Source organism: Solanum stenotomum, chromosome 3 (assembly GCF_019186545.1).
Source record: "Solanum stenotomum isolate F172 chromosome 3, ASM1918654v1, whole genome shotgun sequence".
In the NCBI taxonomy this organism is placed as follows: domain Eukaryota; kingdom Viridiplantae; phylum Streptophyta; class Magnoliopsida; order Solanales; family Solanaceae; genus Solanum; species Solanum stenotomum.
The window spans coordinates 6,991,913-7,134,908 of NC_064284.1; the positions used below are offsets into that span (position 1 = coordinate 6,991,913).

At 32.6% G+C, this 142,996-nt stretch overlaps 14 protein-coding genes and 1 pseudogene across 23 annotated transcripts in view; 8 read left to right on the top strand and 7 right to left on the bottom strand.

The window, feature by feature from the left end:
* The window catches only part of LOC125859343 (SNF1-related protein kinase catalytic subunit alpha KIN10-like), a 4,607-nt gene extending 1,664 nt beyond the window's left edge, over positions 1 to 2,943 (bottom strand). Inside the window, exons 1-8 of one of the 2 annotated variants that reach the window (XM_049539070.1) lie at positions 2,800 to 2,943; positions 2,189 to 2,387; positions 1,821 to 2,005; positions 1,502 to 1,684; positions 1,279 to 1,410; positions 993 to 1,178; positions 435 to 524; positions 15 to 98 (exon numbers count right to left, since the gene is read on the bottom strand). In XM_049539070.1, the coding sequence (XP_049395027.1) occupies positions 15 to 98; positions 435 to 524; positions 993 to 1,178; positions 1,279 to 1,410; positions 1,502 to 1,684; positions 1,821 to 2,005; positions 2,189 to 2,372 (1,044 nt within the window). In that variant the 5' untranslated portion in view covers positions 2,373 to 2,387; positions 2,800 to 2,943. The remainder of the gene's footprint in view (positions 1 to 14; positions 99 to 434; positions 525 to 992; positions 1,179 to 1,278; positions 1,411 to 1,501; positions 1,685 to 1,820; positions 2,006 to 2,188; positions 2,388 to 2,799) is intronic. The other variant, XM_049539071.1, reaches the window with a different exon arrangement.
* Positions 2,944 to 12,087: 9,144 nt separating this feature from the next.
* LOC125859539 (uncharacterized) lies at positions 12,088 to 13,444 on the top strand. Its single transcript, XM_049539307.1, has one exon. It carries the CDS (start codon positions 12,194 to 12,196, stop codon positions 13,199 to 13,201), a length of 1,008 nt encoding a protein of 335 aa, XP_049395264.1. The 5' UTR covers positions 12,088 to 12,193; the 3' UTR covers positions 13,202 to 13,444.
* Positions 13,445 to 21,715: 8,271 nt separating this feature from the next.
* LOC125857426 (formin-like protein 20) lies at positions 21,716 to 35,671 on the bottom strand. 5 transcript variants are annotated; one of them, XR_007445664.1, is made up of 18 exons: positions 35,203 to 35,665; positions 34,049 to 34,755; positions 33,744 to 33,965; positions 31,190 to 33,651; positions 30,984 to 31,110; positions 30,669 to 30,740; positions 29,472 to 29,570; positions 29,299 to 29,340; positions 27,245 to 27,325; positions 27,127 to 27,177; positions 26,970 to 27,054; positions 25,695 to 25,789; positions 24,361 to 24,432; positions 24,167 to 24,283; positions 23,438 to 23,506; positions 23,273 to 23,339; positions 22,325 to 22,577; positions 21,716 to 22,247 (listed from the first exon to the last, which is right to left on the bottom strand). XR_007445664.1 is itself a non-coding variant. In XM_049537009.1 (17 exons), exons 1-17 carry the CDS (start codon positions 35,273 to 35,275, stop codon positions 22,429 to 22,431), a joined length of 4,590 nt encoding a protein of 1,529 aa, XP_049392966.1. In that variant the 5' UTR covers positions 35,276 to 35,665; the 3' UTR covers positions 21,716 to 22,428. The 5 variants fall into 5 exon arrangements, 4 of the variants coding, with proteins under 4 accessions (XP_049392966.1, XP_049392967.1, XP_049392968.1 ...); XM_049537009.1 differs by having other exon boundaries at positions 21,716 to 22,577; XM_049537010.1 differs by having other exon boundaries at positions 21,716 to 22,577; positions 26,970 to 27,051; positions 35,203 to 35,663.
* Positions 35,672 to 42,960: 7,289 nt separating this feature from the next.
* LOC125859541 (protein IMPAIRED IN BABA-INDUCED STERILITY 1-like) lies at positions 42,961 to 49,684 on the bottom strand. 2 transcript variants are annotated; one of them, XM_049539309.1, is made up of 9 exons: positions 48,883 to 49,684; positions 47,191 to 47,475; positions 46,558 to 46,875; positions 45,967 to 46,194; positions 45,418 to 45,515; positions 44,879 to 44,969; positions 44,249 to 44,773; positions 43,762 to 43,891; positions 42,961 to 43,431 (listed from the first exon to the last, which is right to left on the bottom strand). In XM_049539309.1, the coding sequence occupies exons 1-9, from the start codon at positions 49,267 to 49,269 to the stop codon at positions 43,412 to 43,414; spliced, it is 2,082 nt and encodes a 693-aa protein (XP_049395266.1). In that variant the 5' UTR covers positions 49,270 to 49,684; the 3' UTR covers positions 42,961 to 43,411. The 2 variants fall into 2 exon arrangements, with proteins under 2 accessions (XP_049395266.1, XP_049395265.1); XM_049539308.1 differs by having other exon boundaries at positions 44,249 to 44,776; positions 48,883 to 49,683.
* Positions 49,685 to 66,932: 17,248 nt separating this feature from the next.
* On the bottom strand, positions 66,933 to 69,259 carry LOC125859609 (eukaryotic translation initiation factor 5A-5). The gene is made up of 5 exons (XM_049539392.1): positions 69,011 to 69,259; positions 67,858 to 67,980; positions 67,701 to 67,757; positions 67,531 to 67,605; positions 66,933 to 67,226 (listed from the first exon to the last, which is right to left on the bottom strand). The coding sequence occupies exons 1-5, from the start codon at positions 69,131 to 69,133 to the stop codon at positions 67,125 to 67,127; spliced, it is 480 nt and encodes a 159-aa protein (XP_049395349.1). The 5' UTR covers positions 69,134 to 69,259; the 3' UTR covers positions 66,933 to 67,124.
* A 1,141-nt stretch (positions 69,260 to 70,400) lies between these two features.
* On the bottom strand, positions 70,401 to 72,642 carry LOC125860803 (uncharacterized protein At5g01610-like). The gene is made up of 3 exons (XM_049540825.1): positions 72,488 to 72,642; positions 71,867 to 71,921; positions 70,401 to 71,062 (listed from the first exon to the last, which is right to left on the bottom strand). Exons 1-3 carry the CDS (start codon positions 72,587 to 72,589, stop codon positions 70,683 to 70,685), a joined length of 537 nt encoding a protein of 178 aa, XP_049396782.1. The 5' UTR covers positions 72,590 to 72,642; the 3' UTR covers positions 70,401 to 70,682.
* Positions 72,643 to 73,585: 943 nt separating this feature from the next.
* Positions 73,586 to 79,111, bottom strand: LOC125859395 (carbamoyl-phosphate synthase small chain, chloroplastic-like). The gene is made up of 11 exons (XM_049539138.1): positions 78,953 to 79,111; positions 78,375 to 78,609; positions 77,644 to 77,776; positions 76,721 to 76,809; positions 76,577 to 76,637; positions 76,153 to 76,220; positions 75,924 to 76,052; positions 75,503 to 75,612; positions 75,067 to 75,414; positions 74,213 to 74,378; positions 73,586 to 73,933 (listed from the first exon to the last, which is right to left on the bottom strand). Exons 2-11 carry the CDS (start codon positions 78,514 to 78,516, stop codon positions 73,884 to 73,886), a joined length of 1,296 nt encoding a protein of 431 aa, XP_049395095.1. The 5' UTR covers positions 78,517 to 78,609; positions 78,953 to 79,111; the 3' UTR covers positions 73,586 to 73,883.
* Positions 79,112 to 82,995: 3,884 nt separating this feature from the next.
* On the top strand, positions 82,996 to 85,167 carry LOC125860369 (putative WEB family protein At4g17210). Its single transcript, XM_049540309.1, has 2 exons — positions 82,996 to 83,106; positions 83,694 to 85,167. The coding sequence occupies exons 1-2, from the start codon at positions 82,996 to 82,998 to the stop codon at positions 85,146 to 85,148; spliced, it is 1,566 nt and encodes a 521-aa protein (XP_049396266.1). The 3' UTR covers positions 85,149 to 85,167.
* An 11,075-nt stretch (positions 85,168 to 96,242) lies between these two features.
* LOC125859955 (probable LRR receptor-like serine/threonine-protein kinase At1g74360) lies at positions 96,243 to 100,159 on the top strand. The gene is made up of 2 exons (XM_049539810.1): positions 96,243 to 96,653; positions 96,757 to 100,159. The coding sequence occupies exons 1-2, from the start codon at positions 96,584 to 96,586 to the stop codon at positions 99,966 to 99,968; spliced, it is 3,282 nt and encodes a 1,093-aa protein (XP_049395767.1). The 5' UTR covers positions 96,243 to 96,583; the 3' UTR covers positions 99,969 to 100,159.
* Positions 100,160 to 102,142: 1,983 nt separating this feature from the next.
* LOC125857848 (uncharacterized) lies at positions 102,143 to 104,839 on the top strand (annotated as a pseudogene).
* Positions 104,840 to 116,347: 11,508 nt separating this feature from the next.
* LOC125858308 (uncharacterized) lies at positions 116,348 to 120,935 on the top strand. Of its 4 annotated transcripts, XM_049538060.1 has the most exons (5): positions 116,421 to 116,449; positions 116,694 to 116,784; positions 117,751 to 117,991; positions 118,397 to 119,075; positions 119,281 to 120,935. In XM_049538060.1, the coding sequence occupies exons 3-5, from the start codon at positions 117,764 to 117,766 to the stop codon at positions 120,774 to 120,776; spliced, it is 2,403 nt and encodes an 800-aa protein (XP_049394017.1). In that variant the 5' UTR covers positions 116,421 to 116,449; positions 116,694 to 116,784; positions 117,751 to 117,763; the 3' UTR covers positions 120,777 to 120,935. The 4 variants fall into 4 exon arrangements, with proteins under 4 accessions (XP_049394015.1, XP_049394017.1, XP_049394016.1 ...); XM_049538058.1 differs by lacking the exon at positions 116,694 to 116,784 and having other exon boundaries at positions 116,348 to 116,449; XM_049538059.1 differs by lacking the exon at positions 116,421 to 116,449 and having other exon boundaries at positions 116,464 to 116,784.
* A 616-nt stretch (positions 120,936 to 121,551) lies between these two features.
* LOC125860694 (DNA excision repair protein ERCC-1) lies at positions 121,552 to 125,635 on the top strand. Its single transcript, XM_049540702.1, has 9 exons — positions 121,552 to 121,864; positions 121,954 to 122,047; positions 123,097 to 123,200; positions 123,452 to 123,551; positions 123,644 to 123,720; positions 123,971 to 124,070; positions 124,242 to 124,313; positions 124,395 to 124,463; positions 125,080 to 125,635. Exons 1-9 carry the CDS (start codon positions 121,626 to 121,628, stop codon positions 125,401 to 125,403), a joined length of 1,179 nt encoding a protein of 392 aa, XP_049396659.1. The 5' UTR covers positions 121,552 to 121,625; the 3' UTR covers positions 125,404 to 125,635.
* A 150-nt stretch (positions 125,636 to 125,785) lies between these two features.
* Positions 125,786 to 128,921, top strand: LOC125858064 (pentatricopeptide repeat-containing protein At1g08070, chloroplastic-like). The gene is made up of 2 exons (XM_049537742.1): positions 125,786 to 128,229; positions 128,312 to 128,921. The coding sequence occupies exon 1, from the start codon at positions 125,826 to 125,828 to the stop codon at positions 127,596 to 127,598; it is 1,773 nt and encodes a 590-aa protein (XP_049393699.1). The 5' UTR covers positions 125,786 to 125,825; the 3' UTR covers positions 127,599 to 128,229; positions 128,312 to 128,921.
* Positions 128,922 to 129,118: 197 nt separating this feature from the next.
* Positions 129,119 to 132,540, bottom strand: LOC125858065 (flavin-containing monooxygenase FMO GS-OX-like 9). Its single transcript, XM_049537743.1, has 7 exons — positions 131,764 to 132,540; positions 131,269 to 131,339; positions 130,570 to 130,728; positions 130,382 to 130,464; positions 130,130 to 130,265; positions 129,538 to 129,711; positions 129,119 to 129,424 (listed from the first exon to the last, which is right to left on the bottom strand). The coding sequence occupies exons 1-7, from the start codon at positions 132,314 to 132,316 to the stop codon at positions 129,233 to 129,235; spliced, it is 1,368 nt and encodes a 455-aa protein (XP_049393700.1). The 5' UTR covers positions 132,317 to 132,540; the 3' UTR covers positions 129,119 to 129,232.
* A 4,048-nt stretch (positions 132,541 to 136,588) lies between these two features.
* Positions 136,589 to 140,107, top strand: LOC125858063 (uncharacterized). The gene has a single exon (XM_049537741.1). The coding sequence runs from the start codon at positions 137,245 to 137,247 to the stop codon at positions 139,852 to 139,854; it is 2,610 nt and encodes an 869-aa protein (XP_049393698.1). The 5' UTR covers positions 136,589 to 137,244; the 3' UTR covers positions 139,855 to 140,107.
* The last annotated feature ends 2,889 nt before the right edge of the window (positions 140,108 to 142,996 follow it).

Sequence of the window (142,996 nt, forward strand, 5' to 3'; positions counted from 1 at the left end):
TAAGAGAGGCATACCACAGATTCCTGAAACTCAGCTCCTAGATACCCACTGGAAGCCATGGAACGGTTGTCGTACAGCAGATAATATGCAACAGTAGCCTGAAACAGATACATAAAGGTATAAGGCAAACTGAAGTAATGAAAAGGTATACCAATTACAACACCTCATCCCTTTGCAATCAATTTGATTTAATGTGACCCCAAACTTAGTTGACTCACAAAGTATATAACTCCCCTCAAGGATCAGCAAATCCACTGAAAAGCCTCAATTTCTAGTGTAGATATGTAAAACACAAGTATATCTACAATTGCTAGATTCTTTTCCTTTTTCAGTACCATATTATTAGGCAGATGCAATTGAGAAAACCCAAAAGAATAGAAAAGTAGCTACAACAAGAGACAGAGTCGCCGGTAGTGATGTAAGAAGCAACGTACATCATCCTGTATTCTCTTTTGCAAAGAATCAAGCAATTGGTCTCTATCAAGCCCCATCCTACTTACTTGCTGGAGAATTTCCTCATCAAGCTGCAGCAGGACAGCTTATAGTTACAGCAAGAATGAGTAAATAGAAAGAATTGCATACCACATTATTTAACTAACAGATAGTCATATACATGAGGAACGAGATATATATGGGATACATATGACAACTTTTTGACATCTCCAGACAAATGAGATCCTCCGCAATGGCAGCAAGAAACATAAGTGTTCCCTGATCTTGTAAGAGGAAGTGACGATTGATAACAGTATTTTGATTTTCTTTGGAAGCACACTTCATGATTCTTTTATGTCACAACATGAATTAACACAAGACTATCAAATGGAGAAACCACAAGAGCCAGTGCCCAGTTTAGGTTTCCAGATATACAGCAACATATCTTGTTGGATTTAAAGGTAGCAGTGGACAAAAAGGGGTCAAACCAATAGGAATTAGGAACACTTTCAGCATCATACAAGATACCTTTGTTATTAGCATAATAATGTTATAGTTACCTTTTTAAGATGTTGCCTAGCATCAGGTGGAGGAACCGCCAAATACCGAGGAAGATGAATTTTGAACCACTGGTGCTGTCGAATATCAGGTACCGATATGCGCTTCATAGGGTCAACAATTAGCATCCTTGGTATCAAATCCCTAGCTAAAGGTGACAGATGACTTGGAAGGGTGTAGACTCCACTCTGAATGACACATGGTCAACCATGTAAGCACCACTACATCAAACTATAAAAACTTGGAAAATCCAGGAAACCAGACAGAAAAGTAGATCAATGGATGTACCTTTATTTTCTTGAAAAGGTTGGGGATATTTTCGTCATCGAAAGGAAGTGTACCACAAAGAAGAGCATATAAGATAACGCCACAACTCCAAACATCTACCTCAGGACCAGCATATAGTTTACCAGAGACAACCTGCAAATAAATGTTGTCTATTGAACTTCAGCAATCCAGCTCAAAAAGAGATATGGTCATCTTAAAGATTACAAGCTGTACAGGTTTCCACCTCAGGAGCTGCATAATTTGGACTTCCACAACTAGTCTTCAGAAAATGGCCATCTCGCATAATGTTTCCCAAGCCAAAATCTGCTATCTTTACATTGCGTCTTGCATCCAAAAGCAGATTCTCAGGCTTAAGGTCCCGATGAACCACCATATTCCTATGGCAGTACTCCACACCAGCAATAATCTGTCCCCAGTGAAACAACCAAGCAATAATGATTTGAGCGACAAAAAAGAAACTACATTAATCTTGTCAGACCTAAAATCACAGTTAAAACTGCCATTTGCACTATCAAAAGACCAAGAAAATAAATTAACTCTACCTGCTGAAAAAATTTCCGAGCTTCATCTTCCTGTAACCTGCCTTTTTCTACAATATAATCAAAGAGCTCCCCAGACTTGACATACTCCATCACAACATATATATCTGTTGGTGTCTCTATCACTTCATAGAGTCGTATGACATGTGGATGCACAAATAATCTGCATATTTTTATTTCTCTCCTCACTGCGCAAAGATAAAGTAAATTTAGCTGTTCGATGGATAACCATCTAAATTCTCAAAGGAACTAACCAAGATGTGCTTCAAATGAACTTGTTTTAAACTTCACAAAAATATATCAAGGTGGAAAGAGAGAAAAAAACCGAATTTTGTTGGTAACTTAATGATACCCAGGTATGAGATTCATACGTTTTTCTTCCATGTCTGGAGTCTTCATTTTCCGACGGTTAAGGATTTTGATCGCCACTTTATGCCCAGTGAGCAAATGTTCAGCAATTTTAACTTTACCAAAGGATCCATGTCCAAGAGTTTTTCCAACCCTGTAGTTCCTTAAATAAGGAGATTCTGCAATTCCACCACCTCTGGAACTCATTTGCTAATAGAACACCTGATTCACACCTCTAGCAATTCAGTCAAAACAGTTGAATATCTAGCTAATTCATCTAAAATCACACATCAAATCCCTTCTCTAGGCATACAGATGATTAACTAAAGTTAACAACTTCAATTCTCACATTACAAAATTAGGTCAATTGAGCATCAAATGAAAGCAGAATCTTAATCCGATCCTAAAAACTTCGAGAGTTCCGCCCTGCTATACAAGTTAAAAAGTTGAAGATTCCGCAATCAATGATCAAACAAAACTCTTAACAACCAGATCAAAGCTCAACTCAAAAACTGTAATTGCTAATTCAAAACACGATTTTGCTCAACTATTGACAAAAAAATAATCACAAAAAACAGGAATTTTGCAAGTTTTTACACAGAAGAAGTAGCAGAAAATGAAGTTAAAAAAATACCTGGAGAAAGTTATGAATTGAATTTGTGAGAGTGCATGAGCGGATTTTTCTCAGGAAAGAGAAGGAGAGAAAGAGGGCGGAGAATTTTATAGAAAGTGATTGGGAGCTCTGTAGTTCTCCGGCATAGAATCTGACTCGGCAATACGTATCGGGATATGGACAAATTGGTTACTTGTACATTACATCTCTTCCACTATTTATCGATAACGACAAAAATTAGCCCAATTTCATTGGTCAGGCCAAGGTTGTTCGGTCCATCTCATTCTTTTGGGCCTAATTCATCTAAACAAAACAATATTATTATTTTGGAATGGTCTTTAATTTTTGTCTTTCAAACACTTAAAATATTTTAATCAAAAATGCAAAAATTATAGAAATCTCACCTTTTAGTTTACTTATTACCATTATCCCCTATAAATTTTACAAATCTCCAAAATCCCTCATTTTCGCGCATCAGATTAGTGTATCATGTCTAAAATGTACCTCGCGTATCAGATTAGTGTATCTCGCGCATCAGATTGGTGTATCATGTATAAAATGTAATGTATCTTACTTAACGATTAATGTATCTCGCGCATCAGATTAATGTATCAGCGCTTATACTATTGTATCCGGTTGAGAGATTTTTGTAATTATAAACTTATAAGGGACAAATGGTAATTTTACCTTAAAAGTATGTGATTTCTGTCATTTGCCCATAAAAAATTGATCAAAAATACTTGAGAATGAAAAAAATATAAACCGCAAGGCACATATTATGTCTTACCACTACAAGGCAACAAAAATTCGCAAGGTATAAGTTCAGTCTCAGAACATTATATCTTAAGAAGTTCATAATTCACAAGTTATGCCTTATAAGGCAAAAAAAGAAAAAATGCAAGACACACAAGTTTTGTCTTACAAGTTGTAAGTTCAGTTTCTAAACCCATAAAGTTGTGCCTCTTAGTTCTCTAAACTTTTGCCATATAAGACATAAGTTCTTTTAACTTATGTTCTAGAGAATTAGATACCACACAACTTATATCAGACAAAACAAAACTTAGAAATTAGGACATAACTAAAGATAGTTTAGCTGACAATTTTTTTATTAAATTCGAATCAAGAGCAAAAATTAAAGATTATCTCAAAATAGGGACAGTCCGTGCAAAAACTTGATATTACGAAGATTAGTGTGTCATGTAATTCATAGCAGGCTTGAAAGAATAGATGACAAAGGCTTTCTAGTTCTAAAAGGTGTACGGTTACTAAACTCAGAGCGACCCATATAACTACTGAAGTATATACGGCCCAGTTTCCATACAGATCCAGAGCTCTTTGGATGACTGGGAAGGTTTACGCAAATAGACACTTTAATGCCACAATTTAAGTTTTGATCTCATTAACAAAAGCTTTGCAAAAAGAGACACAAATGCCAAAATTAGGTAGAGAAATCTTGACAATCATTAGGATTGCATGCCTTGTCATAAAATTGTCATGATTTCTATATAAATAGTAAAGGATCATAAGTTTTGACGTTTTTTAAATTGGTGGGTAGGGGTGTCAAATGGGCGGGTTGGGTTAAAATAGAAATCGGATTGGGTCTTGACCCGCTCAAGTTTACTTTGGGCTCAAGTGGGATAAAAAATGGGTTGGGTCTTGACCCGCCCAATTTGACCTGATGAATCTCAATAATTTTAACATAGTGATATTTAACTTTTATAATCACAATTCGAATTCTAGCTCAAGATTTTTTTTAAAAAAAAGTAACAAATGGATAGATAAATCTTAAAAGATGTTAAATAGATAATAATTCATACCTTTAATATAGGAACATATCTTAGTAAAAAGTTTTAAAACAAGTTAAAATTGGAGATTGAATTGGGCTCAATTGAGAATTATCTTAAAATGGGTTAGGCTAGAATGGATTAAGATTGAATCCAATTCAAATTATCTTAAGCCCAACCCTTAAAATTCTGAGCGGATTACCTATGTTTGGGTTCATTTTTGACACCCTATTGGTGGGTGATGTGTCTTATTATAAATTCTAACAGATGATTAGAATTGCTAAATTTTTTACCACAATCCTCATAAATTGGCAGAACAATCCCCAAAATCGTAATCATCATAACTTGCTTGATAGAAATTTCACCAACACGTACGTTTCGCTTCAAAATTAATATAAATCAACTCCCATGAGTCAATAATTTTCAATAGTTAAATTCAACCTAAACCTTTAAAAATTAATAGATCAACTTGTCATTTTTAACAAGTTTTTCAAGTTCAACAAATAAAGTTCAACAATAATATTCTTCAACGTAACTTTCTCCGGTCAAACTATCCAAATCATTAAGAATTGTGAAGAATAATAGAGAAGGGAGAAGAAGGAAAAGAAATTCTGGTTGAGTATCTATTCAAGTTGATTTTTCTCATAATCATTCAATTAATAATTATTATATTAAAAAATTAGTTTTTTTACAAAATATAACTTTCTAAGATAATAATATTTAGTCTAGTAGGCTTGCAAGGGCATGGTTGTGGTTGGGAAGTAGTGGATTTTCGATGCGGAAGACCTGAAATCAAATTTAGCCTTAGTTTGCAATTCAGTCATGAGCTCGTCGCATGAAATTTGTTTCGTGCAGTTTACGAACTATATATAGTGAATAAATTACCATAAAGTGTTCACCATCACCCGAAGGGTAGAGATTACGATATGTCCGCTTCAACTAATTTCAAGCCATCATAGAGGATGCGACGTCCTTATTGAAGTTGCTGTTTGGATATCACAACCAAGATTTGTTCATTCATATTAAAATGCACACAGTTTTCACAATCCAAATTATGTGGCATAAACTTTATTGAAAAGACAAAAGGGACGATGCTAACCTGTCTTATTCTCTTAATACAGACAATATAAGTTTCTATTAATGCCCATCTAAAAGTAATTTATGTGCTCATAATCCAAATCCTAAATTTTTTATTTGATCAATCAAAATAATTGGTGGCCTACATATTTTTTTTTATTTTTATTAGATAAAATAAGGTGGAATACTTAATTACATCTACACAGTCTACCTTGTTATTAATAGTCATAAGTTACTGTATATCTTTGTAGTTTGTTCCTTTTACATGTCAAATATATTAAATATAATTTATTTATTTTACTTGTCAATTTTAATAAATCAAAAGAGGATTAATTTTTCTTTCGATTTTATATTTTTTATTATGTAATGATTTTTCAAACTAATTATAATACTAGTAGTAAAACTTAGATTTTCTGGGTATTATCAATTTTAATAAAATAAATGCTTAACCAATAATTTCTTTAAGGGGAGTGTAAATTGCAAAATGGACCATGAACATATAATAATTGAATTTCTTAAATATAATCTTATCTTAAACATACAATGATCATATTAATTACACTAATAAGATGCTTTCGAATTGTGAAATCATTAAGGGCCTGTTTGGAAGGACACCCTGGTAATTGAATTTGGTATAATTGGTGTAATTACACTGTCTTGTCCTGTTTGGAAGGACAAGTAATTACTTGGTCAGCAGGTAATTGGTGTAATTGGCAGGGAGTAATTACACTCTACAATTCACAAGCAGAGGCTGTGAATTGCTAGTAATTACATGGTGTAATTACCACCTGATTACTTTTTAATTTCTTTTTTTTTTCTACTTTTATTTTTTTGTTTTAATTTTTTTTACTTCTATTATGTTAAGTTTTTTTTTTTTATATTTTTATTATTCTAAAAAATTGTAAAAGTTTATTTTTTATTTTATATTATTATATTTCATTTTCTTCTTGTTTCTCTACCTTACTCTACGTGATTCTATGTAATTTTCTCATATTATGTATTTTTTTATGCCATGCTTATTTTCTCATTAGCATAATTTTATTAGTATTCTAATTTTTAAATTAAAATAGAATTTATTGTTAAGTAAGGTTATAGACTTACGTTTTCTTTATTAAGAAAAAATAAAAATAAATCATAGTTATTGCTGTGTTGAAATTTGTTATAAGAGTATTATGTTAAATTTTTTGTTTTGAATTTATAACTTATGTTATATTTTCAGTTTCATTTGTTTTAGTAATATTGAATTTACATTGCATGTCATTTTTTAAATTAGACTTGATAGATTATATTTTTGTCAAACATTTAATAATTTATGACATTTTATTTATATATATATTTTTTATCAAACATGCATTTCACGATATTCGTAGAAACTTCATACTTTTAGTTGTTACGATCAATTCAATTGAAATATATTAATTTGAAAAAATATAAATCAATTATTTTTTCATAATATTAGTTACAGAAAATATGTTTATTAACTAATATATTTTCAAAAAAGAATATATATCTTAAATATTTAATTTAATATCATTTATAAAGTTTCTTATTTGTCTAGTATAAATTTTAAATAATTAATTTTTATTTTTAAAATTTATTATAATTTTATAATTGCAATTGTGCATCCAAACAGAACATGTGTAATTACATTGTGGTATCCAAACATGACATGTGTAATTACATCGTAATTACACTATGACAATCAAACAGGTCAGTGTAATTACTAGACAGTGTAATTACTAGACTAGTAATTACTACCCTAGTAATTACATCAATTTCAATTATCAAGTGACTTTTCAAACGGGCCCTAAATGTATAACCCCCGACAATGCACCCAACTTATTTTTTTAATTAAATTAAAGAAGCAAAGAGTATAGTATTATGTACTATCATTGGGATATTTTGACACTTTGCTCAGTTGCTGCTTTTTGTCATATACACAAATATCGATCGAGTAAACTTCAAATTCAAATAGGAAAATGACCAAAAATATCTTTAATGTATAAAAATGACTCATAAATATCTTATATTTATTTATTTGTCTAAAAATATTTTTAACGTATTTTTTGGGGTTATGAATATCCCAAACTAACACCCCCTTTAAAATCCAAATCCGCTTAAATTAAATAATATATGTGGTCAACCATAATAACTTAATAAGCCATATGACTTTTTTAAATTGAAAAAACTCATCAGATTTAGAGTGTTCTTTGAGGGATATTCTTGAGCCAAAACAATATGCTTAAGTATTTTTAGATCAATAGATAGATGGATGCTAAAGTAAATATTTCTTTTTGTTTTTTAAGTATCTAAATATCAATTCTGAAATATTGTGTTGATCTGATTTAATTTAGCTTTTAAAATAATTAAATTAACTCTCTAAAAACAAAAAAAAATATATCACATAAATTGAAATAGAAAAAATATAATTATCGATTTAGATTTTTTTTTTCTTCATTTGGAGATTTGAATAGCCAAGTATTTTCTGGCTAACCTTTTCGTATAAACACAAATTTGATCATTGCTTCCATCGCCTCCATGTGTCTCCCATCAGTTCTAATTAACCTCCATTAATTAGTCTAATCCAGTACTTACTCAAAAAATAACCACTTTAGATTAATTTGTTTGTTAGAAATTAGAACAATAAATAAATAAAGAGTCACGTGGAAAAAGAAAAAATAGAAGTCTTATATATTCAATATACTTTGATCGATTTTACTTTTATTTAAACAATGCAGAATGTATTACACAAAAATAAAATGTATCTCGATTGTCAGACTCCACTTAAAAAATTAAGATAGATAGATAAAATGCAATGCATGCAGAAGACAAGAAATAAATATGTTGGTCTATAAGGTAGAATATCACCATCCTGAATATAATTTAAAGGTTAAATTAGCTTTGCTTATTTTCTAAAAGAATCAATTAATTGAGTTGACTACACACCATTAAGAGTACAACATGTACTAGTGCTACCAAATCTAAACCTCTCAAAGCTTATAAGTGGATTAAGAACCACTAATTATGTTAGTTAGCACTTACTAGTGTCACTTTTTAATTTTTGTAAATACACGGATTAGTTAACATGCAATATAAATCGATTAAAATATGAACTAATAATATAGGAGTGAGTAAGACTAATTATTATAATTATTGTAAGTTAGGAGAAAAATCATAAGTATAGTGACTGAATACTTATATATATTCCTTACAACCTAAACAACAAGGATGGGATATGGATTATGGACCCTCAACTAATTAATCAATCTTATAATTAATCAACCTACCTTTCAAGTGTTTTAATTAGTTTAGATGACTTTGCACCAACTTTATAATGATGACACCTTATGTTAAATCATCATTTTAATTCAATATCTTGTCTTTCCTTCGCTTCAGCCCCAATCAACTTCTCTATATACATATATATTCAATACCAACATGATAATAGATTTATAATTTCAGTATTGAAGTTAGAAATTTAAATAAACAAATTTAAAAATTTACTAAAATATCACATTTCGTAGAATAATATGCATGCACGTGGTGAATTTACTCCTTTCTTACAGTACTTGCTAGGTAAAAGATTCCATAAACTTATTATTGAAAATTTTGGGCAAATCAAGTATGATGAAATGATTAATCGTAGGATTAGGACAATAGATTTGAGGGTTACGGTGTTAATTAAGAATCTCTCAAAGAATAAGTGGAATTATTGATGAGGTGGTTAGAACTTAGCCATACATACATAAATATATATATTGGAGGTCACAAGCCTTACTTTTAGGTAATTATTGGTTCTATATATTGTATCGAGAATTTTGGTGGAATAGATAAGATCTGATCTCATTCTTAGTTAGAAGTCTCGGATACACCTGAGTGTGGGGAAAATCTTATTAGGTAGAGCTTCCCCTTAAATGACTCCAATATGGGTATTGGATACGAGATAAAAAAATTGAAATGAAGTTTTTTTATATTTATGAACAATTACTTGTAATTATCTTCTGGCAATATAAAAAAAGCCGAAAGCAAACAATTATGGAGCCTTGTAGTTGAGGAAAATGCCAAGAAGCCATGGTCAGCAAAAACATCATAAGAAGATGAACATTGAGTCTATGTTTGACAAAGAAAAGCACACATAATACATTTGTCTATTTTGACAAAGCTAATTGTGTACACCGCTTGGTTTGGAACTTCTTGTCATTTCCTCTATGTTCGTTCACTCCAAGAAATAAACACAAGTTTCACCTCCAGCTAAGTACTAGTGACTACGGAGAAATTTTGTTGGGAGCGCTATCTTCGAATGAATTTTACAGTGTATAATTCAGATTTAATCGGGGCTTCAATATGGACTCCAGATATCAGGTAGGAAAAAAAAAAGGACTATGTAAAGGGTGATTAGCAAGTGATGACAACCAAAAGCTACCAGACAAATTGCTAATTTGCCCTTTTTGGCAAATCCAAAATGAGATTAGTGACTTTGCCGGGCTACCCTGCTTATGTCACCACTCATCTAGTATCAGTATTTTACTAGTCCACTTTAAACTTTACACGTCTCTTTAGAAATAATGATTAATATAAGTATATATGGCTTTACGTCTTAGAAAATGATTCAAGGAATACATAATATAATTATGTCTTTTCATAAAAAGTGTGCAAATTTTTTATTTTAATATATATATAGTGTGAAATGGAGATAATATTGACAAAAACTAGTTCTACTTTTCTTATTTCTCCCATTTTGATTAGCATTTGTAAATCAAATCAGTATCAATAATCATAATTTGTCGTTGTTTATGATACGAAAGTTTAACCAATTTTAAATACATGACTACATATTACTCTATAGACAGTGACTAAAATAAATTTGAATAAAGTATGCTATTAATAACCTTTCTCACTAATCAAACCAGTTTATATGAACAAAAGGAAAAAGTTTTAAATTGAAGTTACTTAGTTTAACCAATGATATTTGTTTCAATTTTTAAGGGATCCAACTCAATTTTTTCCTCTTTGGCACAATCCCACTTTTATGATATTGTTTTCCAAAATAGAATAAAAGAGAACGCGAATATTAACTAAACATTAAGAAGGAAGAAAATATTAAATGTTCCACTTTACTTATTTCCTATGCTAGAATATGGATATGTGACCACAAGTGTTGTGTAAGATAAAATAATTCCAAATTAAACAATTGATATTCCAACACATTGAAGTAAATTCCAAGAAAACCAAAAAGAAGTTTTCTCTTTTCCATCACCAAGCAAGACATGAAAAAAGCCTAGTTATAGCAAAGGTTCTCAATTGTTAATTATTTAAATGCTTTCACATTATTAAAAAAAAGGTGCAACCCTTTTAACCACCAGGAAAAAAATGTAACCCCCTCCAAAAGTGCAATTTCTTTTCCTAAATTTCTGTAAAATCTAATAGGTTTAAATATTGATGAAAATCAAAATTGCTAAAAATATATTTAAAGACTTATTTTGAGTCTATCCACAAACATAAGGGACTATTTTTGTCATTTTCTATCATATTGAGTGGAATTTTTACAAGATCCAACTAGAGTTACACTTATTGTGATAATCGGAGCAAAATACGATGATTTTTATGCAATCAAAGAAAAAACATCGTAATAAGCAAATATAAATCTAAAGATTTAAAGGTTTCATTTCTGCCACTGGACCAAAAGTCTACTTCATTATTGAATTCCAACAAATATTTCTTATATATTTAAATTATATCTCTCAATATAAACACAAAAAGTTACTAGACTCCCGAAAATCCAAACCCAATTACCTAAATCTGCTCTTGATACTTTTTTCGTCCACTTTTAATTGTCATGTTGCGATTTTTAAAAATCAATTTGACTAATTTTCAAAGTTAAATTCGATTACATTGAATCAATATTTTAAACAAAAAAGAATTATATATTCAAAAACTATATAAAAAGTACTATAAATTGCAATTTTTTGCATATAAATATAATGAAAAAATACGTCATAAAATATTAGTAAAAGTTTTTTTAGTTTGACTCTAAGAATGAAAGTCATGATAATTAAAAGTGAATGGAGGGAGTAATAATCTCAAACATGAATCATCACCCATAAAAAAATTGTCTCCAAAAAAGGAAAGAAAAAAAAAATCTTTCTAAATTTATTTTGGTTTCCTACTCACATTGAAGGTTGATTAAATCTAAATTTGCATAAAAAATTTCCACATTATAAATAAAACACTTCCTAATAAAGATAATTTATACCCAAAAAAGACTGAAACTCAAGACCTCTAGTTAAAGAGCCCAATTGGTTTCTAAAACCCAAGTTAAGATAGAGAACCAAACTCCAACAAACTCACTCTTAAAAAAACAAAGTCAAAACAACTCCCACTGCAAACTCCTCTATTGTTTTTGTTAATATTTTTTTAGTTGTTGGCCTATCCATTCCTTCCTAAAAACCAAACCTCCAAACTACTATTGAAGATTTAGATTCCTCCATTAGAATAGAAGAGCTAAACATCAATATATATCTTCAATTTCTCAAACCATCTTCACATCCCAAAAAATGGAAACTTACTCCTCTGTTCCAATGGAGAAAACAACCAAAATCATCAGAAAATCAATCTTTATTTTTCTTCAGAACTATCAATTCTTCACTACAACAACAGCTTTTTTCGCCTTTCCTTTCGCTGCTTCTCTTCTTTTACTACAATCATTCATCTACTCATCGTCGCTTTATCCAGTAATTTATGAGCGTTTGCATTTACTTTTCGATGCAGCAGGGTTCCCTTCTTCATCAGTGTTCTTCACTCTTCTCAATTCCAAGATTTCTCAGACAATTTCGATATCTTTTCTTGCATTCCCTTTTACCATTTCCTTTTTTCTCTTCGCCAAATCTTTAGTAATCGAATCTCTTAACTACTCAAAACCATCTCAAAAAACTACATTTCCTTCGTATTTCAACCTTCTTGTGACCCAATTCTGTAACTCATTACTCATCATTTCCGCAAACGCCACCTGTTTCACTCTCCTGTTTTTCGGGTTCAATCTTTTTGATTATGGATTCGGGCTTTCGAATCCAAGATCAATTCTTTTGTTATCAGCAACAGGGGCTGTACTCTGTTCTATTATACTCGCAAACACTTTAATTATTTGTAATTTGGCATTGGTAATATCAGGAAATGAGAAAATTGGAGGATACATGGCGATTCTCAAATCTTGTGTTTTGATCAGAGGAAGAACAGCAACAGCATTATCACTAGCCGTGCCTGTAAATTTAGCTCTGGCTGCAGTTGAAGCTCTGTTTCAATACAGAATCGTAAAGGCGTACTATCAAGAAAAAACAGAGCTTTTTACTCTAGCTTTAGAAGGAATGTTCATCGCCTATATTTATTCAGTTCTTCTGGTTCTTGATACAATAGCAAGCTGTGTTTTCTACAAAAGCTGTAAAACAGAGGAAGAGGGAATTTTTCCCATTTTGCCATTTTCGTCTATTTCAACATATCAAGATGAAATTCAAGACAGAGATCAATGTATAGTTGTGAAGATAAAGACATTAGAGGAGTTTTGTTAAGTTTTTTTTTTTCTTATATGTTTTCTTGATTTATTTTTCAATTGGATAATAAAAAAAAAAGGTCTGGTCTCCAAATACCAAGGAATTTCTTGGGGCCATAATTGTACTTTTTTTTTTGTTTGTAATCTCCAAATATCCATTGATGTAATCTTTAGAACCTGAAAGCCGCAGCTTTTCTGTATACAGTATAGATGAAATTCTTGTAAACTGTTTATATTTCAATTTGCAATGCAAAGAGAAAAAAAAACATGAATTTCTGAAATCAAGTTTACAGAGCAGTGACATTGTCATGTGATCAGGAGGTCATGGGTTCGAGTTGTAGAAATGGCCTCGCGCAGAAATGATGGGTAATGTCTAGTTATATGTCATTGGAAGTATTTCACACAATAGGTGTGAGTTCGATTTTCTTACTGTCCCCTTCCCGTTCCTTTAATACATATTCTATGGTTAATAGTATACATTCCAATAGTATTTTCAATCGTTCATCAAAGATTGTAGTGGGATAAATAGTAACTCTATATCCATAACCAGAAGTAGTAGTTTTTGGGTCCGAGGACTCATAATGAAAAAAACTTGAACTTCAAAACAGATATCAGACATCAAACGAGAAATCAAAAAGGTTTAGGATTGAGGCACGTTGAAGATGATTGCTTGTCATGTACATAAAGTTAGACGAGGTTTCACTTTGCACAACGTAGCAGTCAAGCTATATTTGTGGTCATATATGCAAAATGTAACGTCTATACTGTTTATAATTATACATTTGCACTTATTAATTTTAGCCGTGCAAGTTAGTCAAGTTTTTTAATTATTTTTGGTTGGGTGGGGGGGAGGTGGTTAAGGTAGGACAACGTTGTCATAACTTTTAAGAGAATAGTATTTAGCAAATTTGATCACGGAAAATAATTATGAACTAATGCCCAAAAAAAAGCAAAATAAAAGACCAAATGTGAAGGGTTGAGAGTTAATAATCCTTGGACTTGTTTGTTTATTTCATTTTGGGAGTATTAACAATATTTTTATTTATTTTTTCAAATTGGGAGTTGGGGAGTTTGAAAATTCATACAGGTCTTTGGTAAGCCAGACTCATTTATTTATGTAGTTAAAGTAATTTTTTTTGTTTTACTAGAAGGCCAAGGTTATCACTGGGAATGGGTGACCAATAACATGCAAGTGTTATAATCAATTGTTCAAAAGTTTGAGCCTTGACAATGAAAAATATTTGTAGGAAGCGTTTTATCTGATCCTAAACTGATGGATATAAATTTGAATTATTTGGACTAGTATACTTCAAAAAACACTAGATGATCAAATAAAAAAAAGGTTCTATAACATATGACCTACGTTGTTATTTGTTAATCTTGAGTTGAGTAAGCCAGAGCCCATCATTACGTTTTAAGTTGGTACTTTTAAGTTAAACTACCTAAAGAAGAAAAGAGGCTATGGTTTGGTTAGTAATTTGTGGGTAAACAAATTACTACCTCTTGAGATGACTAGGTTTTAGTAATATATATATAGAGAGAGGGGCTAGGTCATGTGTGACACCTTAGCTTACGATACAAGTCTCACACCTGTAAAAAAACATGAGATCATGAGATTGGGTATATCAGTAAGCAAGCCTTATGTAATTGCACTCTGATACTACCACATTTTAAAGTCGTAAGTTTAATTGGATATAAACTTTCATTCTTTTTGTTTATGATGGCACTACCTCAAAAATGATCTTTAGCAGTAATTAATTCACGGCAATAGCTTAATTGCGACTAAATATGTACTTTTAACGATAATTGGCACTCTTTGTATATGTATCTAAAGACACATTGGATCTAATCACAATTAACTAATACCGATAAAGACTTTAATATACTTTGTTAATGTGTGTATTTATTGCCACTAAAAGGTATTTTTGTTATAGCGTGGGTTGCTTGCAATAGGTTAATTGATGGTTGGAATGGTTCTCCTATTGGAGAATTAGTGTAAGTGTCACTCACAATCATTTGAATCGTGACACATGGTCTAATGGTTGTTTCTATGATGTGATATAAATTTCAAGCTAAAAACACAAGATAGAGAGAAAGAAAGAATTTTCACAAGGTCAAAAATGACAACTCAATTAATATTTGATGCAATTAAAGTTTTTTTTATTGAAAAGAAATTACTTCTCATAAACAATAATTTGGTCGAGAAAATAATCTAAGAGAAAAAGTATCACAGTAATTGTAGTTTATTAATTTCAATTAATGAGTGTTACAATCCTTACAAATTCTATAATTCTTCTTTTCTAATTACAAATTTATGGAGACTTGATCTTTATGTTAAACTAGTGAATTTGATCGCGCTTTGCGCGATTTATAAGAAAATCAATAAATTAAAATAATATTTTTATAACTTTATTTAGCGAAAATAAATTTTAATTTTGTTATATTGATTAAAACATAAAAATAATATTTTTATTGCTGTTAGGTGAACCGCATTTAAAAATAAGTAAATTTGCATTTCAAATAAAAGAAAAATGAAATAAAACTAAAATCATAAAAACACAAACACACAACATATTTTTTTAACAAAGTGAAGTACATGTGACATTATTATGCATATTTGAATATAGGCTTTGAGACAATACATTCATTGAGACAATATATTCAAAAGAGCACAAATTTTTTTCTTCAAAAAATTGATGAATGTACAATAATGTAGTTGTCTAAACAATGAAACTTACTCATGGCATCTCTATGAAAAAATTGCATAATTATGCTTTCTAAACTCATTTAGCACACTTCTATGGTGACAATAGAGAGTATGATTGATCTTCTAATTTAGGAATGACTTCATCAAGTAAGAGGAGTCCTGTAATTACCATACAAACATCTAATGTAACAAAATATTGTGAAAATTTATGATTACTATCGAGATAAATTCTCAACTCCTACTTGTACGTGAATCCCTAGTTTTTCCCCACAAATTTTCTCATCAAGCATCTCAATTTGTTCTTTGTCTCATGGATAACTTTGTATTCCACATTAGTTAGTCCACTTGGCAAACACATTCTATAAAAAAAAAAAAAAAACTTCAACATACATAATTTCACAATACATTATGAGAATTAAGGTGATCAAGAAGTCAATTAAGAGATTGAACATACCAAAAGAGAATTTAATTAGTATCATCTGAGTTTCATATGTGAAAAGTGAAAAATTATAAATCAATTCACCTTTTGTCTTGAAATAAATCGTATTCCACATTCTTCAAATCTTATTCCTTATCATCAAATCATGTCTATTATAATGACCAACTCTGAAAAGGAGAAAGAAAAATATGTTAGACTAACAATATAGTTAAAAACAAATATAGTAAGCAAGCTACTACATGAAGAAAAAAAATACACTTCCAATCTTTATATAGTACAAAAATATAGAAAATGAAAAGACACAAAATTAATTAAAATATAATTACTCAAAGATTAATACATACTAATTAATATAATTGAAAATAAAGAAACTGTTGATGAAAAAACGGAAAGGAAGAAAACTTGCAACTAATCATTAGTTTCACAATTAAGAAAATTAAAATCTCTTAATTAGTGCTAATTTTTAGTCATTAGTAATTTTGGTATAAGAAAACTTACGCTAGTCAAATTAATGTTCCTTTTTGGTTAGTTTTAGTTACCTCCAATTTTAACAGTAATTTAATTTAATTAAATTAAGCAAAATTCACGTTCATTTTTAAGTTAATGCTATACTCAAATTAACATTATATTTTTGGTTAATTTTAGTTACTATCGTTTAATTAAATTAAGCAAAACTCACGTTCCTTTTTAAGTTAATGCTATACTCAAATAAACATTATTCTTTTTGGTTAATTTTAGTTACTGTCGATTTAGCAGTAACTTAATCAAATTAAACTAAGCAAAATTAATGTTTCCTTTTTAGTTATTGTACATTTATATATATATAATTTTTTAAACATATTTTTGAACAGAAAATGAAGGTAAAAATTGAAAATTCTGAAAATATAGAAAAATAGTGATGCTGACCATTGAAGCATGCCACATCAGCGAGCTGATATTCAGCTTTATATATATATATATATATAGATTCAGTGGACTTGATCTAGTCTTGTGCTTGAATGAAGGGTCGGCAATTTAATTTTTATTATATTTGTTGTATAAGAATTTCTCTATTTTTTTCCACTTCAAAATTATCTTGAGAGTGCATTAATTTTTTTATTTACAACTCTAATTTATCTTTAAATAATTCTATTTTAATATACTTAATTTCAAATATACCTCATACAGAATATAAGCGCGAAATATACATATAAAGAATAGGAGGTGCAAATGTTTGATTTTAAATATATATAGGAGATGCATTAGAATTAATTGAGCCATATTATGAGGGTGATTAGTGTAATTAATCCTAATCAAAAACTACTTTGAAGCATTCAAGTCATGCTTTTTGAGAAGCAGAAAATTAGGAGGTAAAGTAATAAGAATAGTATTAAAAGAAAATAATAAATTTCTCTTGATTTTTTAAAAATTAACAAGTAAAGAAAAAACTATTTTACATGGAGAAAGTAAATATACTATATTATTCATTCATGGTGAAGCTTTGATCTAATAATTAATAAGATATGATCTTCTTGCTATAAATTTAAGACACATTTGACTAAAGTTGGATTAATAACTTCAAATCAAATTACATGATCAATCTAATAATAATGTTTGGTCAATTTTTAAAAATCTATTTATATCAAAAAATATTTTTTGTTACAAGTACTTTTAAAAAAACAATGACTCGTAATACCAACTCTCCCTTGATTCTCATTCTTGTTATGTCTTTACCTTTGTCTCAATTTTCATTTTATTCCATTGCTGATTTACCTACACCAAAGGTTCATTTTATTGATGATTTGCCTAATCTTGATCCAGTTGTGAAAATTAATTGTGTTGTTGGAGGTGGTACAACTATGGTACATAAATATGAAGAATATTCATTTGATGCTGGTATTACTACTAGATTATATGCTTGTTATGCTATATGGAATGATTCAACAACTAGAATCACTGCATATGATCCATTTAAGGTAGACAAAGGTCAACCCATTGTCCATTGGTCTATTCGAGATACTGGATTCTGGAAGAGTTTTGACAATCGTAATTGGAACTTTTATGAAAAATGGTTCCCCAACTAGTGAAACGAGTTTTAATTATATATATTGAGATGAAATTTTGATTTTTTTTTAAAATGAAAAATTAGTTTGTGTTTGAATCAAGGGGACGAGTGGTTTCTTTCTCGAAGAATTCTATGTTGTTACTTGTACTCTCTCTATTAATTGTTTAAATTTTTATTTACTTTTTGTTATTATCCTAAATTATTGTTACAATTACTCATTTTAAAGTAGTAAGATCTAGACTCGGAGCAAATAATATCATTAGTGACTAAGGAATGCATTTCTAATTATTTAGTTAAAGATCAAATTAGTCAAAGAATAAAGGGAATTTTTTTCCTTTGATAAGAGAGTTGGAAGTAAAATGAAATGGAGAAAGCAAATACTATATTATTCATTCATGGTGAAGCTTTGATCTCAGTAATTATAATAATTAATAAGATATGATCATCTTGTTATAAATTTAATACATATTTGACTAAAGTTTGATTAATTCTTTCAAATAAATTTACATGAATATAATTATAATGTTTGGTCAACTTTTCAAAATAATATTTTAGTATTTTGAAAAAAAACAAACAATGACTTGTTTAATTATATATGTCAAGACGAAATTTTAATATATATTTTTAATGAAAAATAAGCTCATGTTTGGAACCATACATGATACATGAGAAAGTGGCTTTCTCCCAAACTTTTAGAATGACAATTTAAGAATTATTTCTTCCTACAATCAAAAGTCAGTTATAACTGAAACCCTTCTTGCAGTTTGCAGGTGTAGGTGTGGTTAACTTTCTATATAATTTACTCCCTCCCTCCGTTTCATATTAATTGATATAAAAAGTATTAATCGTTATCATATTAAATAGACAATAATTGGTTAAGTGATGATTGGAATGGTTTTCCTATTAGAGAGTCATGTGAATATCACTCACACTCATTTGGATTGTGACAAATGATCTAATGATCGTATGATGTACTTTTCAAACTAAGAGAGATGGAGAGAGAAGATTTTAGCAAGGTCAAAAACAACAATTCAATTAACATTTGATTCTATTAAAAAAAAAATTACTTTACTGTATAGAAGTTGTTTCTCATAAACATTAAATTTGCATCGAGAAAATAATTGAGAGAAAAAAAATATAACAAAAATCGTGATATTTTTTTTCAACTTTATGAGTGTTATAATCTTTACAAATTCCATGATTCTTCTTTTCTAATACAAATTTAAGAATATTTGATTTTGACCTTAAATTCTGTGGACTTGATCTAATCTTGTACTTGAATGCAGGGGTTTACAATTTGATTTTTTTTATATTTATTGTATATGAATTTCTTATTTTTATTTATTTATTCTTCCACTTCAAAATTCTCTTGAAATTACACCAAAAACTTTTTATTTACAACTCTAATTTGTCTTTGAATAATTATATTCAATATATAAGACTTCATTTTAGATATACCTCATACAGAGTGTAAGCTAAAAATGTACATACAAAGAATAAGAGGGCAAAGTGTTTGATTTTAAAATATAGGGGATGTATTTGAAATTAAGTCATATATTAGAGTATTTAGTGCAATTAACCCTAATCAAAATATAGTATTATAACATAGTCTCATAAAAGAACGGCATCTCAAAACATTTATATATTCTAAAAAAAGAAGTATATCATAAAGTTTGAAACTATTTTAAAGCATTAAAATAAAGTATTCAAGTCATGCTTTTAAAGAAGCAGAAAATTAAGAGGTAAAAGTTATAAATGATAAGTATAGTTTGAAATAAAATTCTAAAATTTTCTTGATTTGCTAAAATAAACAAATATAACAGAAAAAATTTATATCAAATGTTAAAGCCAGTATAGGTTAAAATAAACAAGTGAAGAATTTTTATTTTTTTTTAATATAAGAGCCAATAAAAAATAATGAAGAAAGTAAATACTATATTATTCATTTATGGTGAAGTTTTGATCTAGTAATTAATAAGATATGATCTTCTTGCTATAAATTTAAGACATATTTGACTAAAGTTGGATTAATTCTTTCAAAACAAATTACATGAATCTATTTATAATGTTTGATCAATTTTTCAAAATCTATTTATATCAAAAAATATTTTTTGTCAGAAGTACCTTAAAAAAACAATGACTCGTAATACCAACTCTCCCTTGTTTCTCATTCTTGTTATGTCTTTAACTTTGTCTCAATTCTCATTTTATTCTGTCGCTGATTCACCTAGAAAAAGCATTCATCTTATTGATGATTTGCCTAATCTTAATCCAGTTGTGTCATTTAGATGTGAATTAGGTAAACTCCCTGGAGTTGATGCAACTTTGGTACGTAAATATGAAGAATATACATTTGATTATGGTACAACTAATGAATATTATAAATGTTTTACTTTATGGTATAATTCAACAGCCAATTTCACTGCATATGATCCAAATGAAGACAAAGGTCGTCTCATTGTCCATTGGTCCATTCGAGATACCGGATTTTGGAAGAGTTGGGACAATCGTAATTGGAATTTCGTTACAAAATGGATCCCTAGCTAGTAAAATGAGTTTTAGTTATATATGTCGAGATAAAATTTCAAATTATTTTCTTAATGAGAAATTAGTTCGAGTTTGAATTAAGGGTATGAGTCATGAGTGGTCTCTTTTACGAAGAATTCTTTGTTTTTTTTTGGGCTATGTTTGTTATGTTGTTACTTTTATTTATGTTTTTATTCATTTGAATTTTTATTTACTTTTTGTTATTGTCCTAAATTATTGTTCGCAAGACATAAAATAAATTATCGTTTTTAAAGTTATAAGGATCTAAATTCGGAACAAACAATATCACTAGTGGCTAAGCATACGTTTCTTATTTAGTTAAATATCAAATTAGTTAAAAGAACATTAAAGGATTTTTTTCCTTTGATAAGAGAGTTATTAATCATTCCTTGCTTTGTTTGGAACCATATATGATACATGGGAAAGTGACTTTCTCCCAAACTTTTAAAGTGGCAAATTAACTGAAATCCTTTTTGCACGTGTGGTCAACTTTCTACGTAATAATTTTGTCTGTTTCATATTAGTTGATTGTTTTTCTTTTCATACGTATATTAAAAAATCATAAATAAAAAAATAATTCTACTTATTCATCCCTTAAAAAACTTCTGGTTCTGATTTTTGTTGCTCATGACCATTTTTAAGAAAGCAGCACCAACATTTTGTATTTCTTGAAAATGTTATAATAACTTGAGTAATTTTAGTGATACGAAAAAACAAATTTGTGATTTTAATCATACATTTGACAAATTCAATGACCACAAATTTATGAGTAATTGTCAAGAAGGCTTGTGTTACTAAAAAAAATGAAGATATCAGAATATTTTCCAAAATTTGTATTTAGGAAAGGGGAACTAATCCTAAAGCCTACATATTGATACAATACTATTTGTTAATAGAATCTATCTCTATCCTCTCCTATGCTGCTTTCTGTACAATCAATATCGTGGCAGGTTCCCATCAAAACTGACACAATAGGAAACCCTTTTTTTCTATGTTACAATGAAAAGAATAACTTTGAATCTAAGATATACTGGTTAGGCTTTATACAAACTGATGTTACACTTCTAATTTACAGTTGGCATGGCGTAAGGGCGATCATTGGTAAACACTGGACATTGTGGCAACACCGAGTCCAGCATGTTGGCTCTATCCAAATTCGCGCTCTTGATTGCAGCATCTGTGTAATCATGTAGCAAATTTCTCCAGGTTGGATAGCATTCATGATCACCTACCAATAACAAAAATTCAAGGCGATCAATTTATGGAGCGACAGGTTGCTTGCATCATCCAAGAGCCCCAACAATGATGTGTCCGGTTCAGCTTCCTATCTGCAAAGCATTCACTGCATTCTGGTTTACAAGCCTCAACATTCTTTCTTGAATCCAAAGAATGCCAAAGCACTTACATTAAGAGCCTTCTGGTCTGTCTTCGGTAGATATCTTCAGTTAACATAACCAACAGACGGATCGTTTGACACCTATTCCCTGAAACAATGAAATCATTCCCAATTCACTTGAAACCCTTCTTATTGAGATTAACTCCTTTGGCGTTCTCCATTTCCTCCTTCTGAACTTTCTTCCTTTCTAATTCAGCCTGCTTCAAGTTCTCTTCGTGGGCTTTGCGGAACAGCCTCACAAAATTTAAGAGGGTTGCTGTGACTGTACAGTGTCAAACAGATGCACAAAAAACAAACAGATCCATCAGATGCAACTCCAATTGAAGTAAAATGCAGTAATATGTACACGTACTTAAGTAATCATTCACACGTAGCAAAAATAAAAAGGTGATTCATGCTTCATTCATGTACAGAGAACAATTCTTCTTAAGAGACTTGTTTATCTCTGGACGGTAAGCTCGCAGTGGTTTCAAGGAGACATGCGTTTGAAAGTGGTACCTTGTTGGAAAGTACTAGATGGCAAAGACACAAGGAAAATATAGAATGATCATAAAGGACAAAATAAACACTTCACACAAAACGACAGCTTAAGCTCTATCTCATATTACTATACCCTCAAGACACTGGAAACCTTGATGAGGAAGACTCTCAGATGTATCCCAGATCAATCAAATCTCGTAAAATTAGCATACTGATTATCAATTCCAGCTCTAACAAAGAGCTAAAAAAAATGCAGTCATATCTTTCCATAAAATTGTGGAGCAGTTACTATGTCTAAGAAGATTAACACTAGGCTAACTTTAACACACCTATTCACATCTTGTAGTTAGAATTGAAAATGACTAGGTCATTGAAGGCAACAAAGCATAGTTCAAAACTCTTGAAGGAGACAACTTTCATCCACTCAATTTTGCTAGCAGTGTGGAGGGGATTAAAAGTATATTGTACATATGCTACCTTGCTCAAATGGACAACGGGCAGGATCCTCACCGAAATATAGTGCAAGTGCATCTGCATTTCTGCCCTGTGCAAGTTATGACAATTAAACATTATATTGGCACATAGGAAGATGACTTTGCAACATAATATAACAAAGATATAATAAAACACGAAGGAAATTACCGCAACAGAATATAAATCCTTGACAGAGTCAACCTGTGCTTCAGCCACGCCAACGAATTCCTTTAAGGTCTGATTTGTAAGACAAAAGAACAAACCTATAAGGGGCAAAAAATTTGTTCTTTTTCCCCCTTTTCATTGAGGGAGGGGGTACACTTATGTCTTTTAGAGAATGATAATGATAATAATGTGCACAGAAACTTAGTACACTTTAAGAAACAATAGAAATAGAGCCTTGATGTGCTTATTGAATGATTCCATCACCTTTTTGTTAAATGAATAAAGAAAAAAGAGGAGACAAAAGGTAAATAAAGTCATCCAATTTCCAGAGATAGAAGAGGTGGCACAGGAGTTCAGACTCTTTTCATCAAAAGATACATGGAATTTTACTGCAGCAGCTTTATGCCATAGTGAAGTAAAAATATATCTTGATTCACAATCTATCCATCAGATCAAGAAATAATCAAATAGAGATATTAAAAATCGGAGGAAAATATAAGATACAAAACTGAGACAATTGCTTCAGAAGCAGATCTTTTCATTAATTTTTTTAATCTCACAAGACATTAGGAGGATATTTGTAGTCCTAAAAATTATGTCCGAGCAAGAAGTGACGTCTTAACCTGATGATCAAAGGAGTGCTCTCAGACATCCTAACACCCATGTAGGATAGTTGCACATATAAACACATAAAACTTAGACAGTTGAAAAGAAATACAACCACCACAATACCTTGCGAAAAATTTCAGACACAGGGCCATCAGTCTCCGAAGCCTCCAGTTCTTTTTTAACTTTTTCCAAACCCTTGATGATTGCTTGCATTTCTTCAGCCAAAGACTTCAATTGTATCTGCAAGAAGAAACGAATTTCTCACCAATCCTGATAAATTCAAAGATATATAATCATATAGAGATAAGACAAGTAACCTTTGACGCAGCTTCCAGGCTTACAAGATCTACGTGAAAGTCTAAAAGTGATGGTGACTTGGAAGCAAGAACCTAAGAAAAGAAAAGCAATTAGATATTAAGAGGCCTTTTACATTTATCAATTAGATAACACATTCAGGTAGATAAACAAATAAGTAAAATTAAAGAAAATACTTCTCAGCTACAGAAATGTTCAGACAACTGAGAAAAGAGGCATCTTATGCCAGGAGAATAAAACTACGAATAGAAGGAACGGCTACCTCAAAATCCTTTACAAACAAAAGAGTGTCTCACCGATGTGTAAGGAGAAGTAACCTTTTAAAAATGTGCCTTAGTTTAAGAACTTTTCCAATAGTGTTACACATAATCAATCTTGCACCAAATAATGCCTAAAACTGTAGCACTTTGGCAAGATGCAGCGAACTATCAGAAGCCAAGGTCAAGGTCCTTGAAGGAATAATTTGTGTTTCATATTTCCAAAATATACTTCCCAAGCGGACCATCTATAGAAAGTAAGATCACATTTGAGCACTTATTTACTGGAATAGAGAGATCAAATATTTATTTACTTAATTACATAATATCTCAACAAAGGGAAGTTCAAAGTTAAATTGTTTGTAAATATAGAAAGATATCATTCTTTTGGGACAGACTATAAATAAAGAAGTACCACATAAATGGGACGAGCCCATACTAACTATGAATAGGTATATAGCTAGATATATCATTTATCCTTTTTGGTCTTTAATGTGGTACAAAGTAAAACTGAATACTATCCACATTATTGGGACTAGGCTGTACTTCAATTTTCTTTCAGTGCCACGTCTAACATGTAAAATGCTTGTAACTTAAAATGAAGTATGCATGATGTCATTTTCAACCTCTATAGCAATCCCAATGAAATGTACACACTTGCATATATAATTAACAAAATAGAAAAACCGCACATGCATCAAATTGATCAATCTTCTTGCCCTGGACTTTCCTCACAGCATTTCTAACAAAGCACTAATGTTAAAATGATGAAACATTTTCATTTCATAGTCCATAGTAGGAGCTGCTTGCAAATCAACACGTCTTTCCAGAATCTCATCTTTTTAATCCTCTGAAGATGGTCTTTTCACATTGCTTTTCAGACAGTCAACCGGTGAAAAGGAAAATTAAAGGAAGCATTAAAGAAATTCAACATCACCACTGTTTTCATGAGGTGACATTGCTGAAAAGCATAATATAAGGGTACCATTTCTCTAAGTATAGAAATTGGAAAGAAGGCTGAAATAGTAAACATAATCACTTCGAAACAGAAAAAGTGAAACTGAAAGACTCATCCACACCTTACAAAGATAATGCATGAGTGTCATCTTGTTGTTAGTAGCACGAGTATCAGTGAGCTTCAAAAGACTGTCCAACTTAAATCCAATGGCAGAACCTGAATAAAAGAAAATTCCCGAACTTAGCGCTGGAATTCTAAATCAAAATTTTGAACTGCTTGAGCACATACATTACAGAATCCATAGTATGAGATAAGGTCCTTAAGAACTATTTAGAACTATTTTATATGAAAAAGAACAAGCTCCATTGAAATAAACATAATATATCGAGCAAGGTGTTATATACAAACAAATACCAAGAAACTGAATTATCCATGTCAAGACACACAACCTTACTATCACTTATATGTAAGAACATATGCTTTAGTTTTCCAGATTTTCAAAATGCGAAAATCATCTAGCTCAGGACCAAAACTATTGAGCAAAATTTGTTAACCCTCTAGTTCCATCAGATAAAACAATGTGTTGGTCCTCTAATTGATTTGGAACAGCTAAAAAGTGAGGTAACATAGTTCATTTATGAATCAACAGAAAAGTATTATTTTATCTGACGATTAAGAGCCTGTTCGGATGGGCTTATAGCTTATAGCTTATAGCTTATAAGCAAAAAGCCATAAGTTAAATTTCTAACTTATGGCCTTTGGCTTATATTTGTTACTTTGGCTTTAAAACAAGTGCTTAAAAGCACTTTTAAATTGTATCTGAACACTACAAAAGATGCTTAAAAGTGATTTTGATTTAAAAGCACCTAAAATAAGCCAATCCAAACAGCATCCAAGTCCATGAAGGAATAACGTAAGCCAGGCACAACTTGTAACTGATAGCAATGGTCCATTTGGTACCCATTTTAGCAATTTTACTCGTCATCTAAATAAATAGTCTAAGCAGCATATATTCTGTATTAGTAGTCCGCACATTGATGAATCTCTCAATTTATCTGAACTTCTCGTATGCAAAATTAACAAACTTAAACAAAAAAGAATCAATTTTGTGACTTTATTAACTTACCTAAGCAATCCACCACTTTCAGGGTAAAAGATTGTGTCCCACTCACTTCAATAGTAAACTTACAATAGACAATTGAAACCTCTAGTTGTGGTATTTCTCCTAGTTTATCTTGTCGGGCAATCATTGTATTTAATTTATAAATTTGAAAAGCCACAAGTTCCACATGGAGGCAATAGAATTTGTCATACATATTTATCAAACTTTCCCGGATTAGTCTGTAATCAGAAAGCTGAGCATTTGAAGAATTATACGAGGGATGGAGATTCTTACCTCTGGCAGTTCCCTGGTTCAATGCATTCCCTAGATACAATATTTTCTTCAATATTTCCTTCAATTTAAGAGAATGTCGGACCTGCTACAAGCAAAGTGAGTTATGCTAAGAAAACAGGGAAAATAAAGAAATTAAATATAGAACCTAGAGAAGTACCTCTTCACAAGCAGAGTTCACTGTGTTCAAGCTTTTTTTGAAGTCCGTGACCTGAGATAAAGCTAATTTCAGATGATAGAAGATACTTATTTCAGAAGATTACTAGATGCAAACAAACCTGAGAGTTGAACTGGATCTTGAAGAGAAAAACTCTTAGTTTTGACTCTACTCGGGGCACCTTCATGAGCTCCAGAAAAAACTGGAAGACACACAATATCAGAAATACCACCAATGCATTAAGATTGAGCAATAAGGTAGTATCATATCACCCTGAGAAACAGTTATTATTCAAATCATTAAAACATAAAAGAGCCATCAAGGCAGGGTAAAGATCCCATGGTTACAAGTATTTTCTGAACAAGGGTAATGGAACAAGCAAATCTAACATCAACCAAACCAAAAGCATTCAAAATATTCTACAGAAAGACAACAATACAACAGGGTACAATTCATTATCATGAATATCTGATGTGTGCCGGCCTCTCAAATTAGTTTTCTCTGAGACTGAATATTTTTTTGAAACTGAAAAAAAAATGGCAAAAATATTCAGGTGTCTCGGAGAAATTAATTTGAGACGCTGAATATAAAAATGCCATAATTTCTCATCTGGAATAGCACAGGATATCGTGATGGATAGAAGCCAAATTTAGTTTGCTTCTCATTTTGTGTGGTATCACAATTTTTGGTTCTTGTGGTGGTGGTTTGATAGATCAGACACAAAACACCTACTTGTAATTAAGTAAACAGGTGATACACAGAGTGATACAAGGTTGAAACTAAGTAGGCATTGGCCATATATTCCAAGTATTTTTCGTTTTTTCTTTTTTTTGGAATTGTAGTTGAAGATGGATGCACACCTGCAGCTTAGCGCGGACAAAACCTTAGACAGGAGGGCATAGGGGTCGAGGATTAGGGTAGAGGTTCGTAGCTAGTCGAGTGTTGTCTAGTTTCCCTTATCAGTATTGTTACTATTATTACTCTCCTACTATCTTATTCTTCTTAGTTCTTACCTGTGGGATTATAACTGGACTGCAGTTGACAAACTATATGGGTGTGAAGTAACCATGCAATTATTTTAATTTTTGGGTTTCAACACCCTCAATGTACACAATATATTCAACCTTGCACCCTGATTCACCTAACTTTCTCTTAAAATCTGGAATGGCCAAACCTTTCCTCACTTGAGCACTAATCCATTCCTCATCTTGAACATTGTGCCATTAAAGATACAAACAAGTATCAAATTTCCATGCTTTCTCAATCAAATAGCAGAAGAGGCTGAACCTCAACGTTGTCACTTGACAGACCTTTGCTAAGCTTGAACATTTGCCATTAAAGACAGTCTTACAAGCAAGCAACAGTGTCTACTTCCATGCTTTCTCTATGAATACCAGAAGATGTGAACCTCCTCCTCAGTAATTTTTTTTTTATGACAAGGGAAACCCGCAGCCGCTACCCTTTGGGTGAGCACAGGGTAAAACCCCCGCTCCTATGCAATAGCTCGCAAACCACATAGGAGAGGTAACCCGCACTACGCAAGCCCGGTGCGACGAGCTCGACCTAGAAGACAAACCCTTTGCTTTCGCTGACAAGGGGTTTCGAACTTGAGACCTCCAACATGGAAGTCCCAAGCCCGAACCACTGGGCCACCCCGAAGGTTCTCCATCTCAGTAATTATTATTAGAGGAGTAAGAAGAATTACCAAAGAACTACCCCTAATTAGTAATTACCAAATCATATATCAATGTCAATTTGCACATACCTACCATTGAGAAGGAAAGTCCTCTTAAAAATATTTATCATCCAAAAGAGAAGCAAAAGGGAAATTTGAATTTATTGATGCTGGCTAATGGTAAAACAAGCCTTTTGTTAGTGAGATTGCACTACTTTTAAATTGTAACTCAACGGCACCTACCAAGGCTAAACCTAAAATAAGACCAAGGTCCATGCATCAGATAAAAACTCACAAGCACTATTGGGCATCAATTTTAATTGCCAAATGTAGCTGCTGCAAAATATTCAGATGTTCTCCCTGTTTTTTACTATACAAAAGTACATATGACAACATATCACAGTAAAGAATGGAACTTGCAAATGAAGAATATCAATCAAAGAATAAAACTGAAACATTCAGGGACTCAGGAGACAACTATAAGAACGCGATTGACTAACCTGTTCACACTTCCCCAGAAGATCCTTGTCGCCAGTGTAATTCTGAGCAGTTGTAATAGCAAACATTTAGCAGAAATAAAAGTGAAAAAGTCAATTGGTAGAGGAGCCAGAGGAAAAGGAGCAAGAAAACAAAGTTACAGCCAATAGAAAAGCAGCAGAGTACGTAAGTTCACCTTGAGAAGTTCCATCTCATCTTTGGTAGGACAAAACTTGATAAGATTCTCCACCTGATCAGCATCTAAAATTGACTCATCCATTGCAAGGGCAGCGGCCTACAGACAAAACCAACAACCATACTGAAGTTTTTTGATAATGTCAGGTAAACCAACCACCATACTTTATTAGGTGAGCGATAGAAAGCAAGCAAGCATGTTGAGAACATCAAACAAACTAGAAAGAATATTCAAGAATAAAGATATCACCTAGGTCTACCAAATACATCACAGTAAAAACTAGCGGCTAGATCCACTAAATATGACCCTGTAACTATCTACAAGGAACACCACATGGTGAATAATTCATTACTAATACTTCTGCTATCCTTTTTCACCCAAATTTGAGGTTCTACAAACCTTTGTCTTACAAAGGGCAGGCTCTAACAGTCTAACCTGAATCTTTCCACATTGTTTATGCTAAAATAGAGCGAAAAGAAATAGCAGAAAAATGCAGGTCCTCTAACAGCAAGGGGAGTATTACAAGGACTAAGCATCTTTCCTTTGTCCTGGACCATTAGAACCACAATAAAGCATCTCAGTTAACAATGGACAGCTACAGCCACATACCACATTTTTCAAGCGGAGATTCCAACAGAATGAGAAATTCTACTACTCTTACTTCATGTGTATTGTTAATATTATCCAAAAAATAAGTCAATTTCTTTTTTAAAAAAAATTATCCAGAGAAAAAGTATACTGTCATATGTTTTCAGTCTTAACATCCTTTGCGACATAACTTGACATAGAATGGTGGTTCGAGTGGGCCCTTGACATATTATAAAACATTACACAATTTAGGTGTAAGGCTGCGTACTCACCACCCTCGCCATACCCCACTTGTCGAATTTCACTGTTGTTGACTTCTTGTTGTTGTTTCCACAATTTTAAATTTAACAAGAACTAAGGGCTTTCTCATGTGTATTCCAAGCTAACATGGAAGCGGATTTTACAACTTTTAGGATTCAAGCTCCTCCTATCTCAGAACACAGTATATAATTCTTGGCTGTAGTCTGAACAAGCTAACAATCAGGATCTTATCATTCTGCAGCGATCAGGAGAGGATGTTTCTATTTGGAAAAAAGAACCAAAAAAAGGCCTATTTGAAAAGGAAAACAAAGAAGAAAGAAATATTGGAGAGAATAACATCAAACTTACCATCATGTCAGGCAGTGGCATTTTCACCTTTGTGAGCATAATTTCAGTATTATTTGCCCTCCTCAAGTCAACCTATCAAAAAAAATTACTTAAAGAAGACACGTTGAACTTACAGAAAACAAGAAAATGGAATTCCTTCAACCACCAAAATTAAACACGCATGTAAAGCCACTACAAGCATTCATCTAGCAGGTACCAAGCAAAGGTAAAAAGAAACATGAAATGAATGTAACAAGTAGAAGCAGGAAAGATTACAAGAACAAAGAATTGGGTCAGTAACACTCAGCACTCATATTGTTATATCATATTGATTACCAGGTGAACCCTGTCAGGTTTAGACCCAACAGACTTCCTTCTCCCTCCAGATTTACCCGCATTATCTGACTTGGGGACTGTAGCAGAGAAAAGAGTCTCAAGTTCTGAAAAATCAAATTCTGGTGACCTAGATTTGAAGCAAAAATATTAGTAATTTGATTGAGTAGAGTATAAGCAATGTCAAACTTCAAAAGCATGAAACATACAATTGATTCTCTCCATTTCTTTGTAGTTCATCCCATAAGCTTCCTTGAAGTGCCCTAGTTACCTTGCTCCAATGCAACGGCTTTAAGTTAGATCTTCGTGGGGCTACACCACCAGCTGCGCGGGAAAATCCCTGCCCTCTCCCAGCAGGAAGGCCTCTGCCAACTGCAGGTCCTTTAGAACCAAACGGTGGTGGAGGGGGAGGTCCACCACCTGGAGGTCTTGGAGCTCCCGGTGGAGGAGGTGGACCAGGTGCGCGTCCTCCCGGAGGGGGTGGGGGAGGTGGACCAGGTGCACGCCCTCCAGGAGGGGGTGGGGGAGGTGGACCAGGTGCGCGTCCTCCCGGAGGAGGTGGGGGAGGTGGACCAGGTGCACGACCTCCAGGAGGAGGAGGAGGCGGTGGAGCTCCACGTATTGGTGGAGGTGGTGGAGGAGGGCCACCTCCAGGAGGAAGTGGAGGAGGTGGAGGGCCCCGCATTGGAGGAGGTGCTCCAGGTGGTGGAGGTGGAGGTGGAGGCCCCCGCATAGGAGGAGGTGGAGCTCCAGGCAATGGAGGTGGTGGTGGTGGTATAGAACCACGTAAAGGAGGCAGTGGTGGTGGTGGTGGAGTTGGCGCTCTAGAAAAAGGAGGGGGAGGGGGAGGTGGCGGAGTTGGCGCTCTAGAAAAAGGAGGGGGAGGGGGAGGTGGTGGAGTTGGCGCTCTAGAAAAAGGAGGGGGAGGTGGTGGAGGTGGTGGAGATGGTGCAGATCGAGGGTTGTATAAAGGAGGGGGAGCGAATGTTGAAGGAGGTGGTGGTGGTGGTGGGGGCGGTGGAGGTGGAGCAACTTGCGAGGTATGTAGGATTCGTGGGGCAAGAGTAGGAGGTGTAGGAGGAGGAGGTGGTGGAGGAGGCGGGGGAGGAAGAGCATAGCCAATACGCATAGGAGGAGGAGGGGGAGGAGGTGGCGGAGATGTGGAACCCCCAAAGCTAGCCAATCTTGGTAAATTGGATGTATATATAGGAGGAGGTGGAGGAGGTGGAGGTGGAGGTGGAGGTGGAGGTGGTGATGAACTAGATACTACTTCTGAGGTAGTCCCATACCCCATCCAAAGGGGTGGTGGAGGGACCCTACCAACATTTATTACACTGGATGATGAGGGCAGAGGTGGAGGAGGTGGTGGTGGTGGGGGAGGAGAAAAGGCACCCAGTGAAGTCATCCTCGAGCTAGTTAATGGTGGAGGCGGAGGGGGTGGGGGAGGTGGAGGAGGTGAAAATGACTGGATGTTACTTGAAAGTGACAGGGATGGCCTGCACAAAGGTGGCTGGGGAGGTGCGGCCAGAGCAGGTGAAGAATAAGGGTCCGTCTGAGTCAAAGAAGATGTCCTAATATTGCTCCCCTGTGAAGACAAAGCTGAAGTCGCTGATGGTGAATTAGTTCCTGCTACCTCAGTATCAGAAGTTTCATGAGATGAAGTGATTGGAGATGGCGAAAGAAGCGGACTCGGAGGAGATGGATGAAGCTGAAGGGCGTGGCTTTCAACTGATTCTGGGGCAGACATTGTAGCAACAGATCCCTCAACCATTGATATACCCGATGCAGAACATGAAGAGTCTTTCCCTGAAACACGACCTGCTTCAGCAGAAGCTATAGCTTCTGAAGAAGCTTGAGGAGATGGTGACTTTGATTTAACCCCAGATTGAAAATCCTTGGTGAGAGCAAGCACAGGAGGAGCACTGTTATACCTTGATGGTGGATACGATACATGCATTGAACTAGTGTAAGAACCTTTGTTGGGAGGGATCCACCGGGACACTGCATTAGGCTTTGCCGGTCGTAAAACAGTGCCTTGGATTTCCTGCTGTTTAGATTTATTTTTCAGACCTACGCCATCAGTGGCAGGTTTAGCATTGGAGAACAATTGTTTCTTTAGAGATGAGGCTGTCTTGTCACTTTTTTGTTTATTAGTATCAGCACTCACCTTCTGTTGCGAACCTTCCCTCTCTAACTTCTTCTGTCTCAGAGTGTCTTCTTTATCTTGCTTTAGCTCCCCATTTTCTGATGCAACACAATCCCCAGATATTACCTGTTCTGATTCCATGTTGCTAGTACCATTGGAAACTACAACCTTGGAGGGTATAGAGTTGTCTCTATCTCCTAAAATATTTTTTTCTGATGCAGAGCGATTAGAATCAATCTTTCCTTCTTGCTTGTGATTTACTTCGTCTGATGCACAATCTTGAAATGCATGATGTTCCACCTCCTCTTTCCAGATCATTTCAATACTATCATCATCCAGCAAATTTTCCTTGACAATGTGGGCTCCAGATTCCCCCCTTCCATCCTGCCCATCAGCGGCATTGCTGAATATCTCTTCAACTTCAAAAAACTCCTCAGGTGAAGCCCCTTCAGTCCCAGTCTCATCCTCACTTGGCACTTCTTCAGTGACAACAGATGGAACAGCATCAGGATCCGAAAAGTGTACCTGGTACAGATATGAGTATTCTTCAACTTCACAATTTCATAGTAGATATTTAAGGGGGAACTAAGATCTAAAGTGAGAAATAAATACCAGACCTCTGCCTTGAACCCTCTAGGAAATTGGTCTTTTGCATCCCATAGGACATCAACATCATCACGCATTAACATCAAAACATTTGAGCGAATAAATGTGGTGTGGAACATGACCCTGAACATCATTTCTTCCCTTACTAGGTCATCTTCCAAATGGACACACTCGAGAACAACATCTCCTTGGACACGACAATGGATGTCAATTTTCACCATTGAACACTCTTCCTGCAGTGAGGAATTAGCAGACTACTTGAGATTTCAGCTAACTTATCTTCATAAAAAGTCTCAACTTTAAAGCTGGGAATTACCTGTTGGTAGAAGCGAGCATGTTTTTTTGTCTTTAGAGTTGAAAAGAGGAGCTTAGAGCTCCTATTCGAAGTTGTTGAAGCAGGGTCCTGTCCATAGACGCGAAGTACAGGTCGACAGCCTCTCCCTCTATCAAATAGAGGAGGAAAACTAAGTATGATGCAATCTAAGGCAAAAGGTGTATCTGATGGCAGCCATTCTGAACCAAAATTTTTTCTGGAGATGTACTGGAGATATCTAAGCTGAGATGGCTGTGGATTCAGAGGTGACAAAAGATGGAGCAGCTCCCTAGGGGCCTGCTTGTATACCATTTCAAGAGTTTTAAGCTCACCAGTGTACTGTTTTCGGTACAAAAGAAGGCCAGCAAGCATAAAAGCAAGTACAGGCCAGCCTCCCCTCTCACAGTGCATTAACAGGACGTTTTGCTGACCCTCAAGTGAAAGCCAACTCTCACTCGAGCGTAAGAAGTGGTGGATCATCTCCAGAGGCAGAAGTGGACACCCTTCATATTGCCGAGGATAATCCATCACAGTCATATCATACTGAGACAATATGTCAGATATTTGGCTCCTCCTATCACCTTCCCTAAAGTTAAAAACCATGAAAGAAGCATCTGCATAGTGGTCCTGCAGCTGAGCTACAATCCCTCCCATATATGTCTTGTACTCATCTTCATCCAACACGTCAGTGGAGAAGCAGCAATCAAACACTGCAAGTATGACGTACAAAGGAAAAGAAGAGAAAATGTCAGTTAGTTACACTCTCAACCCAAAGAAGCTATAGCTCTAAAGAACTGCCTACTTTGAGATAATGAAGACAGTAATATAGTTCTTCAAGAAGAATAACCGCAGAAAAACATCTAAGCTTCAACTTCTAATCTAAAAGAAGCTGCAACACTAAAATGTAGGGTACTAGCACATTTTATCGCAAGGAGTTGCATTTCCTCTAGTCTAGGACTTCACTTACATCGAAAAGCAACGGCTGATATTCCAAATGTAGCTAATAGGGATATTGATCAATAAGGAAACATGATAAAAGTAAAGTAAAATGCAGAAACAAGAAGCTACTGGAAACTATTCTTAACACAGTTCATAAGCTCAACAACAGAATAAAACACAAAATTACAAACTTCCAGGCTAGAAAAACAGCAGTTTACCATAAACCCGCTCAGAGATCTCTAAAAGCCGATCCGGCGGCTTCCTATAGAAGAACCGTCTGAACAGCGCCATCTAATGGCGCTGTTTCTCCCCTGATCGGATCCAAAACCCCTCCAATTCCACCCTTCACTTCAAAGTACCCCAAATTCACCCGTAAAACAGATCTCTCTACAAAATTCCCAATTCAACAGTTCAATTGATCTCAAATTAACTCTCTTCTACAAATACATCAATAATTCACTTAATGTAGTAGAATAATCACCACCAGAATGCAAAATACAGCTGGATTTCTTCAAACTACAATAGCTCAACCAATAAAACAGTCTAGAAAACAGCAGAAGAAGTGAGATCGAGGTGAAAATGAGTTTAGGGTTTGTAAGTTGAAGAAAAAAAAGGAAAAAATTCAAAATTCAAAAGAGAGTTGAAGAATGGATTAGATGAGAATGGAAGGAAGATATGATCGTTGCCATTGTTTTTAGGAAAGTCAGATAGATAGATGGAGAGAGAGAGAGAGAGAGAGAGAGAGGCAAATTAGGCAAAAGCGAGAAGAAGAAACGTAGTGGACTGAAAAGTTTTGAGAATAGTCGTAAACTTACAGGAAACTACTGTGTACATACTTGGATCCGGAAAAAGTAAATACACCCGAACCGAACCCGTGTTGGTTCGTTGTCTGATGCGGAGTGGTGAGGGGCTAAATGGACCATGTGGCGTATATGGACAGAGAAAAGGCTGACACAGAAAAAGAGAGATGAGGAATTGGGGTATAGGGGTTCCGACAAAAAAAGCCAATTTTAATCACATGCGTCACCCAAAGTCCAAACTACCCGACCCGACTGAATCTGGTTCCACTCCTCTCTTTTTTCAAGTTTGGGTTTTTTTTAGATGAGATATAATATGTGTGATAATTTACGTGTAATATGTCAAGTAAGATATATATGTCTATTTATTTAATTTAAGTGAGTATAAAGCTCTGTTAGTTGAAGTGAAATTAAAAAGAACATTTATTTATTACTATGTTTTTTTTTTCTTTTCAAAAAAACTATTTGCCTCCTAAAGCCTTTTTAGCACACTTCTTTTGCTACAAATGGGTTGATTGGAACTTTTACTATATTATCAATATATTTTGTTAAAGAATGACAAAAGTCTCACATCGATGGTTAATGAGATGGATGGACTCTTTATAAGGCTTGGACAATCTTCTTCCCTTTGAGCTAGCTTTTGGGGTGTGAGTTAAGTCTAAGACCTAGTTTAACATGGTATCAGAGCAGGGCCCGTATCACCCGATGTTGGGACCCCGAAAATCAAATTGTCCACGCACCAAATGCTAAGCATTGGGCGTGAGGTGATTGTTTAAGAATGACAAAAGTCTCACATCGGTGGTTAATGAGATTGGTGGACTCCTTGTAAGGCTTGAACAATCCTCCCCCCTTTGAGCTAGCTTTTGGGGTGTGAGTAGGCTTAAGACCTAATTTAACAATTTTACTTAATTAGTTTTAATGTATGTATCTGTTTTATTTTTATTTTCATTTTTAGTTTAGTTAATTCTAATAATAATGTTTTTTTTTATAATTTTTAATTTTAATTTTTTCACCTAGCATTTTAAATTAAAAAAAAAAAACTAAAAGTATTTTAGTATATTCTACTTATTTTAGTTTAAGGCCATAAAATTTAAAAGCCTTTTTTTAAAAAAAAATTGTGTCAAGTCAAAATCAAATAAATAAATTAAAATTAAAAAATATAAAGTAATATTAAAAAAATTATAATTAACTACAAACTCAATTGACTCCCCATTTTATTACTAAAATACAATAACTATTTTATACTATAGGATAATGATAATATATTATTGGAGATTTCTCATCAAATAATTTTTCGATAATGATCAACTTCCTTATGATCTTTGTTGGTAATGCAAAAGACAAAATATAACCCTGTGGGAAGTAGCATGATTAGGAGGGAATATTTAGTTGGTTTGATTTAATTCTTAAATTCTTGATTTGATAAAAGTGAAAATAGAAATCAAATTAATTTAGTTTTGATTCTTTTTAAGTTTTTTGAATTTAGATTCACATTATATCAATTTGTTTTTTGGATGTATGATAATTGAATCTGTATAGTTCAGGAAAAAACTCCTCATTGATTTCCACAATTGTAAATAATCTGATCCATCAACAATAAATATATTTAATATCACAGACAAAATAAAATTCTCTTATTACTCATCTTTCATATAATCAACAAATCAAGTAGCTCCTGCAGAATTTCCACGTTAAAGGTTTAAAAAAAAACAAACTATGCTCTAATTTATTTTTTTGTCACGTGGTAGCTCTTTTTTCTTCTTCTTCTTTTATTGGGGTGTCAGTGAGAAAGCATGTTTGTTAATGCTTAGCGGTACCTTAAGGTTTATATTTATTTATTATATAAAATAATAATAATAAAAAAATATTAAAAAGAAATAGTTCAGAAGATAAAATATAAAAACTGAACAATAAAGGAAGTGTCGAGCAAAAATCTGGATCACAATATACAATTGTTCCTTGGTTTCAATTTATTACTAACAAATTTTGAATCAATCAACAAAGTCGACATCTATAAAAAAAATCGGAGCGTTTCTCCTCAAATAGAATTTTAAATAGAAAAAATTTGAAATAATTAAATTCCGATATAATATCGCACCTCGAACGAAAACTAAAAAAACAACAAGATTGACATCCAAATATTCTTTTGTCTTTGTGCTTTTTTGTCTTGTAAACTCTATTTGATGCTATGTATTTTTATTTTTATTTTTATTTTTGAGCTAGCTAGAAAGTTTCACTTTAAAATAAAGTTATTGGTAAAGATAGATTGTACATATTTCCAAGATTTGAATTTACAATCTTGAATTAGTTACTCTTATAAGTTATAACCTTGGGTGATATTTACGCTATCTAACTTTAAAGTCTAAGTTGTACTTATAACCTTTAGTGATATTTATGCTATCTAACTTTAAAGTCTAAGTTGTGTTAGTAGAGAGGATATATTATTTTTATTTGAAGAAAGTTTATGCATTGATGAATTTACATAATTTCTAAAGTATTACCTTTTATGTACATCTTTTTTTGTCTATATATATTAAAAATAGATGTTAATTTTTATTTGTACAGTTTTAAAAAATATAAGAAATAATTTATCACACTCTTAATTTACCTTTATTATCAAGTAAAGTTATTTCCCCAATGCATTATTTAAAATATTAAATTTATTATATTCAAAGAGTGATATAATAATTATCATTTTATGTATTGCTTCTTAAAGATCAGATATGTCAAGTCAATAGTGAACAAGTAAAGATGGACAAAGGAAGTATTTAATATCGTCTCCAACTTTCAAAAATCAATTCATCATAATTAAAGTATATGAAGGTTAAACGGTTAAAATATTTAAATTTAAAATTAGGTTCGGACATTTGATTACCTAATTTATTATGAATACAGTTTTTCCTAATTAAATTATTTACTGAAATTTTTAATGTTAGTAAAAAAATAATTAAATTCTTTAATGATTTAAACACCCAACTAGGGGAAGGATGGAGACCACGTTAGTCATAGGGCTGGGCATAAAAATAAAATGTTTCATATTTACTCTTCTATGTCCCAATGTCAAAACTTAAATTTATTTTTATATATTATGAATTTATGCCCAAAAAAAAAAGTAGTTTAGCAAATAGAAAATCTTGGTAAATAGTATATTTTATTTACTTCGTAGTGTTGTGGTAGGTGACCAAAGTGGTTAATAGGTTGGTTTTAACAACTAATGGGGGTGAAGAATAAAAACTAGGTAGATGTTTGATCATAAAAGCTATAATGTAAAATTTCAAAATGGTAATAGTAATAGTTGGTAGATGATATAAAATATGGAACTATTGTTATAAAAATTAAATCAGAAATTTAGGATAAATATTGAAATTAAAAGTAACTCCAACTGTTAAAGAGAATTAAAAAACAAGTTATAAGCTATTTTTTTAAATTTGAAATACAACTTCAAGTAAAATTTAAAATTTTCCTAATCAAATACTTATTTTCAAATAAAGTAAAAAATTATTCTAAGAAAATCATTTATAATTTTTATGGCCAAACGAAAATATCTGAAGAAGGAATCCATCACATGAAAGTATAAATTGAATACTCAAATGTATAAACAAATAAAATTAAAAATAGCAAAAAAAATTAAAAATTATACCTCATAATAGTGAAATAATATCAAAGGTTAAGACAAGAGAGTAACACAAAGTCAACAAGTTTGCATTACATTTTTTATGATTATATTATTATTTTTTTCCAGGAAGAAAACATTATTGTACTTTGATATATCTCAAAAATGGAGGATGAGAAAAGACAGGAAGATATGATGATGGATCAAACAAAATATATGTAGTAAGAATTAAACAAAGTCATGTGACCATAATTTCTTGTCATGTTCATGAAAAAGACATTAATGCCAATCATCACTTTATCTCAATAAATCTATATATAATAAGCCACAATGCAACTATCATTGTAACTATCTTGTTAAGCTTTCAACCAAAAGCTAACAAGATTTTCAGTTACATATTTATTATTTAATTAAATGGAGTAATAAATATGTCATTGTATGAGCTATTTATTACTCATTCCTTTTGAATTTGTTAATCTGATTTTGATCTGACACATAGTTTACGAAAGTACTTAGATTTTAAGAAAAAACATTAAGTGATACTTGAAGTTGTCCCTGATTTTCAAAAAGACACCTTAACTTTGCGTGCGTCCTATTACCCCACAAAACATTCAAAATCACAATAAATACACATTTTTACACAATATTTCCACTTTGGACAAAAATTTCCTTCGAATGTGCAATTTCTTAAAAACAAAAAGTCGGACCCATTATTGATGTATAAGGATGCTTTGGTAATTTCCTATGATGAATTCGTTTTGTTTGTTTCTTTTAAATTTATTTTACTATACTAAATAATTTTATAAAATATTATGAATCACGATAATTAATTACTTAAATATTTAAAAGATATAAAAATATATAAAAGATCTAATTGACTCTTCAAATTTTACCAGTGACACATAAATTGGGACAAATGAAATAATATATATTATTTGAAAATTTCTTAAAAAGTACTATAAACTACAGTGATTAACAACTAGAAATATTTCAAAGACAAAAAAAATTGATTGAATCTCAAATTTTTTTTTAGTACTACATAAATTGAGAAAGAAGAAATGACCTCTATTATTTGAAAATGGCGTAAAAGTATTACAAATCATACAATAAGAATTAACAATTTTAAATTTTGAAAGACTTTAATGCTTTATACTTATTCTATTTCCACTTTGGACAAAAATATCCTCCCAATATGCATATTTTTTTAAACAAAAAATGAGACCCATTATTGATGTATTCAAGGATGCTTTGGTAATTTTCCTATGATGAATTCGTTTTGTTTGTTGTTTAATTTTTTTTAAATAATTGTATAAAATATTATAAATCACAATAATTATTTACTTAAATATTCAAAAGATATAAAAATATGTAAAAGATTTGATTAACTCTTCAAATTTTATCGGTGACACATAAATTGGACAAATGAAATAATATATATTATTTGAAAATTACTTAGAAAGTACAATTATTTACAGTAATTAACAATAGAATATTAAAGACAAAAAAAAATTGATTGAATCTCGAAATTTTATTAGTACCACATAAATTGAGAAAGAAGAAATAACCTTTATTATTTCAAAATTGCGTAAAAGATATTACAAATCATACAACAATAATTAGCAATTTAGAATGTTAAAAGACATAATTTTTTTTACCATAGTTAACAATAATTAAAAGTTTAAACTATTATAAATTAATATTAAAGTTTAATTAACTCTTTAATTTTGTCTTTATCACATAAATTGAAACAAAAAATGATACATATTGGTCCCATGCTAGCACGAGCTCGGATGCCTAGTATATATATATACTCCAAATATGCATGTAACATAACATGGCTCTGATGAAAGTGATCCTTTCGAATTCATATCGATGTTTATGTCAAATTATATTAATTTATGAGGATTAAATGAATTAATAAGATACAATATATATTAATAGTAGAATTTAGTGAGAATAATATATGTATATATTCAAATTCATTTAATTTTTCATGTGTTTTACTTCTTTATATTCAGATCGAGTAACATAATTTATCTTTGCGTTCGGTTAGAAAGTAGAAGGAGGGGGGAACCCACCACGTGTTTGTCATATGCTAATAAGTATTTAAGGAACATGATGATGATGATGCCAAAAATTAATTATCAATTAGAGAAAAGTAGGAATGTGATATATTATAAATTAAAGTTTTGATAAAAGGTGATAAGCTTTTTATTTTAAAGAGAAAAGAAAAAAACATTAGAGAAGTACTGTATGATGCTGGGCATCATGTATGTTTTCCAATTACCAATTTTGCCTCATGAATTACTTTTTTTCAAAATACACTTTATCCTCTTCATATTTTACTTCGTGGATTTCACTTGATATATTTTTATAGATGAATTTCTGAAAAAAAAGTTCCTATTTTTTGGATTTATATTTCTACTACACTTGGAACAGTCTATTTTGGAAAAAGAAAAGGAAAAAAGTACAAACATGTTTGATCTTTTTAATTCACTTCACTTTAATTTTTCATTTTCTCCAACGGTTGGAAATGTGAGAGAAGATTGAAGCAGTAAAAATTATTGCATAACCAATAAATATAAAGTGATTGTCTTGAATGCATGACATGTAACAAAATATTCATATAGTTATTATTTATTGATGATATTTAGTAGTAGTATATATCCTCACTTCATTAAATACTTAAATAGTCCATACAAATAAATATTCACAATGAAACTAGAGTCTAAATTTATTAAATCAAATCCCGTGAATTGCTATATACAAAGTCAATATTAATTTTTCTATGGAAGATAAGTATGTCAAAAATGTTTTTACTTATAATTTTATTTTCCTTTTGTATTCACCATTTTTTTTTTTAACTCCGAAATATTTCGATTATTACCTCTAAAGCTGGAATCGCACCAAAATTTGGTATCCGCGCGTGAGGTCTGGACCATAATTTTACAGAGTGCATAATTAGATGTCACCCAAAGTGAAAACCAAGCAATTGTTGCAAAGGCCTTTTAAATAATAGCCTATTGGTGGAGCCCAATTATATTAACTCAACATAGCAAAACTCCCATCTTCATGATTTGACATCATATCATATCATATCATTATTCAACCAATGCTCACGTGGAACTAATAATATTACCACCTCTCATTTAATCACATTCTACATATCTCATATAAACTTGTGATGGTTCATGACAGAGGGCAGGCTGATGAATATGGATCAAAGATAAGCTTATGATAGAGGGGTATATATGTCATCTTTAAGCGAATTCATAAGAAAGTGAAAAGTTCTACAAGACATAACACAAATTCATATGACACCCTTTTGAACTCTATGAATGTTGTAGCACACGGGACAAATCTGTGAGGCTTGTTGGGGGCAAAGTGGATAATACACACCATGAGTTTGGGTCGTGACAAAATTACTCATTAATTGGTGATTGACCTTCTGGGATTCATATCTTCTCAATATCTACTGTAAGAAATGCTACATGTTTCTTCCCTATATATATATATTTGGATTTTCTTGGGCAATGACAATGGAGTTTAACACGCAATAAGGCAGCTTGGAAAATGCATCACCTTCTTTACTGAGTTCCCTTGGAACTAACTATATGTATCTATCAGCAAGGTATAGAATACACTCACTACTCTATGATGAAAGGGCAAAAATGAATGAGTTTTGATAGCTAAGAACTATATACATTGACGCCGAGGATGAGAGTGGAGAGACAATACTCAGAGAATTTATTTTCAGGGCCTCCAGAAATTGAACGAATGAAGGATGTTTAGCCATTGCTTATTTTCTTGAAGAACTTGCTGCAGCCCTTGAATAGAGTCGATTCTTAACTTTGTGAGTCTTCTGCACACTGCTATGGATCGAGATCAACAGCTCATCGCATTCAGCTACTTTAGAGTATATGAGATTTTCTTGTTTGTTGTGAATCCACTGTCAAAATTCTTGTACCTCATTTCTTTTCTGTATAGTATACCGTGTGAAATGGGAGCACCATACAATCAGTTTCCATTTTTCCTCACTGAAAAAGGAAAAAAAAGGAAAGCTCAGTCGGGTGGTTGGTGACTACAATTGTATGGAGTAGCAACCCACAGAATACGTAAATGAACTAGACGAGAAGACCAGCAACGATATATTAACAACTGATTAGCAATTGTTTAAATGCATGTCTGGGAGGAGTCAATTTGTTATCTTCTCTTGTCAACTTCCAAACAATTGCTAAAACATATAACGACTGTAGCAAAAAAGTTAATGACAGGTCACTTACCTAAATTTATAAATTCAGAGGCCTAATGTATTGTACACATTGGTGTGATTAAAAAGGGCCTTTCAAAGTAGTGAAACATTTTACCTCTTTGGAACCATGATCGTCGAACAGCTTGGCGGATCTGGCGCTCATGTTTCTCCAGGAGTTCTTCAACTCTATGTGATTGAGATAGCAAAGGTCCTGAGAATTCAACTTTGTCCATTTGATCCTGAACCTGTTAAAGGTACGATTCTAAAAGATCAATTTAAGTTCAATGATTAAATATGCAACTCCATTTTATGAGTTTGCAATTGGCTATACGCTTCTCTGAATGTTTCAGTAACAAGCATGGAGGCTTAATTATTCTAAAGCATAGTCACCAATTTCATCATTTGAAAAAATAACAGGAGGACAGAAAATGAATCAAACACAGAAGTTGTAAGCCGAAAATCCCTAAATTCATCAACTATCATGTTTTTAGTGACTGCTCCATTTAGAATAATCTCATACCTTCATTTTAAGCAGGTTTTAACAATGTGAACAGAAAATGTGTAATTATTATATTTGAATCCTGAGAAAGTGTTTGACTAACCACGTTGATCCTCTTGAAAGCTGTCTCCTCTTTCAGATAGAGAGCCAGTGACAGTTCTTGAGAGTGATAGCCATCAGAAGCATCAAATGAATCTGTCTGCTCTAATTGGCTCCAATGTCGTTGCATTGCATGTTTGGTGGATTCATAGGTGTCACGGCCCTTAGAATTGGTGCGACTTCCATTTGTAGCTTCATAGTTCTCTTGTTTTTTTAGCTCCATGTTATTTTTAGTATGAAGTGCACCTGAAGGTTCAAACTTTAGGCTTCTTGAACTTGATTTACTCCTTGATCTCATTGACGAATCATCAACCCGTCTTTTCGCCCATGCAAAACCACTTGATCCTGAAACTTGAAGAGGGCCTGAAAAGGGGACATCACCTTGAGATGCATTCTTAATGTGGGAAGCCTCTCCCCTCAAATCAACGGATGGCTTAGGTCGCTCAAGACCTATAATAATGTCTCCTTCTTTTAGAGTACCCAGACTACTACCATTACTTTTAGGAACACCTTGATTTTGGACGGGTAACTTCTGCAGAAGAAAAAAATCATTTAGCTTTCTCTGTCTATAATATGCAAAATGAAGAAAAAATGCATCTAAACTTTTTATAGGAAATAAGGAAAAAAAGAATACCTCTTCAGGTGCCAGTTTATTTGTCGCATTCTGTTTTCTGATTGACTTTCTGGTTGTCTCAGGTCCACGGGCTCTTCCACTAGGCTTCTTCCTGAAGATTCTCATACAATTAAATCAAAACTTAGCAAGATCTATGCAAAAGCTAGAAAATGTAGCAAATGCAAGAGCTAGTGTCAACACTTAAGAGCAAGATAGGGAGCTTAAATATTACTATCATTTTGTGAAAGTAATCATTCTATCAAAACCAGTTTCGCCATTTTAGTCAAACAAGTTTATACTCTGTTTCAAGTTATCATGGTTTTAAGAGCATTATTGACTTGATTTTAGCATAATCATACCCTTACAGCAAAATAACGGATGGAAAGCACGCTTCATCCTTGTCCTTTTGTGTAGGGTTGGTTTTGGGGGAGAGGGTGCAGAGGGGCATTGGGCAGGGTATTTCCCTTTTGTCAACCATTGTGATTTTCCCTTAAAAGTAAAATTATAACCAGAAAAATATTACAAAAAATTCTCCTGGCAGAATATTATCAAGTTCTCACCTTTTTGCTTCTTCACAGTGTTTGGCATCAATCTCTTTGCTTGGTGGATACTTTGGCAGGCTTAAAGGATCACAGGCGTGAGGCTTTGTCTTGAAGTACTAAAGATAGAATCCGAAAGTTGGGAATTAGAGATTTTGAAATTTATATACTTGTAAGATAAAGAAAAAGAATTAGTTTTACATGAGAGGGAGGATACATGCATTTACTATTAGCAAAAACTAATGCACATAAATAACTTATCAGGAAAAAACAAAATAAGGCACATAAATAGTAAGATAACAAAAGAAATAAAGTATAAACTAACAATTTTAAGTTTTAGAGAAGAGAACATGAGAAACATGTAAAAAAAAAAAAGAGTTGGATGAAGAGAACATGAGAAAGATTTCAAAATGCACTTGAACAACTTGAACAGTGAAAAAGCGAAGAACAAACAATAAAACAACATTTCCAGGTTTTAAAAAAATGAAAATCAAGACACATTGATAAGAAAGGGAAATTGTCATTACCATATCAAAAAAGGAAAAAAAAGAGAAGAAATTAAAATAATACCTCAGATGCAAGGGCAGAAGAAGCAGTTCCACGTTTCGGTGGCTCCACTGAAAGAAGAGTCTCTATGAGTGAGACTGAACTTTTGGTTAGATCTTTAAATGTGTCCCACAGACAGCTCTCATAAGGATGTTGCGGTTTAAATAGTGTTGCATGAGGAAGTTTAGATTTCTTCCAGTAATCATCTGGAGGGGATCCACAGAGCTTAAAAATTTTATGCAGCTGTTCAACCTGTAGCACAAAAGAGCGATTGTTCAGCTATTAATCATGCAGCAAAAAACTAAGAAGTATTCAGGTTAATTGGCAAGCAATAAATCAGTTCACCAAGAAAGACTAAACGTGAAAAGTTTGAGCTAGATAGGCACATTGCATTACTAAGGAAAGAGGAGGATGGAACAGTATGAGCAATAAAGTTTTTATGGGGTACAGTTTCTGCAGAAGTATGTTAGTGGTCTTCTATTCAATAAAAGTAGCTACGAGAAAAGGTAATTTGAGCAAACAATTATTCTAATAACAATTGCAAGCTTGTTTAACAAGATTTGATGATTTTGACCACTTAAGTGTGCTAAGAGATCTAAACATTGAAGGAGGTACCTCAGTTCTCCCCTGAAGAATAGGTTTACCAGTAAGAAGTTCACCAAACACGCATCCGACACTCCAAAGATCCACAGAGGCTCCATACTCTGTGGAGCCCAACAGAAGCTCTGGAGGACGATACCATAAAGTGACAACTCGGCTGGTTAGTGGTTGCTTCCTTCCAAGGCTACAGAAGTTCGCCAATCCAAAATCTGCCACCTTTAAAATTCCGTCATTATTTACCAGAAGATTTGCACCTTTGATGTCCCGATGCATTACGCCTCGAGAATGACAATGCTCGATTCCAGACAACAACTGCTTCATGTAGCATTTAATCTGTAAAATGAGCCAGCTCATCTTTAGCCCAACAATAATAGTAAGAGCTCACTGGGTTCCCCTCAATGATCATGTACAAAGTTTGGTATGCCAAACTCAAATTGTAAGTTTTTGCACATCAATGATCAATGGAGTTATTTAAAAAAAAAGAAAAAAAAAAGAGCTCACTGGGTGGAAGAGAAGGTAAAGTTTACTAATAACATTTCCAAAACAAAACGAATGGAATTTTTTTGTCATTTTTTTTTTTCGTGAACCATTCGTTGAAAAGATTCAGTTGATAAAGCTGTAAGGTAATGTTATGAAAAGTTGGCAAACCTGTGATTCGCTGAACTCAACTTCTGGACAAGACAGGAGTCCTGAAATATCATGTTCCATATACTCGAACACAAGATACATGCTACAAGACAATCTGGAGGTAATTAGACCCTCTAATTTGATGATATTGGGGTGATCAAGCCTGCGGAGGATCATAATTTCTCGTGCCATAAATCTAACACTTTCTGGCTCAAAGTTATCAAACCGCACCTTCTTCAGGGCAACTGTCCTTCCACTTTCTAAATCACGTGCTCTGAATACACTGCTGTATGTACCCTGACCTATCTGTTAGAGCAGTGAAATGGTATAAGAAAAACATTCCTCAGTTAGAAAACCTAAAGTCACAGAATGATAATAAAAATTGTTAGTAAGTCTGCCAAGTAAGAAGAAGAAGCATATTGACCTTAGTCAACTGATGAGCAGCAAACTTGAATTGGTGCATAGCAAATAAAAGTGCAGTTCTATTTTTCTCCATGAGTTTTAAGGTGTTTCCATCATTTAAATATTTCTTTATGTTAATAAAACAGTTGTAAGAAGTTTCATATTTCAGTACAGCAACATTCTTCTCTTGATACCAAAACTTCACCAAATAGGTACTAGTAAAGAAAGTCACAATTTTTTAGAACTGGTAAAATTCACCTCTCAGCTGCTATGGAACAGTGATCCAAGTTAAATATATTACTTTCAACAGCTGAAATATCAATGCAACAGTGCTTATGATTTTTTTAAGAGAACTAATGACTTAGAGACCTAGATGTCTGTTGCGGAAGCATGTATTTTGGAATCTGGATGAGTATACGAAACGAGCCAACCAAACTGACTCACTATAATCCCAACATTAGTCCGTGAAAGGGGAGGAAAAAAGCAAGTTAGCAACTCAACCTTTATTAATTCACCGGCTTTAAGTTGAATTGAAAGAACTATATGAAAAGGATAGACTTTTCTCATTAAGCTAGCAGCAAACACTACTACCACCCGATTCCTTTTCCATTTTGGTACAATGCTTTCAACTAACAAGCAAAAGAACCCCAAGAAAGAACAAATCTTTCAACTTATCTTATTAATTCTAGAATAAGAGAATTAAGCCAGAGAAACAGACTTCACATTAATTTATTTTGCTTTACATACTTAATTTTTGTTATGCTTTACTTGAGGGATATCGAAAACAATCTTTTTACCTTCATAAGATTTATGAAGGAGTAAGACTACACGTACACACAAAGAGAACATTTGGGTATGTTGTTATTGTAAATTTCTTATGACAAAGAGGACAAACACTAGTCTGGTCTTGAATTTCACATTGCTAAGAAAAGTACCCTGCCATATGAGACGTTAACCTGATATATCACAATCAAATGAGTAAGTACTTTTGAGACATCCCTAAGCTACAGCTGTATCACAGGACAAAATTAAGAAAAAGACAACTACTAGTAAGGACACAACTTCTGCACTAACAGAGATTTATACACATAGCTAGCCCTTGAGTTTTGACCATAGATTTTGAAAATTTATCAAAAAATATCTGTTTGACAAGTTCCCAAAAAAAATGGTCTGTTCCCCACACAAAACTTCAATTTTTTAAAAAAGTAAAATGCTATACACAACTTCAAATTTCAAAAACTCGAATTTTCAAGTTTCAACTTCAAAATCTATGGCAAAACGGAGCATCAAATTATGATTTTGGCAACAAACCTTTTCCAATTTCTCGAAAGACTCAGCTCTGAGAGGCACCCATCCTTGAATGGCTTCCCCTGCAACAGCACTAAGCCAAGCAGGCCAACCAGCAGCCACTTGTTCTCCTTCCACATATTTCTGCAAATTCCCCAACCTAAAACTCACTGACTCACTACCACACCCATTCGAACTCGCCCTACCTGACTCATCCAACTCGCTCTCCGCACCACTCAGACCCGAATCCCCCCTCTTCTTCACCTTCTTCAAATCAAAATCCAACCCAAACCCACCACTCCCAACCCGACCCCTACCCGATCCGACATCTTCCCCATCTCTAACGAGAATCCCCGAATGATCAAATGCAGGAGTAACCGACACAGTCTGCTTGGAAGCCACACAACCCATGGTGGACAAAAATGTCAGCAACGGCGACCCAGAACCACCATTAGAGACACTTTCACAGGCAACAAAGACTAACCCAGATGAAATTCGACTAAATCTTGACGTGGGTCAAGTTCAATTCTCAAGCAACCAATGCCAATCCCAAATATATTTATACGATCAAGAAAACTCTGTTTAAAGTCACTTCCTTTTCTCTCTCAAAACTTTTAGTTGCGGCAATTGCGGAAGGTGGTCAAGAAGGAAAACTACAAGGTTTATTAATGGGGTTAGCACTTAGCAATAGCAGCAATGGAATGAAGCGCAATCAACGGAGAGAAAAGGAAGTTGCTGCACTTTTTACACTGACGTTCTGCTGCCTTTGTTTATAGGCTGTGTTGTGTGTTTCTTCTCATTTGCCATTTTTTTTTGTGGGAATTTTTATTTATTTATGAGAGTAATAAAAAATGGGCAGTCTTTGAGAGCAACAAGTCTTTATTGACTTTTATGAGCACAAATTTAAAATTTTCTATTCTTGTTTGTTCTAGTAGGTTTTTTTATTTAGTAAAAAACAACATTCGAGTATTTAGACAAAATCAATACAATTCGACTAAATCAGAAAAAAAAAGAAGAGAAGTATTCAAAATATTTCTGAATTTGATATGAATTATTAGTTTCATCTTTGAACTATTGAAAGCCTAAAAAATATCCTTCTATTTGATTAATTGAACTCAAATACACATCTGATCTGCCACATGATATAGCAAGTGGTCTCAAACACTAATAAAAGTGTAGAACTGTTAATAAAAAATCGAGAAAAGTAATGAATAATTAGGGGTGTATTTCCCCATGCGGTAAGATCAGATGCGTATTTAAGTTCAACAAGTTAAATAAATAAGTGTTTTTAAGGTTATTAATAATTTAAAAATAAAATTACTACTTCACATCAAATTTAGAGGTATTTTCAATAATTAGTCCTAAAAAAAACTCTATATGACATATATATGTATTGAGTTTGGTGTGTATATAAAACTATGAAGTGGTTATTTTTGGATAGTACTATATGGTATGGGCAAGTGTAGAGAGTGACAAAAAAAAACAAGTCCTAAAAAGAGAGTGAATTTGCCAATAATGTAACGCGTGGAATATACTGTGTGGGTAGGAAACATGTTGGTTGAGTTGGTGTTGACTAAATACCACCGTGTTTATTATTAATTAAATTTGATTATAAATGTATAGGTTTGGTTCAATTTTTATGTAACAGTTGTGGTCTTAATGGGGAGGGCCGTCTTCTAATTAATTATATTTAGAGCAATAATAATAATATATATAGTTAAATTTTACATCCTCCATCTATTTTTTATTGTTATATTACATTTTTCGAAAGTTAATTTGATTAATTTTTAAAGTGAAATTAGATTACATTAATTTGATATTTTAAACAAAAAATTTAAATATTCAAACATTATACGAAAAGTATTATAAATTGCAATTTTTTGCATATCAATATGATGAAAAAATACATCATAAAATGTTATTCAAAGTTCTTATCATTTGATTCTAAAAAAAGAAAATCATAACAATTAAAAATGGACGGCCATAGTACAAGTGAAGTCTGAAAAGAATAATGCATGTAGACTTTATTTCTGTCTAATACAAATAGAGAAGTTGTTTTTGATACTTCCTTCCGCAAATAGTAATTGATCATCTTACTAAAAATAGTTGTCTATCTTACTAGATCAAAAAAACATTAACTAAATTTTCCTATATTACCTTGTAATTAGTTTTTCTTTAAAGTGTTCATGTTTATTTGTAAAAAATTCAAAAAGCTTTGTAAGGAGTGAATTAGTAAAATTATTATTTTTATTTATAATTTCTTAATATACGTGTAAAAAGAAAAGCGATCAATTACTATGGATTAAAAGGAGTAAATTATATGGATTTATATTATACTTACAATAATTTAAAAAATTAGAAATTAGAAAGATGAAGTGGGAGAAGGAAGAGGACAATTGTGTGAATAAAGAAAGAAAAAGAAAAAGGGAAAGTGAATTGAATGATGTAAAGAGGGGGAACAATGAGAGATGCTTTTTTCTATTAATGCCTATTAGCTGTTTCACTGTTTTCTTTCTTTACTTTTTCCACTTAAATTTTATTAAGGCTAATTACTCCTTTTAGGGTATATAGGATACCAATAAAAAATGAAAAATATACTCAATACTATAAATAAATAAAAAAGTACTAACTTTTTCAGATAAGATCTATACCACTTTTCTGTAAATTTTTGATTTATTAAACAGTCTTAAAAATAGCTAGTATTTACTTAATTATGTGAACTTAAATACACTATCAACCTTGCGATATGAGTGAAATACACACCTGAATTATTACTAAGTTTAAGAGTGTTTTTAACACTTCTTTCAGTATTCTATTAAGAGTATCATTCTCTTATAAGAGTTTGAGACCACTTGTTATGTCATGTGACAGATCGAAAATGTATTTAAGTTTAGTTAATCAAATAGAAAAATATTTTTTAGACGATTAATAGTTCAAGAACGGAATTAATAATCTAAATCATAATAAGGAGTTTAGAACTTGACCGACATTTTTGAGCATGCTTGAGCCCAATTTCCTAGCTGGATTATGATGTCAAATCATTTTCAGTTACCTTTTTAATTATAATGATTACCATGATACTATCCATGTGAAAAAATATATATATACAGTGGAGTGCCACAAGCTTTTTTTTATTTTTAATTTAATTATTTTTGGCAAGTGTTTACCCCTTTCTCAATTTCCATTTGTCTTATAGTAACCACACTTGTTTTATTAATGTGAACTTTAATTATATGTGATGACTAAAATCCTAAAGTAGTGAGCATTGACTTCCAAATTCTCATGCTGCTCTGTCACATGCAGAAACTTTTCCCATTAGAAAAGTATTTATTGTCTAATTTATTTATTAATCACATAAAACTGCTTAACTTTCCACATGTCCTTGCACATCATTAGGGAAAATAAGTAATAACCCAAATAAATTTATTTAAATTCTGATAAATAGGTCGTCTCAATAAAATTAGGAGTCTAAAGTCAAAGTTTATATAAAAGAAATAATTCTCAATTGATATATATATAAATTGAATAACAACAATACAGTTAATGTAATTATATCGGAGAAATCTGAAAAAAAATTAGAATATACGCCGACTTCAAAATCTAAATCTCTATAATCTCTATGGAGTAGTATATATAGTAAATATTGGGGAGGGTGGTTGGTTGAGAAAAGAAGATTATATAAGATTATGAAAAGATTAATGAGTAGTAGTGTTCAAAGGTTGGGACCATTTTTTCATGTTGGACAAGTGATTAACCACCAACTTTCATAAAAAATGAAGAAGCAATTGCAATTGGATATGTTATAACAAATCCATTCATTCAAAATTGTAGGGATAAAAACATTTCTCCTTCCTATTCATAATATAAAATATAAATTATAAATGTCCATTTAGCCTTTTCACACTTCTTTTAAAAATAAAGAAATTTTGATTATAGTATCTGTTAAAGATTAATGATATTGTCATGATAAATGTTAGAAATCGCTAGTGTATTTGATAATTGAAGGGCATATCGATTTACATTAACTTTTCATAGCTAGTAGAAGGAACTGTAATGCAATTGCGAATCTATTAGAAGAAAACTTAAAAATTAACTTCGTAACTCTTAGTTAATTGATATTATCATAACTTTTTTTTGAGTAATTCAAAAGACTTCTTAGAGATATGTGAATAAAACATATCTCGAAAAAGTTTATTTATTTATCGTATTAGCACAAGTATAAATTTTTGAATAAAGGAATTTATTTTACCCTTTACTTGCGTTTAGCTCCACCATGCCTCCACTTTACTTATTCATTAAGAAAATCTACTATCTTTTCACTTTTACTTTTTCTTTCACCCCAACTAAACACACGACTCAACATTTTCAAGTAGCCTAGGCTGAGCGAGGGCAATCAACCAAACCACATAGTATTATATTATAAGCTAAATGGATAGTCCGATGCATGAATTATTTTGTATTTACACATGATTTGAGGAAGATCGCATTCATTTAAGGGTGTGTGATATATACAACCTGCTCTACGAATATCAATAATTGATTTTACTATATGCAGGGGCGTATTTAGAGGGGGTGTCGTGGGTTCATGTGAACCCATGCTTCCCTCTCTAGATCATATATAATAGTGTTATATTTTTAAAAAATATTTAAATACAAGTGTGTGAACCTACATTCAAGTATCATATAATAATACGATGATGATTGAGTGCACCTCTCTAAGTAAGGATAAAAATTTAAGTCTTGTCCTTTTGAGTAACACCTCCCCAAGTGGTTATCGGTTACACTTTTGACGTTTCAACTATTTTTTCTTTTGTTTTTTTCCTTAAATTTTCAAGTGTCTTACATTGAAAGTTCCTAAAAATTTTATATAATTAAATCAAATATGTATATTAAAATTTAAAACTAGTAATATTATATATTTTGGACCTATAATTTTTAAAATTTAATGGTTCATATTAAAAACCTAAAAGTCAAACTGATCAAATTTATATTTAAAATGCATTTTTTCGTAATCGTGCACCCATCTTTCCGAAATCCTGAATACACCTCTAACTTTCTATATGAACTTTTAAAGACAACTCGTGTTACATAAAAGTTTTTAAAAGAATATAATTTAAACAGGAATACACTAACAACCATATTATGAATCAATATTAAAGAAACCAATGACCAAGTCTTCAACAATTGATAAAGCTAATAATATTCATGTTTTCACATCTAAGAAGTAAGTAAGAACATGTGTATTTGAAGGCCTATACAAGTAACGTGTATGTGCTACTTGCACCCTTTTAATTTATTCGAAAAAAGAAAAGACTTTTATTTTTTTCATCCTTTCTACGATCATATTCTTCATCATATTCAAAAAGCAGGAAGAATCTAATGGAGTATTATATTTATGATTGTACTGCATGTCTGCATCCATCTAAATATTCACATTTCTGCGATACTCATCTTGTAACGATATTGTTAGGGTTTTGCCCTGATTTTCTTATTAAAAGTCAAAGTATTATCATAAATGTTTGAACTTTTTCTAAAAAGAAAATATATTTCTCTTCCATATTTGGTTTATTTCATTAGAGGAAAAGTTTGGAGATCTATAAATTGAAGATCCCTATTCTCATAGCATAACACAATAGAATTCGCAATGTAGTCGTTTAGAAACTTTTGTTTATGGAGAGATTTTCTCTCTACAATTTTAATATTTTTAATATGTAGGTCAATTGACCAAATTCCATATACTAATATTTTGATTTTTTAGTATAAGGTTTTGTCATCTGATTTATCAACCATATTATTTGCAATTGTAAGCTTTCGCATGACTCCCTAATCACCTTCGTAACCCAACAGATATTGATGTCTTACCTTATTTTTGTAGAGCTTGCTTTTCACTTTGATCAACCTCAATTCTATCCTATCCAAGTACCCTAGGCTGAGGGCAATCAACCAAAACATATACTCTCTCTATCCCTAATTACTTGTCCATTTTTAAATTAACACACATATTAAGAAAACAATAATTGATATAGTGAGTTTACCATTTTACCCTTATTAATTATGAAGTGGATGAATTAAAAACTTAAAGATTTTCAAAAAAGTCTTACATTTTTCAAAGTAATAAATTGAGGGTATAATAGAGAAAAAGAATTTGTCCTTTCTTGATTTGTCAAAATTGACAAGTAATTAGGGACAACTAAAAAAGGAAAAATGGACAAGTAATTAGCGACAGAGGAAGTACTATTATAAGAGAAAAAGAGTAATTTGATGCACGAATTATGAGAAAATAATCAAAATGGTCCTTAATGTACGTGTGTTGCTTTATTTTGGTTCTTAATATATCACACATGATTGAAATGGTCCTTAATGTATTACAAAAAATGTTCATTTTAGTCTTTCACCCTAAATCTAACAAAGATGTCAAAAGAAGGTGTTATTTTTAATGGTGGGTTCCACATGCAGCTAACAAACTATATCATTGTTATCTTCTTTGTTAGCTCTAAAGAAATAGCTCCATAGACACCACCATTTTCTCTACTTTCTCTAACAAAATTCATTATTTCCTCTTTTCATAAATATTATTTTTGACTTCTAAGCAATTTTTAGCTGTTAAATTATACACCTATCGGTGTTATTGTCGATAGTTTATTCAAGCTTAAATTAAGATCTAAATGAGCCCAAAACAACAACTTGACGGAATCTAATGCGAAAGCTTCCTTAATTGTTAATGATAATGTGAAAATTGCTTACTTCAGTGAATCAAAATGACAGAACAATTTTTTATCACAAAAAAACATATAAAAAAATCAAAATTTTACGATCGAATCAGTAAACAGAAAATACCATAAAATCTCCAATAAGATAAGACACCCAAAGCTTAGCTAGTGATTTTCCACAAAGCTACATCATATATAAACATGAATTTTAATATGCATAAATGAGAATAGAGAACAATATTTAGAATTCGAGAGATAAAATAATATTTTAAGAGAGAAAATAATATTTTTTTTGTTAGAAAAAATGATGATAATCATGGAGCTCTTTTTTGGAGCTTGCAAAGAAAATAACATTATTATATTTTGTTAACATGTGGGATCCACCGTTAAATATAACACCTTCTTTTGTAATTTTGGTTAGATTTAGGGTAAAAGATTAAAGTGAACATTTTTTGTAATACATTAAGGACCATTTCAATCATGTGTGATACATTAAGGACCAAAATAAAGCAACACATATACATTAAGGACCATTTTGATCATTTTCTCCACGAATTATCCCCATTTGCGCGTGATTTGAGAAAAGGTCATCGCATTTAAGAGCGTGTGTGATGTTGGCAACTTACTCTAACAGGAATATCATAACTGATTTCATGATACGAACCAATAACCTATATACTCCCTATGTCCCTAATTACTTGTCCACTTTTGAATTGGCACACCTATTAAGAAAATAATTAATGACATAGTGAGTTTACCATTTTACCCCTATTACTTATGAAGTGGATGAAAAGTTCTACATTTTAAAAATTAATTAGTCATTTAATTGAGGGTATAATAGGTAAAAAAAATTGTCCTTTCTTGATTTGTCAAAATAGACAAATAATTAGGGACAACTATAAAAGAAAAAGTGGACAAATAATTAGGGACAAAGGAAATATCAAATAAAAATAACTTTATTAATGATTCAGTGCTTCAAAATTTATTTCAATAGTACAACAAGCTAAGTGTCCATAATTAAAATTTCAAGTGTCATATTAAAACAATTGAATATAATATAATGAGTAGGTGTATAAACCATAAGTCCATAAATCCTTAATAATTTTATGTGGCGGGAATTGCTGGTAATTAATTAATTAATCATGTAGCACGAAATCGTGCTGTTTGATTTTTAATGGGGGGAAAAGAAATTAAAACTGGCCAGTCCCCTATATATTATAGGAGTTGGTTGAAATTGTACACTATGATATATATATATATATTTATACATACTTATTAAATGCAAATGGCCTATTGAACTTCAAGTTAAGTGGACTAAGTTAATAATTATGCCAAATGCACTGAAGTTACCACTACAACAATAACAAAAATGTTGTAAAACTAAAGCAAAACAAGACAAGAAATATAAAAAATGATAGCAATAGAAATAGTAAAACAAGAGATGAGAGCTTTTCTTATTATTCCAAGTCTTCAAGTGTATACAATATGAACCCTTGCCTCTATTTATAGTGTAACATAGAGGCATACAAAAGGTTAGTCATAAACATGACATTAACATGAATATAATGGAGGAGGTTATGAAAGTGAAAGGTTACAAGAATAATGGTGTTATAAAGTTGGAGGTTATGGAGGTTATGGTTATCTTCATAATGGAGGAAAGTAATGGAGATAATGGGTGAGAGTAACTTCTTGGTGTAGTGGACATCCACACTATAATATTTTATAACACNTTACCCTTATTAATTATGAAGTGGATGAATTAAAAATTTAAGATTTTCAAAAAAGTCTTACATTTTTCAAAGTAATAAATTGAGGGTACAATAGAGAAAAAGAATTTGTCCTTTCTTGATTTGTCAAAATGGACAAGTAATTAGGGACAACTAAAAAAGGAAAAATGGACAAGTAATTAGCGACAGAAGAAGTACTATTACAAGAGAAAAAGAGTAATTTGATGCACGAATTATGAGAAAATGATCCTTAATGTACATGTGTTGCTTTATTTTGGTCCTTAATATATCACACATGATTGAAATGGTCCTTAATGTATTACAAAAAATGTTCATTTTAGTCTTTCACCCTAAATCTAACAAAGATGTCAAAAGAAGGTGTTATTTTTAACGGTGGGTTCCACATGCAGCTAACAAACTATACCATTGTTATCTTCTTTGTTAGCTCTAAAGAAATAGCTCCATAGACACCACCATTTTCTCTACTTTCTCTAACAAATTTCATTATTTTCTCTTTTCATAAATATTATTTTTGACTCCAAAGCAATTTTTAGCTGTTAAATTATACACCTTCTGGTGTTATTGTCGATAGTTTATTCAAGCTTAAATTAAGATTTAAATGAGCCCAAAACAACAACTTGACGGAATCTAATGTGAAAGCTTCCTTAATTGTTAATGATAATGTGAAAATTGCTTACTTCAGTGAATCAAAATGACGGAACAATTTTTTATCACAAAAAACATATAGAAAAAATACAAACTTTACGATCGAATTAGTAAACAGAAAATACCATAAAATCTCCAATAAGATAAGACACCCAAAGCTTAGCTAGTGATTTTCCACAAAGCTACATCATATATAAACATAGAATTTTAATATGCATAAATGAGAATAAAGAACAATATTTAGAATTCGAGAGATAAAATAATATTTTTTTTGTTAGAAAAAATGATGATAATCATGGAGCTCTTTTTTGGAGCTTGCAAAGAAAATAACATTATTATATTTTGTTAACATGTGGGATCCACCGATAAATATAACACCTTTTTTTGTAATTTTGGTTAGATTTAGGGTAAAAGACTAAAGTGAACATTTTTTGTAATACATTAAGGACCATTTCAATCATGTGTGATACATTAAGGACCAAAATAAAGTAACGCATATACATTAAGGACCATTTTGATCATTTTCTCCACAAATTATCCCCATTTGCGTGTGATTTGAGAAAGGGTCATCGCATTTAAGAGCGTGTGTGATGTTGGCAACTTACTCTAACAGGATTATCATAACTGATTTCATGATACGAACCAATAACCTATATACTCCCTATGTCCCTAATTACTTGTCCACTTTTGAATTGACACACCTATTAAGAAAATAATTATTGACATAGTGAGTTTACCATTTTACCCCTATTACTTATGAAGTGGATGAAAAGTTCTACATTTTAAAAAATAATTAGTCATTTAATTGAGGGTATAATAGGTAAAAAAAAAATTTGTCCTTTCTTGATTTGTTAAAATAGATAAATAATTAGGGACAACTATAAAAGAAAAAATGGAAAAGTAATTAGGGACAGAGGGAATATCAAATAAAAATAACTTTATTAATGATTCAGTGCTTCAAAATTTATTTCAATAGTACAACAAGCTAAGTGTCCATAATTAAAATTTCAAGTGTCATATTAAAACAATTGAATATAATATAATGAGTAGGTGTATAAACCATAAGTCCATAAATCCTTAATAATTTTATGTGGCGGGAATTGCTGGTAATTAATTAATTAATCATGTAGCACGAAATCGTGCTGTTTGATTTTTAATGGGGGGAAAAGAAATTAAAACTGGCCAGTCCCCTATATATTATAGGAGTTGGTTGAAATTGTACACTATGATATATATATTTATACATACTTATTAAATGCAAATGGCCTATTGAACTTCAAGTAATGTGGACTAAGTTAATAATTATGCCAAATGCACTGAAGTTACCACTACAACAATAACAAAAAATTAATTTAGCTTAATTTCTTAAGTTAGATTTGAAAAGAATAATGCTCTCTCCGTCTAACAATAGTTGTCCATTATATTAAAAATAGATGTTCAACAATACTTGTTCAGTTTAGAAAATTAAGAGATAATTTATCTTTTGTGTCAATTTTACCCTTGCTATTAAATACTATTTATTATCTAACACATTTCTCAAAACATTACATTTAATAAAGCCTAAGGATAAAATAGTAATATTATCCTTATTATTTTTTAAGTGGTATGCCAAGTCAATAGTGAACAACTATTATTGAACAGAAGAANTCTTATTATTCCAAGTCTTCAAGTGTATACAATATGAACCCTTGCCTCTATTTATAGTGTAACATAGAGGCATACAAAAGGTTAGTCATAAACATGACATTAACATGAATATAATGGAGGAGGTTATGAAAGTGAAAGGTTACAAGAATAATGGTGTTATAAAGTTGGAGGTTATGGTTATCTTCATAATGGAGGAAAGTAATGGAGATAATGGGTGAGAGTAACTTCTTGGTGTAGTGGACATCCACACTATAATATTTTATAACAAAAAAATTAATTTAGCCTAATTTCTTAAGTTAGATCTGAAAAGAATAATGCTCTCTCCGTCTAACAATAGTTATCCATTATACTAAAAATAGATGTTCAACAATACTTGTTCAGTTTAGAAAATTAAGAGATAATTTATCTTTTGTGTCAATTTTACCCTTGCTATTAAATACTATTTATTATCTAACACATTTCTCAAAACATTACATTTAATAAAGCCTAAGGATAAAATAGTAATATTATCCTTATTATTTTTTAAGTGGTATGCCAAGTCAATAGTGAACAACTATTATTGAACAGAAGAAGTATACGCAAGTTTCACAGTCTTAGGCCTCATTTGTTTGCACTTGATGGAGGTCTAAATCTTAATCATTCAGATTCACTCCATTAAGTGTGTTTGGTTTTTAGGTTTGAATCTGAATGATTTAGATTCAGCCCATTAAGTCCATTTGTTTCTTTTATCAAAAAACCTCTTAATGGACCTGAAAAGGTCTGAACGGATCAGATCTACAGGAGAGTCTTAACACCATTCAGACTTATTTAATAAGTTATATAGTAATACTGTATCACCTCTCTCGGTCTTTGCGTGACTTTTGCTCTCACAATTACAAACTTTCTTCCTCTCTTTTCTTAATCAAACACCAATTTTTTCCTCTTGAACTAGTAAGTTTTCATAATCTTTACAAATTTTTTTTATATTAATAATTTTCTTAGGGTGAATTGATGTTTGTCAAGAACACTAGTTGCAATAATTTTTCAGTATATTAATGTTCATCAAGTTTTTGAGTGAAAAAAATACTATTCATAATTAAAAATAATAACTATGTATACATATTTGAGGTCTCTTACTAGAATTTTGTCTAAGGCCAATATTTTTATTGAGATTCTTTGATCATCAAATTCGTTTCTGAGATAACACTAATATATAATTGTTGTTGAACTAGTTGGTGACAAAAATAATGGAGCTCTTAATATTTCTCCATCCCAATCTTTAGTTTCAGCTGGAAAACAAAAGTTTTAGGGAAGAAAAAAAATGTATTCGTTTGAATTGAAAATTGATGATGATTACTGCTCCGGAGTTATTGATTATAAAAATAGTTCACCTACATTTTATAGGCACAATATATATAATATCAAAAGTTCAACAAGTATGACCTTGAAAGTCAAATTTGATAAGTCTTACTGTTCCCAGATGTTTTGATGATCTCATCACAAATACAGGGACTCGATCCTCTGCAGAGTATGCTCGTCCAGGTCTATGTGCTATACAGCTGGAAAGCTGTTGCGTCAGAGGTTGGTGAGGTCGTCAGTGTACCACACCTATCAGAATGGACGAGGTTGTTTTTTCCAACGGTCAATAACTCTTTATGGTTGATATAGTCAACATGACAAACAACACTCATTCATTCAAAGAGAGAATATTCAACCTTCAACAAAAACAACAAGGGACCTCATAGACTGACGAACTTCCTGAACCAGCTGTTATTTTGATTGTTTGTATTTGTGCTTACATTGTAGGATTCGTTTCACATGTGTTAGAAACGTTTCAAACCTTGGGTGAATCACTGTAAGAACTTAGCTGAGAGCAATTTTGTTTCTTACATTAAAAGTCTATATTAATCAGTTCGATTAGTAAAGTAGGCAATGCAGGCATTGTTTTGGCTCATTGAGTGATAGTTGTATTACTCAGAAGAGAGATTAGGAAGTTAATCTCGTGTGTGTTGTAAACTGTGTTTTACTTTTGCTTGAGAAGATTAGTAAAAACAGTTTGAAAATCCTGTGAGACAGGTCGTGGTTTTACTCCCTTGAACAAGGAGGTTTCCACGTAAAGTTGTGTGCTATCTTTACTTTCGGTATTTTCTTTTGTTTATCTTAACTGTGTTAAGGACCTGGTCCTATCGTAACTAGTGGACTCATATATTCCAATAAAATTCTTAAAGGGAATATGTCTGTTAGTTTTATTGAGGTTAATTAGGACAAAAGTTAAGTACTATCACGATTAATTACATTCTCATTTGACAACTATTTAAATTTACTTGAGTTTAACTTTTGTGGACTAATAGTATACAATTTTTTTACTCCCTTAAGTTAAGATGACCTACACAATATATAACTATTTAATTATCGTACTTTGATTGCTAAAATTGCAGAAAATAACTTGCTACGTATTACTAAANATTAGGAGGTTAATCTCGTGTGTGTTGTAAATTGTGTTTTACTTTTTCTTGAGAAGATTAGTAAAAACAGTTTGAAAATCCTGTGAGACAGGTCGTGGTTTTACTCCCTTGAGCAAGGAGGCTTCCACGTAAAGTTGTGTGCTATCTTTACTTTCAGTATTTTCTTTTGTTTATCTTAACTGTGTTAAGGACCCGGTCCTAATCATAACTAATGGACGCATATATTCCAATAAAATTCTTAAGGGGAATAGGTCTGTTAGTTTTATTGAGGTTAATTAGGACAAAAGTTAAGTACTATCACGATTAATTACATTCTCATTTGACAATTATTTAAATTTACTTGAGTTTAACTTTTGTGGACTAATAGTATACAATTTTTTTACTCCCTTAAGTTTTGATGACCTACACAATATATAACTATTTAATTATCGTACTTTGATTGCTAAAATTGCAGAAAATAACTTGCTACGTATTACTAAAAGTACCAAAAATCTTTATATTATAAGTGCGTAGAAGTTAAATTTTGAAATTCTATCTCAAGTATATTATAGAGAGGGCCTCTTGTTAAAAATGGAATGTCAAAGATTGAGATTAAATAAGACTAGAGATTGAATAAAGTGGAAAACATATCACATAAAATTTGGGAGTAATTTGACAATTTACTCGATTGGAACAAGTGCTATTTGACTTGATACCTAATTAGGAATATAGTGTGATTAAAATAACTTTAAACATACTTATGAATCATTGCATCACTTTGTAGTCTTGTGAACAATCATTATCAATCAATTATACTCTGAAAGCTTTTCCTCTTTGGATTTTCTTTTGGCACATTATGCTGAAACTTATTTTTTTCGTTTTAAAATACGTGTCATTTTAACAAAAAATATATTTATAAAAAAATAACAAATATAACATGTAGTACTTCCTCCGTCCATCATTAATAATACTTGTTCAATTTGAAAAGTAAAAAATAATTACCCTTTTATGTCTATTTTACCCTTGTTGTTAAATACTACTCCATTCAAGTATCTAATACATTTTTTAAAACATTAAATTTCGTACATTCAAAAGGTACTATAATAATATTATTTTATTATTTATTATTTCTTAAGGTGTGTGTCAAATTAATAGTAGACAACTATTGTTGGATATAGAACATATTAAATTACCCATATTTTGGTTAATATCTCTTGGAATTGAACGTCAAGTATAAGGGTATGGTTAAAATAATAATATTTGGTTTGAATTTTTAAGGATATACTTATTTCAATTTTTCTTTTTTTTTAGTTAAAATAACACTTATTTTAAGACGGAGAAAATATTACTTTCTTAATTTGTCTTTTTTCTATTTTGCCTTCCAATTATGTATACATATTTTCAGATAAAATAATGTCACGTAACACCTGATAAATCTGCCCCAACAAACACATATAATTTTTTTTATCGACTTGGATAAACATTTGGGAGAATAATTTCTCTTGGGAGATCATATCATGAATTACTGGGATCATAATGTCAGAAATGGACCATTTTTATTCTTAGAAAAGCATCTAATTATTTCAACAAAAAAAAAATAATGTTAGAATATTTTGGACAATATATACCATAAATTTCCCTCCAAAATAAATTTCTAAATTAATAGAAAAACCTAACTTCCCATAAATGAACATGACCAAAATTAATTGGCACATAAGTTGTACGTGTCGTCGTATTTCAGGAACAACAAGGTCTGCAAGTTGCTCTTACAAAACTCCATTAAATTATACTCTATATGTCTATTTATACAATAATATTCACAACTACTCATACAAATACAAATCATTTTCTCGAGTCCGGAGTCAAAAGGACAAAAAAATGGTCAAAAATTCCAAAAAAGCACATCAATTTTATTTTTAACCAAAAGGGTAAAATCGCTCCTGACAGAGCGATTTCCTTTTGACAAAATTGATGTCGTACTCCGTTAATTTATTTTCTTTAACATCGCTGCAAGGGCAGCATTTTTCTAAAAAAAAAAATTTTTAAAATTGAAATTCCTTAAAAAAGTTAATTTTTTTTTAAAAAAAAAAAAAATCGCTTGCAATGCATAATAAATGGGGTTTCTCAGAAACCAAATAAGCCAACAAATAAATGGGGTTTCTCAAAAACCAAGTAATCACCATATTGTTTAGTGTACCAGCTCTTTAGGTTAACCAAAACAGGAGGAAATATGTGTTTAGGAAGGGCAACTTGGCCATCAAAGAGTGGTAGAACAATGGCGATTAACAAGAAGTACACGAAAAGAAGCAAGTTCAATAGCTTAACAAAAGCATCCATTTTGGTCTTCGTTCCTTTGCACTTTGCAGCAATAAAGGCAGGCACCTAACAGTTCAACTAATTTTTTGAGAAAATCGTTGCAGGGGCAGCGTTAAAAAAAAATTCAACAAAATCGCTGCGATTTTAAAGAAAAAAGAATTATTTTTTTGGATGAAATTGCTGCCCCCGACAGCGATTTTTGTGTTTTTTAATGGAGTAACGGCGTCAATTTTGTCAGAAGGAAATCGCTCCGTCAGGAGCGATTTTGCCCTTTTAGTTAAAAAAAAATTGATGTGTCCTTTTAAAATTTTTGACAATTTTTTTTGCTCTTTTGGATCCGAACTCTCATTTTCTCTACCAAAATAATAAATGGCCTTGTAGTTCTATTATATATATATCCTCAATATAATAAACCACCCAAAAAAAAAAGAAAAATATATTTTGAATTTTTTTCCAAGGGAGAAATAAAACATACAAAAAAAGGCTATATTAGCCAATAAAACTAATGTAGAATAAGACTAAAAAATGGATAATAAGATTGAACAAAGTTAAATATGTGCTTTTTTGTTATAAATTCAAGTCTTGAAAATGAAAAATATCGTGAATGAAAATGCTTCTCGATCTTTACGTGGGCCAATGTAAATGCAAAACGAAAAAAAGAAAAAGTGAGGGTGGTTTTATCATCAAATCAACCAAAAATTGTGTGCAATTATTTCTGAATGTTAATCATTCTACTTTTTGTTTCAAGTTAGCATAATGTTAATCATTCTGCTTCCCCATCACAAATTCTAATCACTGTGTCTTTTCTCCTTTTGCAAATTTTCGGTGCAAAGCTAGAAATAATATTTACAAAAAAAAGTGTATATATATATAAAATAGTTTCTTATTTTTATAAGACATCAAATTATTTTGAAATAAATTGAACTTACCAAAACACTAATGCTTGGGACCAGAAGGAGTAGTTATTGTGGAAAGTTATATTTTCTAATGAAGTAGGCAACCAACTCACTGTTTGTATTTATACAATACAAGAATTTCATTCATCTACAACCGTAACAATATTTGAACAAGTGTTTAATCACATAGAAAATAGTTACGAAATTTATCGGAAATCCCTCAGCTAATTTATCGCTAGAATATCCTAGCTAAATGAATTTTCTTATAATCCGTTGTTACTTCGTAGCTAAATGAGGTTAGTATGAATATTTTGTTGTTTAGCTAAGAAATTTTACATCCATTCTTAAGCCAGCTAGACATAGACATATACATATAACAATGTGGCCAAGTTTGCACCTATTTTTCTTATGAACATTCATTGCTCTTGCTTCACATACAATTTTTGAAGCAAATACTTCATTTCTTTTTATATGATTCTGAACCCCACCTCCAGTTTTTGTTAATGCATAATGCTTAACAGCAATTAAATGTTCTTGCGTTACATTGTTGAAGTCAACTAAACTCACTTATAATTTTGATACACTATCTCTTATGGTAAGTGGGTTTAGGTTTAGTGGAGTGATGTGTAAAGAAATGGAGGTTGAACCTAATCTTCATCTCATTAACCACAACGTGGGCAATTTAATTTGAAATTTGGGGTCAACATCATGTAAGATGAGTTCTGCCTGCTCTGATACCATGTTAAGAAATGAATCTTGAACCTAACTCATGAGCGCAAGACTATATCATCCGTCTCATTACATGATATAATGTATTCTAGCAAAGAAAAAAATACTCAAAAATAACGCCATATTGAAATTAAAAAATTGAGTTAGGAAAATGTTTAATGTACTCCAATATATCAGCCCAAATATTGTCTTCACTTTTCTGGTACAAGGAAATCTTCAGCATATGGGAACATGCGCTGTGCAGCCGAGTCTTTTAACTTGTTTTTTTGTCCAATATTTCAACAACAGTGCTACAACGGCATTGGACCCCAATACGGTGATACTTCATATTCCTTGTCGTTTTCCTAGTCACTAATTGAAAGTTTTAACTTCATATTCCTTATTTCAACTAACAATTAAACATCAATTCTGATCTAGTAGCTAGTACTCAATAATTTAATCAAAACACCATCCGATTTGTTAATATTTATATCTTCTTTCTTTTTTTGGTTTGCTAATGTTATTAACCTTGAAAATAAGTGGTGTTAAAGCTTTTGACCTGCTTGCTCCATGGGCAAACCTTCAAGCTCAAAATCGACTTAAAAACATGAAACTTTGCCCATGAGCAAACAGGTTCTAAACTTCAAACTCACCGATCTCTAATGCATTCTTGTAAATCACCCATATAAATCAAGCACTTTTTCTGCTTTCACTGTTCACACACTCTTCATCAAGCACTTTTTCTACCTGGCCCAATACTTCAACCGTTCAAACAAACAGTTCTACATGTTTTATGGCCCAAATCGTACTCAGCCTCGGCCCATTGCTCAGACTAGAGTACAATACTGTCCACCAAATGTAAGGAATATTTCAAGTCTTAACTCTGCAACGGCAAATTTGAACTCTCAATGATGAAGCACTTCAAACAATTTATGACGAAATAGCTTGAAGATACAGAAGCAAGCTTTTATGTCCAGACGATACTAGAAAGGTAGCAATATCAGAATAAAGGAAATACCGTAGTGAGTACAAGAATCCAATCACAACACATATAGTTGAATAGCAGTTATCTAGAACAACTGCAACTGCAAGAGAAAGTAAAGAAGTTTTGATTCTTCTACATAATACATCTTTTTTAGAAACTCTGTAAACATACACCAATACCATCTGCAGCTACTTAGGGCCAATATCCTTGATACCACAAATCTGCTCCTCTCCCATGGCAGACATCACTGACAGAACCAGGTCCTTCCCCTCGGCAAAACCATCTTTGACCTGTGCTCATCATTTAGAAAAACAGTGTTAAGAGTATCCGAGAAATACACAAATTTATGGTACAAATGTTAATCTTGCATTGAAGGGATTCAATGCTTTCTGATCGTGCAATAAAAAACTAATGCCTTGTGGAATCTAAATCTAGAGTTAAGTTGAAATGGCTCTAATCAGTAAATGTTACTCCTTTCATTAATATGATGCCTTGTGTTCAAGTATTACTCACTTCAAAAATTTTGTATTCCCGAACAAAAATAGGTAGCAAAGTAACATTGATGTCCAAAACAGATACTGTACTGATGCTTACCTGCGCCAGAAGAGTATCATCAGTTGGGAGCCTCAAGTCATCCTTGGTGTTACCATTTTCAGTCAACAGACTCACCTGAAACAATATTACAAGTGAGATAGGATAGCCAACAACAAGGAGATTCAAAATCCAAATGACAAATGGAGAAAAAGTGATAGCAAAATACATACAAAGCCATCCTCAGAGATATCAATAAGCTGATAATCAGTCCTATTCACATGAGGAACCTGTAAAGAAAACAAAAACATATTATTTAGCAATAATTTAGTACTAAATGAGTATAGCAAAGCAGCAAGGGAAATGATATATCCAGTGCCAGTTACTTACATCACAATTGTGAGAAGAGGGAACAATATCCTCAAGCTTCTTTCCAGTGAAAATGTCAATTGCCACAAAGTGACATTTAGCATGACCGTGCTTGCCTGTCTTGGAAGTTGAAACTTCAACCACCTTCAACAACAAACCAGACCTATCAGTACTTGTAACTATAAATCAATCAGGGAACATACAACATAACTAACAATGGGAAAAAGAAAAAAAAAGGAGGCCTATCAAACCTTGACCCCAAAGTTCAACACTAGATTGGATCTCCAAAACTTACATTACTGGAACTTTTGCTGTCATAGGGAACTATTTATTTTCACAATGGAGAATCCCCAGGACTAATGGTGCACAGTTTGAAACATTTCAAACTCAGGGATAATAGCACATATATTAGAGTCAAATATATACATCTTTTTTTCATTCTTCTTCCATGTGTGTATAGGGATGACACTAGAATCTAGACTCAGCAAGTTCAGACTGAGTGCTATGTTATTATATATACAACTTCTATAGTAATTAGTTTGTATCAAAATCAACGAGTTCCGTTGAAACCACAGACCCTTCCCAGACCAGCTTTTGTTAATACATATTGCACTCAGTGTCGTAGCTACATGGATTCAAGGGTGAATCCTATCGAAAAATTATATTGTGTACAATGGCGGAGCCAGAACTTCGACGAAGGGGTGTCAAAATATAAAGAAGTAAAATCGTGTAGAAGTTAAGGAGTGCCAATATGTAATATATATACATAAAAAAAAATATTTTTACTCTAGCTACACAGTGTAATTTTCCAACGAGGGGACACCCCTGTGGCTCCGCCACTGATTGTGTATATAGGTCAAAAATGACTTTGCAGAGACATATACTAAAGTTTAAAACACTGTTAACAAAATTTTTAGCTTCGCCACTGAAATTTGCACTATATCAACTTGTCTTTACCACATGGATGAATTCTCCGGGAGTACATGTGTCTGGTAGGTGTTGTTTCAATCAATAAAAGGAAAACCAAAAAAAATCATGGCGATCAAATATTCATCCACAAAGAAACCCTAAATACTGAGCATGTCAACAAATTCTCAGTATAACAAAATCTAAGATAACAAATATCAATAATCAAACAACTGAACAGCGATTGAAACATGGAGAAGAGATTGACCTTGCAAGGACGATTTTTGATGACGATGTGACCACTCTTACGAATAGTACCAGCTTGTTGAGGGTACGTCTTTGAAGCTCCGGCATCGGCCTTGGATTCGAAGTGGTGCTCTTCGTCCGACATCGTTTTGATCTTTGACGGTTCCCCGGTGGAGAGGAATAAGGAGAAGGAGAAATTTGGGACTACTGGGACTAAGGGACTTTGCCTATTTCTTTTGGTGTATATATGATATAAAATGATGCGTTCAAATGACGCTGCCGTATTAACGCTCAAATTTTGAAATTTTAATTTTCATCCTTATCCACTTTTTCACCGTCCCACGCGTGCTCACCCCAAGTCCATTAATTTTTTTCTAATAAAATAATATTGTACATATAATAAAATCTATCTAAATTAATATTATTGAAGTTATTACTGTATTATTTTTCGATAGATTAATAGTATCTATTAATTTCAAGAGTGTTTTCAAGATTCAATGAAGATTAATTTTGATTACATCGTTAGGGAGATGAAGTCTCAAGGAATTTGAATGAACCTTTTGTGAAAAATCATATTCGTGAATTTGAGATCATAATTAATAATCTCGGTTATCACAACAAAATGGATGTTAATAGCATGTTAGATTACTTAGGTAAAAGTGATACATGTTCAGAGGTTCAAAATTTAGAAGAAATTGTGGATATCATCAAGAAAACAATGTTGGTGATGAAGTTGAAGTTGATACAATACCTTTAAAACAAGTTTCACATAAGGAAGTGATTATCACATCTAGAACTCTTCATAATTTTTTGATACAGGTCAAGAAGACAATACTAGAACTTTTGGATGAAATAAGAAAAATTAGATATGAGCTTTAAATATATTTAAATTTTAACAAAAAACACTAGAATCATATTTCACTAAATTGTCAGAGATATTTTTGTATTTTTTAGAGAATCATTAATTTATACATTAATAGAGCCATATATTTATATAGAGATCTTCCGAAAATATATTATCTTATTGTTTTATTGAAATTTGTTATTCTTCCAACACAGATGACCAAAAACCGATCCCCCTTCAATGCCACATGTTTGTAGGCTATTATACAATACTCACCACAAACTGCTCACACAAAGAACAGAGGTTGTGGCTGAGATTATAGCGGTTGCGAGTTATGTTGGAGTTTCAAAAAACAAACAATGGATATATGACAAAGATATTTTGATCATGAGTAACTTTCTGGTCCTACTTTTTTTTAAGAAAGAAAATTTTACCTTCTTTCCAACTATCCCAAATATGATTTCCGTTGAATCATTTCAACCATGAACTCCTCTTCTATCTGGTGCTTTGATCAAGAATGCTAGATGATAACATCAATGAGCAATAATTCTCCTTTCTCTATTACGAAAACCAAAATTTAAATTTTCATTTTCACTTTTGGGCAAGATGAAATTATGCCAATGGCAAAACAATTGTGTCCAATAATACCCATCGACTAATGATCTAATAAGTTGGATGTAAACAAAGAATCACAATGCACAAGCAATTAACGAGAGGGCTAAAATCTCTAGTAGATAGATATATATATATGAACATGCACATTGTTTTCTCTATAAAATGAATATACCAGTGCATTAAGGACCATTATTCTCTTTTGAAATTTTTACTTTTTTTGCTCTTTGTGGAAGCCTCAAAACTCTTCAACTTTAACAGCATCAAGAGGCATTTCATATGCAACTTTTGACCTTGATTTCTTCACTCCAGCATTGAACCACACCTTATCAGACTTGTAGCTCTCAACGTTGATACTCGTGACTTTGACCCATACCAACACCTTGGTCTTCATTCCATCTACTCCAGTGAGCTTTCCCCTTGACAGAGTTCCCTTAACGCGAGTAGCATATCTCATAACAGATGAATCCTTGAAGCAGACCTCACAGGCTGATGGTAGGTAGACAATGAGCTTTGCATTTGACTCATCGAATTCATAGCATGTTATGTTTTGGGGAAAAAGACCAGAAGGCAGGTTGTATTCTCGTAGGAGATCCGGCAAAGATTTTGTAGGTTTGCCTAGCACATCACAGAATTATTTGCATCAGATTAGGGAGCTATAGGTAGCGGAGAAATTGAACAAAAAATGTGTATGAACTAACATTGCATCCTTTAGATACAATCATAAGTTCCAAGGGACAATTGTTGGGAGCGCCTAGTACCCATATTCCACTTCCTTTAATGACAATGCAATCATTAGGGATGTGCATTATACAAAAACAACATGTCCAGTGTAATCCCATTAGTGTGGTCTGGGGAGGGTCGGATGTATGCAAACCTTACCCCATTTTTATGGAGTAGAGAGGCTGTTTCAAGTAGATCGTATGTGAATTATGTAACCCAAAACCTGTACAGGTCTCAGACCCCTTTAGGATTCAGCTAGAAGTTATAATGTGGCACAGATGTTAGCTGGAGTAAGCTTTCTAGAAAACAGCAATATGCTGCAACAATTTCATGACGGCTATTTCCATTGTATGAATCAACATGTTGACACTACATCCACGCTAGAAAACAGCAATATGCTGCAACAATCTCAGACCAGATTGTTCTATGAATTGATGACTTGACATGACATTGTTTATTTTTGTTGAGGAATGGAGCGAAAAGAGTAACAGTAGTGACTATTTATTTCTAAATATGCAGAGGCAAATAGAAGTGGTCACTAGACTTTCCTGCTTACTCCGAAGTTGTTTTCTTTCAGATTCAATCATTCTCATGATAGCCGAAGACTTGAATGTGATACTTAGAGTTGAGAAAAACTATATGAACGCATTAAATTATAGGCAGACAGTAAATGCAAAGTTGATTGAAGTAAATGCATACCTTTTAACTTGTTGAAAATCCATTTTGCCTTTTCTTCAACAGTGTTCGACAGATTCTGAAACATGTGAAATCAAGCAGAGTGATGAAGTGGAAACTTACAAGTTTATATACATATATGTAATTAGAACAAACTGAATTGTTAAAAACTCTCAATTAACAGATCAAGGTTTTCTATATTTGAACCGACTTAGACTTTTATGTGATCAAACAAACACCAATAGTATCAAATCTTAAAAGGGAGGAGGCTATTATTCTCGCAGATTTACCCCAAAAATTAAAACAAATCAGTAAATCAGAAGTAAGTTCACGCACAATACTTAGCACCAATTACTGGTACCACCAATCTTCCTTTTAAATCTGATTTGATATGTGTTACGTGAGTGTAGTTGTTTCGAAAACAACCTCTCTATCTCCACGAGGTAGGGATAAGGTCTGAGCGAACCAGATTTTACATATGCAATAATACAAATCAGAAATGTGCATTAACCACAATTTCTTAATTCCAAATTTCAAATCAAAAGAAATTGCAAATCGGTTGTGTCATTGCAGAATTGACAGAACCATAAATGCAAAGAAGAAGAAAACAAAAATAGTTGAGAAAAGAAAGAGGAAGAAGCATACGGATAGGTCATTAGAGATATTAGAGATCTCTTGTTTGGCTTTCTTCGAAACCCAGAATGTACTTGATTTCAAGCTCACTACTGTTGTCAGTGCTTTCTCCATTCCAATTCTGTAACAACACTCAGAGCTGACAAGGAAGAAGAAAATGCTCTATATATATCAGAAGAAAATGCTCTATATATATCTGTTTCTGTGGATGTTAATTTGGGTTGCTTGTTTATGCATCATTGCTGTCATGTTCACACAACTCATCTTTTATCACCACTTATCACTCACTACTACCAAAAATAACGGCGCTACAATCAGAAAAAAGAACGATTCTAATGTGAGGCTACATTTAAAAAAAAATATTTGAAATTTGAAATTTAAAAGTTTGAAAAAAAAAGTTGAAAAATAATTTTTGAAAATTAGGCTTGTGTTTAGATGTCAATATATTTGTAAAATTGGATTCTCAATTATTGTCAAGTGTTATCAACAACTAAACGAGTTGAGTTAAATGTAAAAGTACGTTAATGCAACTTTCCTTCCTAGTTAATTTACCGTGTTATTGTGTGACCAACTTTGAAAGACTGGTTTTACCGGATGAAAAATGAACAATTAAAACAAGATGGTGTTGTAATTTGGAAGGAAAATTTTGTGTATTGAAGAAATTAGAAGTCTCGCAAAAAGTGATAAATTCGTTAATTAAAAAATATAAAATTCAAGTTGAAAAATTCAGCATTGTTTCTATTTATTTTGGGGTGGGGTAGGTACATGAATTGTGTTCTTATCTTTATTTAGGTGGCAAATAGCAATCATGTGATTTTGCCTTAAATCTAATTAGGCAATCATGTGGAGTGTTTAGCATCTATTTGAAAAGTCATGTGATGGTGGATGCCCACTCAAATAATTTAAAATCATCTCTGTTTCTTTGCTTCCAAGGCCATGTTAGTAGTTAACCCATCATTATGCTTGGATTTTTAAAGAAAATAAAATGATTGATTTTGGAAAAAACATTTTCATTGTACATTATCAAAGTTTCTGTATTGAAAAGTTAGAAGAGTTAAATAGGGAAAAATGAGAGATCATAGTAGTTGCTCAAAACACAGGAGTAAAACCTTAAGCAGAAAGCAACATGATATTTGCTTAAGACAGAAACAAAGTGTATTATTACAAGTACTAGACCACAGATAGACATAGAGTACCATTACACAAACCAAGTATGTCTTTAGACTAGAAAATATATATATCCATCACTGTAATTGCAAAGAAGATGTGCAGCATGACAGAAAGCTCTGACTTGATTTAAGGCAAGAAGAGGTGAAACACAACAGATGTAGCAAATCTCATCGACATTCTCCTTTTCGGAATGTGGTTCCTTCAAACATATTTCATCTTCAGCCTCTGGGAAATGGACTTATGCCTTCACTTTTTCTTGCTTCATAAGTTGTATGAATTCTCCAAATACTGCCCACATAAACGAAAGGATACAATGAGATTTTTTGCATAATTATGGCTTTATTCAGGCAGCTGCTCTCAGATACAAGCAAATTAATCAAAATATAGTTGTTCTTCAGAAATTTTCTTTTGTAGAATTGATTGGCCATGTGACATCATTATTCTCAAGATTGTACTTATCGTTTACACAAATAGTAGACAGCAATGGTAGAAATATACAGCTAAAGACAAATTGGCCGAGGTTTGTTGTATACAAGGACAAGGAGGATCGAGTTAGGATAAGTTTACCAGGATCTGAATCATGAGGCCCTGGAGATGCTTCGGGGTGGTATTGAAGTGACATCAGCTTCATTTTAGAGGAGGCAAGACCAGCACAACTTCCATCATTCAAATTTACATGAGTCACCTCTACACCATCTGGGAGAGACTCAGGGTCAACAGCGTAGTTGTGATTCTGCATATGGAAGATTATAAAATGTTCAAAAATATCATTTATAAGTGAACACACAAGCTACTCATTTGAAGTAAAAACAGCTCTATTTAGTAGGCGCTTGGACATGCAATTTGGAGTTTTCACTTGAAATCAGTGTTTGTACAAACTTTGATTTGGGGTCTGGGGAGGAGGTGTGTACGCAAACCTTAACCCCACCTACCTTGTGGAGGCAGAGAGAGGTTGTTTCAGAGAGAGACTCAGGCTCAAGTAAAACAACTCAAAACAGGTTTGTAAAGGAAATACAGTAATGCATATAATCACAAGCATTTATCCATAATAGGAGCATGAAAATATGTGATTTGCTAATGCGGTTTCTTAGGATATTCTGATACTTGTTTCTGAAATATGGTTTGCTGCTTATTTGGTAAGATTGTAAGAATTGGGGAAGTTTTGATAGTCTTCACAAATTGTGGATTTTCATGTTTATGAGAAAAAGTAAAACTTTTGAGATCCAAATTGTCTGTCCAAAAACAAAATTTCAACTTGAAATCATCTTGAGTTCAAATCATGGACAAACAGGCCCTTAAACTAAGAAAGGAGACTCAGTATTATGCACCGACCGTAATACTTAAAGGGAAGTAAACATTGATGAACTGAATTTGGAAATCAACATGATAACAATCAAGCAAAAGTTCTCTATTGCACATACCTGTGCACTGATCTCAACACATCCATTTCGAAGGTTTCGAACTGGATGGTTTCCTCCGTGGTGACCGAATTTCATTTTGAATGTCTTACCCCCCAATGCTTGACCAAGCAACTGGTGACCCATACATATACCAAAAACAGGAACTTTTCCAACAAGTTCTTTTACCGCTTCAACTGCATAAGGAACTGCAGAGGGATCTCCTGGCCCATTGCTGAAAAGAACCCCATCAGGTTTCATCTTTAGGGTTTCAGATGCTGGCCATGTTGAAGGAACAACAGTGATTTTACAGCCATAGGATGCTAAGCGCCGAAGTATATTATGCTTGATTCCAAAATCATATGCAACAACCTTCATCCAACGGAAAGGGCAAAAAGTAATTAGTTTTCTAACTGAAACAATGTTCTTTGCGGAATCTAAAAACTCTAACAATACTGACATTGAAAGTTTCATTATTTCTTCCATTATCATTGAACTCCCAATCTGAGCCTGTTCTATCAATCCATTGGTAAGGAGATTTGCATGAAACGCCACTGATTAGATCCACACCTACACAACGTAATACATTAATAATAGAACTCTTAAATTTTCCCAGAAATTCCAAATATTTCACTTCATTAGGAATATATGAAGATGGAGTTTTGTTTGATTATTCTTTTTGCAAAGGAGAGAAGATAGCACATTATTTGGAATTTATGAAGATGGAGTTGAAAAACAGGTTTGGAATACTTCTCAAAATTTGGAATCCAACTCCAACTTGGATTTGAAAATTTTATAAATGAGCACTGAGTTTGAAATAGAGCAAAAAATTATTCCGAAAAAAGTAAATAATTCTCATGGACAAACGGCCAGTAACTTACCCACAATGTCCCATGTACGGGACATTTCAAGAAGTTCTTCGTCACTTTTTGAATTTTCTGTGCTCAAGACTCCTATGAGGCTTCCGTCTTCTCTTAATCTTCGTGTAATTGCTCGTGTGTCAACATCATCTGTTGCATGGTAAAGTGGTTAATATATCAGAGAATTTGAATTCCCCAGTTTGAAATGGAAATGACAAGTGGCATTGTTTAGGACACACATAGGACTTACATATACCCATGATGTTCCTTTCAGCCAAATAGTCACCAAGTGTCTCTGTGCATCTCCAATTTGAGGTGCTGAGAAAAATATACAACAGGTTAATCCAGGGGTGTAAATGAGCAGGTTAGGCTGAATTTGGGCGGATCAAAATGGTTGAGTTACTAAATGGGTGGGTTGTTGACTTGCCCAAAAGAAAGAAGGTCAAGACCCAACTCGCCCAATTCTTACTAAGTTTTAATTTCTTTTGTTTTCTCTTCTGTAAGCTTTTAGTACCTAATAAAACTATATTTCTTCTTTATCAGCCAAGTCTTTTGATGGGCTGAAAAGCTAAGCTAATAAATGGGGTCATGGTTAATTTTCCCACCCCTAGGTTAAACTATAAACACCATACTGTTTGAAGACTGATCTGAAAAGCAGGGCACAGCGACCAAACCTGATACTTAAACTTCTAATGACTAATCCTGCAAGAAAGCACTGCATCGATTCTTCATCGTCTGCCCAGATAAATTTTCAAAACAGTCAAAGATTATTCAAACAAAAATAACAATTAGTCATGAAACAAAATTACTAAACGCACCAAAATTGATCCCAGTATTCCCGATGTGAGGGTTAGTCATTAAGACAAACTGGCCCGCATAACTAGGATCTGTAATTATCTCCTGGTACCTGTAATATCAGGAAATAGAAATATCTCATAAAAAAGACACTCAAGAGAATCTGAAAAGGTAAAAAAAACAGTGGCAAGTAGAAAGAGATGAAAGCAGAGAGGAAATAAATTCACTTTTTCCTGCATTCTCTGAATAACTCTATGAGATATATCAAGCATCCAAATTATAGGTAGCGGAGATAATATATGGTTGGGATTTACAATGTCAACTTTCCGTCCTTTCTACATTATTTCCCTTTTCACAGGCATTTAGAGATTTCTTTCATTTTCCAAAACGACTCAACTTTGTGGTGTTAGATTCAAAATTTATATTCCTCTAAATTTAGCAAATATATCCTTAAAAAGAATTTCTCCAAAGAGACAGGAGGTAGATCAGATATTCGATACAAGGTTGGAGTGGCCTCCATGGTGGTCAAGATGAGGGAGGTGAGGTTGAGACAGTTCGAGCATGAGAAGTGGAGGAGCGCAGATGTCCCAGCTCAAAGCTCCACTAGAATTTGGTCTGTACGGAGGCTACACAGATCGAAGGGAAAGAAATGATCTTCAACAGCAAGCAAGAAATACAGTTACAGAATAATTTATTTATTGAGCTGAAGTGATTGTCAATAACCTTATAAAAATAGATTTCATGGAATCACAGCTTAAGAAAATTTCAAAATGTGTGCAGAATGATTCTTCACAAGCCTATAGTAGTTCTATACTAGTTCATTATGAATACTCTGACAGCCACCTAAATTGGACAAGACCGAAAGCTAAGATAATTTAGTACTTAACTTGTCCTTTAAGAAGATATATAGTCATAAAATTAGCAAGGAAAAATAATTGTGTTATACCCAGTTAAAGAGGTATTAAAAACCACTTCTCCAACTTGGGTTCCACGAGCACCAAATGATTTTGCCTTCCAAATTGAACCATCCTCAAGAACAAGTCTAGCATCTGCTACCTTCCAAGGTCTTTCAACCAGACCTGTAGCTCATCCAGGAAAATATATAATCATTTAGAGTTCTAATAGACGCTATTAATTTCAAATAAATCTAAAATAAGGAGAATAAAAGGTCCTTGAGCTCATATTATTTGTGTATGACCTGAAAACTACCGGTATCTATAAGCAAAAGAAGTCAAAAAGGAAAAGAAAGTCATTTTTTCCAGTCAACCTCCTTGGATTTATTTTTATACTGATTGAACTGCACCATCTTCTATTATATATATTTCAGCAAAGTTTCGTCACTTTGGTAGCAGGAAGCCATATGGATGAAGAATCTAATAAAAAAAATCTAATTGGGGGTGATTTTGGACCAATGATGCTGACTTTTCAAAAACATTGAGTTTTTTTTATGTTAACTACTAGGAGTATTATATTATAGGAGATGAACTGGTGCAACCAAACGCTACACTTACAGAGTTGAGATATCACCAGAAATAACAAATAATGGACAATAATCCAACAACCTAAAGAGAAAGGGTGAAAAACGCTGAACAAAGCATAGCACTTTTTAATAGCTGAGAAAACAACAAGAAAATGCAAATGAATTCAGGGACACAAAGATGGAAAAGAAAGACCAACCAGAAGATGCACCATCCAACGAGAGGTTCTTCGAAGAGCATTTAACAGTGAAAACTCTGGAATGTACAGAGTTTTTCGAAAAAAGGGCACTGGTCATTGTGGCAGTGGACACAACACTGTGAGTCCTCGCAGCACAATCCATAACTTAGCTTCTGTAACTAAACAATTCTTCTTTCTCCCTCAATTATGATGAAACTCAGCCCTAGTGATAATTTGGGCTTTATTCGGGTTGGACCTATTCATCAAACAATACATACATTATGTATACACATAAACATAGATGGAACCAGAATTTTTAGTTTATGAATTCTGAATCGCAATTTACTTCATTACTACGTACTCAATAGATTATTATTAACTGAAATTTTTAAAACAAATATATATAATCATTCATAGCTTACTAAACTTACTTCAAAAAAAATTCTTCAAAAGACAAAAAAAAAATGGATTTACTACAAATCGTTTTCAGATTATTATTACAAATTAGTACAACTTAACAATTTCAAGCAAATCAACAGGAACATTACTATCAGATAATTAAAAAACCATTGATTAACATAAAGGAAAGTATAACTTACAATTCCGCCCAGAAAATCCGGCAAATGGAACTTTTTCGGCGACAGGTGAAGGTTTGGGGAAGAAAACTTTTGAAGGACAGAAAGGGCTCAATTTCGGCCCATTACATAAAAATTGGGTTGGGCCGAGGTCCTATTCTCAACTGGGTTTTCAAAATATTTCCTTTTTTTATTATTAGTAATAACATATACTAGCACATTATATTTATAAAATAATTACACCTTTTGTAAAAAAACTAATCTAACGTGATAAATAACTATATATATTATAACTAGTAGAAAATTTCTCTGATCGACCTGGCATTATTTTCCATTATATATATTTTCTATTGAACTTCTTCCCTTCTAAGCTCGATCCTCCCTCTGTCCTCCGCCATGTCCTGTCCGTATGGTATTGTAAATGAGGACTTTCGGTTTGATGAAGAAACTTTATGATGAAAAGGAAATAAAAAAAATAATATAAAAATAATTTTCAAAAACTTTCGCCACTAAATATCAAAATAATTTTGTTCCAAATAGATTCATTAAGTCTAGATTTTTGAGATTCATTTTGTATCATACGAAAATAATAAAGGTAAGTCATATAACTTTGTTCTAAATACAATTTCTGAAATTTATTTCGTACCATACGAAAACAATAAAGATAATTCATATAGATAATGAGTTTTAAAGCTACAAAATTCTATAATCTGAATTTTAATTTATAAATGACGACAATGTTATAAATAATTCTACTATATTAAGTCGTCTTTTAATTAGTATACCAAATAATTTTATTTATTTTCAAAAATACATATCCAAGTGTTACATATTAATTTCTACATATAAGTTAAGAACTGTTATAGAAGGACTTGCATTAGGCCCGTTTGGATATAAATTCAAATTCAGTGATTTGAAGTTGAATTTTTATTTGAATATGTAATTTTACTTTTAATTTTATAAGTTTTTTTCTCATAAAACATAACAATTTGTGAAAAATATTAATTCAAACTCTATACCATTTTACTAATAAATCAAATTTCTCCATATTTCATTAATTTATAAATAAATATTTGTGATTACATGTTATTACAAAGATTAAAATATTCATAATTTTACAAAGATCAACAAGTAAACAATAGTAGTAATTATTTATTCTTTAATAAAATCCTTAATACACACAATCACTTCACGTTGAGTATACGTTATTTTTTTTTGCAAAATATAAAGTTATGAGTCAATTTTTACATTTTAAAAAAATTATAATAACAATTGGGAATTCGAAATTCTACTTTATGAAGAATTTGAAATTTAAACTCATGATTTGAAATTGAAATTTTGTGCATATTTCATAAACAAACGCAAATTTGAAAATCAAGACTTGAAATTGGAGTCCTAAATCATATGGTGTCTCCTAATACTTTCCGTGTCTTTCCGGGAGCCGGCTCCTCTCTAATGAATTCATAGAGATAAGAGAAAAGTGTAAGAAAATTTGTGAAAGATTAATTAATAAAAATATGTTTGACCATCCGATAAAGTTAAGGCCACGTGTCAGTAATCAAGAGGCAAACTGGAGAAACTGGAGGAGGGTTCTGGTTCTGTTTTTTTCATGTCTCAATTTATGAGGCACATTTTCTTTTTTAGTATGTTTATTAAAGAATGTTTAGTATTTTTATTATTAGAACAATTAAACTAATGAGACATTCCTAAAAAAATAATAAGACATTCCTCCGCTTTCAGGCAAAAATGAAGATTAAAAATAACAAGATAGTTCAAGTTCAAGTATTTTCAAATTAAATGGCAAAATAACCTTAAACGAGACATATAAAGCGAGTATATATCCATCTATATTAAATTGCGGGACAAAAAAAAGTTTCCTATAGAAAATAGATAAGAAAATCGAAGAGAGGCAAACATGTTTTCGAATTAGAAAACAAAATCTAGGACATATGAACAAATTGGTAGACGCTACAAACTTAATTGAATTGAACCTGGTATGAAAATTTACCAAATGATCACTTTCAAATTTGAAATTAACTGATAATTTCGAGTCAAACCATCTTTCCTTAAATTTGTTTTGGAGCATAAGTCTCAAAAATATTTCCCTTTTTCTCATTAAATTTTGTCTCAAGTCAAACAATATCAACTATCAAGTAAAATGTCATGGATAGGTAGACTACCACTTATTATGAATATAGTTGTAATTACTTTTTTAAGTAATCTAATAATATTAGAAATTAGTTTGACGTTTCATATTTCTTACTCAACAACACTGAATTGGGTAAATAAGGCAAAATGGTCTGGTAGACTCCTGTACTTGTATCAGTTTGTATTATGGACCCTTTTACTTAACACTTTACCAACTGAACCCTTACACTAAATAAAATACAATATATCAAACCCCTCTGACCATTGACTATGCTTATGTGGCATTAATATGGTTGAGTTGGCAAGAGAGTGAGATCACACGCCTATTAAGACAAGTGAACATCATATTTAAATTTTAAAAATATTTAAATTAAAAGAGTAAAATAATAAACTTAAAAAAGAAAAAAGAAACCCTTCTTCTTCACCCATTGACCTAATTTTTTCATCCATCTCCATTTTTGTCCAAGCATATGCATCGACTTGGTACCTTACTTATATGTTGCTAAGGTACANGACTGACCAAAAAGGAAATGTTGCCACATAAAATGGGACGGAGGGAGTATATAAATATTGTAAATTGCCACAAATTATTCGATCAAAACAAAAATAAAAAATCATATAGCTAACTATAGAGAATTAAGAAGTAAAAATAGTTTAAAAAACAAACACCAAACAAAGCACAACAATGATATTGTTGGAGTCCTAATCTCAAAAAATCAGTGTAAAATGGTAAATTAATGCCCAAAAATGAAATAAATTGTTCAAAAGCTCAACAAATAAGCCAGAGGATGTGAATTTTATCGAAAAAATAAAGCCTAATGCAGGAAAAATTACGAATCTGATCCGATCCGAAGTTAAATGGTGACCGGGGATTTCCCGCTTCACCAGAGTTGACATCTAGCAGAAGCAATGTCTGAGAGCTTGAAGCTCCTTGTTGGAGATAACAGGGAAAGGAGAAGAGAAGCAGCAATGTTGGTTTAGAACGAAACTCCGATTCATCGGATCTTGAAGCTCACAGTTTTGCCGGAGATAGGAATGAGATGGGGGTTGTTAAGTCTGATTGTTGGTTGTTGTTTTCCGGTGATGAAGGTGTTGGAGGTCATCAATGCTGACTGGAACGACTAACAAACAATATAAAGAAAACCCATAAAAAGGGAAGATGGGAAGGGGGTTGGCGGCGTGCTCTGATAGTCGGAGTTGTGGCTCCTAATCGCCATTAATGACTTTGTTGTGCGAGCTCAAAGCTGACACAACTATTTTGTGACATTTTCTAAGAAGAAAAATCAGAGGTGAACGAAAGAGAGATTCAGGAAGTACAATGGAAAATTTGGGAGAAAAAGAGATTATCTATTCAAAGAGAAAATGGGTAAAGGAAATTTGGGAGAATGGGTAAAATAGGGTTAACCGGGTTATTCTAAATGGGGTCGGGTCATTGGGTTAAAATAGGGAATAGGTTTTTTTTTTAAATTCGGGTCAATTTGAGTCAATTTTGGAAATTCCGTCTAATGAGGGATAAAATTTGGTGAAATTAACTTCATTTTAACGGCAAGGGTAAAGTCAAACAATAAACCAAAGTTAATGGGCATTTTTTACCCTTTGCCCTAAAATAAAAGGGTAAACAAACAAGGTGCGCGCGCAAACAAAAGTTCAAAACGGCCGAATAACAATTTATAGCTAAACATAGAACAAAGTTGTTCTGTTTTTGTTTTTTCTCTATCAACAATGCTCCTCTGTTGTATTCTTCCTTCTGCAGCGACAGATATTATCGGATTTTCCGATTCTTTAATTCTTCCATGTTTATAAATCAAATCAAATTCTCAATCTTATTGCTTCGATCTCACCAGGTAATTTCTTCTTCATCTTTCTCAATTTTTAATCAAGTTCATTTTCTTAGTGGAGATCCAGAAAAAAAGGTTGTAATGGGAGAGATCGATACGAAATCAATTGAATCAGTCCACGCTGCACTTTCATTGTTCGGAGAGAAATCATGTGATCACAAGAAGAAATATAGATCCACTTCATGTATCAATGTAAGCCAATTGGCCAAACTTGCTTCACGAAATTTACTAACTTTTGTGCTTACTATAACGATGTTGATGAAATATCATAGTAAAATATAGATTGGCTTGAGTTGATTAGTTTTTCGATCAAGTTTATTTGTTGTTCCCTCAAGATATGTTTGAGACAGAAGCGTAGCTTTTGTTGTTGTAAGACTAGAATTAAAGTATATAAAGTGCTACTCTCTTCGCTCTAATTTATGTAATATAGCTTGAATTGATATGGCGTATAAGAACAAAATGAAGATTTTTGGAACTTATATATTAAACATGTCATAACATTTGCGTGTGGTTATATAACTTTTGAAACTTCTGCATTTAAGCATGTCTCTTTTTTTTTTTCTTATAACCATGTTTCCAGGCCAGCTTGCGCGTGGTTATAAAAATTTCTCAAAATGAGAAGTTTTGAGTTAATTTTTCCAAATCTAGATGTGTTTAACTGATATATGTGAGATACTATGTTCTTTTAACAAATTGATAATCTTAATAGCCAATTTACAATGCCTGATTGGATGTACTTGAAGCTAATTATTCGTTCTTGTTTTTCTTTGAATTAACAGGAGGTGGAGAAAGAAAATGATACAGAAAGTGCGTTGAAATACTTGGCAAACCTCAAAGTTCAACTTGAGGCGAAGGATTCTGCACACAAGCAAGCACTTCTTAAGCTAGACCATCACGAAAATACAGTTGATGAGCTATGCACTTTGCTAATGAGCTCTGAACTAGAGAAGGAGATTTACATGATCGAATGTAGAGGATTAAGGGTTCATGTCCATGAGCTTGAGTTGAGAATTCAGGAGATGGATGACCGATTTTTGGAGTCTGTAATGATACGAGAACAACTCTCACATGCCACTGATGAGTTGAGGGACACACAAAGAGAACTAGAGGCAGCAAGAGATGCTAAGCTTGAAGCCTTGTCACAAGTAGAAGTGATGGAAAATTCTTTGAGCACCGAAAAGTTAAAGACTGATGAGCTATCGCGGGATGTGTCAAAGCTGAATGAGACTGTTGCACACTTGAGAATGACTGCTACTAAGGTAGAAGAAAGCGCTGCGCTTTTGGAATTAGAAGCAGCAAATGCTAAAGAAGAAGTTGTGTTTATGAGACATCAATTGGAAATGATGCAGGATTTAGAGAATGAGCTATTGGACAAATTTGCACTTATTGATTCAATGAAAGCAGAACTTCAAGAATTGAATGAGCTTCGCGCTTCTTCTGAGAAAGTACCTTCAGATGCCGGTGCTAGTGAGATGAAAAAGTTAAATGAAGCTCTCGAATTGCAAGAGAGAAAAAATTGGGATCAGTCCGGTTATATCAGTCTATTGGAATCAGAACTCAGGCAATTAAAAGGGGAACTGAACAAAGCCAACGAAGAGTCTACTCGTGCCAATGCAGACTTCGGAACAATTAACATTGAGCTGGATCAGATTAAAAAGGAAATGATTGAGACTAGAGAAAAGGAATCAGAAGCACAAGTTGAGATCGCATTCCTAAAATCCGAACTTCACAAAGGGAAGTCGAAAATTTCAGCATCAGAGGTTACTGATTCAGTAGCCAAGAGTGAGAAATCAGCTTTACATCTCGCGTTACAGCAGCTGGCCTTAGAGGCTAAAAATGAAAACAGGAGATTGAAAGAAACCGGTAAGGCATCAGAAGAGGGAAAAGTAGAGGCTAAGGCATATATGACAATACCAAAGGAGGAGTATGATCAGTTACATGATGAACCAAATGAAATTCAAGTACTGAAGAAAGAACTAAAAACATCAACTGTGAAAATTAACGAGTTGAGGACGAGAGCTGAACAGGCGATAAGCAGAGCTGAGGCAGCTGAAAAGGGTAAATCAGCACTTGAAAATCAGATAAAGAGGTGGAAGGAACATAAAGAGAGAAAAAAGGCTGCATTAGCAGCACTTAGAGAGGAGTCCATTTCCAGAGAAATCACTGAATACAAATCTGATACTTCTCCGAAAACACTACAACCTCTTGGTAAGGTTCTCAAGATGAAGTTCTAGTTTCACCAAATCTATTGCATAACTTTCCTTTTATAGGAATATCAATGATATCCACAATCATCGTATGGACGATAGTAGTACATAAGTGACGCCTTCCTCTTCAGTACCAATCATAATTGCCTCGCGTAAAGACAGAAGAAAGAAAACTGACATCGGTATATCTTTGAAAGCTCAAACGGAGGGAATAAACGGACTCCTCTAAGGCTACTGAAGCCACTTTAGTGCAAAAAAAAAGGTTTTATGTAATGTATAATTTTGCTAGTATGAAAAATGGTAGTACAATGTGATTTTATTGATCTTGTTACTTCTATATCCCATTCTCTTGTTACTTGTTTTTGGTTTAAAATAGATATAAGTATTTAAACATGCTATGTATATTGGGAATGTTATATTAATTGTATGGAGAAAAAGTTATATAACTGGGAAGAATTATATGAGGGATTGAGGGGAAAAACAATCCTTGAACAAATTATTTTAAGAAGGACCATAATTTTAAATTTTACAAAAGGAGGAGTTATGCTCTGTGTCAAGAGATTGTTTGTACCATATGAAAATATATAAAAGAACAATTAGTTACTACTATTGTTGACATGTGAATTTTTATAAAATTTTGTATATTTGAAAGTTTAAAATCATAAATATTTATTTATAAAAGAAACATGGAGATATGTGATGTCTGAGGATATACCGATATCTTATTTATAAACTATAATTTGTTCATTGAACTGATTTGCTCATTGGTAAGATTGTGTAAGAATTGAGGATATTTTAATAGTTTTCAAATTCTGTATGGTTTTCATGTCTATGAGGAAAAATACAATTTAAGAAATCAAATTTGCATGTCCAAATAAAATGGGAAACTTACATAAATATACTATAATAAAAAAATATTTACCATTTATAGCAATAACATTTCTTTTTCACTTGATCACTTTTAATACATTTATAATACAAATTACTAAGAACAATTTATTATTCACATATAATACAAGTTTTATTGATGGATAATACATTTATCACGGATTTTAATACACTTATAATACAATGTGTCAACCTCTTACCAAAAAAAGCATAATATATTTAAAAAAATAATTATAATACATATATATCATACATAATTCACTTTTAATACATATTGCATATTTAACATAGTATTGTTATGTATTGCTAAAAATGGTAATAAATAAAAAATATCGCTAATATTCGTAATTATTTTTTAAAAGACATCCATCTAATTTTTTCTTCCAACTTCAAATCAATCTGGTTTCAATTCACNTCAAGAGATTATTTGTACCATATGAAAGAATTATATAAAAGAACAATTAGTTACTACTATTGTTGACACATGATTTTTTATAAATTTTTGTATATTTGAAAGTTTATCATTATAAATATTTATTTATAAAAGGAACATGGAGATATGTGGTGTTTGAGGATATTCCGGTATATTATTTATAAACTATAATTTGTTCATTGAATTGATTTGCTCATTGGTAAGATTGTGTAAGAATTGAGGAAATTTTAATAATTTTTAAAATCTGTGTGGTTTTCATGTCTATGAGGAAAAATACAATTTAAGAAATCAAATTTGCATGTCTAAATAAAATTCCAACTTCAAATCAATTTGTCAATTCACTTATTTTAAATTACGATTTCAAATGATGTCCAAACGAGGCCTAAGATTAGGACGTTAGATGCGATATAGACGAGTATGCAATAGATCTTATTGGGCCAACAACTTGGGCTGAGCCCAAAAGGTTGGCCTGAGGGATCGCAGCCCAAAAGGCTACGTCCTTCGCATATGCATTTGCAAATTTTCGGATCTCTCTAAATTTCTGCAATTATTAAAAAAATGGAAAAATTGCTTAAAAGAATCTTGCGACCCTTTCGCTATTAGAAATAAAGATTTTCTCCATAGTAAATCATTAAAATTTTGTGATATATAATATGGTTTTACCCTCACCTAATGAGCTCAGTAGGAACATGTACAGTGGGAAACAAATTCGCACGGAAATAGTGAAAAATCCTAATTTTTTATATGAAAATATTAGTATTTTTCTTTTCTTTTCTCACCAATTAAATCAAATTATCTGTGTATATAACCCTAATAGTATGTTTCATCGAACCTCAAATCAATCATCAATTTCCTTTTTATTTTGCCATACATAGCCTCAAAAATGGAAAGTCGTACAGAATATAGACTCGCCAATCAAGTGGAATGGAATGAGATAAGAATCTTTGGAGATCTTTCCTATCCACTTACTCGTGGAGTAGTTGCTCTAGAGTAGGTTCTTCGATAGGATCAATGTACATATGAACCCAAATATGAGGTTTGTCTACAAACAAAATTTCATCCACATTTTCAACGATATTGTTTTTAGTATATGTTTAATGAATTACCCAGAAATCGAGATAACTACTTATGATTCTTTATCCCACCAATCAAAGATCTCGAAGAGTCTTGGGGGGCAAGCACTGGTTTAAAAGTAGAAATGGTCAAAGGTCAATGTGAAAATGGTAGATGTAATCTTGTTGAACACAAGCACTCTTTTAGTTCTTTGAACAATTTTTCTCCATTATACACTCTGTGTGTTTTTTGACCTTAGGACATCTTTTTTTGACAAATATAACCCTTATATGATTTTACTTTATAAGTCATGGATCACTACCATTTTTGTTTACCGGATTTTAAATATATTTTATATAAGGTTTGAGTTAAAACTATAAAGATTACTTCTCATTTCTTAAGATAATAAATTAATGTTAGTACATAGAATAACTTACAATTAAGGGTGGATCCAGTGTACGATATGTGGATTTATGAGAAGTCGAAATGAATAACTTTTGTTTATATCACATATTGTATATGTATTAATTTTATTATTGAATATTTATAATAAATATTTAATTATGAACTCAATTATTATGATGGTATACTAATTCGAGATTGTTATAGAAAATTATAAATTTCAATTAAAAAATTCACCTTTACCTACAATAGTCTTTTAAATGTATGATGCTGTAAAAGAAATCATGCTATAGTTATATTTCCTAGGGGTTGTATGGTTTGAGGATTAGTTGTACTATTAGAATTAGTTATTCTGATGTTATTTCTTATTGACGATTTGATTTGTTGTATTAAAATAACATGCCTAGTGTGATTTTAATTTTAAAAAAGATGTTACATTGCAAATTGAAATATCTTCCACTTTATTTTAATAAAGAAAATAATTTGAGGACCTTAAGGATATTTTTATTATTTTCATTGCCTTAATTATTCCAAAATAATTAATCTTAGTACTAATAATCCATACTCTAATATAGGGGTGTTCACAGTTTGGATAAAAACCGATCCAAATTGAAAAATCGAACCAAACCGATAAAATAAAACCGATTTTATTTGGGTTTGGTTTGGTTTGGTTTTAGATTTTTGAAAACCGATAGTATTTGGTTTGGTTATGATTTTATTCAAAAATAACCGAAGAAATAACCGAACCAAACCGATGAATTATATACATACTTAATAAATTGTTTTTATAAACAATTTTAAAGATCTTATACATATTTTCATTAAAATTTCTTTATAATTTACTTATTGAAAACAAAAATGCCTAAGATGAAGCATTTATCTTATTGATTTCATGTATATGAGTGTCTATGACAATTCTACTGAAAATGTTATTGTCTCTTCCTTCTAGGCTAATGTAGTGAATTTTAAAGCTTAATTGATAGTAAATTTAGTGATCGAAAGTTCAATAATAATTTAAGTCATTCTAACTATTTTTCGTTTTGAATGGATTGTTGTCACTTTTTTCACATTTTGAATGAATTGTTTCTTTTATTTTTGTGTATGGTTAATAACCGAATAACCGAACCAAACCAAGCCGAAACCGATAACCACCAAACCGATAAATGTATATTATATTTGGTTTGGTTTGGTTTTGATAATTTAAAAACTGATTAAGTTTGGTTTGGTTTTGGTTTTAACCAATAACCGATCCAAACCAACCCGTGAACGCCCCTACTCTAATAAGAATGACTTATCTCGATACAAATTAATTTCAAAGAAGGAATAAAATAGTAGAGTAGTAACTAAATTTTTTATTTCAAAACTATCTTTATTTATCACCAAATTAGCCGTGTATATTTTTCCTTTTGCCTAGAGTGGGAAAGGCATATATATAAATATATAATTGTCCCCACAAGCCAAAATGGGAATACCTTTTCCCCCTTAAGATAGGCTATTTACGTCAAATTCAACCCCACCATTCCAAAAATTTCACTCATTCGAATTTCGACTATGAGTTCAGTTGAATTTAATAATTTTAACTAAGACGGTATATTAAAATTGACAAATTCATTAAATATATATTATCTCCATCTCATATTAGTTATCTACTTTTTCTTTACATGCTTCAAAAGAATTCATAAATAAGAAATGTAGTAATTTGGAGTAACTATTTTTAATAATGTAAAAAACTAATATGAAATCGATAGAATATTAAATTTAGAATCCAATTATTAGGACTCAAAATCATTGTTCTAAATCCAAAATCCATAATATTTTACCTTTACGTAGATTCACTTGATATAGTTTTTCTCTTGATTCCAACTTATTTTATACGAGCACAACTCCAAGTCTCCAATAATAAAAAGCTTTAAAAAGGAGGGAAAAAAACAACAAATTCTAAATTCAGCGGTTCTAATGAACTCATTATAAACTAATCCAATTAACAACATGCTTTGATAGTCTAAAAATAATATTTTCAAGTAATGGCCCATAATATAACCTAGAAGTAATTAATTAATAAAGTCTTTATTTTTATTTATTTATTGGTAATGGAGCATCAAAAAGAAGAAGAACAAGGCAAACAATATGCTTCTCCTTTTCACTTTTTTTTTCTTTTTATTTTATTATTTTATTAAATCAGCTTTTGGATTGTTCCTTGATGTCCACTCAAGACTTTTGGATTTTTTTGAGCATCATGAAATTGGAAGTTGGAACTTTGACATCATGAATTACATTTTAGGAAAAAGAATAAAAGGAAATCCAACTTCCAATTTCATATTATATGTATATATTCCATGCACCTTCTCTCTTTAATTTCCCTTTTTTTTGGTTTTCTTTTACATATTTGATACTCACTTTGAGGTTCAATTAATCCAAATTCACATAAAAAAAACCTCACTTTAAAAGTACAATAATCTCTACACAAGCGCGACTTCATATTCAAACAAAAAAATAAAATCTCTAATTAAAAATAAAAGAGTATTCATCAGTCGACTATATCTACAACATTACAAAGTACATATTTTCTTATATATATGGACCAATAGTTCATGTGAAAAGGAGATATTATAAAAGGTCAGATATTGTATGAAATTATTCTAATAAAATTTATTCATAATTTATTTTCGTTTACTACACCCACCTATCTTAAAATCTCTAACATATTAAATGAATACCAACCTTTAAATTTTTTTTTTTTAAATCTCAAACTTCTTCCATCCACAAAAGAAATCTATATGTCTTTAATTTTTAAATTTAAACGTGAAATAAAGGCAATCCAACTACTGGAGAGTGGATTTTGAAGAACAGAATTCAATTTTTATTTTGCTAAAAATTATTATTCTCTCCGATCTCCATTTCAATTTATCTAAATTTGATTCAGAGTATAAGGCCAAACTAACTTATTTTTATATGAATTTGAATATATAATCTTTAAACTTTTTTAAATAAAATTTTTATATTTGAAATCTACATGATTAATAATTCAAAAATATTTTCAAAAAATAATCATGATCAAAGAAAGCATCTTTTGATTTCTAAAAACTAATAATAACTAGGACTAGGACACACAAAATAAAACAAAGGGAATTCTAGAACATTCAAAATATTCAAAGAACGTATTTGAATGAATTTTATTTTTGGTACAACACACGTATATCTTGTGTTATTCACTATACATGTTTTTCTTAATCGGATCAATATGCGTGACAAAATTTTCACCAAGAAAGTTCAACATCGATTTTCAAAAGAGAGAGAAACTAAGACATTTTTGTTCCCCCCACCCCACCCCTCATAATTTTCTATGTTTTAAATGCATTATAATGATGGATGGATATTCTATTCGTTCACACGTGATTTTGAATATATCTTTTGTGTGTAACAAGTTGTACACATTGATAAAGTCTGGATTTCCAACAAATTAATTAACAAAAAAAAAAACTTGATTAAGGTCTTAATTAAGGAAAAATCCTTTTGGCCATAAAATTTGGTCAGAATGGTATTTTACCTATGTTATTTTACTTTTTTTGAACATTTTTACCTTTTTAACTTTAATACCTTTTAATTAAAAAATGGAAAAAAGATTAGTTTATTTTAAAATAAAAAAAATATTATACACTTTTTAAATTTTTGACCAAATTTTCTGGCCATTTAGCATTACCCATTAATTAATTATGGTCCGTCCTTGTGATTTTGTCATTAACTCATTTGGAATTAGGTGAAAATTGTGGAGATTTAACTAACGTTTGACCTCAAGTTCTCAAATATTCTTGGCAAATCATATTTGAGTGAAGTTTCACCATGTGTTTGGCCCCAAATATTTCTCAATTTTTTTTTACTATTTTAAAAAATATGATTTTATACCCATAAGTTCTAAAAATTATTAAAAATACCCATAAATTTATATTAGTATCATTTTATAATGAATATGTGGGAGATTTAACTAACGTTTGACCTCAAGTTCTCAAATATTCTTGGCAAATCATATTTGAGTGAAGTTTCACCATGTGTTTGGCCCCAAATATTTCTCAATTTTTTTGACTATTTTAAAAAATATGATTTATACCCATAAGTTCTAAAAATTATTTAAAATACTCATAAATTTATATTAGTATCATTTTATAATGAATATGTTCTGTTAAAAAATAACCTTATAGTATAATTGATGACAATCAACAGTAACAATATAGACAATACAATACATTAATTATATTGCATACTCAAACTTGTCAGTGATTCAGTTATATTTATAACTCATTAAACACAAATTGTTTCTTTTTCTCAATCTTTTCTATCAAATTATAACTCAAACTTTTCTGGAGGAGATAGTAATAAATATTAGTTGGAATTAATAAATAATGGATATTTTTTATAAAATATAAGGTTTGGGGTAATTTTTTTGAATTTTTTAAAATTCTCAAATATTTGAACTTGGCCCAAATACTAGTTTTTCTAGTATTCGGGAACCTAGGATACTTGATAAATATATTTACCAAGTTATACCATCAAACATCACTTTCCAAGTTTTTTCCAAATTTTCCCCTAGTATTCTTAGGGTCAAACGGGACCTTAGTTTACATAATCGTTTAATTAGAACAAAATCATGGAAAAAGTACAAGTCAGCAGAACGGCAAGCCAATCATAATTAGTTAATTACTATACGATTTTGTAGGTTTAATTATTTAATAACTAATTAAGTTGCGTTTCATGCTATTGTTTTAATGACAAGATCTTCAAAATCTAACGTAATTTCAGATCTAACCAGTAATTGTGATAGATTTGTTGCAAAATTATCTTATAAGACCTAAACATGCAACATATCTTAAATAATTAAACATAATTAATTTATTGAAGCATGCCAAGAGGATAACATAGTATAAGATGGAAATAAAGAGAAAAAAAATGCATGTCTTTATTTGTTTGTTTGTATTTTCTATCCGGTATTCAATATCTATATTGAGGTTTGATTAAATTTAAATTCGTACATTGTAGGTCTTATTTATGGGGTAACACTCCAAACAATTTTCTTTTCCTATGCCAAAGGACTCAAGCCCCGAAACTTATGACCGTTAAAAGTGAAGGGGACACGACCATCCCACAATAAACCCCACTTAGATGAGTACATTTTAGTATTAATACTTAATTACAAGTGAAAAAGAACAAAGATAACCACTTAAATATACTTAGGGCCGGTATGCTTTGAAAATCTTTACATTATCATTTGATTAGTTTTTTTTTTGTTTTTTTATATTAATTAAGTCAAGCTCATTCATCACAATCAATGTAAGTTCATAATTAACTGTGGAAATTATTTTATATCAATTCACGCATGGATTTTTCTATTAATTAACTAAAATAATTTATAGTATATATTATTTGGTTTAACAGTCATACTTTGAAACTTAATTTGGAGGATAATATGGTTAAGACAATACGGATAAACTTGAAGCTAGATCCACTAGTGACATGTCTTTGTCTACTAATTTTGTCTCTAATTTCCAAAATTAAGTTAGCTTAGTGAAAATGATGTAGATCCATCTTAAACTAATCTTTTATTTACTTAAACAAATATTTTTGTGAAGAAATTTTTTTAACAACCCTAACTACTATTCAAAGAAACATATCTTTCCTTTGACCAATTTTCATTTGTCCATGTGTATCCATCAAGGAAAAAACAACTAATTGTTTAAATACATTTAAATTTTTAAAAAGATTAAGTCAGCTCATACATATGCATGCTGAGTTTAATAATTATCAATTATTTATAACGTTTTGTTGAACCATTTTATTCTTGTTTCTCACTATAAAAATAAAAAATAATTGAACATTGTAACTCTTGAGTCTTGAGTTAACTTCCTTCCTTTTATTTTTTTTAGTTTAATGTATCTTGGGAAAGCTGGTGGCTAATTAATCTAATTATTTAAATGAGATCTATGTTGCACATAATCAACTAAGGAGAAAATAAAGTGGGTATTTGATCATATTCATAGTAAAATTTGAAGAAAATAAAAGTTTTTGTTATGTGAAAAATACTTTTTGTTGTTTTTCACAAATTCTTGAAAATTTTAGAATTTTTCAAATTTTTATGACCAAACGTGAGCAAAAAAAATTTCTTAATTAAACGCTTCTCTACTAAAAGTTTTTTTATTTCTAAAACTTAAAATGGAGACCTTAATTTAATTTAAGAATGAAAACTTTACTAGACGTAGAGATTATCATGCGAAAACCCATATGTGACTTTTAAATATTTAACGCAATAACCATTGATATCATTAATCATAACTTTGTCAATGTAGAGGAGACAGTCAAACATTTGCTTTGTATGAGTTCTATAAATTTTGTCTTTTCTTTTTTCTCTCAATGTTTTTGTTTGAAAATTACACCAACAAACAAATGGCTTTCTTATCAAACATATATATACTCTCTTCTCTCGCCTTTATGGCAATTCACTCTGATAAAAATAATTTTTAATAACAATAAGTATGTATATTAATAAAAAGTGTTAAAGGATATATACAGTTAATGGTAATATTAAAGTTATTGTCATTAATTAATTTCCTTTAAAGATTATTTTTGGATAGGGAATGCTTCATATACTTGTGAGTGTTACTAATATATATTATTCCATGTGTTTTAATTCATGTGATATTATTTAATCTGACACGAAATTAATAAAAAGCTTTGAAACTTATGGTCTAAAATTGGTCATTGGTTTTTATATAACTATAATTCATCTCATTAAGAGTGAAATGAACATTTCAAAATTAAATTATTACCAAAATATATAAATTTGTTATTCTTTTTAGAACGACTAAAAAAAAAGTGTCACATAAATTAATACCAGATAAGTAGTGTTTTTTCCCAATTTCAAAATGGTAGGGTCCTCCCTCCCCCCAAAAAAATAATGGCAAGTATATGGTTTTTCAAAATTACCAGTGCAAAATTTAGTTTTTTTTTTAATTTTTAAATGTGAAATTTAAAGATGTGAAACACATTAAAAAGTGACAGCTCACTTGTAAATATTTCAAGCAGAAAAATCAATATTACTATAACTCCACATGCACACTTTACATTGTTCAAAAAGATCGGCTTAACTTGTTTTAGTACGATCTGATTAGATGTGAACCTTGACAATTTAATGTTAGATACCATTTAATACAATGTGGATCACAAATTTCCTTTTTTTTCCTCATTCAATATTCGTATTAAAGTTCAATTAATTTAAATTTATCCTTTACACGAACCATTTCTAAGATTAAAATAGAGGAATTTCAAAAATCCACCAAAACTCATATGGGTGATCACGAATTTCTTCGCGTATCACAAAATTATAGCCTCATAGTTTTTTCTCCTTTTAAATATTGTTCACACAAGGAAAGACTTACGTTTAACCCCTTTTTTTGGCAATACTAAAAACGAAGAACTAAGAAGGTAACAAATACAATGAAATGCACACGATTCCTCCACCATATCGACATAAATTTAAATTAATCAAAACCAATGAAATTTATATACTCAGAGTATTACAAAAATAATGAGGAAAAAAAAGAGATGATACAACTTACAAATATTGAAAATACACTATTTTTAGCAAATTCGATACACTACTTATAGCAATAAAATTGTAGCAGAGAATGTCAGGAACACACGATTAAGATTTAAGACCACGCGCCGTACACAAAACAATTATTTCTTCATACGGAAGGTCAACGCGCCAGCCGCCTCTTGCGGAAGTTTGACTCAACTGAAATTGTGAAGAAATAGTGTTTGGGTTGGGGTGGGGGTCATTTAAGTTCTAGAAAATATAATTAAGTTTTAGAAAAAAAAATTGATACTGCATAAAAATTAAAATTGGAAAACAAATAATCGTAAATATTATATTGCAACAAGTCACTGTATTGAAAGTGATTCCGATCTGACATAAATACAAATCATTGTAGTTCATTGCATCCTAAGGTTAAGCACAATCACTTCTAAACACATGTTGCACTAATTACCTATAAGAGAAATTTCAACACAAAGTATCTTTTAATTCGAAAGGAGTTTTTGACTTACTTTTATTTCAGAAAATAAATATATTAATTCGAGGGAATGAACCTGATTAATTTGGAGAATGAATCTTTAACTTGACATTAATTTAATAAATCTTTCATTAACAAAAATACCATTCCAAGTTACCACAAAAAATATGAACTCTATCACCCCTTTTTTTCTCTCTTCAAATGGTCAATTTGGGCGGCTTTTTATTTCCAAAAAAGCTCTGGTACTTTAACTACAAAACACACACAACAAAACAAACCCTTTTTCAAAATTTTAATAAACAAAAACAAAAACTAGTACTACTACATATAACCTATAGTATTAAATTATTCTTGCGTACGTGCATTTTTGTATTAAAAAGTTTGGTTTGGTCCATTTTGCAGGCCCTCCCTTTCTGAAATTCAACTCCATTTTCCCATGTTTATTCCTTGCACAGAGATATTGTTTCTGAACTACCAAAACCCCTTTTCTTAAACATAGTAAAATACCATTTCTTTCTTGTTTTGCACAAATTTCTATAACAACAACAACTCATCTGTCACACAACAGAAAAAAATAAAAAATAGAACAAATAGTACTGGAAGAAATCAAGATTCAAGATTGAGTTATGTCAGAAGAGGAATCTGATATTCTTCTTCCTGTTGTATTATTCCACTTCTTGCTTCTAATCACTACTGGTAAGTCTGAGTTTTTTTTTTTTCGAATTTTCAAGACTGTACTCAGAATTCAGAGAGGTTTTTAGCTGATTTGTAATACTAAAGTTTTGATTTTTATTTATAGTTCGTGGAGATACCCTGGAGAGTGACAAGCAAGTGTTATTGAGTTACAAGGATTTTCTTGAACATCAAAATCCGGTTAATAAGGGATACAGGCATACAGAATGGAATGCTTCTGATTCGTCTCCGTGTAATTGGCGTGGGGTTTTTTGTGATGGTGGAGTTGATCGTGTTACTCGAATTGATCTCTCTGGTGATAGTTTGGCTGGAAATATGTTTTACAACTTCTCAGCTATGACAGAGTTGACATATATTGATTTGTCTATGAATACAATTGGAGGGTCTATTCCTGCAGACTTAGGCCAATGTAAAAACCTGAGATTCTTGAATTTATCGCATAATATTATTGATGGGGAGCTTAATTTGACTGGTTTGAACAATTTGCAAGTTCTTGATTTGACCATGAACAGGATTCATGGTGAGATCAGTTTAACTTTCCCTGGAATTTGTGATAATTTGGTGGTTGCAAACATTTCGAATAACAATTTTACTGGTGAGATTGGAAGTACTTTTGATCAGTGCTGGAATCTTAGATATCTTGATTTGAGCTACAATAACTTGACTGGAGGATTGTCACTTGGTTTTGATAAGCTTAAGGAGTTTTCGGTATCTAAAAACAAGTGTAATGGCTCTCTGTCTTCGTCGTTTTTCACTCCAAACTGCACTTTGCAGGTGTTGGATTTATCAGAAAATGGATTCGTTGGAGGAGTGCCTAAAGAGATATCGAATTGTAAGAACTTGGAGGACTTGAATTTGTCTGGAAATAACTTTTCAGGGCCAATTCCTGAGGAAATTGGATCAGTTATGAGTCTTCAAGCACTTTACTTGGGAAGCAACAATTTTTCAAGGGATATTCCAGAGAGTCTATTAAGTTTAAGTAACTTAGTGTTTCTTGATCTTAGTAGAAACAACTTCAGAGGAGAAATACAAGAAATTTTCAGGCAATTTACACAGGTAAAGTTTCTTCTGTTGCATGGTAATTCTTATACTGGAGGTATAGTTACCTCTGGAATTCCCAACTTAGTGAACCTTTCTCGATTGGACTTGAGCGATAACCAATTCTCCGGTCCATTGCCAGTTGAACTTTCCAAGATGAAAGGCTTGAAGTTTCTGATTCTTGCATATAACCACTTTAATGGAAGTATACCATCAGTATACGGGGATATTCCGACACTTCAGGCCCTTGATCTTTCATCTAATAAGTTAACTGGCGAAATACCACCAAGTTTAGGGAAGCTAAGCTCACTTTTGTGGTTGATGCTTGCTAACAATTCACTGACCGGTGGAATCCCACCCGAGTTGGGAAACTGCAGTAGCTTATTGTGGTTGAATCTTGCAAACAATCAGCTTTCAGGTCCAATTCCACCTCAGTTAGCAAGAATTGGCTCAAATCCTATGCCTACTTTCTTGTCGAATAGGGCTAAGGATAAGGTGACTGCTGGCTCGGGGGAATGCTTTGCTATGAAGAGATGGATACCAGCTGATTATCCTCCATTTAGCTTTGTATATCCTCTCCTTACCAGGAAGAATTGTAGAAGCCTATGGGATAAATTGCTCAAAGGGTATGGTTTATTTCCAGTGTGTGAACCTGGTAGTAATGTTCGTTCGAATCAGATATCAGGCTATCTTCAACTTAGTATGAACAAATTTTCTGGTGGGATCCCTCCTGAAATTGGCAGCATGCAGAATTTCAGTATGCTTCATTTGGGTGTAAATGAATTCGCTGGCACGCTCCCTTCAGAGATTGGAAAAATGCAGCTAGTAGTCCTTAATATTTCACAAAACAGAATATCTGGTGTGATTCCAAGCCAGATTGGCAACATTAAGTGCTTACTGAATCTTGATCTGTCCAGCAACAATTTCTCTGGTCTGTTCCCAGCTAGTTTTAGTAACTTGACTGATCTAAGCAAGTTCAATATCTCTTACAACGCGTACATCTATGGTACTATACCAGAAATTGGGCAATTAGCCACATTCGAGAAGTCATCATACCTTGGCGTTCCATTGCTGCACCTTCCACCTTTCATTGATAACACTAGGAATAATACTATAAACAAGGGTGGAAGTTTCAAAAGGCCTACAAAGGTTGGTACAGTTTTGGTAATCATTGCTTTGCTACTGGCTTTGCTAGTTTGTGGACTTATGACACTTGTTATCTGCCTCGTTCTAAAATCTCCGATAGATACACCAGGATACCTACTGGAGGATTCAAAGGGCCGACACTATCTTGCATCGAGTTCAGGTGCATCCTCACCATGGTTGTCTAATGATGTTAAGGTTATCCGCTTGGACAAAACAAGCTTCACACATTCTGACATATTGAAGGCCACAGGCAGATTCTCGAATGACAGAATTATAGGGAAGGGAGGATTTGGGACAGTTTATCGCGGAGTCTTGCCTGATGGAAGGCAAGTGGCGGTGAAAAAGCTACAAAGAGAGGGAATTGAAGGGGAAAGAGAGTTTAGAGCTGAAATGGAAGTACTAAGTGGAAATGACTTTGGTTGGCATCCGAATCTTGTAACACTTTACGGTTGGTGCCTTAATGGATCAGAGAAATTGTTAGTCTATGAATACATGGGAGGTGGAAGCTTAGATGAGATCATCACAGATAGAACCAAATTCACATGGAAGAAACGACTCAACGTGGCAATTGATGTTGCACGTGCTTTAGTCTTCTTACACCACGAGTGTTACCCTTGTATCGTCCACAGAGATGTCAAGGCTAGCAACGTGCTGCTAGACAAAGATGGAAGGGCAAGAGTCACAGATTTTGGCCTAGCTAGGGTTATGGATGCTGGAGATAGTCATGTTAGCACAATGGTTGCTGGTACAGTTGGGTACGTTGCACCAGAATATGGACAGACGTGGCAGGCCACAACAAAAGGCGATGTCTACAGTTATGGAGTGCTGGCAATGGAGTTAGCCACAGGGAGACGCGCTGTAGATGGAGGCGAGGAATGTCTAGTTGAATGGGCGAGACGTGTGATGGGAGACGGAAGGCAAGGATTCACCAGAGCCATAATACCAGTTTCTCTTTTGGTATCAGGCCTAGCAGAGGGAGCAGAGGAATTGTGTGAGTTGCTTAGAATAGGAATAAGGTGCATTGCTGATAGTCCTCATGCTAGGCCTAACATGAAGGAAGTATTGGATTTGTTAATCGCGATTTCGCGCAGCCAAAGATCAGGATCCAGTCGTAGCACTTCTCCTTCATTTTGATCAATTTTTGTTTCAAATTACACAGCAAAGTGTCAATAGTTTTTTTTTTCTTCACATTTGTAACATACACACATTACATTCTTCTTGTAAACAGTTCTTTTTAGATTCTTTGTTCAGGCACTCTTGTTTGTTAGGATCATAAGAGTTGAAATGTGAATTTAACTTTTCATTTTGCTTAATTAGAGTTTATGTTTTGTGCATCGTAAGGAATTCTTACGTTTTATCATATTATTTATGACAAGTAACTCTACATATCAAGTCTGATGTGGTAACTTGGACCTTGTTTTATAGTTTAAATTGCACTTAAGAGGAAATGAAATGTTAATCCAAGTAAAAGCAAGTGAAGGAGACCCACCAACCCACCTATAAGGCAAATGTAAAACAAAGTTATGTTATGGATTAGTGCATGATTATGATGATCATCATCATAAATTCATAATCAGGTCTTGTAATTGCCATTTTTTTTTATAGTGGATGACTAAAAGAGATAAAAATGAGCACTTGAAAAAATACATGATTATTGTCCCCATAATTCAAGATTATCTACTTATAACAGTAGCTAAATTAATCAAAATTTAATGACTTACAAATAACATGGTGGGTTTTCCCCAAAATGGTGTAATCATGAACATTTAAAGTGGATGTAGAAGTTTAATTAAGGTAGCACTAATTGGACGTACTATTCTAATGCATTGAATATTTTTACTAATTATAAACCACCATGTTTAAGAATCAGGAAGATGATGGAAAGCATTAATAATTCTTTAAAGTGAAGGAAGGTATACATATTTATAGACTCATACACTTTTAACTCTGCCACTATATAACTCATGGACCACTAACTCATATTATCATCTGTGACAAAAAAGTCCACGTCACAAAATATACGAGAGATATTGGATATATAAGTAAGCAGGTCTTACCTACTATCAATGCGTTTTAAAGCCATGCGGACCTAGATCCAAAGTAGACAATGTCACTTGCGGGATCGTTTGATGGTAATGTCAAGGAAAATGTGAAATCAACTAAATTGTACCGGGCTGTGCTAACACGATCCACTAAAAGTGCCCCCCAAAACCCCCAATGTTAAGTGGGCCTTTAACAGGCCGGACCAAACCAGATCAGACAGACTATGAGGACTAGTGGACCTGGGCCCGATAGACCACCCCGGTTGTAAGCCCGGTACATGGTTCGTACCGTCTATAATAAGAGACTTAAAACTATTTAAAATTCGTAGGAGTGTGCAAAAATCGAACCGACCAATAAATCAAATTGAAAAAAATGTTATTGGGTTATTGTGTTAACGGGTTTTTAATGGTTTTATAAAAAAAATATTGGGTTATCGATTTTCAGTATGGGGTTATTGGGTAAACCGATAACCCATTAAGACAATAAATCGATAATAATTTACTACTATACCCTTCATAAATATTAAATATTAACAATTTAACATAACTAGAGACTAAATTAGTACTCTATACTACGGTCTACACATTCCATAAGTCACAATACTTCCACTTCACATCTGAAATTTCATATTATATTTTGGTTGTAACATGTAATTGTTGCCTTCGTACTATATCTATTCTCATTGATGCAATTTCTCATTATATTTATTGTTTCACTATATCAAAGCATTTACAACTGATTGTTAGAAAAGTGAGAAATCATTTATTTATTTTGATGAACATTTTCTTATTTTTCTTATTGGGTAAATCGAAAATCGAACCGTTAATGACCAAAAACAGATAAAGAATATCTTATTGATTTAGCTTATTTAAAAATAAAAAACCAATAAATCAAATCAATAATACATAAAATTCAAAGTCCTAGCATCTAAGAATTAAGATTAATCTAAATAAAATTTCGTTTCGTCGAAATTTCTTTGTATTATCACAAAACAGAGATTTAATTAGAATTCACTATACTATTCTATAAATTCTAATCACAATTTCGTGGAAAAAGAATAAATTAGAAAAGAAAACGACTAAAAGTTGTGAGGTGAGGACGTGGCACGCGCCCAAAATGCTCGTACTGATTTGTACCAAGTGCACAATTAGCGCCTGATCATTTACTTGACAATAATACCCTTGATAATAATAATAATCTCTATTTTTTTTACTCCAAGTATCCTAGTCAAGTTTCCATTCTAATTCCATGGCTGTAGAAACTAAAATCTGAATGTTAATGATTAATTAGACAGGGTAATGGAGAATGCAATTCAGCGTGAGTTACAATATAAACAGAAGATTGCTAATTTATTTCCAGATAATCATGATGCTATTGATGTTCTTCCCTTGGAGGTAGGCTTGTTACTTTGTTACATGAGTTGACATGTATCAATATTATATTGGTGATTAGACAGGATATGATGAAATTTCAGCTTAGCGATAATATGATTCTAGATAGGGGCCTGTGTAGTTTGCGGATTAGGATTAGGGTAGAAAGTTAGTAGGTAGTGGAGTGTTGTCTTGCTTTTTGATTGATTTAGATTTGGTGGGGTGTGTCGCAGTATTAGCCTTATTCTTCTACTAGTTTCTTGCTTTAGATATTTGTGATTATATGTTGTTTGTTTATTGTGTTTTGGTTATAGTACTATTTTATTGTAAATGTTCTTTTTATAAATGTGTTTTTCTCGTTAATTGTCATATTTTCTTTACTATCGGTTTCCCTTTTCATTACTTTGATTTGTTGCCCTTGAGCCTAGCGTCCTTCAGAAATAACTTATGTACCTTCACGAGGTAGGTGTAAAAGTTTGTGTATGCAGCTATACCCTTCTCAGACTCCACTTGTGTGATTTGATTTCACTAGACAGACTCCACTTAGGTGATTTGATGTCACTAGGTATGTTGTTGTTGTAATTGAGGGGTGGGAAAAGGGAAATGAGGAGATTACAAGATTGAGGAATCGAACTCTCACCAACAAAGTGAAAGTTCATGCATCAACTGAGCTACTAAGATTTCCGACTGAATATGCCACTCTATTTCTGGGCAATTTATCTATAACTGCTACTCCTCAATACTTACTATAATATGCTTGTCTTGAATTAGTAGGAGATTAAGATTTGGGATTTACTCTGCATATCTGATAATTTCTGTGATAGATTCGTCCTTCTAATAGAACATCATCGTAAGTTTTAGGTAAAACGATGGAAAGCTTTGATTTCGAAGAGAAACATATCCACTGATGGAAGAACAGATTGCAGCCAAGCAACAACAACCTGTAAATATGAATCTGATGAAGAAATTAATGCNGCCGAGCGTCCTTTAGAAACAACTTATGTAACTTCACGAGGTAGGTGTAAAAGTTTGTGTATGCAGCTCTACCCTTCTCAGACTCCACTTGTGTGATTTGATTTCACTAGGTATGTTGTTGTTGTAATTGAGGGGTGGGAAAAGGGAAATGAGGGGATTACAAGACTGAGGAATCGAACTCTCACCAACAAAGTGAAAGTTCATGCATCAACTGAGCTACTGAGATTTCCGACTGAATATGTCACTATTTCTGGGCAATTTATCTATAACTGCTACTCCTCAATACTTACTATAATATGCTTGTCTTGAATTAGTAGGAGATTAAGATTTGGGATTTACTCTGCATATCTGATAATTTCTGTGATAGATTCGTCCTTCTAATAGAACATCATCGTAAGTTTTAGGTAAAACGATGGAAAGCTTTGATTTCGAAGAGAAACATATCCACTGATGGAAGAACAGATTGCAGCCAAGCAACAACAACCTGTAAATATGAATCTGATGAAGAAATTAATGCTAGAGGTAATTCATCTGTAATTTTCCTTTCTAGTTTTTTCACGCGTAAGTAGAACTAAGCTCTACAACTATCAGACTAATTTCTGCAGAATGTTACGTTTATTTGCACACACTGTATAGTTTTATTGCTGTTTTATAAGACTTTTTATCGTCATTCTGTCTAGGTAACATCTCAAGGAGCAATTCAAATGTAAGTGCTCAGCTTCCGTTAACTGAATTGTGTGAGTTAAGTTAGTATATCTGATGTTCTGTGTGTCAAATGTTCAAAATCTAATAGAAACTATCCAAGTTTTAGGTAAAAAGACGTAAAGCTTTGATTTCCAAGAACAAGAAATCCGATGGTAGAGTAAGTGATTGCGGTGCACCAACTTGTATACACAATGAAGTTTCTCAGGAGACGTTAAAACATTTGGAATCTGATGGACAAAGTAAGTAATAAGTACTAATATCTACAAATACTGCTGAATGTTTGCTTTCTTGGGTGTACTGTTCATTTAGGTTGCTCTTGTAACAATTTTCTTCATCCTGATAGGTATCATCGTCAAGAGTATGACATCGCCACCACGTCCATCATTAAGCCCTACGTATACTTACTCACGTAGGAAGAAAAATGCAGAGTCCAGTAACTCTGGCTTTGTGTCACTTCAACAGCAGCATTCAACAAACGTAATGCACTACTGTAAAGACTGTGAAGTTTACTGCTCTGGAGATCTATGTTACGAGCAACACTTGAGAGGTAACAAGCACAAGGTAAAACTGCAATGCCGAGGATATTCAAGTGTCAACGGGAAAAACAAGCAAGTTATAAGATGTGACTTGTGTGAAATTTACTGCCAGGATGAAACTTTATTAAAGATGCACCTTAAAGGTCAGAAACACAAGGCTAAACAACTAGAGATGGAACATGGAAAGAAGATCAAAGATGAGAAAGGGAAGCTATTGTGGTGTGAATTATGTCAAGTTCCATGCATGAATGAAGATAATTTCATATCACACCGCAATGGGAAAAAGCACCGGAGACAACTGTGTGTTCTTGAGGAGCTGAAAAAAGCTGAACCTCGAGGACTCTATCATGCCTAACTTTGAATCCACACAACAGATTGTGAATGGGTCACTAGGGTGTGAAGCTTGCCAACAGATTGTTGAATTTCTTAGATGATTGAAAACATATTAATCACTTACATGTTCAAACTAAGCAAAATATTGATGCAATATTATTCCAAGTACTAGCTTTATAGGTGTTAATCACATTTCAGGTGCATTTTACTATGTTTTAGGTCTCATTGTTGTTAGAATTTTAAAAGTTTAGTTTGTGCTGTTTACTTTAGTCTGAATATATATAAGTACTAATATAAGAATTTTAATATGTATAGGGATGTAATAGGTCGTCAAATTAGCTTGAGTATGAAATCGATATTTCGAGACTATGGGTGTATTTTGATGTCTTTTCCCAACTATATATAGTGCCAAAGTCATAGAGTACTACTCTCTACCCAATTTAATAAAATACTACTAATTCTATCGTTAAGCGTTTGAAAATATTTTAAATAATTACCCAAATGACAAATTTTAAGTCTTTTTGAATTAGCGTCTCCAGTTAAACTACTTGCCTAGTACTTTTTCCTTCCTTTTTTAAAAATAGAACAAATAATAAGTATACATTTGATTAACACTATTTATATATTTTTATTAACACTATTTAATAATCTAGACATGACTAAACCCTTTGAGAAATTGTCTGCTTATTTGCTAACATAGAGAGAAGTACCTAATTGATTTAAATTATCGTGTTCTATATTGAATAACCTCTTTCGCTTAAAATAAATAAATATTGTGTCAAATGAAAAAAAAAATCAACATAATTTGGATAAAACGATTTTGCCAAAAGTAGAAAAAGATTGTGTGCAGTAATCTACTATTCTTTCTTTAATAAGAGATTTCGAGTTTAAATCTTAAGTATGAATCTTGATATGGAGTCCTTCCCTCCGAATTGAATCCTACGTGATGTAAATCCAAATAATCGAACTATAATACGAGTAGGGGCTACAATTGTTTTGCCCCTACTTTTCTGTCGGGAGTCTTTTAAAAAAGAGAGATGCTATCGCCGGTCTGTAACTTATCTAAGCCCAACCCATACATACCTTTTCTCTTTTTGGGCCCAATGGTGGACTCCAAAAGTTTTTTTTTTAAGGCGGAATGACATGGGAGACCCTTGTACTTGCGTTTGTCACCTGAACCCTTCTACTCACGATTTTGTCAATTGAACACTTAAAATTATTAAAACATTGTATTTTAAACCCTTCTGATCATGTGTGTCTCCCAATTGCGCTGATGTGGATAACACCTCACTATCCACATCAAAAATATATTGCCACATCATTTTTTTATTATAAATAATATTTTTTATAAAGAAATCTCAAACTAATCTCCAAAATCCTTTCTTTTCTTGATTTCTTTCCATTTTTTCTTCTCTTCCCACATTTTTCATCTATTTTGCTACTAATAATTTTTTTTTCTTTCCTAGTGAATCCTTTACATTGAAGAGGAATTAGAGATAAGCAAAGCTTTGTTATGTTTTTTGTTATAAATTTTGTTATTTTAATGGTGATGAGAAATAAGGTGACTCGAATAGAGGATGAGAGAAAGAAGAGAAGGAGACAAAAAATGGGTCATTATAGAAAACTCTTCAAAAATGCTCTCAATAAAATTGTCTTACATTTAAAAAGAATCTCAAACATGTCTTTCAAAAACCCATCTAAAATCCGCATCTATTTCACAACTTGGAACCTCTTTTCCCCCTCTCTTTTACCCAAATCTAAATAAATATATTTTTCTCAATCATTATAGGTAGCATATGAGAAGAGAAAGAGGAAGAATTGTGGGTAACAGTATTAGAAGAGATTGAAGAAGATGTATGTGTGGTAATGGTGGGGTTGGGTGAAATTACGAGGAGGAAGAAGAAGAAACGTACAACATATTAGGAAAGGGGTTTTTTTAGTTTTTTTTTTAAAACTGTTATATTTTTCTTTAAATTCATTTTTTTAAAAAAATTTAAATAGTTGTCTTCACTTGCTTTTAAACGTGTGTAATCACTCTCTTGATTTGATTCAGCAAAAAAAACACCACATAAGCTTAGTCAATAGTCAAAGGGGTTTAAAACAGTGTGTTTTAATAACTTTAAGTGTTCAGTTGGCAAAGTCGTGAGTAGAAGAGTCTAGGTGACAAACGGAGCCAAGTATAAGAGTCCTCTAAGTCATTCCGCCTTTTTTTAAATAAATCTTCTTTTAGTTAAACTACCGAGAAAAGGATCAGAATTGTCCTCTATCTTTGAATTAAGAATTAAAGTAGTCCTTGTCTTTTAGCATGGAGGAGTTTTAGTCCTCCATATTTCAAGAATTGGTATATCTTTAGTCTTCTTCCAAACACCGTCTATTTTTTTAATCAATTGCGGAGCAGTTTGATTTCTCCGATTGCTCTTGACAGATTGAATTCTTGCCAAAAACTTGCAGAACTTTAGGTGTTAGCTGTATTGAAAGCAAATCAGCAAGAATAAAAGGAGAAAGAAACAGAGGAGTTTTCTCTCACGAGCAAAGAAAACGTTAAAAAATAGACGGTTGTTTGAAAGCTGACCGAAGGTATAACAATTCTTGAAATTAAATATGGAGGACTATTAGTGCTCTATATTAAAAGCAGGGGCGGATCTATAGTGTGTCCAGGGGGGTCATCCGACCCCCCTCGGAAAAAAAATTACACTATATATATAAGATCAATTTTTTTGTGTACATGTATATATTTAAAATTGAACCCCCTGAGCATATGTCAAAGGAGTAGCTCAATGGTTTATGGGGGTCAGGATTCAGCCTATGTGAGCTTTGGGTTACGAGTTCGATTCCAGGCAACAACATTTTTTTTATTTGAACCCCCTTGATAGAATTCCTGCCTCCGCCACTGATTAAAAGATAAGGACTATTTTGATTTTTAACTCAAAGATAAAAGGATAATTTTGATCATTTTCTCTAAACTACCCCACCAAGTTTCTTTCCAACTCTCATTAATTCGATAATAAATTAATAAATTATAATTATGCCTTTTAATATATAAAGTCATCCTCTTAGGATATGGTTTCATATTTTTACTTATCAATGTCTCAAATTCTTAGTTATTATATAAGGTTTCAATATTTTTTTTTAGAAAGAAGTTAGAAAGATACCGATTCATCAATTTAAGTGCATGATTTATTTGATTTGTTATATTATTTTTAAGTGATTTTTATTGGAGAAATATTTACTAGAAATCCTAATGGTTAAATCAATATTGAAGCGATGATAACCAATAACTGATAATTGATATTTTAATAATTTTATAATGATTTAACATGTCTACAAACCAATAGCTAATAAGTCGAATAGATAAAGTCCAAATTAAATTGATCGATACACAACTCTACTGGCTCGTACCTTATTAATTATTATTAGTTCTGTTCCACTTCATGCAATCCTACTATTTTTTTTCTTTTAACTTCTTGAGATTATTTTTTTATCCCTTAAGTCGAGAACTTAGCGACTTCTGACATAGAAATAAAATATGTTTAGTTTCTACCTTCCTAAACCTTACTTTATGAGACAATACCAAATATGTCATTGTATTATTAATGAAAAAGTTGTATAAATCCATAAAGTTTGTAATATGTTTAAGATGGTAAGAATTTATAATTTTACAAATATTATGATTTTATTGAAAATTTTAAATTTAATTTCTCCATGTTTTTTTAAATGAATAATTATTAGTAGTATTATACGGAATAGAAATATGGGAATTTCAGTTTGGATATCAGTGGTGGGGTCCATTAGCCTCATGCGTAACGTAATGTCGACGCAAAAATAAAAATACCAATTACAATTTATTTTTAAAAAAAATAAAAATTTACTTACTTTTTCTTTTATCGTCATTTTTCATTGATGTTTCTTTTCCGATATGATACATAAACATATTTTTTTTAATTATTTCAGTTGATATTTATGTCTTTCAACCTAGGACGTGTATAATTAGTAATTACATACTTAAATTTGTATAAAATTGAACAAATAAATACATATATTCTACATGACAATTCGTCTGAGATACTCCCTCTGTCCCTTTCTAATTGTCTAATTTTGATTTTTTACTTGTCATATTTTACAAATTAAGAAAAGACAATACTTCCTCTATCCTTAATTACTTATCCACTTTTGAATTGACACACCTATTAAGAAATCAATTAATGACATAGTGAGTTTACCATTTTATCCCTATTAATTATGAAATGGATGAAAAGTTCTGCATTTTTCAAAGTAATTAGTCATTTAATTGAGGGTATAATAGGTAAAAAAAACAAGTAATTAGGGACAACTATAAAAGAAAAAGTGGACGAGTAATTAGGGACAAAGAAAGTATTTTTTTACTTATTATACCCTCAATTTAAGGATAGAGAGTACTGAACTAGCTTTTATTAATTAAAAAAAAAAACCTCTAAGGTGATTTTTTATTACCAAGATTAGGATATTAATTACGATATATTTTTGTGTTTTAATTATTGATATTAGCAAAAATCCATATAAATTTAATACCAAAATCCTGTATCCCAAGATTATATTAATCTAGGATATCCTTTTTTTTTTGTCGAAACAAATGATTACGTGGAGAATGTTGCATTTTGTTTGCCTTAAGTTACAATTCTAATTTTGATTAAGTTAGTGATTAATTCGTGATAATGACAAGCTGTGATTAAATTACATTTAATATTCTTATTCAATAATGCTAGTAACAACTATATATACTATATAATAATAATGTGGATGTTGATTTATCATCTCTTAATTGACAGTTGATACAACTCAGCATTTTCTATATTTTAAATTTCTTTATGCTACTCTTTTTGGTTTGATAATATTAATAGTTTACTTCATTAGGCTAACTTATGATTCTTTAAAGAATTGCCACAGCATTATTAACTCAATTTAATGCTGATTAGGATAACTTTTCAAGCTCATTTATTGGGTTAGCATATGATTAAATTAAACTAGCGACAAGTCTTAATAGTTCTATACACCTACTCTAATTTGGTTTATGGCTGGTCTAAATTTAGGGTATCGATTGTGGATTTCCGAAAATTTTGTATGTATATTAAAAAATCTATTAAATATATAAGAAATAGTAATTGTTAATAAAACAGTCACTTGATCCAAGAATAGTGAATTAACTTAAGCTTAGTTGGCCTTCTGCATGGAGGTTTGATTCCCGTTGGACATATAAAAAGAAGTTATCTTTTTCTTTTTACTTTGAGATTATTGAAAACTCATAAACTTCAAATCTTAAATTTGTCTCAAGTCTATGGATGTCAACACCACTCGTCGTAGATAATTGTACATTCAATCCATATAAAGTGGTCGCATGAACTGATTATATTGATTGGCAAAATACAAGTTCAACCAAGATTTGCTTCTTCGGAATGTCATTGACCAACATGATAGCATTATAAACATCAAATTCCAAGGGCGATTTTTGACTTGAATTACAGTACGAATCAAAATAAGTTATTAACAAACGAGTAAATTTTTAACTCATCTAAAAGTTATTTAGACTAATTAAACTAAAAGACGAATCATAGCCCACTTCATCTAATTCTTATTAAGTTATTTTAATCTCTTTATTAATTTATTTTATAAAATAATTTGATCGGTACAAAGTAGTTTAAAGGCAAATAGATTTGAATGCTATCTACATGGATCTTTTTTAAATGGGAACTAGATAATCCGTTAGCTTCTCTTTATTTTTTTTGTGCATTTGGTATTCTAAAATCTATTAATGCGACTATTTTGAGTTTATACCACATACAATATCGAAGGAAAATCACTTTTTATCACCGTATAATTTGTTTAAAAAATTTAACTAAAAATTAAAAAATCAGTATTATCTCACCATATTTCTTAATAATGATACCATAATAAATATATTGGTATAAAAAAATGGGACCGTCAAAAGAGAATCGACAATGCTTATTGCATAAAAAGAACTTTCCTTATTTAGATGAATATAATGAAAAAAAATAACTAACCTAAAATAGAAAAGGAATAAGTATTAAACCTTTTAGTTTAATTTTTGTACTATAAAATAGAATTTCACAAAATAATAAAATTATTTTAAACCTCAATGCACACTGCTTTTAGGAATTCTTCTAAACTAATTAATAGGATTGGAATTTTGACAATAATTTTTTTCTGCAATCTCTTGACTATACTGATCCAAAAAATCATAAGAAATTTTTGACAAATTAAGTACATTTTTATTTATTTATGAATATTCATAATACTCCTTTCGTCCAATAATACTTGTTCACTATTGACTTTGCACACTTCTTAAGAAAGTATAAATTGAAGGATAATTTTATTATATCATCCTTTGAATATAAAAATATTAAATATATCACCCTTTAAGTATAAAAATATTAAAGGGAAAAAGGACAAATATACCACCGAACTATCGTAAATGGTATGCATATACCCTTCGTTATACTTTTAGTACATCAGTGCCCTTACCGTCCAAATTTTAGAGCGTATATACCCTTTATACTAACAGTAATACACGTGTCTTAATCCTATGAACCCGATATTTATTAATTTTTTGTCAAAATTTAAAAGTCCCCAACTTAATTTTTAAAACCCACCCAAATACGTAATACCCACCCCATAAAAAGAACTCAAAATCCCCAAATCAATTCACTCCCCAAACCTAGTTTCTTCTCCTTCTTTTCTAATGTTCGTCGGTCCAGCAAAGAATCAGATTAACTTGATGTATTTTGTATCTGGTATCTTATTTAAAACTCTTAAAAATAAGTTCTATCTTGGATATGTTAAGTAGGAGCCTATTTGCATACACCTTATGTCTTTATGGAATTATAATCTCATATAGATGAAAAATCATGATAGCACCCCCAAAATCAAAGCTCGTTTGCGCCTCAGTCGTGACTAGTAAGCTTGATTTAGAGTTTTGAGGAAAAGAGAAGCTCAATTGTCAAGTGAGAACCTGTTTTTTTAATTTCAAAACAATATACAGTTCTCATGGAGGAAATATGGATGAAGTAATTTACTTGTCTATGATATTTCTTCTTTCCAAGTAAAAGTATTTGTTACCAAGTATTGTTTTGCTATTTTCTACTGAAATATTTCTATTTCAGATGAATTAATTCTCTGTTACGCTAAAGATTAGAGAAAATCGGAGAAGATGGAGAAGAAACTAGGGTTTTGGGAATGAATTGATTTGGGGGTTTTGGGTTATGTTTTTGGGTGTGGGTATTATGTATTTGGGTGGGTTTTTTTTAATTAATTCGGGTGGGTTTTTTAATTTTTGGTTGAAATTTAATAAATTTTGAATCAATGGATAGGATTAAGACATATGTGCCACCGTTAGTATAAAGGGCATATTCACTCTAAAATTTGGACGGTAAGGACTGATGTACCAAAAGTATAACGAAGGGTATACGCATACCATTTCTGATAATTCGGGAATATATTTATCCTTTTTCCCAATATTAAATAATAATCATATGATATTATACTACATACTTAGTTTAAACTTCTCCTTCATAAAAAAGGTTGCACCGAAAATTAGCAGACGTTTGGAAGTGTTGAGGATGCGATAAAGGTAAAATAAAATTAATGAATTACATTCTTAGTTTAAACTTCTCTTTCATTGTTACTGTCACAATTGATTTTTTTTCTTCTTAGTTTTAATAAAGCTCGATAACGTGATACTCACATAAAGGAGAATATATGTACTAGTATTAGATTCATCTAAATTCGGTATAAATTTTACAACAAATATAAAAGTCATGATTTTAGAATAAAATGTGTGTATATATATATATAAAGTGCCGCTCAATCCATACTTCAAATTCTCTTTGTCGGTGCCGCCAAGTCTATATTTCAAATTCTCTTTGTCGGCGTCGCCAAATCTATATTTCGAATTATCCTTATCGGCGTCGCTAGATTAATCATTTTATCGTTCTCTTTGTCGATGCCACCAAATTAATAATTTTTATCATTCAATTATTTAAAATACATTTCTTTATATTTTTACTATTTGATCAATTTAATTCACGTATGAAAAAATGTGCAGTCTTATAGCCCTGATATTTCAAATTCTCTTTGTCGGGGTCGCCAAATTAATCATTTTATCATTCTCTTTGTCGGCGCCGCCAAATTAATCATTTTATCATTCTCTTTGTCGGCGCCACCAAATTTATAATTTTATCATTCAATTATCAAAAATACATTTCTTTATATTTTCCTTATTTGATCAATATGTATAAAAATTGTGCAATCTTATAGCCCTAGTTTTTCAAATTCTCTTTGTCGGTGACACCAAAATTTGCAACAAATATAAAGCTTACAATTTTAGAATAAAGTGTGTATATATATATATATATATAAAAGTGTGTGTATATGAAATAGAAAAGTTTTGCTTCATTAAATTTAGAAGTATTGGATAGATTTTGAATTTTTAAGACACAAATAGGTGACGTAAAATAGGTGCACTGATAGTCCGCTATTCCATCTTAATGCATGAGTTGTACTGTTATGCTCGTCTCTTTTGTTGTAGCCTTGTAGGTACATTATAAAATAGTTTTAAAAAAATGAAAATTTAGTTTTTTTCTTATGGAATCTACAAAATTTAGTTCAAATTCTTGAACTTTTAAAGTATTTATATTATTTAGCTTGGGATACACGTATAATGCACGTGATTGTAAACTAGTTTTTTAAAATATGAAATCCGATTATCACGGATTCACAAGTATAATAAAAACAGTTTTCTTCGTTCTCAAAATTGTTCAGTTTTATAGCCCTAATATTTCAAATCTTCTTTGTCGGCGTCGCCAAATCTATATATCTGAACTCATATCAATCTCATTATGTGTCAACATCGTCAAATCTACATTCCAAACCCTCTTTATCGGTGCCATCGAATCTACATTCCTAATTCTTTTTATCGGTGCCGCCAAATCTATATTTCAAATTTTCTTTGTCGGCGTCGCCAGATTAATATTTTATCATTCTCTTTCTCGCCGCTACCAAATTAATTAATAGTTTTATCATTTGATTATTAAAAATACATTTCTTTACGATTTCACTATTTGATCAATTTAATTCACGTATAAAAAATTATTTTGTGTGAGGAGGATTAAATATACCCATATGGGATTATATTTTTTTTAAAATAATAATAATTAAAATATTAAATTAAAATTAATTTTTTCACTTCCGTTAGAGGAAAAGGGTATATGTGAGCCATTTGTATAGCAATAGGGGAATATATGAGCTACTTTCATACTGAGGGGTATATCAGCTCTAATTGATAAAGTTGAGGGGTATATTTGACTCTTTTAATATATATATATATATATATATATATATATATATATATATATTATTTAGCTTAGGATACACGTGCAATGCACGTGATCGTGATCTAGTTTTTTTAAATAGTAAATCATATTCTCACTAATTCACAAGCCTAATAAAAATAACTTTCTCCGTTCTCAAAATTCTTCATTCTTATAGCCCTCATATTTCAAATTATCGTTGTTGGCGCCATCGAAATATATTTGAACACAAATTAATCTCATTTTTATCGCTGCCAAATCTATATTTCAAATTCTCTTTATCGGTGTCGTCAATCTATATTCCAAATTCTCTTTGTCGGTGTCACCAAGTCTATGTTTCAAATTCTCTTTATCGGTGCAGCCAAATTAATCATTTAATCATTCTCTTTGTCAGCGCCATCAAATTAATAGTTTTATCATTCAATTATTAAAAATACATTTCTTTATTTTTTCACTATTTGATCAATTTTGTTCACAGATAAAAAGTTATTCAGTCTTACAGCCCTAGTATTTTTCAAATTCTCTTTGTTGACGATAACAAATCTATATATCAGAATTATAAGATTTCATATTGAGCTCCAAATATACGCTATTGGGATGTGATGACTCCTACTAGTTCTCCCCCCTAAGAACCGCACGCGTGAGTTTCCCCGCATATGACTCAAGTGTCAAAGGCCTTTTCCTTCGCGCTTGGTAAGTGCTTCGCTATAGCCAAGCTTATAGCTAGCCTATCGACTAGAGCCAAGCTTCGACCGGGACTGCTCGTTGCTTTTGATCGCCTTATTCCGTCACCCGAGATCCAAGTCAGCACTGACTCAGATTAATCTCATTCTCTGTTAATCTTTCAACCACTTTATCATTCACCTATCATTTTTTTAACTATAGAAAATCAAATTCTCACTGATTCATAAGCATAATTAAAATATTTTCCTGAACTTAAATCTTTTCGATTTTATAATCCTAATATTTCAAATTCTCTTTGTCGGCACCGTCAAATCAATATATCAGATTTTAGATTAATTAAACTTTGTATTAATCTATCGATCGCTTTACCATTCAACTATCGTTTTTTAAATAGAAAATCACATTCTCACCGGTTCACAAACATAACAAAAACAGTTTATTTTGTACTCAAAATTATTCGGTTTTATAGCTCTAGTATTTCAAATTCTCTTTATCGGTGTCGCCAAATTATAAATTAGAACTCAAATTAATCTCTTTCTCTATTAATCTATCAATCACTTTATCACTCAATTATAATTTTTTTAAATAAGAAATCAGACTCTCACCAATTCACACGCATAATAAAAATAATTTTCTCTGTACTTAAATTTGTTCAGTTTTATAGCCTCAATATTCCAAATTTCCTTTGTCGGTATTGCCAAATTTATATATTAAAACTTATTAGTTTCAATCTCTCTTAATCTATCAATCACTTTATTATTCAATTATAATTTTTTGATAGGATATCAGGTTCTCACCTATTCACAAGCATAATAAAAATAAATTTTCCGTACTCAAAATTGTTTAGTTTTATAATCTTAAATCCCAAAGTTTTTTTGTCGGCGCCGCCAAATCTATATATCAAAACTCAAATTAATCCCATTCTGCGTTGACGCCGCTAAATTTGTATTCTAAATTCTCTTTGTCGACGTCGCTAAATCTACTTTACAAATTCTCTTTGTCGGTGCCACCAAATTGATCGTATTATCCGCCGCCAAATCTACATCCCAAATTTTCTTTGTCGGCGCCGCTAGATTAATTGTTTTATGCACCACCAAATTTATATTCCAAAATTTTCTTTATCCGTGTAGTCAGATCAATCATTTTATGCGCCACTAAATCTATATTCCAATTTTTTTTCATCCGCGCCATCAAATTAATCGTTTTATCATTAAATTATTAAAATACGTCTTTTTATATTTTCACTATTTGATCAATTTAATTCAAGTAAAAAAAATCAATTATATTATTTAAAAGGTAATTTAGATAAAAATCAATTAAATCCCAACTAGAATACTATAACAACTAAAAAAAAAAATCTTGATAAAAAACGAAACTTGGAAGAAGTTTTACTTCACCCAAAAAGAATTAGTATAAAATCAGTTTGAAATAGTACTATTGGTGTAGATCCATTAGACAAAAGGACAAGAATAGTGGAACGAATCTAAAGAGAAAAAATCCATAAATCTTACACTTCATCATCAAGAAAACTCCAAGAAAAAGATGTTAAATCAAAAGAAGATAGTGTTTTGAGTGTTGACAAATGACCATATATGTCTCTCTCTTCCAATGTAAGTTTCTTCATTTTCTTCTCTCTTTTTACCCAGACCCAGGGGCCGCATCTTCTTTCGTAAAAGGGACTTTACTTGGTCCCAGCAGATCCTGAAAACGCCATTTTTTCCGTGTTTTTTCTTGATTGACAATGGACTTTTTCTGTAGCATTTCTATATTGGCTTTTCTTACAAGCTGTCTATGATATTTCAGCTTATCCATACCTTTGTCTATAATGGGTTTTTTTTGTTGGATTTGTTTTAGCTTATGAGCTGGAGGTAGTCTTGGATTACTGATCTGTTACTGGGTTTTTTGTTTTCTGTGAGGTGAACCCATTTCGAAGAATTCGTATCTGGTAATTTCTACAAATTCATTCAATTAGTGGATTTGGTGTTTTTGTTCTTTTGGTTGTTTAGTTTTTTGTGATTTTCTTCATCTGGGTAGTTTGGATGTTCATAAATACAACTTTGTTTGTGCGTATTTGTGGAGTTGAATGTTGGTGTGTTTTTGTTCTTCTTTCATCTCTTCCTCTTCTTCTTCGCCCTTCTGAGTTTATGCATCAGTATAATCTTAACTGATGATTGCATCTCTGTTTGTGCATATTTGCGGATTTGAATGTTGGGGTCTTTTTGTTCTTCTTTCATCTCTCTTTTTCTTAGCCCATTCTGAGTTTATGCATCAGTATAATCCAACTGATGATTGTATCGATTGGATCTATGATTGTTGACCCTTTCTTCCTAATGACTTTGTTCAAATTTTGGGTTGGATTTTGCAGTACTAACATTTTCTGTCCCCCCCCCCTCAATGTTTTCGAAGTCAAAAGGAAAATGGGCTTCTTTCTTCTTTCTTTTTGTCTACTTTTTGGTATGTTTCTAAGTGTTTCTTGTTTTAATTGTGGATTTTTGTGGATGTTGGATTTATTTTCAGCTTCCTTCATTCAAATTGCATGGATGATTTTCAAGTCTGGATTCAACTTTGACAGTGTGAAATAGATTAACATGATACGGAGAATTGAGTTTAGTTTGATGAGAGAGTGCATGGCATATTTTTAGAGAATAATGCATCACTGTTATTCTTTTCAATATATAACTCCCTCTTGATACATCGAAGTACAATAAGTTCTGTTTGAATTTAAGAGGAAATAACAGAAAATTGAGCATCATGGAATAGTTCTCTCTCCTTTTGTGACCTACTTTTCAGTGTCTTTCTCTATATTCCTTTCTCTGTTGTAACATAATGGTGTATTATTAGTGTTGTGGTATTAACTATCTCGTTTCGTATGCGTATCATTCTAAACTCTGAATTTTTTATTGTGTCCTAGGGTGGGGCGAAAAATGCAGTGTACAAGCTATCTCCCAGGATACCAGCCAAAAGATCTTAATGGTGGGAGCCTTGGTGGGAATTCATGGTCTATACAACACAATGATATAGCCTGGAACGGTGCCAGAGGGTTCTATGTTTCCTTGCCTCCATTTATGGCGGACCAGAACCTGGAATTAGTTCATCAAAAGGAAATATTGAAGCAGACAATACTCAAGCATGAAGCAATATTTAGATATCAGGTATAGACACGAGCCTTTGATCTTACTCTTTGAAAAAGATCATGTCATCACCCAATCAATTTAATATGTCTTTTGACTGAGCCCTTCAATTTGTTTTGCATGTAAAATAATTATGCCTATGAGTCCTCTCATGTTTGTTGAAGTGTCAGGTGATCTAGAATTAAACTGTGGTACTAGAATCAAAATTCTTCTAGATATTCTCCTTTTCTCTATCTGATATTCTTCTTCTTTATTGTCTAAGGTGGGGCGGGACAGATATTGCAAATGATTGCAATGATGCTGTGGATCTTTTTATAATTATTGTTGGTCTTGGGCGATAGTAGTCTTTGGAATGCTTTAATCAGTTGGTGATTCTCTGAATGGATCAGAACCATATACAAGTCTAAAATATGTTTTCTTTCTCAGGTCAATGAACTACATCGCGTACATAGAAGACAAAGGGAGGTAATGGAGGAGATTAGGAGGAGAAAACTAGTGGATGATCATTTACACTTGCAAGCATTAGAGTCGAAGTCTTTTGTGTCACAATTAAGGTCTGAAATTTCTCAGAAATCTCACTGCCAGATGGTTTTAGACCTCACAAGCATTGAGCCATCTACACTATGTGGAGAAACATTTCAAGGTTCTTCAAATTCTATTGCTGGGCAGAGAGTGTCATCAGGTGCTGACTTATTGGCTGAACAAAATGTTACAAAAGAAAGGAAAATATCTTCTTCGAAGAGCAGTGCATCCAGGAAGAGAATGTTGGATCTTGAACTTCCTGCAGAAGAATACATGGATATTGACGACGGAGAACAATTTGTAAGGGAAAGTTCTGTTCAAGGGCCCAATATTGTGATTTCAGAGCTTCAACCTCAGGATAGTTCAAAAGTCAACTTTTCTAATCCAGGAGATCCTTCAATTTCTAACTCAAGTCCTAGGGGTAGCTTTCTTTTGTTTGACCTGAATGAACCAATACAGCTTGATGAAACAGGGTATCCAAATTCTGCACTTGAGTCTGTTAACATTCATGAGGAAATCAGCAACATGGATCAGGATCTATCTGGAACAGTGCATGCTGACTGCTCAACTCTGGAGAAAGAAGGTATTCTGAATATTCTCTAAAGACAATATCCTAAATACAATATATAGGCTGATAGGATGCTCTTAACATTTGTTTGCACAAAATGACTGCTTTTGTATTTCTTCCATCAGATCCTTTTTATGTTCTTTGTTGCATGCTGATCCAATTTAATGTATCACCAAAATGTTGGTAGATTGAAATTCTCACTCATTTTTATTACCTGCAGTTACAGGGGGATATACAAGCAACATGAATTCTTCTGATGAAGTTTCTTCTGTTGAGATGACACTTCTTCAATGTAATCAAACAGCAAGTTTATCTCCTGGATTTGTAGATAAGAGTCATAATGGAACAAGAACAAGAATTGACAAATCATTGCTAGTTTCTTCTCGGAAAAAAATGAAGGAGATACCCTTTGCAGTTCAAGCTCTTCCATGCTTTATTACTAATTCATCACTCAGTAAGAGTCCTAACTCTTCTGTTGGGAACTCTAGTCTCACTGGAAAGAAGAGTGACCTGTACAACAGTAGTGCTTCTAGTCCAACTTCTGGCACATCAGGCTCATGCTTGATGAAATATGGTGATAATGAATCTACATCTGGAAAACCTGATGCTGTTAAGCTATCTGACATTCCAGATAGCATGAGTTCAATGAAGGGTATGGACTTGAATTGCACACCTTCTGCCGATTTGTCTGACAATCAGCTTACCACCCCTACCTCCATTTCACATCTAAATCTCCCTGAAGGTGTAGAAAGAGAGATTTGTCGAACCGTTCTTCTTGATTGTATCCTGAGTCCTGATTCTGCAGTCGAATCTGGTAAATCTAGCAGGGATAGTCACTTTGTAGGACCTGGAAGTGATAGCAAGTTTATGACAACTAATTCTTGCATTAACATGTCCTGCATCAAGGACGAAACTTTTTCATCTGGTCACAGTGAAGCAACAGTGACTCCTGTGGACAGAGATTTGGAAGCTCCTATAGGCCCAGAAAACAAGGAATGTTCTCCACCTAGAGGAGATTCTCTGGACAAAACAATTGGTAAGTCTGTCCAGTGGTCTAAAATATACCACATGAATGATCACGCTGGAAAAACCGACAGGGCTGCAGCAGAGATCCTGCTTTTTATTTCATCATCTCGGGGAAATTCAAAGACTGCCAAAGGTGGACCATCTGAAGCTTCTCATGACACTCTGGGCTGGCTTGCTGATATTGCAACTTCTTCGGCAAGTAATCCTGAGAAAGAGGTTGGAGAATTCACGAACCTCCATTGTCATCGCAATACACTTATATCAGACAGGAGCAACTGCAATGAGGTCGTGAAGCTCACACGCAAAGGGGGAACTGAGAAGGAAGCAGTATGCAATACTTTGCATAGTCGGACAAGGAGGAGCCAACCTAGGAGAGCAAACTATCAGAGGGTCCTTCAAACAGAACCACATCCTGCTGGTGCCTCTGTTTCTCTGCATCAGTTGAATGGAGGTCTAGAGTCACCTGCAACTGTTGCATCAGAATCAGGTCCATCGAGGAAAACTCCACTCAGGGCTAGTTCGAGAAGTAGGAGATGGTCCCCTATTGCGAGAAGAACAACATGCTCACTTTTACAACCACATCCTAGTAATGACAAGGAAGGCATTACAGAGAAACTCTGGAAAGGCTGGGGGTTAACAAAAGAACGGCAAAACAGTCGAAGACCTCGTTCTATCTTCTCTTTTAGCTGATTAGTTATTTTTAGAGCCAGTATTTTGGACTCATGAAAATATTATATGGTGCACAAAGTTGATTCATAGGAGTAGTTTATTTTTGAGGCATTTCTGCTCTTGGAGATTGTATGTACAGGTAGTAACCCGAATTCGTATAGCATACTTGTTTTTTTTGGTGCAATGCGGAACTACTCATGTTGAAGTCACAATGGTAATGACAAAGATAACAACAATTTGTTGTTAGTTTGATAAACCTTCCCATCTTTCATGAATTTACAGTAAATGTTCTAATAACATCCTAGTGAAAACATTGTTAAATGCATACACATATCATTTGTTTGCTGCTAGTAAAAAGGAAAGAAAAACTAATCACTTAATCCAATTCACATTTTAAAATACCAATTTTTAATTATGGGCATATTACAAAACAACTGATTTAAGTTTTAGAGAATAAATATTCCTGATTTGAATATGCTTTTATTTATTTACTATTTTTTTTGGTCGTTGGCTTAAATGAAAATATATTGATGCTCTTTGAAAAACAATCTATCTTCGATAGTGGTAAGGTGTGTATACTCTACCTTTTTTAGTCTTTACTTAGAGAGATTTCACTTAGTAAGTTATTGTTTTCGGCGGCTTAAATGAAAATATACTTTTGCGCATAAGTGTTTTTTGGCAGGAACGGAAATATTTTTCGGAGAACTTCATTCAATTAAATTCCTGTCAAAACTATGCAAAAAAATAAAATAAAAAATAAGATAGTCTATTCGGGTCGGGTCGATTTGGTGATAGTATTTGGTAGGAGAAAATCAGAAAAAATGGCGGCGAAACAGAAAAGAAAGCAGAAGGAGAAAATACAGTAACGAAATGGGAGACGCAGAGCGGGAAGGAGGAGAGAAGAAGAAGAGCTTCGTGATACAGATTCCTTCATATGAAGAAGTTATGGAGAGTTCTTCTCAGTCCAAAACGACGTCGTCTCTCTTCAACCCTACCCCTTCTTTTTCTCAAGCATTCAAATTCGTCAAGAACTCCGAATTCTACTCTCCGCCTCCGCCTCCACCCCCTAATCCCCAGCCTTCTTCCTCCTCCCAAGCTGATACGGCCAGGTCTGTTTGAATTTTCATAATGTTTGTGCCTTTGATTTTGTAGCATTTGAAATTCTGATTGGCTTATGGGTTTCTTTTTTATTGTATAGACCGGTTAATAGTTCAGATGTTACTATTTCATCATCATCGTCTACGCCCTCTTCTTCAGCTAATCGAAATGCTATACTTGTTAGCAATAGACAGGTGAGATTGTTGCTTTGCTTTTATTTTATCTAACAATGCATAGAATTTTGTGGACTAGCTCAAAATTGTCCATCTACTATAATACTCCTATTATTTTGATGTGTAATTAGTCTCCACCTACACGGGAGCATGTAAGTTTGCCTAGTGAAATTTGGTTCATATTGTTTTGCTAAGCTCGGTCTGCACCTATTATATTCTTTGTTTTAATTTGAAATTAATCTATCCACAATTAAAGAGAATGTACTAGCATCAATATTGTGTCCTAGTCATATGCCTCTATAAACTGTTTATATGCCCTTTTGAATAGGAACCAAAAGACTAGTTGCACGCATTGGAAAATAGTCGGATATATCAAAGTGGCCTTCTTAGTTATCTGTCCATGGTATACGAATATGGACTACAACAACAAGTCAACAACAACAACATACCTAGTATATTCCTACAAGTGGAGTCTCGGGAGAGTGGGGTGTAAGCAATTTTCCTACCTTTCTTTGTTGGGGGTAGAGAGGTTGTTTCCAAAAGACCCTCAGCTCAAGAAAATTGTTTTTCAGATAATGATTTGAAATAAATGCAAGAGTAAAAAGCTATGATGAAAATATTGAAGAGTGAGAAATACCGACAGTATAGATTTTGAAGATAACCAAAGTAAAGGAAACAACATTTGTAATAAAATCTCTTATAAAAAAAACAGTAGTAATAAAATCTATGCATAAGATAATGCTAGCATAATAGTAATAGTACGTAAGGGAACAAATGGATGCTCCAGACTAGAACCTGCTCTACCACTGTAAAGAGAGAAAACTCATCTACTGCCTACTAACCATATACAATGGACTATGGATAGAAAATATATTCAACTGACTCGTACAAGCTAGAAACTGAACAAACAAGAGATTCTTTGAACTTTAGCTTTTCCTATAATGAGTGAACCCAAGTTGCCAAAATTACTGGTGCGACTCTGAAATGAAGATTTTGTATATATGCATTCTGTCACAGCAAGGTGTTTGTAAATTTTGTCTATTTATTCTGTTCTTTCTATTCGGATGCAGAAGGGAAATCCGTTGCTAAAACATATCAGGAATGTGAGGTGGACTTTTGCAGATATTGTTTGTGACTACTTATTGGGCCCAAACACTTGTGCTCTTTATTTGAGGTTTGAAGGGATACCAATTTCAGTTCATCTTGCATACAATCTATTGGAAGAATCATATAGTTTCTGACCATAGGTGCCTGTATTTGGATTCTTATAATGATTGCATTCTTTTCTCACAAAGATTGGTTACTAACTTGACTTGGTAGATGATTTTGTAAAACTATACATTTGGTATCCTTTTCCAATAGTGCATTTGTACTACTGCTTGACATTCTGCCCTTCTTTATTTTTCCTTCCCTTTTCTGGTGTAGCCTCCGGTATCATCTGCTTCATCCAGACTACTTGTATTTTCGGATTAGGGAATTGCAGAAGAACTTTAGACTCCGCATAATTTTGTGCCATGTTGATGTTGTAAGCCCTTTAATACTTTCGACTTCTTCATATTTTTGTTGTGATGCTTGTACAATAACTTGACTCATGCTCATGGTTGTCTTTGGGTCCAGGAAGATGTTATCAAGCCTTTACTTGAAGTTACCAGAACTTCTCTCCTTCATGATTGCACTCTGTTATGTGGTTGGAGGTACCTCTTATGTTCGGGTATATTTATTTCATAAAGTGGTATGCTTGCTTAGAAACATCTTGGAATTCCTCTGAAGTGTTTCTGCTTTCTTCTATGTCATGACTCATGACTGCACATCTTATTCCCTTTCCTATGTGGCTGTGCCACAAAAGGATCAGTTGAGAAAAGGCAACTCTTGTTGTTGTTGTTTCTGTTGAACATCTGTATAAGGCAGTTTTTGGCAATCACCGTAAATTGCTTAATTTTTTAGTTTGGAAGAATGCGGCCGGTACTTGGAGACGGTAAAGGTTTATGAAAATAAGCCCGCCGACCTCATTCAGGGCCAAATGGATGGAGACTACCTATCACGGGTATGTGTGTCAGTTGATTTCAGGTTACAGTAAATTACTTTCTGATGCAGGATGACTCAAATTATGTTGAGGAACTTGTCTAAAAAGAAAATAGTCGAAGAATAGATTTTTTTCCCCATCTAAGCTCTCTGATATGAACACACTGAAATGTGGTTTATTGTTTCATTGTAGCTGAATCATGCTCTGACGGCAATACGACATGTTAACAAAACAGATGTTGTGACTCTTGGGTCAACATTTGGGGTAAGAGTGAAATTGCAGTGGAATGTTTAGAAACTATTTTTTTTTTCAAGTCAATTCCTAAGAAAGTGAGATTCTTTGCAGTCTCTTTCTCATGTGATGGATGCATCTATGGAAGACCTTGCTCGTTGCCCTGGCATAGGAGAGCGCAAGGTATCTTTCTGTGTGATCCATGTTCTCCAATTTGTTTGCTTCTTTGTCTTTCTTTTTTTCTTTTCCGCGTGTTGGTTGTATGTTTTGTATGGTTTTGTTGGATTAATTTTTCGCTTGGGGCAATGAGAAAGTTATTTGTTTTGTTGATGGTTGTCGTTTCAAATTATATCGAGGAAGCTCATGTTTTTCTAGCCATAGGCAGCACTATGTTGTAAACGTTACCAGTATTCGTGATGGCAATTAAGGCAATTTTGTCTCATCTTACTGCCTCTCTGGTTGTGTTTTATCATAGAAGTGCTTTATGAATGGATGCCGTCTTATAGAGGATTTGGAGAAGCAAAAAGTTAATAACAACAACTATGCCTCAATCCCAAGTTTGTCGGGTTGGCTATAAAAATCCTCACTATCCATTTTGCTCCATTTGAACCTATTTGTTCCTTATTATAATTTGGATCCACTACCACTAGAAGTTCTTAATATTTTCCATTGACATACATTGTTACAAGAGAAAAAAAATCAATGAGCTAGTTATTAAGATCCTTCAGAGTGCTTCAATGTTATTGCCAGTTACTTCTTTGTTCAGCTTGATTTACTCATCGAACTTGTGATGGCTCAGGTAAAACGCTTGTATGACGCTTTTCATGAACCTTTCAAGCGAGAAGTGCCAAAACGCCAATGCATTCCAGAAACTTCTGTCGCTAATGAATCTCATCCTGGCTCCAGCAACACAAAGGAAGACGAGAAGGAAATTGTGGATACAAGCAACAGTGAGAAGAAAGAACCCGAAGTGACTGTCAAGTCAGCACTTTCGGCTGCTTTTGCTAAGTACTCACACAAAATTACAAGAAAGAAGAATAAATCACAAGAAGAGGAAGAAGGGAAGTGCAGTACTAACGAAGAAGCTAAAACAGGAGACACGAACTGCAGCAACAACTGCTGAATCTTGGTCTCTTCCTTTCATGCTAATGTTCCTAATTTTATATTTTCCCCATTTGTTTGATTTCTCTTAGTAAAATTCGTTATAAATTAACGGGAAAACTCATAGAAGATAAGTAGTGAACAAATATTCAGAAGATGTTTGGGCATGATTTAGTTGAGGTTTTTTTTAAAAAGTAGTGTTTGAAAGTTGACATTGTGTTTGAACATGAAAATATAATTGGAGCAGTGAAAATATTACTCCCTCCATTCCCATTTACTTTGTCACATTTTACTTCACACGAGTCAATTTGAGTAATCTTTTGGAGCTCTATCGAATTAAATTAATGTAATATTTTAAATTTAGATATTCCAAAGCTATATATCGTTAGTGCAACAATAGCAGGAAAATAGTATCGTTGCAGAAAGCTTGCAATTTGCTTAACCATGAAAGCATCACTGAAGACCTTTACACAGTTTTCATCCACCTATGGCTTCCGAGCTTTTACAATCTCAGCTTCAGTCGATTTCCCAATGCGTGAAATCCCTGCCCAGAGCCACATGAATCGAAAGGTAGCCTGCGATAAACCAATCGATCAATTCTCGCTTATGAAATTGATTGATTCTTCCATCTCTTCAAATGAGTTTGCTCCTACTTCTCTTCTATTCCACGAGTTCTCTCGTTCCATTGATGTTAATTTATGTAATACACTTATCAGACGCTATACGGATTCAAAAAATCACTCGCGTGCAGTTTTCGTTTACACCCAAATGCGTAAACTGAATATCCTTCCTGATTCCTCAACATTCCCCAGCGTTCTCAAGTCTGTTGCTCAGTTATGTTGTGGAGAAGTTGGAAAATCCATTCATTGTAATGCAATTCAATTGGGTTTCACTTCCGATGTTTACACAAACACTGCTCTGGTCTACATGTATGGTATATGTGGACAACCCGATGATGCTCATCAACTGTTTGATGAAATTCCTGAGCGAAATGTAGTTACGTGGAATTCGTTGATCACGAGTTATACGCATAATAGGATGTTCAGAGAAGCAATTGATGTGTTCAGGGAGATGCTAGGTTCTGGGGTTAAACCAGGTGAGGTCACTATGGTTGAAGTTTTATCAGCTTGTTCTCATTTAGGAACTCTGAGTCAAGGGTGGTGGATCCATGATTATATTGTCAAGAATCGGTTGAGAGTGAATGTATATGTCGGTACTGCGTTAATTGATATGTATGCTAAATGTGGAGACATTGATAAGGCAAAAAAGGTTTTTGAAACTATGGGGTTAAAAAATATTTATACATGGAATGTATTGATTTCGGCATATGCCATGAATGGACAAGGGGAGGCTGCATTGCAGACTTTTGATAGGATGATTGTAGAAGACTTAAAGCCTGATCATGTTACTTTCCTCGGTGTTTTATGTGCTTGCTGTCACCAAGGTTTTGTGGAGGAAGGTAGAAGGCTGTTCTCAAGCATGATAAATCAGTTTGGATTGCAGCCAAAGATTGTGCATTATGGGTGTATGATTGATCTACTTGGACGTGGTGGGTTCTTGGATGAAGCTATGGAAATTATTCATTCTATGAAACTAAAGCCAGATGCAATAATATGGAGGACACTACTTGGTGCATGCAGATTTCATGGAAGAGAAGAACTTGGTGAATTTGCTTTCTGTAAGCTTCTGGAACTGGAACCAACTAACGGGGAAAACTATGTGTTAATATCAAATGTTCACACTCAAAAAAAGAAATGGACTGAAGTTGGAGAAGTTAGGGAGTTGATGGACAGCGGCGGAATAAAAAAGATTCCTGGATGCAGTTCAATTGAAATTGAAAATGCAGCTTATGAGTTTAAGGCATCTGATCCACTTAAAACAGGGAATGAGGAAATACATAAGATGTTGCAAGACATGAAAAATCAGCTAAAATTAGCTGGTTATGTGCCTGAAACAGAGATAGCTCTGTATGATATTAATGAAGAGGAAAAGGAGCATAATCTGATATACCACAGTGAAAAGCTTGCTCTTGCATTTGGGCTGCTACACTCATCTGATCCTACATTAAGGATAATGAAGAATTTAAGGATTTGTCAGGACTGCCACCAATTCTTTAAGCTTGCTTCAGCAGTTTATAAAAGAAATATTGTTGTTAGAGATATAAAGCGCTTCCATCATTTCTCTGGAGGTCTTTGTTCATGCAAAGATTATTGGTGATACTTAGTATATATATAGGTGATGATATAGGTGATGTTATGTCGTCTGACACATTAGGGGAACTTACAGCACAGAGACCGGCAAATTTTCACTGAGGATGTCATGTCTCATTTGTATAATTAAAACTATCAGCTTTTGTTTTTGAGTTTCAGGAAAAAGTGATTTGAGAGGCCTCAGAATCTGCCATCGGACTTGGGTAGTTATTTCTTATTTTGATGTATGGATGACTTGGGATATTTTAGTGTTCCTTGGTATACCAGACAACCTAGCACGACATGGATAAAATCCAGATACAGTTTATGGTTTTTGATACTGCCGTGCAAAACCTTTTGAGGCGATTGTGAACTTCTATTCTGTTTGGGTAGTCATGTTGCAAATGTCTTTACAGTTTCTGGAGTTGGTTTGTTACTAGAAGCCTATCTTGTGAAAGTTTAAGTCCTTGATATTTGAGAAATATTCTAGGTTCCAAGGAGCTTTTTTCATTTTAGCTGTATGACTCTGCCAAAGGCCCTAAAGATTTCAGGAACTGCAGAATGTGTGCTTTGAAGGCTCTCAAGTGTCAGAGCCGACTTTTGTTTTTTTAGCTGTGCAAATCTGATGTCCTGACTGTTTGTCTTATCCATGATTCTAGGTAGTTATGGCATTATCTCAGTTAGAGGACTAATTTTCAAGTTTGTAGTACAGTTTCTTGAGCATATTAGCTGTTTTGTCAGGTGAGACACATTTTGGCATGCCTCATATGTGGATTGTGCACTCTCAGAACAATGCTAACAGAAGTTCACCTTCTAGACAACAATGATGTTGATGTAGAGTATCTAAATCTCTGCTGGAAAATGCGTACACCAAAGGTACATCACGTTCTACCCTAATTTTTATTTTCACATATTTATTGCTTCTTTTCATAAAATCTTCAGCTACAATTCTTGTATGACTGTTGAGGCAGAATATGTTATTGCCATCACAAATACATTGCTTCTTGACCTCTTCTTGGGCTAGCTTTGGCAGCCTGGTTTTGTTAGCCCATTAATCTGTCTGTGCCTATTATCCCTGAAATAATTAGCATTCACGGTGCAAGTTTTTCACTTGAGGAGCTATTTAAGTGCAGGAACATCCTTTAGTTTCATGAAACTGTTGTACCGTGCCTCATTTTCATTTAATTAGGTGACAAAGTATTGAGGAATGAAATTGCAATTGATGCTAATCAGAACATAAATGTGAGGTCTTATAAATGGATTTCACTTCACATATCATACAATAATTTTTAGAGAATAGCCTTCAGCTGTAATATTTAAATAAAAGAAAACAAAATTTCTTTCATGAATATCATCATTAAAGATGCTCCTTTGAAGCTGGAGTAAGGAATTGTCCACCTCATCACCCCGAAGAGCAGTGGCTCTGTTGTTTTGCACGCCTACAGAGAGAGACTCCAAAAGTAAAATGTCGAGCATTCAACCAGATACCTTTTTGACTTTTTGTATTTTCATAGGTAAGGATGAAGTCGAAAGTAATATATAGAAAGAAAAAAAAAATCCACTCTGATAGAAGCTAGTAAATACTAAATAGCTGGACAAATCTACTTCAGAAATAAATGAATTAAAATTGGTTGCACTCCATCTGTATTTATGCTTTCAGATTCAAAAAGTCTCGGGACCAAGGTGAGCGAAGTGTGGACTTTGATAAGCTTCTTGTAGCATCTCACTGTCATCATATGAATCTCGATATGTATCCAAGTTTATATCTGCATTTCTTAGTACTGAAAGGCAGAGTTCTTTCCTCCATTCTTCTAAATGTGGGAATCCTATGTAGTCTGCATACTTGTCACAGTACTGCCAAAGAAAATCAGTCAAACACAACATTTAGTAGGTTTTCCTAGTGCCGTGGCTTAAATGCTCAAGTCAACTTGTGACTATTGGTTTTTGAGCAACTTCGATAACTTTACCTCAAAATTAGCTAGATCATGGGTATTATGCTTTGGAATGCCATCAACTTCTCTTGAACGATAAAATTCCTTGATGGATTGCATCATCTCATCCCATGAGGGGAGTGTTCTTTTCCCAGACAGCAGCTGGGCAATCCATTTTGCTTGTGACTCGAAGAAAGGAAACCCTATGAGCTACATTATAAAAAAGAGAAGATCTATTAACTAACACTCCATCTCTTAAACATGGATACTGATCTATTTATGGACAGTAATCCAAAATAATGATAGAAGCTGTTTTCCAAGAATATAATTAGGACTAAGCTATTTCTTAAATTTGAAATTAAGGCACAATGAATTATTGGAAGATTAATTGTAGTACAAATGTGTAGGGGTTAACAGTTGGGAAGTGGTTGTGGTGGGGTGGTAACTGGGAAATATCCCTTCATATTTAATTAGAGGTCGAAAGTTCAGGCCGGAGAATGGAACTGCCTTTGGCAGAGGGCATTTTACTCCAAAGTGGAACTTCCTGGCACGAAACCCGATTAGTCAGGTCCCATAGTGGGGCCAAGCACCGGGGAAACTAAAACGAAAAAAGTCAGGAAGTGGTTACCTTTCTGGGTATGCCAATGAAGGAGAGAGAGGGAGCAAGAGAAGGAGGGAAGGTGTGCTCATAAAGTGGGCCCACTCTATCATCATCAACTATTACCATTCCTTTGGTGTCAAGAAATGGAAAGGTGTAGGAGTACCTGTACAATGCAAAAAAAAACAAAAACAATTGGATTTGTCATTATTTGTTGCTGTAACAAGATTGTTAGAAGTCAATTGCCTATGAAGGCAAGTGCATGGGAATAGAGCATTTTACCCTGTACAGTATATGACAGTGTCTGCAACGATTGAAGTACCATCTACGAACAATACCCTCCCATCTTCATGTAATGAATCTATCTGCATTTTCATTCTAGATTAGTTATATTATCGAATATGAAAAACGTCTTGGGGTTTTCATGTTTCAGTTATAACTGCATCGTCAATTTTTTTAATTTAACAAACCTGAGGATGAAGATGTAAATTTTGGTGCTTGGATATAACTTTTGACAATCCTTCAGAAACATCAAGAGATTTGGCACTGAGATGGATCTCCTTTGCCACATCTACAAGCTCCATTCCTATATCTTGACCACTTAGTGAGTTTCCAACCACCACAACTACCTGCTAAGTTAAAAATATTTAGCAAGTTGTACGGATAAGAGTTGAAGTTTGTTTCAAAACAAAGTTAACACTTCTTTAAGAGAAAACTTAGATGATATGGTCATGTGGTCCACTGTTGGCAATTCTGGAATTTTGTTTTATTTTTTTATTGGATTATATGACATGCACTGGAGTTTGAATTATGACATCATGAGATGTTTTTTTTTTGATAAGATAAGTGGTATTAACAACAGCATCAGGAAGATGCAAAATTTACAAGATCTGGCATTTGAGCTTACAAAAAAATCTCTGGCTAACTATACAAACTATCTAAGCTAGAGCTAATGAGTTAGTAAAATCATGAAGTTGTGACATCATGAGATGTTATAGCTTATAAATCAATTATGTTTCTGGATCTTGCAACACACTTATTATTTGAAATAGAAAAAGTAAAAAAGACATCCTATTGATTATCATTCATTATGATTGTTGAGTAAAAAAGATCTTGCCCAAGGTAGGGTATGCTGTTGTTGTCTGTGATTGTAGAGATTTTTGCATTACCTCATTCCGAAAGGGTTCTGGAACCCTGTAAATGTGGCTATGCATCTGCTTTCTTCTCCATGCATCCATTCCTTATCAAACAAAACAGATAAAAAAGCTTTTAGTGTCATTCTTATACTATTGGATAAAAAGAACAGAAGTAAATTACAAACTCTGCATTATATGTTTATGCAAGTATATAATACATGCTGTAATTAACTTTGATAAAAAGATCTTATGATTTTCTTATTTAACTGTACCTTCTTGACATGACCTGACTATGAAGGAATTGATTTGATTGATAATGTTAGTTATAACTCTGGGATCTTTTTATTACACTACCAATGTAATTTAATCAACTCAGTAGATTAGTATTTTACTTTCCAGCTTGCAATATTAAGCTTGTTATGATGATCAGTTACCTGTTGTTTTAGATCAACTTAATCTGATGATATTCATTATCATTCTATCAATGTACAAAACTTAAACTCGAAAGATATGGAGATTTTGACAAACCTTTAATGTTGGGCAACCTTGGTTGAGAGTAATGACCAGTTGCAACAACCACAGCATCAAAGACTTCCTCCACCCGTTCCTCCGCTTCCTTCTCTTTGCTCTTCACAATCCATCTCAAGTCCTTACCAAATTCAGGATAATCCAGCATCCCTACATACTCAACCGTAGTATTGAATCTTATCATCTCCCTTAGCCCAAAATATTCACAAAAATCTTGTAAATACAAGAGAAGCTCCTTATGGCCAGGAAATCTCCTTGGATCCCTCCCTTTCTTCACCACAAAAGGAAAATCAGTAAACCCCATGATCTCTCTTGGTGAAGTGAGCCTTAATGATGCATAAATACTGCTATGTACATTTAGGACATTACTCCTTCCTAAAGGATCTTCATGTTCAATTTTAGGTTGATATAGCCATTGCCCTCCCACCTCATGGTTTTGTTCAAAAACCACCACGTTGTGCCCTTCTTTCCTCAGCTCCCTAGCTGCCACCAACCCTGACGGTCCGGCACCGATTATGCACACATTCTTGGACAAATTTCTCTCAGAAACCATGGTTAATATGGGGAAAATCTCTTGGAAGCAATGTTGTGTTTTATGTTGTTGGAAGTTTAAAATGATTAGGGGGGAATGAGAAAAAATGAGACTGATTAGCTATTATATATACTACTCCTATCTTATCATAGAGAGTTTGCTTGGAAGGAGACATGTGACTAAATTATAGTACTAATAATACTTATTAATTTGGTTGGCGTATGTCTCCATGAAATTCCCATTTTGGAAAGAGAACTGTTGTCGCTCAGAATAGTTAACCCTTTTCGTTTGATTTTTTTACGTGGTAAATACCTACCCTATTCAGTGTTTACACCAAATCGAACAAATTAACCTAAATCACATCTTGAAACTTAGAGTAGATAGCACTTAACAACTATGCTTTGAGCGAGAGATACATGTCTTGCATTTATTGATCTGAAGTCATAAACACACTGTACGATGCGGTGCGGATAAATATTTACTTCTTTTAAGTCTTCTTTAATTCTGAGCGATTAGTTCTACAAGTCTTCTACTTTAATTAAAAGAAAGAATTGTTTCGACATAATGTATGTCAGGGGAACTTAGCTTTAGGCAGAAGGCTCTCTTTGGATAACTTTCATCCAAAGATGCACAAAGCTACCAAAATAATTGGCCACTTGTATAGCTCTTAGCTGTCTTTTATGATTTCTACTAATAATCATCATAGGCGAACCCAAAATTTGAAGACACTGGATAGTGGAATCGAATCATGATCTCACGGGTGATCATGTCTGCTTGTACCAGCGGTATCAACCGCCTTTTATGTTTTTCATGAGGACACTGTTAATTATGTTTAGTTTCTTCCAGTTTTTCAAAATAAATATACATATATCTATATATACATGATTTTTTCTGAAGTTAACGAGTGCACGTGCATAACCTATATATGTGGTCCGCCTCTGTCTACTATATTATTGTTATTAATATGACGTGCATGGGGTGCGACCCACTTCTTTTGTTTAGTAAGTGATTTGATTTGGTGGTACAATTTAAACATTTCTTAGAATCTTTCTAAATTACAATATTAAGTTGGAGTAGTAGTTAACTAACACATCCACATATAATACTATTATAAATTATCAATGGTGTATTTGAGACGTTTTCAATGAGTATAGTACATCATAATAATAATATGTAGTACTAATTATTTCCTAGAACCCCTCGAGCCATGGGATATATAGCTCTACTGTGCCAGCTGCTACGATGGTCGTTTTGTTGGTTAGAATTATACAGATATTAGAACTTGAACTGTTTTGTGAGAAGTTAATCGTTGGTTTAGTCAGAAGTTTTACCAAGAAAATTCAAAATATTGAATACGTGCATGATTTAATTAAGAGAATTTAACATTTACTATTATATGTTAAATAGATTGTTTTTATTGTCATCGTATCAACTTATTACTTTCATATTTAAACCTCTCAATTATATTTAATTTATAAAATTCTCTATAATAAGATCACGAGAGAGAGAGAGAGAGAAAGTGTGTGTGTGTGATGCTTGACTTGAAATCTTGGACAAATAGATTGAAGTATACATTTAAAAGGACAAATTGATTAATTTATGCTTAACTTGGTTACACTAATAAACTTCTTAAGTATAATTACCTACGTGTAGGCCAGACTATATTTTAAGGCACTCAATTATCAGCTGTATTTGACTTGCTCACTAATTTTTTGACCCCCCCCCCCCCCCCCCCCCCCCNACACACACACATCATGGAAAGATTTTAAAATTAACTTTGCATGTTAGGGAGTGGTTGATTTTAGAAATAATAAACTATTACTTGAGCATATAAACATGAGAGTTAGATGCTAAACATAATTAGGCTATCATTGTTACTATATATAGGATCAAAGAAGAGAAGAATGATGATTAATGCCAGTCTTTTTGGGTCAGCATTTTGATTTCCCCTTTCTTGAAGCCAAGGGAACATATATAATCATGAGATTATGTTACCCATTCACCATGCACGTTTATGGGAGTACTCATGAATTTGGTTTTTATTCGTTTTGGGGCCTAATTAATTTAAATTTATGTTGTGTATAGCCTCTTATTTGACATTTTTTATTCTTTTATCAGAACTCAAATCGAGATTTCTAATTAAGAGTGAAAGAATTATATTCGATAATCTTTAATTAATTTATAGCTAGTGATAGTTCTTTTTGAGGTGCAATACAAGTATAAATGTATAATAGGAAAAGCATTGCTCATGGTTTACACTTAAATAAGTAGTGCTACTACTTGTAAATTATGAGTCACTTGCTTGAAAACTTTGGAGACAAACACCATTGGTCGAAATGATGTGGAAAAAGGCATTTATAGATGGTACCTTTTTTTAATATAATTTCAACACCAACTTTATTTCATAAGGACCACCTCATTGTTGAAACTTAAAAAGCAAGGTTTCAGAAAAGAAAAAAGATGAAACGTCAAAAAAAGTTTTAAGTTTTCTCATGCAAATATGCAATTATTAAAGTCTCGAGCCTTGGAATTTAGTTTCTTTTATACTGTAGATGATACTTGGTACAATTATAAAAGTTTTAGAAATTTTTCTTCATGGACCCATAATAAAAGTAGTCTGCACAAATTTTGTAAATCTTTTCTTTCTTTTTTGTGACGTGGGATGTTAAAGTTGATTTTCTTTTATTTTTTAACTTCTCCTTTTTTTATGTGATGGGGATGTTGTTATTCTAGTTTTATTTTTTGCTCTTTTGATTAGTTATTCATACATTTAGATCGAGTAACTGATTTTTTCCTTCAAAAAACTCCTCCTTAGGGGCATTTCATTTTGCTTTCTTCTTGACTCGAATTCACAATCTCAAAATTGAAGATAGAGGGGTGTCTATCTGTTGAGCAACCCTTTCTTGTTGATCAAGCAACTGATTATTTTTTAAAAATCTTCATAGGTGCATTTCATTTTACTCTCTTCGTGACTTGAATTTACAACCTTAAAATTGAAGGATGGAGCGTGCTTATCACTTGAGCAACCCTCTCTTGTCATTGTTGACCAAGCAAATTAATTACACGATTTTCAAATATATCTACTTTTAAGGACTGCTATTTAAAATATAGCCAGCATTTGCAAAACTCCAATTCAAAGAGTGGAACTAAGATACATTTGCAAAATAAGCCAATTTTTTTTCCACCTAAACTCAGCCTTACTGCCCATATAAATTTGCAAAATGATGATTGATGATGAATTATTTTTAACAAAATAGCTGATTCAAACACTTCGAAATATACATTTATCTGCAATTAATGACTAATGTCATCTCTCAAGCAACAGTTTATTGCATACACATTTCAAAATTATGCTGCTCGAATTCTTCACAATTAAAATAATGCATCCAATATGGTTATGTCAATACTTTAACGTAGAAGGATCTGTTTAGTGATGAATTATTTTATGTGCGAAAAATATGTTTGGATCAACTCTTTAGGACCAATCGCAACCTATAATCCTAATAATCGTGATTTTTTTTAGTATCAAAGCTTATCTATATGATGACTATATCTCATGCATTAATCACGCTTATTCTTACAAAAAAAAAAAATTATCTATGAATTTTAAAAATCCCCTCTATCTATCTTATTGTTTTTTCTCTCCTCTTTTTTTTTTCTATCATTTTGTTTTCTTTCTTTGCAATTTTTGAAATTCTGCTCCCTAAAAAAATTACCAACTAATTGTTAAGAGTCCCTCTTTGGTTTTTCATTCCCAATTTATCAAGAAATAGGTATAATTTTCCACCAGTTTTTTTTTTTTTTTTGGTGTTAAATGGTTCTTGATTGTGTTCCTCAAAGATCAATCTCAAATTGAAGATGAAAATAATCCATGTTAATGAAATATTCAATTCCTTTTGCCTGAATTTAGGTTTTTGTTTTGCTTCTTGATGTAATTTTTGAATTAATAATACAATCTAATTTTACAGGCTTAGGACGAACGCAATGTACCTTTTAAATTTAAATTCACTTTAAATAACAATTTTCACTTTCCTTTATGCTGAATTTGTTGCAGAATAATGGAGATGATAATTCGAATGTATGATTTAGGAAGTAAACATATTAATAATTTTTTTATCAAAGGATATTATGGGTTGTTTTATTTATTGAAACGAAATGACATTTTTTTTTTCATAAATTGGTGTTCCATACGTTTATATGTCACAACTCATTTATGCTACTAAATTGTTGCCAAATGTATATGTGCCAGATCTATACGTCTTTATAATCATATACAATTTGTTAGTTATATCTTGATAAAAGTTCTCTAATTTGGATGCATTAATTTTTTAGGTAATTAGAATAACAGTGCATTTTGAGGAATATTCAGATGGAGGCAAAAGTGCAAACTGCAGAATAGGTACTTTCTTTTCATCCTTTTTACATTGTTCTTTGTTGCCTGTAAATGCACAATAGCATATATCCTTCGAATCACCTTGATAATGGTAGGGGTTTATATATTAACACCTATGTTTCTCAGACTCTCCCAAAAATGTTGTTGAACCCATGTCGGATCCTTCAAAACTGTCCTACCTTTGGAAGATTCGACAAGCACATGTCAAACGTTTTTGAAGAGTCTTGACCAACATAGATATTAACTATGTGGAACAAAATGGTTTATGTTTAATCATACAATAAGAGGATGGAAAACCATGAATGCCACCACTTGCTTTTTTATCAGTATCAATTTTCTCACAGGTCCTTGGCTTTTTTTTTCCACACTAGGATGCTGCATTGTGAGGTCGAGGTTTCAAAGGGTCTCTGCTTTTGATCAGTTTTTCTTGGTAAGTGCTCGAATTTAACAGTTGTTAAAACATAAAAGGAAATAAGCAATGTGAGATTCTATACTAAACCTCTCTGTATCTCATGATATATCTGCAGTGGTACTAGTTTCATTGCTCTAACTCAAAATGGCTGAGATGGTTGTTGGCATACCTGCACATCTGGAGAGAATTGAGCGTGATGCTCGCTTTTTGAGAAGGAACTCAACTGGCAGCCTTGGCTTTCAAATTGCTAAATCCAAGGTCTTGTCACGTTACCTGAGCGATCCAAAAGGTTCTTGCCATGACGCTTGCAAAGGTGCTGAACGTGATGATCAAACAACAATAGCAAGGACTTCCCTGTTGAGTAGAACAGTAGCAGCATCAGAAAAAATACCAGAACTGGCTACAACTGTACAGGTGCAGATACGGAAGAAACCACTACGCTCGAGTAAGCTACCTGTGAATTTCAAGAGGCGTACAACTGGTAAATCCCAGAGACAGGAGATCCCAGCATACACCAAAAGATTAGCTGTTTCTGTAAAACAACGGAACGGTTTGAAGATGAAGTCGGTGCAAGAAAATGCTAATTCTATGTCCGGAATCTTTAAGCTGAGGATAAGAGGATACAGTGACACTATCATACCAGGGGGATCATCAATTGCTCAGGATTCTCCGTTGGATGGTGCAACCGGCACACCAAACAAAGGAAGCAGGATGGACAAGAACACTGGGTCTTCTAAGTTGGGCAACAAGAAGGCTGTCAGAAAACCTGTAAACTTGGAGAAAATTGAGCATGAACTCAGTTATTTGAGAAGGAACTCAACTGGCAATTTAGGTATTGAAATGGGTGACTCCAAGGTCTTGCCACGTCATGTGAGTGTTCCAACAGGTTCTTCTGACGCTAACAAAGATGGTGTGGAACTCAACTGTAAAACAAAGGCGAGGACTCACATGTCCAAAACATCTGTAACTTCATCAGGAGAAAATTCAAAATTGGCTACAACTGTGAAGTGGCAGATACGGAAGAAACCACTACACTCAACTAAACTACCTGCAAATTTCAGAAGGCAGAAAACTTCTCATGGAAAGGAAATGCAAGCATGCACCAAAAGATTAGCCGTTTCTGCAAGGCATCGAAGTGATTTGAAGCTGAAACCTCTTGGAGAAAATGATTATTCTGTGTCAAGAAGCAACAAACTAAGCAGAAGAAGATACAGTGACAGTCTTATGACAGGGGTTTCGCTAACACTTAAGGGGTCTATATTGGATGATGCGACCACCAAAACAAACACAGGAAGCAGGATGGATAAAGACACTGCATCTTATGAGTTGAGCAAGAAAACGGATGTTGGCATGCCAGTGAACCTGGACAAAATTGAGTCCGGAGTCGGCTATTTGAGAAGGAACTCAACTGGAAGCTCAGGTATTGAAATAGGTGAATCCAAGGTCTTGTCATGTTCTCCAAGTGTTCCAACAGGTTCTCGCCAAGAAGTTCGCAAATACACAGTTGCAAGTGATCTTAAAAAGAAGGTGAGGACTCTCCAGCGCACAAGACCTGTAGCAGCATCAGGAGAAATCCCAGAAATGGCTAGAACTATGAAGTTGCAGATAGGGAAGAAACCATTAAGCTCAACCAAGCTCCCAAATTTCAAGAGCCAGACAACTTTTCGAACCCAGGGAAAGAAAATCCCAGCATCCACCAAAATAGCTGTCGAAAAAGGATCCTCCGGGTTGAGCAAGAAGAAGGATGCCATAACTATTTCCCACTCTACAAGAATTTCTGTGAAGAGGGTATCAGGCAAAAAGTTAAATAACAATTCCCCCGGAATGGTATCTCAACGCAATAAGCAGATTAGTCTTCCTGGTAAAACAGGCAAAGTGATTCGTAAAGATGATCCAGACAAGGTATCTCATATGAATAATTTGACTAGCCTTGCACGAACGAAGAAAGTGCAACCAAATCATCAAAGCTTTCCAAACAAAGCATCTCAACTTAGAAAATCGGCTAGTCTTAAACGAGGCAAGATGGAGCTAGGAAGTAACAGGAGTGTTCCAAAGGGGACATTGTCCATCAGAGAATCAAAGACAAAAATCCAGACCATACAGATCTCTCTGGAAAATCGGAAGAGAGTCTCGCCTTTAGATAGGCATGGCCCAATAAGAGGAAAGAAACCGTCACCCCATCTCTCCCCATCATCTTCTCTACATTCTGATGGCAGTAGCTCCAGAAAACATGGCAACAGGAAAGCCTCCCTATCATCAACTTCCGCATGCGAGTCTGTTAATGGTGATGCAATATTCAGCAGTTCCAAGAAAAGTGGAACCACATGCCCAAACCAAGATATAAAAGCTGGAAGGGCTGCAATTTGCAGTCCTAAAAATCTCATGTTCAGGAGAGGAAAAATAATTGATTATCAGTCTGAGAAACTCAGCCCAAGGAGACTAAAATTCAGGCCGCCCAAAATACTAGAGAACAACGGGAATGGAAGTGATCTTGTTAGAGGAAGAAGCTCTAGGAGATTTATTGCTTATGGAAAGTCAAATGCTGCCAAAGATGAAACTATGAGAGTTAATCTTCGACACCAATCTAGACGAGACAAAAAAGAGGCTCCAATCTTATTCAACAATGTGATCGAAGAGACTGCAACCAAGCTTGAGGAGACCCGGAGAAGCAAGGTCCAGGCTTTGGTGGGTGCTTTTGAAACTGTAATCTCCCTTCAGGATCCAACATCCACACCGCCAATTATTTCCAGATGATAACTATGTGCTTTGACAGAAAGAATCTGTAAATATATTAATAGATAAATTGAGTTACATAACTGAAGCAGTAGGTGCAGGATTTCAAGCACTACTCTTTCTGAATATATATATATATACTTCCTAACTGATTCTATATACTCCGTAAATGTCATTGTACGAGTGTAGTAGTGTAGTTGTAAGTTATTTTTGTACTGTGACATAACATTTTACACTTCTGCACATTAATCATACTTGTGTATTCTCTGTCTTAAGACAACAACAACAACAACAACAACATACTCTGTTGTTGCAGTTTACAAGATAACACTCATCTAAAAACAGAATTTTATAGATATTACTTATATCGCGGTAGATAGTATCAGTACTGTTTTCTTACTGTTTAAACATCCTCCTAGAGTTGAACAATCAAGGAACATGAACTAGATTTTTCACTACATGATTGCTTGATATCTCTAATGTATTATCCACAAACAAGGGAATGGCAACTGAGTTGTATCCAGATGAGCATAACTACATAACATATAGGAGGCGCTTCACATAACCAAAACAAACAAGAACTAAAATAAGATGACAGAGAAACATGTTTTCCAGCAGAGACTAATAGGAAGAAATTGGTAAACTTAATTCTGATTGATTTGGATGCAAAATATCAGTTCGACCAAAGCATAGAATTAGCTAAAGCTTAATTATCCGAGATTATTTTCCATCCCGTGTCCGGTACAGTAAACTCGTACTTTTCCATATGCAGGGCTTGAGCCCAATACCTCTGCGGAAGGAAGAAGCTGTCTCATCCACTGCAGCACATGGAGATTTGATTTCCTCTCTCATTAGAGTTTTTGTTGTATAGCAAAAACTAGAATCAAGTATTCAGGAGACCACAGTTCACATTGTTGAGATCAAATTTCAGCAACAATTAATTACTATCAAACTTACTTGATCAACAAAAGTAAAAATACTCACAGAAATTATCAAATTTCAGATCTAACTCTTTCAGGACTTCCTCAGTTTCACTGCGCGCTCTCTCTACCATTCCCAAAACTTAGGTGATTTCAAAAGTGATGAAGGTTTTCAGGGAGGAAGAAGACGAACATTTTTTACACGAGAGGGTCCCCGCGTCTGCAACGGAGGAGTAATTGTCTCAAACTTGGAATACAAAATTACTTAAAATTTACATAATTAACTGACTAAGCTATAAGATTCTTTGAACACATGATCTCGGGGTTAAAAACTTAAAAGAAAATTAGTCCGATATTTGGAGAAAATGGTCTTAATGTATGGGCGTTAAAATATTTTAGGTATTTGAATTATGAATTTGTAAAGTAAACTACATATTATGATTACACACAAATATATATATAACTTAAATTTAATTTAGCACTAGCTCAGATGTTTAGGTGATAGTAATTCATAAGATCACCCAACTATAAAATAATTACTCTAGTATCTAATCAAATAAGGTCACCAAAATTTACATATATCTTTTTAAAAGTCACCTCATTAATATTTTGACAACATAATATTGCATAACATTTTATTTAGTTCATACGGACTTTTTTTCCCTCAGTTCACATGGCAATAAATAGGGGTGTGCATTCGGTATTTGGTTCGGGATTCTCAAATTTCAGGTTTGATAATTTGGTAATTGGTAGTTAAAAATAGATATCAAATATCAAATTTTTAAATTTTGATTTGATAATTCGGTAATCGATAAATTAATTTTCGATTTGGTATGGTATTCGGTAATGCCGTATTGAAGTTGTTGCCGATTGTATTACAAAGTTAATACTATTTTTCCAATTATTTATATTATATTCTTTAATGTGGATGCACGATATAATAGAAGATCAACAAGTAAGAAGACATCAAGAAAAACAAATTGATACAACTAAAAGACATGTATTTGATGTTTGTGTTTATTCTTTAACTTTCTCTTTGGACTTGTATTAACGAGTAATAGACATGTTGATATATGACCTACATTAAGTAATTAATTCGGTAATTGAAAAATACTAAATACCAAATGGCACTAATGTTTCATACCAAATCAAAATCCAAATATCATAATTTTAAGATTTTACTCCCGAATACCAAATTACCAAATACCAAAAAATTTGATTCGATTCAATAATTTATTTTATGCTCAGCCCTAGCAATAAAGCATAACATGGCCTAACACTAATTCATAATTCAAATTAACCCTATTCACTTGGACCTGGCCCAGCCTTATTGATCCTCCAATATATAGAGATATTGGATCACTAAATTCATAAAATGTTTTTTTTTATGAAAAAGTTTTTTCAATTTTTTTTTTTTATCTTTAGTAAGTAAATAAAAAAAAAATATTACAAAAACATTTTTATTAATACGTAGAAAAATGCCAAGATGGTGATTGGTGAGGGTGGAGCTAAGAGGGGGTCGGGGTAGAGGAGGTGACATTTTTATTCGCATTATTCGCATTTGGAAAGTTATTCTTCTGATTTTTAATGAATTGATTTTTCTTAAGAAACTACTTTTCTCAAATACATTGAGTAACCCAGCATGAATAAATTGAAAAATAATTTTCTTTATACATAATGTACACATTTTCACCTTAAATTTAGAAAAAGATTGTTTTAATTTTAAGATTTAGACTCGTAACCTTTTAATTACACAGTGATAACTTTTACTACTTTCTCTGTCCACTTTTATTTGTCATGTTGCGTTTTTTCAAAAGTCAATTTGACTTATTTTCAAAGTTAAATTAGATTACATTATTCAAAACTATACAAAAAGTACTATAAATTACATTTTTTTGCATATCAATTTGATAAAAAATATATCGTAAAATATTAGTCAAAGTTCTTATCGTTTGACTCTTAAAAAAGAAAATCAAGATAATTAAAAGTGAACGGAGATAGTACTAATTAGCCATAAATAGAAATTGGAAAGTCAGTGAGGTGGGGTTGAGACTTGAATATGGCCTTATGGGTTAGGATTGAGTCATGCCAAATCGTGGTTTACTGTCACGTGGGCTAAGAAAAGAAAAGATCTATTTAAACTAAATAAATTATGACATTTTTTAAATTTTTTGAAAATTCGAGGGAAATCCACAATCTTTTTCTCTTCGAATGCACTCTCTAGTGAGCAATTTGTAGTACCT

What these genes read in the sequence shown, in the direction of transcription:
- LOC125859539 (XM_049539307.1), top strand. Translation starts at nt 12,194, where the DNA reads ATGGAAACTTACTCCTCTGTTCCAATGGAGAAAACAACCAAAATCATC.
- LOC125857426 (XM_049537009.1), bottom strand. Translation starts at nt 35,275, where the DNA reads ATGGCGCTGTTCAGACGGTTCTTCTATAGGAAGCCGCCGGATCGGCTT. An exon ending in GAACCAGGGAACTGCCAGAG is followed by an intron (nt 25,790 to 26,969) that starts GTAAGAATCTCC and finishes TCTTTTATTCAG; the next exon opens with GTTCTGCCATTGGATTTAAG. An exon ending in GCCTGGAAGCTGCGTCAAAG is followed by an intron (nt 24,284 to 24,360) that starts GTTACTTGTCTT and finishes TTCTTCTTGCAG; the next exon opens with ATACAATTGAAGTCTTTGGC.
- LOC125859541 (XM_049539308.1), bottom strand. Translation starts at nt 49,269, where the DNA reads ATGGGTTGTGTGGCTTCCAAGCAGACTGTGTCGGTTACTCCTGCATTT. An exon ending in CTTCTGCCCTTGCATCTGAG is followed by an intron (nt 45,516 to 45,966) that starts GTATTATTTTAA and finishes TTCTATCTTTAG; the next exon opens with TACTTCAAGACAAAGCCTCA. An exon ending in ATAAACTGGCACCTGAAGAG is followed by an intron (nt 44,777 to 44,878) that starts GTATTCTTTTTT and finishes TTTCTTCTGCAG; the next exon opens with AAGTTACCCGTCCAAAATCA.
- LOC125859609 (XM_049539392.1), bottom strand. Translation starts at nt 69,133, where the DNA reads ATGTCGGACGAAGAGCACCACTTCGAATCCAAGGCCGATGCCGGAGCT. An exon ending in ATATCTCTGAGGATGGCTTT is followed by an intron (nt 67,606 to 67,700) that starts GTATGTATTTTG and finishes ATATTGTTTCAG; the next exon opens with GTGAGTCTGTTGACTGAAAA. An exon ending in ATGATACTCTTCTGGCGCAG is followed by an intron (nt 67,227 to 67,530) that starts GTAAGCATCAGT and finishes TGATGAGCACAG; the next exon opens with GTCAAAGATGGTTTTGCCGA.
- LOC125860803 (XM_049540825.1), bottom strand. Translation starts at nt 72,589, where the DNA reads ATGGAGAAAGCACTGACAACAGTAGTGAGCTTGAAATCAAGTACATTC. An exon ending in ATATCTCTAATGACCTATCC is followed by an intron (nt 71,922 to 72,487) that starts GTATGCTTCTTC and finishes CACATGTTTCAG; the next exon opens with AATCTGTCGAACACTGTTGA. An exon ending in GATTTTCAACAAGTTAAAAG is followed by an intron (nt 71,063 to 71,866) that starts GTATGCATTTAC and finishes GTGATGTGCTAG; the next exon opens with GCAAACCTACAAAATCTTTG.
- LOC125859395 (XM_049539138.1), bottom strand. Translation starts at nt 78,516, where the DNA reads ATGGATTGTGCTGCGAGGACTCACAGTGTTGTGTCCACTGCCACAATG. An exon ending in AAGGAACATCATGGGTATAT is followed by an intron (nt 76,053 to 76,152) that starts GTAAGTCCTATG and finishes ACCATGCAACAG; the next exon opens with ATGATGTTGACACACGAGCA. An exon ending in CCGTACATGGGACATTGTGG is followed by an intron (nt 75,613 to 75,923) that starts GTAAGTTACTGG and finishes TACGTTGTGTAG; the next exon opens with GTGTGGATCTAATCAGTGGC.
- LOC125860369 (XM_049540309.1), top strand. Translation starts at nt 82,996, where the DNA reads ATGGGAGAGATCGATACGAAATCAATTGAATCAGTCCACGCTGCACTT. An exon ending in GATCCACTTCATGTATCAAT is followed by an intron (nt 83,107 to 83,693) that starts GTAAGCCAATTG and finishes TTGAATTAACAG; the next exon opens with GAGGTGGAGAAAGAAAATGA.
- LOC125859955 (XM_049539810.1), top strand. Translation starts at nt 96,584, where the DNA reads ATGTCAGAAGAGGAATCTGATATTCTTCTTCCTGTTGTATTATTCCAC. An exon ending in CTTGCTTCTAATCACTACTG is followed by an intron (nt 96,654 to 96,756) that starts GTAAGTCTGAGT and finishes TTTTATTTATAG; the next exon opens with TTCGTGGAGATACCCTGGAG.
- LOC125858308 (XM_049538058.1), top strand. An exon ending in AAGCAATATTTAGATATCAG is followed by an intron (nt 117,992 to 118,396) that starts GTATAGACACGA and finishes TTTCTTTCTCAG; the next exon opens with GTCAATGAACTACATCGCGT. An exon ending in CTCAACTCTGGAGAAAGAAG is followed by an intron (nt 119,076 to 119,280) that starts GTATTCTGAATA and finishes TATTACCTGCAG; the next exon opens with TTACAGGGGGATATACAAGC.
- LOC125860694 (XM_049540702.1), top strand. Translation starts at nt 121,626, where the DNA reads ATGGGAGACGCAGAGCGGGAAGGAGGAGAGAAGAAGAAGAGCTTCGTG. An exon ending in ACTTGTGCTCTTTATTTGAG is followed by an intron (nt 123,201 to 123,451) that starts GTTTGAAGGGAT and finishes TTTCTGGTGTAG; the next exon opens with CCTCCGGTATCATCTGCTTC. An exon ending in ACTCTGTTATGTGGTTGGAG is followed by an intron (nt 123,721 to 123,970) that starts GTACCTCTTATG and finishes TTAATTTTTTAG; the next exon opens with TTTGGAAGAATGCGGCCGGT.
- LOC125858064 (XM_049537742.1), top strand. Translation starts at nt 125,826, where the DNA reads ATGAAAGCATCACTGAAGACCTTTACACAGTTTTCATCCACCTATGGC.
- LOC125858065 (XM_049537743.1), bottom strand. Translation starts at nt 132,316, where the DNA reads ATGGTTTCTGAGAGAAATTTGTCCAAGAATGTGTGCATAATCGGTGCC. An exon ending in CAGAACCCTTTCGGAATGAG is followed by an intron (nt 130,729 to 131,268) that starts GTAATGCAAAAA and finishes TTAACTTAGCAG; the next exon opens with GTAGTTGTGGTGGTTGGAAA. An exon ending in ACTGTCATATACTGTACAGG is followed by an intron (nt 130,266 to 130,381) that starts GTAAAATGCTCT and finishes TGCATTGTACAG; the next exon opens with GTACTCCTACACCTTTCCAT.
- LOC125858063 (XM_049537741.1), top strand. Translation starts at nt 137,245, where the DNA reads ATGGCTGAGATGGTTGTTGGCATACCTGCACATCTGGAGAGAATTGAG.